This window comes from Pinus tabuliformis, chromosome 7 (genome assembly GCF_031772625.1).
Source record: "Pinus tabuliformis cultivar Carrire ecotype Pingquan chromosome 7, CPIR1, whole genome shotgun sequence".
Lineage (NCBI taxonomy): Eukaryota > Viridiplantae > Streptophyta > Pinopsida > Pinales > Pinaceae > Pinus > Pinus tabuliformis.
This window is the reverse complement of record NC_142293.1, coordinates 892249676-892393854: the sequence shown is the minus strand read 5'-3', so window position 1 is coordinate 892393854 and position 144179 is coordinate 892249676.

Genomic DNA, 144179 nt, shown 5'->3' with positions numbered 1-144179 from the left:
CGAGTTAGTTGGCTTTTTATCAAAATGATTCTTATTCATATCGGTTTCCCCCACGCCCTCATTAATTGGATCATGGCCTGCATTACATCTCCCACCTTCAGTATCTTGATCAATGGATCTGCCTCACACTTCTTTCACTCCGAAAGAGGGCTGCGACAGGGCTGTCCTCTTTCGCCTCTCCTCTTCCTATTGGTCATGGAAGCCCTAAGCCGGCTTATCATCTCAGCAAAAAGGGAAGGGACTATCAGAGGCCTCAAAATCACTGATGAATGCTACCTCACTCACCTACTGTTTGTAGATGATGTCCTAATCTTATTGGATGGCAGCATACAGGACACATCTACCTTCATTCGCATTCTAGGTCTCTTCTCGCATGCAACGGGTATGGAAGTAAATCGGTTGAAATCTACTATCACTCTGGTTGGTACTTCAGCAAACGAAAACCATATGGCAAGGCAGGCATTCCCATACACTCCTCAGCCATTGGACAGGGGGCTAAAATATCTTGGATATTGGTTAAAGCCGACATGCCAAAAGATCGCAGACTGGGTTTGGCTGGTAGCAAAAGTGGAAAAAAGACTATCCTGCTGGAGCCATAGATATCTATCCAGGACTGGGAGGTTAACCCTGATCAAATCAGTACTTGAAGCAACGCCGGTATTCTGGATGGCACTGGCCTAGATCCCTCGGAACATTCTGGCAAAACTACAGCAATTATGCAATAGATATTTATGGGCAGACAACCAAGACAAGCGTATCTTTGCCTGGATTGGCTGGAATAAGATAGCTTTACCAAAGAAATGGGGAGGCTGGGGGTTAAAGGAGCTCCCTATCTTTGCCAAAGCCCTGGCAGGAAAAATGGGCTGGGCTCTACTGACGACTTAAAGCTTATGGACTAGACTTACCTACCACAAATACATTTGGCCCCTTAGCATCATCGATTGGGTTAGACTCCCAGTATGGAACAAAATAGGCATATCATCTATCTGGAAGGCCCTATTACACTCTCTGCCACTAATCAGAGACTAATTGGTATGGCGTATCAAAGCCGGGAATAGAGCAAGGATTGGGCTCGATCCTTGGACCGGTAGTGGAGGGAGGCATATACTCCCTTGAGATCTGGTGGAATATCTCTCAGCACAAGATATCAAAGTAATCTCGCAGATCGCAGATCATGATCACTCTGATATATTCCACCAGGCATGGAAATCCGCGCACCAGCTAAACCTCCCTAGAAGATGGCACCCAGCTTGGAGAGAATACAGAGAGGCTCTGATTGAATCACATATTCGAATTATAGAGGGGCAGGACAAACTCGTATGGAACCTGGCTGAATGCGGTCTATACACCCCCAAGGCAGGCTACCTCCAGCTAATCTCTCATAAGAAGCCCGAAGTCCTAGCTAGCTGGTGGCAGAATATTTGGAAACATTCCGCATCACCTCGATCAAAGCTCTTCACCTGGTGTATCTTGCGAAATAAAATACCCACCGGAGAACAGCTCATGAAAAGGGCACAGTATGGTCCCACCTGGTGCGTTCTATGCAAAGAAGCCTCAGAGTCAACAGAACATATATTCCTGAGATGCCGTTCGACTCTGAACCTTTGGAAAAACATTAAGAATTTCACGAATTACTCTGGTGAATGGAATGGAACAGACCTCATTAACGCATGGACAGAATGGGATAAGAGAAATAAAGGTTCAAAGAATATCAATCTGCCCATAATCGTAAACTGGTCCATATGGAAATCTAGAAATCGGTTAATATTTGAGGACATGCCGATTCACTGGCCACTGATTGAGGCTGGTATCATCACTGCCTTGAGAGAGCTACCAGACCCGCCCCCTCCAAAATCTCGACATCCTACCCCTCCCCCTCACATCGATCAAGGCATACCTTGGGCCTACTTCGACGGAGCCGCAAACATGCAGAGCTGTGGGGGCGGCATCATTATCCATTTATCTGAGCATCATCTATACAAAATAAAGGTTGGTCTGGGTGTCAGAACCAACAACTTCGCAGAACTCATCACACTGCGCCACTTACTTCATTTTGCACTGAGTCACCACTGCACTAGTATCAACATTTTCGGGGATTCTCATATCATCATAAATTGGATCAATGGCACATCCACATGTCACATACACACACTCAGCATTATATTGAATGAAGTTCTCGAACTCAAATCAGCATTTAATAATATCACTATTTCACACATCTACAGGGAACATAACAAAGGCGCTGATAAATTATCCAAGGAGGCAGCGATGATGGACAAAGGCATCTGGGAGATCACCGAGATCCAAGACCAGCAGGAACAAAATTTTTACCACCGCCCTTACATAGACCCGGAATATCTAACCACGGGTCATCTAACAGTTTAAAGGAATGGGTACGTCCATGACAGCAGTATATATATTGACAATTTTTGTAAATTTTTGTTTTTATTTTCAGCTAGATAGATGCCGAAAAGGCACACTGTAAACAGCACTATACAGAATACCCTGCGTGGTAAATCTATACAACAACACAAACTGATAATATTTGAAAAAGATCAGATACAACAGAATGACTATGGCATATGCTTCAATGCATCTACATATGTAAATTTTCATATTAATGAAATTTACAGATTTTTCCAGTGGAAAAAAAAGTATTAATGAATTGTAATTATAAAATTAAATGACTTAATTACAAATTAATTATAAACAAAATTTAATTATTGTTTTTAATTAAAATAAATTAACAACTAATAAAAATAAAAATTATATTATATTAATATTATAATTATATTATATAAGAATTATAATTATAATTATAATAGATATATAATATTTTATAATATATTTATTACATTAATTAATTTACATATAAATCACCTCATTTATAAATCACTTTATAAAAGTCAACTCATATACATATGTATGAGAGTTAAATGCACGAGGGAGTTAGTGAGGTGGAGGGATAAGGTGGTAGAGATTAGGGTGATGTAACTGAGACACAGGGAGGACAGCGAAGGATTCATAAGGAGAATAAAAAATTTGAAATAAAACTTAAATAGTCAATCGTATAAACTTAAAATCAGAGTTCGGAGGTTTTTTAAATGTCGCAAGTTTTAAAATGAGCGTACAATAAAAATTGCCGATACGCCGAAATGAGTGCACAATATAAATTTGTCAATATGTGGATATGTCGATATCGAAATATCAAAGTTTTTAAATCAGGGTTTCAAAATCGAGGATTTTAAATCAGGGTTTCAAAATCGGAAGTTTTATTTCAGAAGGGAGGAGGTGTGGTGAAGTGGGCTCCACATGGAATTAAAAATTTTACAAAATGAGCTACAACCACTTTTCTATATTAAGATTTCAAGTTTGGTAATTTCTTTTAAAATTAGACACTGGAATAAGTTGTTGAGATCCCAAAAACGCATTAATTTAACTGTTCTACAATTTGGGTGGGTCATTTTGTAGCACTGTTAGTGAAAAATGAAGAAATTAGTAAAAAATTACTAGGGATTAATATTTACAATGAATTACTAAATTAATTACAAAAATTAAAATAATATACATTTTGTACAATTTTTAACGAGGTGGTAAAAATTATCGAACTTCGAATGAGCACCATTTGCAAACCATGTAACCAAATGAGACGAAACAAGTACCGATGGAAAGCTAGCGAAAAGTCGAACTCAATGAAGTGATCACAATAGAAATCTGAGGAAATTGAAAAGAATAGAAAAATTTGTAGGACACTTAACCAAAAGAAAATAATAAAAATGTGATTTAGCCAAAAATCAATGGAAAGGGTCCCCATTATTTGAAATAAATAAGTAAAAAATGGGGGGTGTTGAGTTTTCCCTACAACAATTGGCAACACACTGGGAAGAACCAGTTATCTCTAGTTAAAGATAATGAACTTTAATTTACCCAAAGGTTAAAAATAATGGATTCCATTAAATCATCAAACAATAAAACATTTGCATGGGCCTCACATAAATAGATTAAGCAACATGAGTTTGAAAAGATAAGCATTCAAAAGCAGACTTGAGTAAAAAACATGAATCCAAATTTGGGAAAAAAATTATTTTCATATTACCTTGTATGAGAAATAGAAGAAGGTACAGATAAAAGTTTTTTTGATAAAGCATATATCCATTGTTATAAATGGTCTCTGACATCGCGTCACTGCCAACAAGCTCTAACAGTACCTCGATGAAGTTGTCTTTTATGCCATACAAGCCTAGCGCCGCTGCTATCAAGCGTCCATAGCCCCAACGGGTTTACTTGTATTTCCCATGCTTCCTCTTTTGATCACCCTTTTGATAAGCGCATTTTTGAGCTTTTAGTTTATGATGTATCTAAGTAAAAAATGTGGGATGGTAGTAGAGACTTATGTTAATGGGTATAATACTTTCATAATGTTGACTACAAATTATTTCCCCGCAACTATCCATCAGAGGTTTTTATAAAGTGGAGGGGTGGGAGGGATTCATTAAGTTGAACTCAGATCAGTTCTTTCCTTGAAAAGATAAACCCTATCACTTAGAAAGGACGTGTGTTCCTCCATGAAAAATATTTAAAGAAAGAGGGCCTTATGGTTCCATAAAGATATACCTTTAATAATAAATGAAATTCACTTAAATAGATAGAGTAAAGATTTCCCATGTATGCCAACCATTGTTGAGTGAGAAAATGACCTTCCATATAATTCTTAGTGGAGTCATCAAAATCAAACCATAATCGAAAGCAAAAGGAAAATAACTCCAAATTGAAGTAGAAAAAGAAATCAACAAACTCTAAAAATGAAAAAATGACAAAAGTAAAAGCTAAAAAAGAAAAATCTCAAATTTAAAAGATAAACCCCAACAAGTCTGCTTACACAAATGTCTCAACAAAAGAAATAAAATAAGATAATCATGTGAACGTTTTATCTTTTGTTGGGAATCGAGTAAATTTTATCCTGCAGAGTTATACGTGATTAGGCTTCTGAAATTGAAGGGTGAATAGCAGTGATGAGAGAAAATAAGTCAATGAGAAGTCTCTGCCTGTTGAAAATTTTCTCGTTTCAAAGTAGTATCTGCATGAAAGCATCTTAACCATTTTCCGATAAAAGAAATGTTTAAGAAGCAGAGTAAAGGTTCAGAAACTCCCCAATTTAGTAATTTCAATGAGGATCATTATTACTTCTCCCAAAAAATTGAAAGCAAACCAAACAAAAGAGAATGAGCTCCAAATCTGAGTCATCATGGATGTAAAAAAGGATCATGAAGACCTACAAAACAGAGTTTTGTATCAGCAAAAACTAAAAACTAAATTAAAACATAAAGTAATGAAAATAAATGAAAGTGGGCATATGAATATTATCATTAGAGAATTTATTTTGATCTTACCTGAGAGATATCATCTTCTCCAATAAAAAAAAACTTCTTCTTTTAATTAGAATTGAAAGTATGAAGAAGTTACCCCTAATCGGGGTGTGAGATGGCAGACAGAGTCATTAAGGCTCTCATAATGAAAAGGACAACAAGTGATAGTGCCACCACCTCCCACACGCTTGAAGCGCAGGGCATGGTGGCTGTTGGTAGGCTTAAGGCAAGGAGGAGGAGGGAAGGTGGAAATTGCATGTGGTTAAGTTTACTGACCGCGGAGAGGGATAATAGTTTGGAGGGTGTAAGAACAGAGGTGACGATGATGAAATTGGAGCAATGACGTCAGGAAGGTAAGGAGATATGGTGTATCCAAACACGGATTATCAAGTATGTTCACTAGCTCTGCCTACAATCCATTATGCTTCCCTACATCTGGTTTGGTAACTGGGGCTTGCATGGGGGCATGGGGTTTGTGGGGGAGAGAAACTTGGGCAGTGGAATAGCCTAGAGGAGAAGGTCTACAGGAATAATACCAAGTCCATGGGGTCTGCATAGGTGTCTCTCTGGTTCGACATTCTGTTATCTCGCATGGGGATTATAGGGTTGGATCGGGAGGGAGTTTGCCCTAGCGAATTATATTTATTGTCCGCCTGGCAAACCCGGGGATCAAGGGTAGGGAAATGGCAATTGCCTTCGCGTTAAGACCACTTTGGTTCTTCAAAATGATTTGACGCTAAGCCCCTAAGGAGCGTTAGTCGGGGGGAGACTGTCGCAGGATGGGATCTTCTAAAATTGGGGAATTGGCATGCTTGGAACGTTGGCCAGGTCAGCTTCGAGAAGCTCCAGGGAAGGGGGGGTTAGCAAGCTATGGGAGGGGTGCCTCGTGGGGGTTGGGGTTTAGATGTTGGGTCTCTAGGAGGATCAGAGTCAAGCTAAGCGGAGGCTAAGCCAGGGAGAATAGAGGCAAAGGCAGTCAACGAGGGGCAAAGGAGATGAGGGGCATGGTTCCTGTAGGCTTGGCCTCTAGGCTACAAGCTTGGTAGGTGGCCATGCACCTCGCTTCCAAGACCACGATCATAATGTGCATAAGGCAGGGTTTATGCAGGGACATCTTGTGAGTCTTGGGTGGAGGTTATTTGTGCTCGGGGGTTATGCGCATAAATCATGGGTGGAGGATTTGTTGCATTGGTAAAACCTTGGGATGACGGTAATACAAAAATTAACATTTTGGAAATTATGGTTTCTTATTCCCGTAATAGGTTAGCTGATAGGTAACTTTCTTTGGTCGAGAAAAGCACAGAGGTTAGTCTCTAGACAACGTCTAAAGTTAGTGGGAAGGTACAGGGGTATTGAGGCAATGGGTTGAGCAGTGAATGCCAAGGGCCAAGGGAAGAGATCACGGGGGAGCGAGGCCGAGGTTGAGCCGAGCATTGCGGGAAAACGTCATGGCAGAAAGCCCGTGGCCAACTTGATCCAGGAAGCGACGGTTGCTTATGCGGATGGCACCAAAAGGGAAATCAAATGGCTCATAGCAAAATGGGAGGAAGATATAAATCACTAAGGGAGTGTGGAGGCAGTTGACACGAAGGATTGGAAGATCCTGACTCCGAAGCTAGGACACACCAAAGGCCTAGAGACGCAATGCAAACAATCCATATATCTGTATTGGCTCGTGAAATGCCTCCTGGGCAAGGCCATGGAACAAATCTAGACGATTGTTGTCCAAGACTTCCCAAATTACAAACATGACTTTCAAAAAATGCAATTTCAATTGCAGAAACAGGATGGCCACCTGGATCGTATAGAGAAACATTTTCCATGCATGTTCATGCCGACTGAGCTGCCAATCTCCAACGCGAAAGGTTTGACCCTGGCTACATCGACATCTACCGAGCAGGAGGAATAGAACGTTGACTCTTAGTCTTTTTTTATTAGTTTTCATGCAGATAACTTTTAATTTACAATTTGCAGTCATATATATATATATATATACAACTAGAATATGGTTGTGGACATGACAATCAAGTTTATATAGCTTGGATAGATAGACTAAGTATTTTTTGCTACTGGATGGCTTATAATGCAGTTAGGTGGTCAACAAACTTGGTTTCCCGATGGGCAAGTTGAGACCACCTAACCAGGATCTATATGTTTGTAACTTGCTTACTTATTTTATAATGAAAAAAAAGGATCTACCAAGCTTAACAAAAAAAAGTATGAAGAAGTTGATTTGACAGAAATATTATTGACCCAAAATCATCATTTATTAAATCTAAACTAAAGCGAGCAGTAAACTAGAAGAAAACAATGCTTCATGTTCAAGGAATCAGAAATAAACCAAATCCATTAGAAATGAAAATGAAGATATCTTTCTTTATAAATTGCAACGAGGATTGTTCTCATAATTTTACAAGTTCTATATCAACTCCAGGGTTTTCATAATTGTCCAGAATCAAGACCAAATCCAAAAATGTAATATATATGTGTAGATGGAGAGGTATTGAAATTGTGTATGCTAAATATAGAGTGATATATCAAAACTCAAATATAAGACAAATCGAAATGACTTAATCGTGTTCCATTACCTTTACTCGTTCCAAATTCTTTTTTATTGTTGCATTAGAATAGTGATTGCTCAAGAATGCCTTGAAAAGAAAATGAAGATGCCTATTAAAAGATGAAAAAATGTGAATCTAATAATGAGTCAAAGGCAAAAACGTAAGCGAACCATAGGTGATGAAGTTCTGATTAGCAAAACAGATTACCGAGAAGAGTAAAAGAGGTCCAAGTGCACATACTATGAAGAATGTATATCCCTAAAGTCACAAAGTCATCGTGATGAATAAATACTTGGATTTGATGAAATTATGATTGAAATACATCCAAGCTTTTGACCACCATGATAACATGAAAGTAGCATATATATACAAAGATAATCAAACAAGACTTCATGTGAACATAGTGAAAGATCAAAATGAATTAATGAGAGACTTACAAAGATTCTTTACCCGATATTATGAAGTTATGAGTTTCTGAGAGAATCAAAGTGAAAAGTAAGAGCTCAAGTTTTCCAAAAAAAATGAGAATAACTTCGATAAATAAAGACTTTTCTTCATAATATTTCTGACGGCATTTATTTTCGGAAGTTTAATTAAATTTCTCCTTCGATATAAGAAGTCCCGATATTTATAATATTAAAGGGAAGCAAGATCTTGGAATAAAAGTTTTTTGTAACTATCACAAATAAAACTTACGATAATGATCATGCCCGATAACGAATGCTTTTAAAATGTATAATGTGGGAACTTTGTCTTTCTAGTACATCAAACATTCATGTATCGAAGGTAAAAGTTTCATAAGGGTTTTTTTTTTTAAATAGTTGCGATGACTTTCATTCCGATAATGAGATAATTTGAAGTTTTGTAAAAAAATGATTATAAGAGCACTTATATTTACTTGAAAGATAAGCTTATAAAAAATAAGTTCGAGATTTAATAAATATGAGAATAAATTGGGTGTCAAGGATCTTGAAAGCAATTTGAAGCCAAAATAAACTTACAAAACTTTGAGACCACAAAATTCGAGTGAAGACAATGAAATAGGGGCCATTTCCTTTACTAAGTATAATGGACATGATAGTGAAGGAAAAATAAATGTGGATATCGAATAGGTAAATCTCAGAATTTGTTTTAAATGCTTTTGATATAATACAAACCCAAGAGTCTAATAAGACAACAAACCTGAAATTCTGAGGAAAGATCTCGGAAAAATGAAAAGTAAAGGATCGGGATTCCAAAATTCACCAATTTAGAGGCTCTGAGTCCCTTCGGAAGAAAGAAATATGATTAAAGGGAAAACAATTAGTGAGTGTGATGCAATGATTCATCTCATCTTGTCCATTGTAATATTTGGAATAGGCATAGATAAAATGATGGATAAGATCATTTGCTACAAGTGTTTTGTGTGAATTTTCCTCTATTTGTAGCAAATATGAGAAATAAAGAGTGTAAGCATTTCATTTCGACTACACCGATGAGAGGAAGAATATGATTTATGATTCATATTGCTAAATGTAACAAAAATGAATTCACGTGGATCTGCACGCACGAGTGTATCGGAAGAATAATATCTGTTAAATCCTATGGTTGTATCTTTGAAACATGTGATATTCGTACTTTCCGATGGGATTTTATTATGTAACGACTAAAAATATGAGCGAGAAGGGATATAGAAGGTCCTGTATCATAGATTTGATATCGGGGGTGTGAAAGAGTAACAGTTGATCGGAGGTCCCGATATGAAAGTTCCGATAAGGATAACGGGAAGTTTATCAGAGATCAGAGGATTGGGAATATCGGAGATCGATGATCGGGGTATCAGAGATGTATGGACATCGTAGTGTCAGTGAAGTCATCTATTAGAGGATGAGCGGGAAGGGATATCGGAGATTGGTGGATCGGGATATCAGAGATCGGCGATATAAGGATATCAGAAGATCGAAGATGTCATATATTGGATGATGGGTGTAAAGAGATATCGGAGGATCAGAGGATCGAGATATCAGAGTATTTTGATTGATTCTCATATGAAATGTTCTGATATTTGGGAGCTCTGATAATGCTACGTGGAAATTGTGTGGGGTTAGACCTTTTATTATTATATTCGTAAAGAAGTGCTTAGCTCAACTTTTCTTTTTAACAAAAATCCCCTTTAATAGTTATATTAATTATCAGAAATATTAGATCGGAGAATAATTTTATCGAAACTTTAGAATGAAGAGATTTACTATATGATAATGCTCCGATATGAATCTTCTCACACTGTATTAAAGACCTATCGGGGTTTTAATGACTAGAAGACAAATTAAAGAATCCTCAAATTCTGGCAAAACAAAAATTATTTCCCTGAACATGTTGCAGATTTAGAAATGGTAGGATGCTTTCTTATCTCAAGTCTCCAAAATAAATTCAATGAAGACTTGCAAAAGAAACAAAACATAAATAAGAATTAAACTATGAAAAAGAGAAAACTAACAATAGATGAAGATGAACTTGTAAAATGTATACCTAGAAGAATATTGACTGTAAATTTACCTCATGAATCTTCAAGTTCTCCTATGTATTTCTCAAAATTCGTATGTGTTCAACATCATCTACTTATTTAATCTAAAATTCTAAGTAATGAACTTTCATATTGCATCCACCTCAAATTTGCATCGGAGGATAAGAGTGGTGAATATGAGCCTTTTTAGAAATACTTCTGAATCATAAAATTTTCCAAGTTGTAGCAAATCTTTGGAATTTCTTCATATATGATCAATGTGATGAAGTTTTGAAAAAAGAAGACAATCAAGTTCTTTCACAAGTGTGTATTATCCGACTATATAAGAACTATAATATATTATAAGCCACTTTGCCAAAAAAGAAAGGGGATGCCAAGAAAAACTCAGATTCATTACTTGCTTATTTAAAAATCTGAAATAATGAAATGGATAAAAACAGAAAAGGAATCTAATCTAAATTAACATATTCCTATTGCTCACTAAATGGAAGAAAACATGACTAAGTATAGTCATACTTCCAATGTAACCATCTTCTCATTTATATTCATGTATGTATATACAGGTCATTTAACAAGAGTAAAACTAAGACTAAATTATATAATAATAAAAAATGGCCTACTATACACAATTAACAAATTAAGCAAAATAAATTTATTTATTAAATTCTTACCTTGAAATTCTTCCAACCAAATGTTTACAGGATCATTAAAAATAACATGAATTTTGGTGAATGGTCAGAAGAAGTACGAAGGAAGAGGAAACATAATGTCAAGCTTGAATGCTACATTTTTAACCATTGATGCCTGTTGAATACTAGCAAAGTCAGAAATATTTTTGAGCACTGGAACTTCCAGATATTTTTCAAATGGATCAATAAAGAATGGATGAATATTTAAAAGGTTTCTAGAAGTATTCCATTGCTGGTCAGAATGAAATGGTGTACTTTCAAGTGTTGTAATTTGTGATGAACTTATTTGAAAATCAAAAATAAATTGGTCAAGCATGAACACAAAGAATTTCAAAAGTAGTTGATGTCCTTCTTGAAACTCTAGAATTGATTCTCATATATTCTTATTAATGCACTTGAGGAGTATCTATAGTTTGAATGCTCAAAATACCAATACAATGTGCTCATAAATTCAAAAATGAGATTCAAAAGAAAAACAAATTAAAATTTAGGGAACTAAAAACAAAGAAAATTCAAGTTTAAAATAATGTTAAAAATAATGGTAAAACATAGTTGGGATTCATTTGCGAAGATTTCTTTCCCACAAGCATCAATAGAAATTATAAAATTAAACTCATTGTTTGTTTTCTTTGTGGGAATGTGAAGATTTCAATCTTATGATCGAAAAAGGGCATTTCATCATCGTGGGAATTAAAAATCAGAATAGTTACTTGAATACCAAAATTAATATGATGATTGAATGTTTGAAAATTATAATGGACCGGAATACAGTCTTGATTAAAATTCTCTTTATCTTCAAAAATAGATTCACCTAAGGAATCAAACAAAATCATTTCCAAAGAGAAAAGAGGTTGAGTGCTTTCATTTTCCAAGTCATCATCATAAGTAACTTCATAAGTGTTCTTTTCCTTTGAATTAAATAAATCAGAACCAGGCAAGTGATTGACTATCAAGTTAAGAGAATCTTCAGGTTTATTAATTAAATTACCGATTGAATTTTCTCTACCAATTTTTAATAATTCATTATTAATATCAGTTCCTCTGTTTAAAATTAAATTTGAATTTAAAGGGACTATTGATTGATCATGAATTGAATTAATATTGTTAAAAATATTGGGGTAGAGAGAAAAATAGGAAGTTGAAGATATATACCTGAAGGTTTCTCTATGCATGGATGATTTCTTATTTTCCAAAATAGATAATTCTTATTCTTCATGTATTTGATCAATTTTCAAATTGTTGCTGAGATGCTCCATCATTTGAAATCTATTATCAACAAATTGTGAATTAATTTCAGCAGTAGAGTGTGTGTTGTCGACATTCTCTGGCTGATTTAATTGTTTCTAATTTATGCTAATAGATTGTTCATTTCATTGCAATTATACTTTATCAACATTATGTAAATTTGGAGCATATCTGGCATTATCATTTGTAATTTCAATTTGTGAAGAATCGAAATTGTCATTTTGAGCAAGAGTATCACTATCAATGAAGAATATACTTTCTGGTTCATGATAGTTAACATAGGACAAAGACACTAAATATATGAACCATCTAATTAATTGGAATTGAAGAGGCAAATATTTGGATCGAAATTGTATTAAAATTAATTTAAATCTAACATAAAACATATCCAAAGTCTCACCTTCCATCCTACGCAATTCTTCTAACTGATCAAACACCTTTTCATAGTTATATTCCTTAAATGCGTGAAGGAAAATTTTTGAAAATTCTTCCCAAATACGTACAGAGACAACTGGAAGTGACAGGCATCGACCTTTGATTTTTCTTGTCAAAGTGAGAGTAAAGATCCTGCAAATAATATCTTCGTCAATATTGAAATTATTAAGATAAATTGAAAGAGATGATTAAAGCGGATGTCTTACTATTGTATTTTACCTGAGACAGGAGCTTCATTGCCTTTACTGGAATGGATTTTTGATGAGGTCCAATAAAGCAACTCCAAGGAAGTTTACATGGGGCTATAGTAATAAAATAAAATTTAAAAATTTTCAAAGAGAACAATTTACTATGGCCCTCCTTCTAGCACCAAAAATGTTGAAGGCTCGAAAATCTTTGCCTACAACATCATAAGGGAGACCACTCAGTCGGGAACTTAGAGCAACTCATTTTCTGTTGAAATGGTGGTTCTGATTGGTTAAACTAGGTCCAGTTACCTTCTCTCTATCTCCACTAGCTTAAAATATGACTTTCACCTACCAATAGAGAAGAGACATCAGATCAGCCCTCTTGCTGACTAGGCAAGAAAGTGATCCTTAAGCTGATTTAGGGCTTAGCCAAGCCACAATTAAATTTTGCCTATTTTATAAGAGGACTTTTAAGAATGTAGAATTAAATCTAAATGTGAATTAATCTTATAATGCAAGCTAAAAGGAAAAATATCCTAATCCTATCTCGATTTGGAAGATATAGATCTAACCCAGCCGAGAGAAAAGTATTTAAATGATTTGGGATTTAAATATGTCTGACATAAATTGAATATCAAGCTAGCGAAGTAGTTCAATTTATTGATATTATGAATACCAAAACACATTATCTTTAGAGATTTATTAACAAAAATATTTAATCGACATCATTTAGGAAGTAGTTCACAAAATGATGATGATTATTAAATCAATAACTTGAATGATTAAACAATAATATAAGGAAATAGTTCACAAAATATTATTATTTGTTAAATCAAAATTAAAAGACTAATTGCAGAGTAAATAGTTACTCAGAAATTGTAGTTCAACACATAAGAGCAGAGATAAATAACAAAATATTATTGAGGCAAATTACCCACATCGACAATAGCGCAAAAATATGAATAAAAATGACACATTTATGCTATTATAGAATGAAACCAGTATTAAAACAATAGTATTTTAAATACCAATTTATTGAAACCGTTTCTTTGGCTCTGATCTTCCACAATCATTTACAACGCTTGAACTCTATTGTTAAGACAAGAGCCGCAATAGTGCAAACTCTGCTCTACATACATAATTCAGAATGCAAAAGAAAAATCTCAAGAATCCCCAGATCTGAGATTGATCCTCTCTCTAGCTGCAGCCTGAAATCCCTATTAAAATAGTTCTTTAAGCATTACAAAATTGCAAAAGAGAGCAGTTATTTTCTCATTCTACAAACCACTATTTATAATTTACAAAATGAATTCAAAATAGGGGAGTTGGTAAAGAATAATTTTGCTTCAACAATTTTCATTGATCCAAATTCCTATTCTTCTATTGCTGGAGAAATCCCCATTGATTGAAATTTTCTTTTCCCCATCTTTTAAACTGTTTTCCTGTAAAAACCAATCAGAATTCAATTAAAATCAAAATACAAAATCTAGAATATAAAATATCTCCAATCAAAACTTAATTAATAAATAAATAAAATGAAATATGAGTTTTTCATTGATCCCTATAAGGATATAATTGATCAAGGAAAACATATATGAATGGATCTGCACTCACTAGAGGCTATGAGCAAATGAAAACGCAAAAAATTAAACTCAGAAAATTAATTTTGTTTAAAAAATCGGAGCTTTATCTTCTGTTTTACTTTAGACATATTAAATGATCAAATATGATTACTAAACCACTTCAGAAATATTCTCCATGATTTTATCTATCCAACTAGCCATTTTGGGCTTCATTTGGCCAAGTAAAACTCAGCGTATGAGCTTCCAAATTCAAGTCAAAACTGCCAAAATTCTAGAAAATTTGTTACATAAACCAAAAATAGGAATTTTTTAATTAAAATCTAATCCTAAATTACAATTACAATTATTCTTTAATTTGTATTAATATAATTGTAATTATAAACTCAAATTAATTAATTATAAACCAAATTTAATATATATATATATAATATTATATTATAAGTATAATAAATATATAATATTTTATAATATTAATATAATATATTTATTACATTAATTAATTTACATACAAATTAACTTACATATAAATCACCTTATAAAAGTCAACCCATATACGTATGTATGGGAATTAAATGGAGGTAACTTACATATAAATCACTTTATATATAAATCATCTTATAAAAGTCAACCCATATGTATGGGAGTTAAATGGAAGTTAAATGGAGGAAGGAGTTACTGAGGTGGAGTGGAGGATGAGGTGGAGAGATAAGGAGATAAAGGTGAGGGTATCGTGATGCAGGGAGGACGAAGTAGGAGTCATAAGGAGAATAAAAACATTGGAATAAAACTTAAAACTGAAATCAAGAGGTTTTTGAAATGTCGTAAGTTTTAAAATGAGAGCGCAATATAAAATGTAAGGAGAATAAAAATTTTGGAATAAAACTTATATAGTTAATCGTATAAACTTAAAATCGAAGTTCAGAGGTTTTTGAAATATCGCAAGTTATAAAATGAGAGCATAATATAAAATTGCCGATATCTCGATATTCTGATATCGGAATATCGGAGTTTTTAAAAATTGGAGATTTTAAATTGGGATTTCAAAATTGGAGATTTTAAATCGGGGTTTCAAAATCAGAGATTTTAAATCGGGGTTTCAAAATTCGAGCTTTTAAAATCGGAAGTTTTATTTTGGAAGGGAAGAGGTGTGGTGAAGTGGGGTCCACGTGGAATTAATTTTTTTACAAAATGAACTACAACCACTTTGTTATTTTAAGATTTTGTGTTTAATAATTTTTTTTAAATTAGAAACTGGAATAAATTACCGAGATCCCAAAAACGCATTAATTTAACTATTATACAATTTGGCTGGGTCATTTTGTAGGACTGTTAGTGAAAAATGAAGAAATTAGTAAAAATTTACTCGGGATTAATATTTACAATGAATTACTAAAGTAATTAGAAAAACTAAAATAATATACATTTTGTACAATTTTTAATCCATGTGGTAAAAATTATGGAACTTCGGATGAACACCATTTGCAAATCGTATAACCAAATGAGACGAAACAAGTACCGATGGAAAGCTAGTGAAAAGTAAAACTCACTGAAACGATCACAATAGAAATCCGACAAAATTGGAAAAATGGAAAAATTGTAGGTCACTTAACCAAAATAAAATAATAAAAAGGTGATTTAGCCAAAAATGAATGGAAAGGGTCCCCATTAGTTGAAATAAATAAGTAAAAAATGGGAGTTGTTGGGTTTTCCCTACAATAAGGCCCTAAATGAATAAGGGAGTAACTCATAAGTGATACAACCATAGTTTGATAAAATTTAATATTTCTACTGAAATAGTAGGAATGCTAACAGGTCATTAGGTACAAGCCCCGAGGAATTCGGCACAATAGTTAGACATGGAATCTAAGCTAAAGAAAGCCTACTCTTTATGGTGCAGCGTTACAAGACAAGTTTCTTGAAGTACTTTCCCAAAAATAGAAGCAATAACGTAAACAAATATGTGTGGGAGAAAATTGGTTCATACTATATATGATAAATATGAACTTTTCAGTAAAAAAAAAAATTGATAAAAGTTTCCAAAATACAAGTCCAGAGTTTTCCCATAGAGGGTATAAAGTTTAAACTTCTTAGTAAATTGATAGAAGTGCCCTTAAAAACAAAGTCATTTGCTTTGAATTTCTTACGGTGATCATTACAATACCCCTGGTCTCATCAGATCAGTGTAATTGCAAACAATCTAAAAAAGAGAAGGAACTTTGAAGGAATTTTCATTCACCGATATATGGAAAAGAACTGCACCAAATTTTCCTTGTTTTTTATATTTAAATTTTGTTTCCTATCCAAAATAAAAGGAAAATAATCCTGCAAATGGGGCATTGGTTCATAAATGAAATTGATGGGAGTATTAAGCCATCCATTAGGGTGATTCCATTCTTGTTGTTGTTTGCCTCACCATATGCTATGAGTTTCAAATAAGGATGAGGCCAATATGGCTTAACACTCCATCAATCTCACTAATAAACCAAAGCATTTCTCTTGTTTTTATGCTATGAATTTCAAAGAAGGATGACACCAGATGCAAGAAAAATTCTTTGGTTCATTGGTGAAGTTGATGGAGTGTTAAGTCATCCATTAGGCGATTTCATTCTCACTATTGTCTGCTTCATCCATATTGTATGAGTTACAAAAAAAGGATGAGGCCAAATGCAAGTCCCATGTGCTAATTGGAAAAAGAGACATGATTTAGACCTCACATCTAAGACAAATGATTGCTTACTCCATCTGCAAGGCATGAGCTTGAAAGGGATGAGGTCCTGTGCAAGTGCCATGCAATTTTGGTAGAATAGATATTCGTCAGACCTGGAACTGGCATGAGTTTCTAGGGGATGAGTTTGGGTGCAAGTGTAATGTCAATTTTGGTAGAAGAGATACTCCCATACCTTGTACATAAGCCATATGGTGGTTTACTCCAACCATGTGGCATCAATTTTAATGGGATGAGGTGGTGTATAAGTTCCAAGAAATTTTGGCAAAATGGATGGCCCTTAGACCTAGTACTATAATTAGTTTTGAAGGGATGACATCAAGTGCAAGCCTTTATAATGATTTTGACATGAATTTTAAAAAATGAGTCCAGACAAAGTAATGAAAAAAAATTGGCAAAATATCCAGCAATAAAAGAATCTCACATACAAGTAAAATAATTCATCTGACAAATATGAAAATGTAGAAGAAAAGAATGCCCAAATTTCACACAAACATTATAGACTCATTTGTATTATATACAAGAATACATATGTCCAAAACTTTGAAATTCAACACATGAAGGAGATGCCTATGCACAAAATCCTGCCAATATGCTATTCTTACAACCTAAAGACAGAACTTTGAAAAATTTGTTGCTTGATATGAAAATTGTGAAGAACCCATGTCTATTATAGGTTATAACATTTGCGCAATATCAACCAGAAATTGGAATCCAATTAGCATGAGCTTCACTACAAGTTTTTCTATTGGGGGGATATGGCCACTCTATCTTCAATACAGTTTATCGATTGACTAGCTATGCCCATTTTATTCCCATGGATATCACTATCAAAGCCTCAAATTTTACTTAGCTATTTATGCAACATTGCATTGCATGGGATTCCAAAGAACATCATTAATGACCAAGGCCCAAAGTTCATCAGCAACTATAGGAAGGAATTCTTTTAAATGGATGGCACCATCTTGATCTCAAGCATTAGTTGTGATCCTCAAACTGATGGACAAATGGAGATTGTTAATAAATTTCATGAAAAGTACTTAGATATTGTGCTATAGAATAACACCCTTCCTTGAAAAAATTAGTTGCTCTTGGAAAATAACTTATACAATATAGCATACACCCCATGCATTTGAATGTCAACATTTAAAGCATTTTATTGTTATGACCCTCCTTTGTTGATTGATTTGACCATTGAAAACACTTAAACATTGGTTGTCAGAAATTTTCTAATGGAAACCCACCAAATATTGAAGCAACAAAAGGATAATCTCAAACTAGCCCAAGGTGTGATGAAGTCCCAACTGGTCTAGCACCATAGTTAGTGGAAATTCAAAGCAGTCGATTGGGGTCTCTTGAGAGTCAACTTCATAATCAATTATCGAAGGCAAAGATGTGGCATAACTTGGGACTATATATCATGGACCTTACAAGGTTCTAAAAAGAGTAAGAAAGTTTGCATATACTCTTGAACTAACAGAAATATCATGAGTGCACAACAATTTTCATGTCTAGTACTTTAAGAAAGTTATAGGGAAATCATAGTGCCTCCTCTAGATGATTGCCAAGTTATTTTGATTTTAGAGTTTCTTTGGCAACTCTAGAGAAGAAGTTGAAGACTAAGGTACTACCAGAATACCTCATTCAATGGAAGATTTTACCATTAGAGGATGCTACATGGGTGGACCCTAAAACATAGCAACATTAAGCACTACTATTGTTATGGGGCAAATAAGTTTGAGAAGTTGCAACTGTTGTGATATCCAAACATAACCTGCTTCAATGTTCATTATTGGTATTTTGAAGTTTCTGTGGGTTATTATAACTTTTAATAGTCATTTATAATTTTTGTTAGTTACCAATTTTATGCCAAGATAAAATTTATTACGAGCAATTGTACTTTTCTATTAGTTAAACAAAGTTGTATGTCAAGCCTAGATATGACACACACAAAAGGCAGAGAAGCTAAGGTGGGAACATAAGCTTACAAATAGCTCTTACATCTTACACTTGGGATCAAAATTGAATTATAAAGATGATAGCACACACTCTTAAAACATAAATGTGAGCATCCATGAGGAGGCAAAGATACATGGCATAAAGCACTCAAGAGCTAGAAAAAACTCAAATTTTCCATTTGAAAAGGTTGATGTCAAAATATATGATAAAATTAGAGTTATTAATCATCACAACAAGTTCTTACACCTGATCAAACTACAGGGCACAAAATTCTTATCAACAGGAAGTATCTACCAGAAATAATAGTCAACAAAATGTGTTAATTTACAGTGCGATATTTGAAAACATGTAAAGAAGTATCCCATGATAAATACCTTATCTTTAGTAGAATAGATTTATTCCTTGAGGGTATTTTTAAGTTCAGTTGTCTTTTTCCTCTCTGCATCTTTCCGATTCAGATTAGAAATCCTAACTCGAGCTTCTGAAAGTGATTCTTTAAAGAGGGCTCTTCCAAGACCGTTAGTAAAGCATGTCATCCATATTGTATGAGTTACAAAAAAGGATGATGCCATATGCAAGTCCCACGTGTTAATTGGGAAAAAAGACATGGTTTAGACCTCACATCTAAGACAAAGGATTGTGTACTCCATCTGCAATACATGAGCTTGAAAGGGATGAGGTCTTGTGCAAGTGCCACGCATTTTTGGTAGAATAGATATTCCTCGGACTTGGAACTGGCATGAGTTTCTAGGGGATGAGTTTGGGTGCAAGTGCAGTGTCGATTTTGGTAGAAGGTATACTCCCAGACCTTGTACCTAAGCCATAGGATGGTTTACTCCAACCATGTGGCATCAATGTTAGTGAGATGAGGTGGTGTATAAGTTCCAAGCAATTTTCGTAAAATGGATGGCCCTTAAACCTAGCATTGGAATCAGTTTTGAAGGGATGCCATAAAGTGATAGCCTTGGGTTGATTTTGACATAAATTTTAAAGATATGAGGCTAGAAACAACAATGAAAAAAATTGGCAGAATATCCAGCAATAAAATAATCTCACATACAAGTAAAATAAGTCAACTGAAAAATATGCAAATGTAGAAGAAAAGAATGCCCATATTGCACACAAACATTATAGACTCATTTGTATTATATACAAGAATACATATGTTCAACACATGAACGAGATGCTTATGAACAAAATCCTGCCAATATGTTATTCTTACAGCCTAAAAATAGAACTTTGAAAAAATTGTTGCTTGATAAGCAAGTTGCGAAGAACCCATGCCTATTATAGGTTATAACATTTGCGCATTTCCAACTAGAAATTGGAATCCAATTAGCATGAGCTTCACTACAGGTTTTCCTGTTGGGGGGATAGGGCCACTCTATCTTCACTGTGGTTTATTGATTAGCTAGCTATGCCAATTTTATTCCCATGGATATCATTGTCAAAGCCTCAACTTTTACTTAGCTATTTATGCAACATTGCATTGCACATGATTCCAAAAAACATCATTAATGACCAAGGTCCAAAGTTCATAAGAAACTATATGAAGGAATTATTTTAAATGGATGGAACCATCTTGATCTCAATCACTATTTGTTACCCTCAAACTGATGGAAAAATGGAGATTGTTAATAAATGTCACGAAAAGTACTTAGAAATTGTGCTATAGAACAATACCCTTCCTTGAAAAAATTAGTTGCTCTTGGAAATTAATTTGTACTATATAGCATACACCCCATGCATTTGAATGTCAACATTTAAAGAATTTTATTATTATGACCCTACTTTGTTGATTGATTTGACCATTTTGAAACACTCAAACATTGGTTGTAAGATATTTTCTAATGGAAACCCAGCAAATATTGAAGCAACAAAAGGATAATCTCAAATTGGCCCAAGGTGGGATGAAGTCCCAACTGGTCCAACACCATAATTATTGGAAATTTGAAGGAACCGATTGGGGTCTCTTAAGACTCAAGTTCATAATCAATTATCAAAGGCAAAGAGGTGGGAAAACTTGGGACTAGATACCATGGACCTTACAAGGTTCTAATAAGAGTAAGAAAGTTTACATATACTCTTGAAATAATAGAAATATCGTGGGTGCACAACAATTTTCATGTCTAGTGCTTTAAGAAAGCGGTAGGGAAATCGTCTTGCCTCCTCTAGATGATTTCTAAGTTATTTTAATTCTAGAGTGAATTTGGAAACTCTAGAGAAGAAGTTGAAGACTAAGGTACTACCAGAATACCTCATTCAATGGAATATTTTACCATTAGAGGATGCTATATGGGTGGGACCTAAAACATAGCAATGTCAAGCACTACTATTGTTATGCGGAAAATAAGTTTGAGAAGTTGCAACTGCTGCGATATCCAAACATAACCTGCTTCGGTGTTCATTATTTGTATTTTGAAGTTTGTGTGGGTTATTATAATTTTTAATAGTCATTTATAATTTTCGTTAGTACCAATTTTATTCCAAGATAAAATTTATTATGACCAATTGTACTTTTCAAGCCTAGTTATGCCACACACAAAAGGCAGAGAAGCTAAGGTGGGAACATAAGCTTACAAAGAGCTCTTACATATTACAGTTGGGATCAAAATTGAATTGTAAAGATGATAGCACAAACTCTTAAAACATAAATGTGAGCATCCATGAGTAGGCAAATATACATGGCATAAAGCACTCAAGAGCTATAAAAACTCAAATTTTCTATTTGAAAAGGTTGATGTCAAAATCTATGATAAAATTAGAGCCATTAATTATCACAACACATTCTTACACCTAATCAAACTGCAAGACACAAAATTCTTATCAACGGGAAGTATCTACCAGAACTGATAGTCAACCAAATGTGTTAATTTACAGTGTGATATTTGAAAACATGTAAAGAAGTATCCCATGATAATGAACTTATCTTTAGTAGAATAGATTTATTCCTTAAGGCTATTTTTAATTTCAGTTGTCCTTTTCCTCTCTGCATCTTTTCGATTCAGATCAAAAAGCCTAACTCTAGCTTTTGAAAGTGATTCTTTAAAGAGGGCTCTTCTAGGACTGTCAGTAAAGCATGTCATCCATATTGTATGAGTTACAAAAAGGATGAGGCTAGATGCAAGTCCCACGTGCTAATTTCAAAAAGATACATGCTTTAGACCTCACATCAAAGACAAAGGATTGCTTACTCCATCTGCTTGAAAGGGATGAGGCCTTGTACAAGTGCCATGCATTTTTGGTAGAATAGATATTCCTTAGACCTGGAACTGGCATGCATTTATAGGGGATGAATTTGGGTGCAAGTGTAATGTCAATTTTGGTAGAAGAGATACTCCCAGATCTTGTACCTAAGCCAGAGAATGGTTTACTCCAACCATGTGGGATCAATTTTAATGGGGTGAGGTGGTATATAAGTTCCAAGAAATTTTGGAAAAATGGTTGACCCTTATACCTAGCATTGGAATTAGTTTTGAAGGGATGATGTCAACACTAGAATATCGTACACATTCTAGTACAATCCAGAAGACATTAAAAATGTCAAGCAGAATGCATAGGTGGACATTTTTCTAGCCAAATACATTATAAAGATTCAAAAAATCAAAGCTTCTCCTAAGGTCCAAAGTTTATAAAGGAAATCAATTAAGGTCGCACGTATATTTCTTCGATAAACGCATGTGTGTAACATATCATCAAAAAAGCTGCGCGATCGTAGAAAAGGTGACTCAGGAGTTCGGGACCACTCTATACACTTGGAGCTGATTTTTTGATACAAGGTCGACCTAATACAGTTGAATTTGAGTCACCTTGGAGAATTGTAGCCCTCAATGGAATCCTCTGGTCCTACTCATGTGTCTTTATCATACATGTACCAAGAGAGGGAAGAGGGATTCAAAAAACTCTATATAAACAAGCCATGGGAGAGCCAAAAGAAGAGACATTGTTATGTTGGCCAAATTGCTTGTAATAAAACCACCATTTCATTGTTGAACCAAGGAAGTGAAGAGCACTAGCATGTTGGCCAAATTGCTTCTAAGCAACCCAACATCTTAGTGAGTGAAGAGAAATCCACCCTTTGGAGAGTCTTCACACTTCTTTGAGAGAGAGGAGAAACTTGCAAAGAGATTGAGGAAAAGAAACATCCTTGCTGAGGATTTTTTAGCTCCCTAGCTCAAGGAATTCTCTTCAAGTGTTCTAGTATTTTGATTGTATTCAACCTCTACCACCAACAATCAATAAAGGGATATTTTTCCGTATTATTGATGTGTTTTTTTTCCATTTGAGCATTGTTATGTTCACGCACCTCTTTGTTTAAGTTTATGTTTTTGTATGCATTGTATCCATTATTTACAATGTTGTGTTTATTTAAGGTTGTCCACTGACAACACCAATTTTGACTGTGATCCTTTGCAGGTAAAAATCCACGCTTAAGGGGGTGTTTTTTGGTACACTTGTGCTCCAAAAACACTACAACATGAATGGCGACCACACTGATCTCTTTTCATTAATATAGGTATTGTTTGCAGGACCTCCTCTTTGCAAAAACATCCTTCAAGGCACTCCTCACCTCCTTGGAGTTTTTATAGTCCCCCTGTACTTGTTTTGAGCCTATGGAAGTGAAGAATTTTCATAATTTTCTCACCCACGTGTTTTCTTCTCTGACAGACACGAAGTGTGCTTCTATATCTTCGAAAACCGTGAAGCGCACGTCTGTTTCTACAGAACAAGCGTGACAAACATAAAAACATCAAAAAATCCTTGTATTTTTTAGTTTTCTCAGGTGATTGGCAGCCTCTAGTGAATTGCCTTCACCTCTGCATTCTTTTTTTGTTTTTTTGTTTTTTTTGTTCAGTACCCCTGGTTGCTTGAATGAACCCTAATTCATCGAGCAATTATATTTTTTATATTTTCTATTTTTTATTTTATTTGCAAACAAATACCCACATAGCTTAATTAGGGAGAAAATTAAGTGGCCATTATCCACATATGTTTCCAAACTATTTCACTTATTTTTTTGCAAATCATATTAGCTTAATTAGTAAAACAAGTAAGTGGCCATTATCCACGAATTTTATTACTAACCAAAGTAATTTTTTTGGGACTAGAAGCAAATGTTAGTAAAGAAAGTGAGTAATCCCTGCTTCCCTTTCGTCTCCTAGATGAACTTGGGGTTTCATATGAAAACCTTCTTGAAAATGTTTTAATCTCCATCTCCCTCATTAAACTCCACATAGTTTAATAGTAAAAAGTATGTGGCCCATAATCCACAAGCAATTTTCTTTTTCCATGCAAGGAACAACCAACACCTAGTGTAATTAAAAGGATATTGAAAAGGATCATCACATATCCAAATCTTATCACACTTGTATGTTCACTTGCATCACACACTAAGCCTCCATACACTTTGTACTCAAAGACCATCCATTTTTGGATCTTTTGTTACTTATTCTATTTTGGCTTACCAAGTCACCCCATAAGTGAAGTAAGCCTCTTTAGAAACAAATTAAGTTTCCCAACAAGGGCCATCAAAAAAATTATAGTTCAGGTTAGGACCATTGGGGTAGGCATCCCATAAGCTTCCATGGTCATGCTTCACCATTGATACATAGTTGTTGACTTTCTAGGGAGCTTGAAATTCTTTCAAAAATCCCACGAAAAATAAAACCTGAGCATGGCAGAGACCCAATTCACAGGGGGTTCGGCTTAGGCCCAGTGCGTATGGTACTCTTTGGGGATACTTGACCCATATAGTGCTCGGTACTGGTAACCGATTACCAAGAAGCTAAAGAATCGAATTCTCATGTGGGACAAAGGTACTTAGTGACCAAATCTAGGGAATCATTCCCTATAGGTGACGGTGCAGGTAGCACTGGACCCTCATTACCATAACCTTGGTTGATTCCTCGGTTGCTGGAAGGTGCGCCATTTCTTTCGGGACATTTCCCCAAGACCCATCAAAGGTTATCTCCGCAAGGCTTAGTTACTTTGAGAGTGGGTTCTATGCGATGCATCAGAACATTTAATCAACCAATTCCCTGAGTTACAAGCATTTAACTTATTGTATCCAATTCCTCACATCACCCAACCAACAAGATAAGATACAGGCATAAACTTGCCAAATTGCGCTAGCAAGCATCATGTGCGACACTCTCCCCATCTTTCTCGATTTCGTCCAATGTTAGGATTCATGCGGTGATTTATCGCAGAGAATTTAGATTTGCCCAGAGTAGAGACCCAACCATCAGGACATTCATCGGCCCCTAGGAATGAAGTATCAAGTTCCATTATGTGCATGTTCGAGGAAAAACGATTCCCAGCAGTAGGGCCTAACCCTTATTATATGAGCCCCCTTCAACACCACCAAAACAAACCAGATCTTCCATATGGTAACTAGGAATCAACACCTGGTACCATGAGACCAGTATGTGGAATATGTACCGCTGCTACTCATACCAATGAAGCCTACCCTATGTTACACACATTTCGGCAGCTTAGGATTCAACACCAGCATCCCATGGAAGAAGTTTCTCTTGCCCCCCGTACTCCAACGAGAGAGAAACATCTTCCTCTAGAAAGGTAGTAACCACCTATAACTGAGATTCTGCCACCACCCAATGCTGACGACACACAACATCATATACGATTTATTTCCTCGTTTGTAGGAACCATGATCCATGCAGTCTGCTCATCATTTTTTAGTGTCAAGACCACAAAGTCCACCCCAACGGTGGTACCAACTCCGACGATGCAAAACCATCCAATTTGCACCTTGTCAAACTCTCTAGGTTGTATAGCTTCAACCGATGAGTCATATTCGTGTGCATCTACTAGCACAACCAAGTCTACATCTCAAGACTCGGCCCAGTCCTAGTCAACCTTGGATAATATTTTCTACTCGGATGAAGATATACTCGAGGCCATGATGGAACCTGAGTGTCCTTGGGATGACATGCATCATCGTTTGTTTTTTTTACCCAAAGAAACATTTTTCCCTAGAGGCAATAAAACCCATGACATTTACACCATTGAAACAAAATACTTTCTCCCCCCAAGAAAAGTGGATTGGTTCAAAAACCACATCCCATCACCAATGCATTTGAGGAAGGGAACATGTCCAATATCTAACCCACCATAAAAGTGAATATTGCAAAATACCCTGGAAAAACAAAGGAAATATCCTTGGGGACAACATTCTCCCCCGAAGAAATAACTGCATACACATCCCTATTCCAAGAATATAGAGATATTTTTGTATGGGACTACTCATATATTCCAGGCCTTAGTACCACAATAATGGAACATCATATTGACACATGGTTAGACGCCCACCCTGTCCACCAAAAACAACGCCAATTGCATCATTCAAAGGCAACAACAATTAAGTAATAAATTGATAAGCTTCACAAAGCTGGATTTATCTACCCAACTGCTTACACATCTTGGGTTTCCAACCCTGTACCCATCATGAAAAATAGGGCACCATTCATGTTTGTACTAATTTAGGGACCTAAACAAGGCATGCCCTAAAGATAATTACCCAACATCATTCATCGATCAAGTAATCAGTGCTTGTCCCCATCAGGAGGCCTTATCATTTATGGATGGGTTTGAGGGGTACAACTAAATTCAGCTCCATCATACAGATCAGTAAAAAACAACATTCACTACCCCTTGGGGACATTCGCATACCAAGTCATGCCCTTTGGTCTTAAAAACATCGGTGCCACTTTCCAACAGGACATAAACTACATCTTCCACGATCTAACTCACCTCATTCTCGCATACCTGGATCATCTCATGGTACATTCCAAGAACTGCGCCAACCATTTAGAAGACCTCCACATGGTGCTCCAAAGATGTCACCAATATAACCTATGATTGAACCCTCTCAAATGTGTATTTTGCGTCAACGCTGGGAGACTTATAGGATTCAATGTTTCCCAACAATGGATCAGAGTAGACCTTCTAAAAGTCCAGGCCATCAAAGAGGTACCTCCGCCAAAAACATTAAAGCAGTTACAAAGCTCACAAGATAAAGCAAACTTCTTACGTTGTTTTGTACTAGATTACGCCATGTGCGTGCAAGGTTTCCTACGTCTCCTTCATCAAGACATCCCTTTCCATTGGGATGATCAAGCTCAAAAATCATTGGATGCCTTGAAATATACCTTATCACAAGCACCATTGATTAGCCCCCCTGACCACAACAAAGATTATACGCTATACTTATCAGCTTCAGAATGAGCCATAGCTAGGGTATTAGTCCAAGATGGAACAGACAACAAGGAGCACATAATTTATTACGTAAGCAAGATTCTATCTAGACCCGCATTAAATTATGGGCCTGAAGAAAAAAAACCCTAGCACTCGTACACGTTGTACAAAAACTTCAGCATTACATCATCCGTAGGACCACTATGGTGTTAGCAGCCATCAACCCCATACAATACCTTCTTACTCATCGCATGATGAACCACAAATATGCCCAATGGGTGGTGATTCTACAAGAATTTGACCTTCAACTTACCACCCCCAAGAGAAAAAAACACTCATATTAGCTGAATTCATCACATATCTCCCAACAGTTAATCAGGGATCTCCCGTTAATGATTCCCTTCCTAACGAACATCTATTTTTGGTGTGCAAAGATGACCCCTGGTATGGCGATATCCTTCTCTTTTTATGAACTCAAAAGTTCAGATCTCAGCTTACGCTTGTAGAAGATGCATACGCCAACAAGCCCCTCGTTACCTCCTATTAGGAGATGTCCTCTATCGACAAGGCATCGACACCATCCTACGTGGATGTCTCGATCACAAAAAAGTTGAGAAAACCTTAAATGACTGTCATAGTTGGGCATGCAGCGACCATCTATCTGGGATGGTCACTGCCCAAAAGATCCTCCACTCTAGTTATTTCTGGCCTACCCTCTTCCAAGATTGTATACAAGTAGTCAAAAGATGCGAGAGATTCCAAAAATACGCTCATAAGGCATGTGCGCCACCCGCCCCCTTACATCTAGTTATAGTGGCCTACCCATTTTGCAAATGAGGTATCGACTTTATGACTTGTAACACCCCATCGTCTAGAAACCACAAGTACATTGTAGTAGCCATAAGCTATTTTACCAAATGGGCAGAAGCAATGCCTACATATAATAACACTGCTAAGACCGCTTCACAGTTTTTGTTTAACCACATCATAACGCGGTTCAATGTTCTCAAAGATTTAGTTTCAGACCAAGGTAAACATTTCGAAAACGAAATCTTTCAAGAGCTATCCCAACTCCTTGGTTTCTCCCATGAGTTTTCATCTCCATACTACCCCCAATCCAACGGGAAAGTAGAAGTTGTTAACGAAGTCCTCAAAACCATGTTATAGCATATGGTAAACACTCACAAAAATAACTAGCATGACATGGTGTTCTCAACCCTATGGGCATACCGCACTGTCGTAAAAGCATGCACAAGATTCACACCCTTCCAACTTGTATATGGTATAGAATCCATACTTCCTATTGAGTGTGAAATACCCACGCTACACTCAGCCATCGATATTCTAGAAGAAACCAAACCACTAAAACAAATATTAGTCCAACTAGACCACGTCGACAAACAACGGCGAGAATCCCTTCAACACAACGAAGCCCACAAGAAAAGGGTCAAAGCCTCATTCGACCACAATATCACTCCTTGGGCATTCACTGAGGGAGAATTAGTCCTCTGCTACGATGTTGCCCAAGAAGCAATAGGCCCTAGAAAGTTTGAAACCCTTTGGAAGGGCCCATACATCATCAAAAATTTCCTCCACAAGGGAGCATAGATACTATCAGAGCCCGACGAAATTTTCCTTAAAAACCCTGTCAATGGTATCTACCTCAAAAACTTTCACCCATAAAATGTTAGAGTAAACATGTATGTACAATGACTTATTGTTTATGATGATCACCTCATCAAAGATGTATTCTTAAAATTTCTCTCTCATCTCATGTAAACAGATGGATCTTCCGCCAGCTTATCACCACGGGTTCGTTGACGACGCATCTCCATGGTCACAAAATATCGTTGCCGCAACATGGGCCACATACTCTCCTTACCAAGCACCTTGTCTCTTCAATGGGCTATGTATCAGGTCAGCCACCAACAATCAAGCAGAATATGATGCCATCATAGGCCTCCTGGTCGATTCCCACCACCTAGGTATCTGTCACCTGCATGTATTGCTTGATTCCCAGCTCGTAGTATCTCAATTAAATAGGACATTCCAAGTCCGCGATCCATACCTTTTTCACAAGTATCTGCATGCACAAAGGTTATCTAGACATTTTTATCAAATCACATTTACTCATATACCCAGAGATCAAAATCATATAGTAGATCGCATCGCTAATCAAATCCTAGACTGGCATGCATCACACATATACAACCATCAAGATATATAAGAGCATCAACACAAGATACATCTAGAAACACAAATGCATAATTACACCAAGAAGTATGGATGCACATATGACATCATGAGAGCCACTAGAAACTGCCTCGTATATACATCAAAAATATATATAGGTACAAAAATCATTGGCCCAAGACTAGGAAGGATAAGTCATCAAAAAATACAGGGGAGCATCCTCATAAATGGGTGCTTTCCATGGTGCATACATCATCTCAACCCAAAACAAAGGTACATAACTAGCCTCCCTAAGGCCCTGGTGGCGCCATCTATGCATCAGGAGCCAAGATGGGACCAGTTGTAGCTGACGCCATAGCAATACAGAAAAAAGTCATCTGATTCTCCCACTCTTGGGACATTGTTGTCTTAACCACAAGCTTTGGAAGGTGATCCCATCCATCAAGGGGCACACTTCCAATCAAGGTCTCCACTTGTCTCCATGAGTCATGGTACTACTGTAACTCCACCTCTGCAACATCTCGTCGTGCCTCAGCCTCCTCAGCTCATGCGACTAGTCTATCTGTAACCACAACCCCCTCTCTAGAGGGCCCACCAATCTCCAGATGACACCTCTGTCCCGGTCCTTCTTGAGGAGAAACTGGTGGCTTCGGTACCCAGGGTCTCTATGGAACAAGTGTGTCCCCCGCAACTCCCATGTGTCTCGGATCATGGCCAACCAAGAAGGCTAGTGGACGTCCTTGTGGCCCCACATCTGCAAGTAAACAAATCATAGTGTCAATATCATCGTAAATCATAAATACATGAAAAAACACATATGTATACAAATGCAGAATTAACAATCATATACCTGATCACCCCCAAGCAACACCTGGAGGGAGCCCCATCTTTGGATCTCCCCGGAAGTCAACCCCATGGTATGGGTAGTCCAATATCAACTGGGGGTTTGACTCGAACCAATGTTGTACCACGTCGATCCAATACTGACCCACCTCTCCTTCGCCCTCTTGAGGCATCGCCAGTCCCCAACGACACATGCGAGGCTCCCGAGGAGGCCCCGTCGGTACTGCAAGAACAGGGCAAAGCATAACCACCCTCTCATAGAGTATGTTGCAAATCACACTCCCATAACAAAAACTCTTCAATGAAAATCGTTGAACTTGGGTAAGCTGTGACATTATCCCCTGTCACACAAGTCAGGCCCAATAAAAATGCCCCCGCCTGAAGTCGCTGCAAAACTGACATATGCAACCCCGAGCACCGATTGGGGGATCCGACCCCACATGTCTAACAATCATATCTAACGCTACTCACTCGACTAGATCCTCCACTGCTGCGATCTTCACGCAGCCATCTGAGATAGAGTCTTGACCGCAGTGTTGCACATCCCAAAGCCTCATGCTAGCATCACCTCCTAGAAGGGGATAAGGAAGCACCTCCCCTCACGGCATCAAACCAGTAACAACATATATGTCAATCTCTGCTAGGATCGATAGGTTTGTATGATGGATAACCATCAGCTGGAGATCCGCATCCCAACAACTGACCAGATATAGCAAGAACCTGTCCTATGATGTCATCAATGGGATCTGAAGGAAATTCAATAACACCCACTGCACTAACTGCCGCCTCACACCAGCATCCTGCGTCACAAAATTCTGGAGAAGATTCTAGTCTTGCTCTCTCCATATAATCCTACCACCAAGGATGCCACAAGCAAAAAAGGAGAACCAATCAGGTCCTCAAAAAACTAGAATGGGGGCAAAAAACCCATTTTTCCCCCACTGTGCGCATGTTTCCTAAGTATGTGCATGATGCACGCGCCTGTTCTTCAGAACAACGCACACAATCTCTTTTGAAAGTTACAATGAACCCCCTACAAGGCTCGTCATGCAAACCCATAACTCAGATGCACACAATGCGCATCTGAGTTTTCTTTACATGTGGGGTCTTCATGCATAAATCTAGTTATGCACAAAGACAGTGTGGATCAACCAGAGTCGCTCACGCGATCCTCAAATTTAACCCTAAAAAACCATACGGGGGACCCCTATATGACCTACCTAATCTACCAAAAAGAAAATCACAAAGGTATCAGCTCAAGCTCCTACCTGTCTCTGACGACGCGAATATCGGGTACACAAGTTGACCGCAATGGCAAGAAACGCTCCAAGAAAGCTCTCTGACCTCCACAGCTCAACAATGAAAATGATTGATATTTGGGCCCCACAGCCCTATCTATCACCCTATTTTCCATCTCTGGGGGAACATTGCAGAAGCCTGGGATCTCCATTGACAAAACCGAAAGAGATGCGAGGATCAGTCCCACAACATCTTCATCATGGAACCCTCCGTTCCCATAAACACCAAAAGTCATTTTTTAAACCTACTGCACATGTCAGGTACTTCTCCAGCTCTCTAAGTCCATAAAATTCATTACATATATGTGTCTTGAATGATGCTTTCCCTTCGTATTTTGGTTGTATCTAGTGCAGGAATATCACACATGATTAGCTTCAACAAGCACCTTGACAAGCGAAAAAGAGCAGGTATCATTCTCCACTCAGCATGATAGGCTTCCCCCTAAAAATATTTGCATATCCTGACATCATTTCTCCAAAATGCGCCATAAGGTCCAACATCTTGACCATGTTTATCACCATCTCACACTTGTACATGATAAGAATTCACGTCGGTCAATAAAAAACCCCCCCCATGGCTCCCTTCATCATTGTTGATCCTTCTTCACACAAAGGAGCCATGACCACTCACTCTGGCCTAGTAACCATCTCATATACATATCTAAAATTTTAGCCTCACTATGATACATTCATTTACACATTCACCCCGTTCTCCCGGGCCCCCGCACAAATATTAAAGGATGCACCTCCACATCCTACATTCGGCCTATCGTTCATCTGCATCACATAGCCCATGTGTACCACCTCACCCACCCACCCGACATGGAGACCAACTAATGGGCCCCCCACCCTCAGTAGATACATTACACCTTCACATAGGTTACTGTCATCATGGGGCAATCGTCTCTGTGGTTGTACATCCAAACCAAACCCTATTATTTTGGCAAGTGTACAAAGATTTTTCAAAAAAAAACTACCATCCACATTTTATTTTTACAATGCATGGCCCTCACCCTCCTGCAAAATCTGATCACCTTTGGTCATATCTCATCAGCAAATCACCCCCATATTTCACGTCCATAAAAAATCACTTACACTCATCCTGGAAAAACCTGTTGACTCTAAGACCATCAGAAAGCATGTTTTGATCGCTACCATTTGCATATTGAGCTTTGACCTTAGAAGAGCTATCTGTGTCCTCCAATATTGATAGCCCTCCCTATCATGACTATCTGACCCAAGTTATTACAATCTGTTCATGTATATTTCCCGACTCACCACGTGGGGAGGATGACACCCATTTCTTGTCGAATTCAACAAATGTATTACAGGAAACAGGTAGTACCTTGGATGCTCCCTCCCTCAATAGGGATATCCTCGGGTGGCACATTCGGAACCATTATTCCCAGTGATGTCATCGGTTCCCTTGACATTCGACATCAACTCAAAACATTCATGTCAAGGTGGTGTCGTACTTAGTTACTATTGTAGCCCGTTCACATAGTCGAAGGCCCCTGCTTCACTAAGCACCTCATTCAGCAGTGCTTATATTATGAGGTTGGGGAGGTACCTACTGCCAAATATATGTGCATACCATAGCACCCATCAACAAAGCGCTTCACCAAGATATTCATAGGAAAAGAATATTTCGCCTATTTGACCAGAAAGAGCCCCTAAGGGCATCATCATTGTTCATCGTCAACTATCAGCAAGTCAACAACCAAAAAGTTGTTTGGACACAAATCAGTTGTTGTCCAATTGTAATTAGTTCTGATTAGCCATCATAACGAGCATGGGACATGCCAGCCTCGTATAAAACACACCATTATTGAAGTTTCTCCACCATAGCATGGGTATCATTCATACTCAGTCAAGGATTTTTCTCTACTCATCTCTGAAACAAGTTATCCTCTCTCTCAAAAAGATAATCAGACTCTCCAAATAAAATGAAAACATGACGTATTTCGGTGATATGTATGCTCCTAACCTCATACATTAGGGGGCAACTTTTAACATTGGAAAATCGTACACCTACTAGTACAATCCAGAAGACATTAAAAATGTCCAGAAGAATGCACAGTTGGACATGTTTCCAACCGAATACATTATAAAGATTCAAAAAATAAAAGGTTCTCCTAAGGTCCAAAGTTTATAAAGGAAATCAATTAAAGTCGCACGTATATTTCTTCGATAAACGCACGCGTGACATATCATTAAAAAAGTCGTGTGGTTGCAGAAACGATGACTTAGCAGTCTGGGAACACTCTACACACTTGGAGCCGATTTCTTGATAAGAGGTTGGCCTAGTACAACCGAATTCGAGATGCCTTAGAGAAGTGTAGCCCTCAATGGAATCTTCTTGTCTTACTCATGTGTCTTTATCATACATGTACCAAGAGAGGGAAGAGGGATTCAAAAAAATCTATATAAACTGGCCATGGGAGAGCCAAAAAAAGAGAGATTGTTATGCTGACCAAATTGCTTGTAAGCAAACCACCATTTCATTGTTGAACCAAGGAAGTGAAGAGCTAGCTTGTTGGACAAGTTGCTTCTAATAAACCAAATATCTTAGTGAGTGAATAGAAATCCACCCTTTGGAGAGTCTTCACACTTCTTTGAGAGAGAGGAGAAACTTGCAAAGAGATTGAGGAAAAGAAACATCCTTGCTGAGGATTTTTTAGCTCCCTAGCTCAAGGAATTCTCTTCAAGTGTTCTAGTATTCTGATTGTATTCAACCTCTACCACCAGCGATCAATAAAGGTAGATTGACCATATATTATTGATGTGTTCTCTCCATTTGAACATTGTTATGTTAATGCACCTCTTTGTTTAAGTTTATGTTTCTGTATGCATTGTATCGATTATTTACAATGTTGTGTTTATTTAAGTTTGTCCACTAACAACACCAAATTTGACTGTGATCCTTTGCAGGTAACAATCCACTACTAAGGGGGTGTTTTTTGGTACACTTGTGCTCCAAAAAAACTACAACATATGACATCAAGTGCAAGCCTTGGGTTGATTTTGACATGAATTTTAAAGAAATGAGGCCAAACACAACAATGAAAAAATTTGGAAGAATATCCAACAATAAAATAATCTCACATACAAGTAAAATAAGTCAACTGACAAATATGCAAATATAGAAGAAAAGAATGCCCAAATTGCACACAAACATTATAGACTCATTTGTATTATATACAAGAATACATATGTCCAAAACTTTGAAATTTAGCTCATGAAGGAGATGCATATGCACAAAATCCCACCAATATGCTATTCTTACATCCTAAAGATAGAACTTTGAAAAATTTGTTTCTTGATATAAAAGTTGTGAAGAACCCATGTCTATTATAGGTTATAACATTTGCGCATTTCCAACCAAAAATTGGAATCCAATTAGCATGAGCTTCACTACAGGTTTTCTTGTTGGGGGGACAAGACCATGTTGGGCCATGAATACGACCACTTTGTAACACTTATTTCATCCATTTTTACTCTTCTCTATTATATCATCTATTATAATTTATCATTTAAATCCATTTTATAAATGATTTATGCTCTCATGGATGAATATTATTTATTCTCCTTTATTTCTAATAAATTGATGATTATGCATGATTTTATCAATGATAGTTTTAATAAATCAGTTGTAACATTATTCACCATTTTTAGCCTCCAAGATAATTTCCAGATTGAAGATTTGATAATTAAAAGTGCCAACTCAGAAATTCGCTGGAATAAGAAGTGACAATTTTGCGGTTGAGATTCTGAGCAAATGGAACAGAATCTGGAAAATCCGGAACATGGGTTTTGTCCAGAACGGGCCCAATTAACTTTAGCAAAGAATAGTTTGCCCAAATTCGGCTTGTACTGGGAGAAACGCAGGGTTCTTTGAGCACGATTTTCTGAGATTTATTGTTGCGGCCGTCCTCCAAATCTTAGCTGCAAAGCCAAATTCGCCTTGTTCTTGTTGATCAATTGGTTAGAAGCAAACCAATTTTGTAATAGAGATCATGTTGTACTTATCTTTATTGTAACTACTCTCTGATCTCTCTTTATTTAAATCAGAACAGAGATCAGAGATGGGGAATTCGAATGATGGAAGAATGATAGAAAAATGATGAAGAATGATGGTGGATTATCCATGACAGGATAGGGATTGTTGCATGCTGTAATTCTCAAGCATTTTCTGTTGTAATGATTCCACAATTTGCTGATTAATACATGATTTGGGAGTTGTTGTCCATTCTGTTCATCTGAAGTAACCCAGCAGCATCCGCTGGCGACTAAGGGCCCAGCCTCTGGCGGAGTACGCTGTTGCCGCTACTGTATAGTATATTCTTTTGTTTTATGCGTGGTTTGCTTATCTTTATTGCTCGGTAATCTGATATGCTTTTCATGTGCTATTCCATGCTCTGCTACGATTAATTCATTAATGGTTCTTTCAGGAAATCCATGTAGTGACTCTGCATTGCATGATTGAATCTTTTCAGAGTTGATTGCATGTTATTAGTCTAAACCAGCTATTTCTGTTACAGAGCATTTGTACTGAATATTACTGTTATTGGATTCATTTGAAATCCTGATTATTGGAATCCGAAAAGTGATATTATTCTATTTGGAAACATAGTCGTATTCACCTTAATCGTCAGATTACCATATTAGCGTGTCGTGTGTATGTATGGTTGATTCTTGCTAATTCATCAGTGAGTGTTGTTCCATAAAGTACATTCCATCCAATTTGCCTTAAGAAAGAAGATTGCTATTTTATTGCAGAATGTGAGTTTGGTTCAATAGAGCAAGTTTAGTTCTGACTCGCGAGACTTAGTTTATTTGATTGCTGTTCCATTTACTGTTGTTCCATTTTAGACTTGCTGTTCCATTTCCTGTTTGCTGTTCCATTTTACTTTCTGCCGTTCCATTTACTTGCATTTGCTGCTTTGGTGTGAGAGAAGGTCTAAGGCTGTAGTGAGCCTCAGCAGTCGCTGCCTAGCTCCCAGACCTATGGTCCATGCTCTAATTTCCTTTCCATCAGTTTCTAGAGGGATGGGTTATCGCTTCCGCACCCTTGACTGATAAGCTGCCTTGTGTGATTTTATTCTTTTAGAGCAATTTAGTCATAGTTTAGCATCCGTTTACTCTTGTATTTTCTGAACGCTGTACTACTAAGCATTACTCTTGAGTAAATAGCCGCCTCAGACTGAGTACACTCTTGAAATAAAAAGTCGTCCCTGGGTTGATAATTAATGTGAAGGTAATTAGGAGTTCAAAAGACACCTTTTTATCGCTCCACATTTTGGCGCCGTTGCCGGGGAGAGTGTAGCCATTTCTAAAGAGTAGTGTGAATCTGATGAGTGCCTGTTAGGGAAGAGTTGGATCTTAAAAACGGAAGGTAAGAACCTGCGTACGGAGCATGTAAAAGCCCTGCTCCACTGTCCGCTTTCCTAACAGATTTGCTGTTGCTTTCTTGTATAGAAATAGATGTTTGAATTTTTGTGTGAATGACTAGGAAAAAAATAGAAATTTTGAAAAATAAATCACATAATTTCACTCAAGTGGTGATGTAAGCACCACCCATTTCACTAACTAATTGACAGGAACATTGGAAGGAGGAGCTTCGAAGGAACACATGAAGAACATCTTCTGTTATGGTAAGAAACTGCCCAACATTTTTTGAATTTCCTGCTCAACTAATTCCACACCTTCACCGCAATAAACCAGTACAACATGCTTACAGTGTTGAACTGCCAAATTTACCCACCCTTCCCACCCATTCTATCTCACATGCTCTATCAAAGAAAATTTACAATGAGATTCAGAATGTTTTAAATTCAAAAATTGTAGAAGCTATGGAAGAAAATGAGGTTTCTTGTAGGTTGCACCAACAAACCATTTTAAAAGCTCAAGAACTTCATGGTATGATGGGAAATCAAGAAAGTAACAGATATATTGAAGATTGGTTTCACTTCATCACGTGTTTGCATCATCACTCCATACTTCAAAAATTTTTGAAACCATCTTTTCAAGGGAAGTTGGCTTCTCATACCCTAATTTTTATCAACATGCATTTTTCGAATTTGGGTATGTGCATATATGAGGCCTTATTTCTAACATGGTTCCACTGGAAATACTCTTATACATAAACATATTCAATTCTCAAAGAAGAGTAGGATAGTGGAGAAAATAAAATAAATAAATAAATAAAACAAACACATTTTTTTATTTTTGTAAAACTAGTTGTTTCTTTTGTTGCAACACGCTATCGAAATCAACATCGGTGATAAATATTTCAATCTATTTGTGTATGTAGATGAATCATAATAGAAATAATAAGTTCTACAAACACTCATTTTCATTTTTATCGCCAATTTGAACAAATGCTTGAATATCATTTTTTTGGCTTGCGGGCTTGATGAACTTTCTGGAAAAACAGTTGGGACAGTCATGTTTTGAGGGACCAAAAGTGAATATTTTTAAAACATGTTTCTACCCTAGGTAGCCCTTGATGTCTACTTTCTAACCCAATTTGAACCACTCAATTTGGATTTGAAACGAAAAAGTTAGAAACAAAACATTGACAGGGTGTCTAGTGGGCAGCTCAGGAACAGAGTTGGGACAGTCAGTTTTCGGAGGCCTAAATGTTTGAATTTTTAAAACCTGTTTCTATGGTAGATTCCCCTATGAATCTAGTTTACAATGCAATTGGAATCACTCATTTTCGATATCGTATGGGGAAGTTATGATTAAAATACTGACTGTCTATCGTAAATCAGCACCCTTAAAACTATGTCTTTCCGGTTGTTCCTTACAGTAGTTGACCTATCAATTCTTCTTCTCTTCAAAACCTGTTTCTATTGGAAATAAATAAATGAATATAATTTCATTTCCAATTTGAATCATTTGAATCCAACACCAAACGAAAAAATTATGCTTGAAATATCAACTGTTGGTCTAAGCTGGGTAATCAAAAATGACTCTGTTATGCAGGTTGTTCTAACTAAAATTGACATATCATAGCATTGAATCTTTAAAACCTGTTTCTACTGGAGATAACCCTTTGAATTAGCTCTCATTTTGCTTTGGAATCACTCAATTTCGACGAAAAACAAAGAAGTTGTGATTAAAACACTGCAGGTTAGCATGATTGGCCACTGCTCTCCCGCAGGTGACAAATAAATTTTACTTTGTTATTTTCTCCATGGATTTGTTCTACAGAGTAACTACCTGTTAGTTTTTTTGCATAATTCTTGGATTAGGGGAGCCGTGCACCTCTCTTTCTCCATGATTTAATGTTTTATTGCAGGTAGACACTCGTTTTTTGCAGGTCCTGGGAGAAAAATAACGTCAATTTATGGACGAGTGATTTTTGAAACAAATTTTAATAAAACAAAGGAATTTCATCCAACTCATTACCCAACGGATTCATAATAGAAGAAATGAAGAATTGATTTCGATTTGAAAATTCATGTCATGTCTTTGCTGCCAAAAACATTTTTCAAATAAATCATTTTTTTGACATCACATCATAGCTGTTGTAACTTAATCTATTTATTTACATACTGGTTTTTTGTTGTTTCTTTTCTAATTTTTCTTATATTTTGTATTTCAGGTGTTGCTTCACTCAAAGTATAACTCATCCTCAGCATCAATGCCGTGAACATGTAATCTGTTTTTTTTGCATGTTTGCATTTTATGATTGTCCATTTTGTTGTTCTTTTTTTTTTCACGTTTTGTTGTTCCTTTTCGAAATGGAACAGCACTTCTGCACTTTCATGTTTTGCTATTCCTTTTTGAAATGGAACAGCACTTCTGCACTTTCACGTTTTGCTGTTCCTTTTCGAAATGGAACAACACTTCTGCACTTTCACGTTTTGCTGTTCCTTTTCGAAATGGAACAACACTTCTGCACTTTCACGTTTTGCTGTTCCTTTTCGAAATGGAACAACACTTCTGCACTTTCACGTTTTGCTGTTCCTTTTCGAAATGGAACAACACTTCTGCACTTTCACGTTTTGCTGTTCCTTTTCGAATGGAACAACACTTCTGCACTTTCACGTTTTGTTGTTCCTTTTCGAAATGGAACAGCACTTCTGCACTTTCACGTTTTGTTGTTCCTTTTCGAAATGGAACAGCACTTCTGCACTTTCACGTTTTGTTGTTCCTTTTCGAATGGAACAACACTTCTGCACTTTCACGTTTTGCTGTTCCTTTTCGAAATGGAACAACACTTCTGCACTTTCACGTTTTGCTGTTCCTTTTCGAATGGAACAACACTTCTGTACTTTCACGTTTTGCTATTCCTTTTCGAAAGGGACAACACTTCGACACTTTTCATTTTTGCTGTTCCTTTTCCAAAGGAATGACACTTTTCATTTTTGTTGTTCCTTTTTCAAAGGAACGACACTTGCGTTTTTGCTATTCCTTTTCTAAAGGAACGACACTTTTAGTTTTTGCTGTTCCTTTTTCCAAAGGAACGGCATTTGCATTTTCACACTTTTTTGTGTGTATTTTTGTTTTTTTTTTTGTGCATTTCCTTTGTTGTTCCCTACAAGGAACACCACTTTTTGAGTGTTTTTGCTGTTCATTCAAAAGAGACACTTTGGGAATATTTTTGAGAGCAACCATTTTCTTCCTCTTGTGAGATTATTCCTAATTCATCCCAACCACATTTTACTGATTCCCTTTTATGGCATGAAGTACACTATTTTTATGAGGACAAGAATTATGGATTCTTTTGAAGCGAGTTAATATCATTCACGTTATGATCTTTAACAGGACAACTCCTTGATGATAGATTTTTTTCAAAAGGGACACAATTATTTATATACTACTTTACTGCATTATTTTCTGTTGAACATGATATTGATTGATCATCTTAATACCATGCTGGTTCCATCATCCCTGGTTATAATCTTCTCTGTCTGTAATAAATGAGATTATGGGTATATTTTTTTTTTTTCTATTGACATCTTCAACTTCTTCTGCCATCCCTGCTCTTAAGGAATACTGAGCCTCCCTCTTTTTATCATAAAAATGTGTAATAATAACAAAATTTTCTTCGCAGATGGAGGATAGGAGGTCTCATTACGAGCCAGCCTACCATGTTCGTAAGGCTGTAACAAAGTGACATTCCCATTATGGCCACCACACCAGGGTTATGATCCATTGAATAGCCAAACTATCCATGGAACAGGAGGTCTCATCACGAGCCAGCCTGATCACTTTTGCTACATCCTAGTGATTGGCAGTGTGGTTATCTGGTTACCATGCCAGCACATTGATCTCTTCTGTAGAACAACACTGAAACTCTCTAGTTATAAATTGAGGATTCTGGCTCATATGGGTTAAAAAGCAACCCTGCCGAGGCTATGGACGCATGCTGACAGCAGCGGCTCTGCTTATGGTATTGAAGTTATATCTTATCGTCGATTATTATTATAATACCCTTTTCTTATTTTCTTTTTTTATCAGAGAAGTTATTCCCTTAATTTTTTCCCTGTTTTGAACCTTTATGCATGAGAAATTGTTTTTAGATCAATCGCATCATTTTCAGCTAAAATGCTGTCAGTCAAGCATCTTTTTGGCATATTGTTGTCCTTTTTCGTTTTGCATAAACTATCATCAATCCAAAGCGTCCTATCTCTCATTCATAACTATCTTTACACACTCTGCTCTCATTATAATCATAACTCTCGTTGTCCTATCATTGATATGTGTACTCTGCTTCATTTACTGATATATTGTTCATTCCTGTGCCTTGCCATCAACATAACCCCTCTCATACGCTTTATGGTCATGGACTTCATTTTCCAATTGGAAGGGGGGTAATGTATGCATTATGGGATTTCATGCGATATGATTACTGCACTCTGCCATAACTTGTTGATTTGACCAAATATTAATATTGCATGTATACAAAGTTTTTCTGATTGACATTTTTGCATGCATCTATTCAAAGCTAACACTATGGATTCAAGAACATTGTATGCAAAATAGTGCTTTGTTTACAGGAGAACAACAAGTATGGGCAAAATTCTATTCGTAGCATGACCACACTATTGCACTTAACAGAAGAGGCTCGCGAACGTGAACAATTCTTCAGACATGATGTGCTTACCTGGATTCCACCTTTTGCATCACTTTCCGCACCAACTCAGCTTCAACAACTGCCAATCCATATATGTCATTTCACATTTTTCTTTTTGGAGGTAAAACTCGATGTAAAATAGCATAATTTTCTGATTTATTACAAATTTAGGAGAATTTCATAAAAATCCATTTTGAGCATTATTTATCATCCTTCACTCCACATTTGTACCACTTCCCATTTTTCAGCGACATATCATCTTTCAGTTTGGGGGAGTGTTGCTTTCATTCATTTCTTTCTTATAACCACGTCATTCATATTCTTTATCATCCATTACTATTCTTATTCCTTCTCAACACATCCCTTCTTCCATGTTGTTTTACACCAAGCCTAGGATTCAACAGCTGGTAGCAACCACCTCTATTTGTTTTCTCGCATCGCATGAGGGCATGCTAATTTTTCAAAGAGGGGGAGGAATTGCTACACATGATGGATGTTTTCTATTTTCTTTCTCATTTAAGGCATACAATTTCAGTGTAGAAATTGATTTCCATAATATTTTTAAAACTATGAACTCAGTTCTTGTGATCTCTAGGAAACACAGACATACTATTAAAATACACATACCTAGATAATTTCAAGATAAATTGGTTCATAAAATTTCGGAAATCATGCACTCTCACCTACAACCATTTTGTTTATATCTCATGATCCGTGCATCAAAACGATCTGATTTTTGGATCATAAAGGCATTCATATATTATAAATTTACTTGTCAAATTTCAACAAAAGCTGGTTTGTAGTTTTTGAGAAAATGGTTAATGAAGTTTGCTGTTACTTATATCATATTTTGTTGCAACTTCATATATACATATAATTGAATGTCAATGTAAAAATTGTTATGCCTTCATCAAGATTACTAAAAGTGAATATTCATTAATTAAGGAAGAATTCATTTGTTCTATCCATTTCATGCGCTGAGATGAACATATTTTTTATCGCTTGGTTAACACATGGGTTTTTGTCTTTGGGTTGCATGAAGACATGCAATATATTCAGTTTTCGTTGCATGAGGACATGCAACATATTGAGTGTGGGGGTATGTTGGGCCATGAATACGACCACTTTGTAACACTTATTTCATCCATTTTTACTCTTCTCTATTATATCATCTATTATAATTTATCATTTAAATCCATTTTATAAATGATTTATGCTCTCATGGATGAATATTATTTATTCTCTTTTATTTCTAATAAATTGATGATTATGCATGATTTTATCAATGATAGTTTTAATAAATCAGTTGTAACATTATTCACCATTTTTAGCCTCCAAGATAATTTCCAGATTGAAGATTTGATAATTAAAAGTGCCAACTCAGAAATTCGCTGGAATAAGAAGTGACGGTTTTGCGGTTGAGATTCTGAGCAAATGGAGCAGAATCTGGAAAATCCGGAACATGGGTTTTGTCCAGAACGGGCCCAATTAACTTTATTAAAGAACGGTTTGCCCAAATTCGGCTTGTACTGGGAGAAACGCAGGGTTCTTTGAGCACGATTTTCTGAGATTTATTGTTGCGGCCGTCCTCCAAATCTTAGCTGCAAAGCCAAATTCGCCTTGTTCTTGTTGATCAATTGGTTAGAAGCAAACCAATTTTGTAATAGAGATCATGTTGTACTTATCTTTATTGTAACTGCTCTCTGATCTCTCTTTATTTAAATCAGAACAGAGATCAGAGATGGGGAATTCGAATGATGGAAGAATGATAGAAAAATGATGAAGAATGATGGTGGATTATCCATGATAGGATAGGGATTGTTGCATGCTGTAATTCTCAAGCATTTGCTGTTGTAATGATTCCACAATTTGCTGATTAATACATGATTTGGGAGTTGCTGTTCATTCTGTTCATCTGAAGTAACCCAGCAGCATCCGCTGGCGGCTAAGGGCCCAGCCTCTGGTGGAGTACGCTGTTGCCGCTACTGTATAGTATATTCTTTTGTTTTATGCGTGGTTTGCTTATCTTTATTGCTCAGTAATCTGATATGCTTTTCATGTGCTATTCCATGCTCTGTTACGATTAATTCATTAATGGTTCTTTCAGGAAATCCATGTAGTGACTCTGCATTGCATGATTGAATCTTTTCAGAGTTGATTGCATGTTATTAGTGTAAACCAGCTATTTCTGTTACTGGGCATTTGTACTGAATATTACTGTTATTGGATTCATTTGAAATCCTGATTATTAGAATCCGAAAAGTGATATTATTCTATTTGGAAACATAGTCGTATTCACCTTAATCGTCAGATTACCATATTAGCGTGTCGTGTGTATGTATGGTTGATTCTTGCTAATTCATCAGTGAGTGTTGTTCCATAAAGTACATTCCATCCAATTTGCCTTAAGAAAGAAGATTGCTATTTTGTTGCAGAATGTGAGTTTGGTTCAATAGAGCAAGTTTAGTTCTGACTCGCGAGACTTAGTTTATTTGATTGCTGTTCCATTTACTGTTGTTCCATTTTAGACTTGCTGTTCCATTTCCTGTTTGCTGTTCCATTTTACTTTCTGCCGTTCCATTTACTTGCATTTGCTGCTTTGGTGTGAGAGAAGGTCTAAGGCTGTAGTGAGCCTCAGCATTCGCTGCCTAGCTCCCAGACCTATGGTCCATGCTCTAATTTCCTTTCCATCAGTTTCTAGAGGGATGGGTTATCGCTTCCGCACCCTTGACTGATAAGCTGCCTTGTGTAATTTTATTCTTTTAGAGAAATTTAGTCATAGTTTAACATCCGTTTACTCTTGTATTTTCTGAACGCTGTACTACTAAGCATTACTCGAGTAAATAGCCGCCTCAGACTGAGTACACTCTTGAAATAAAAAGTCGTCCCTGGGTTGATAATTAATGTGAAGGTAATTAGGAGTTCAAAAGACACCTTTTTATCGCTCCACAGACCACTCTATCTTCACTGTGTTTTATCGATTGGCTAGCTATGCTCATCTTATTCCCATGGATACCACTGTCAAGGCCTCAAATTGTACTTAGCTATTTATGCAACAATGCAGTGCATGGGATTCCAAAGAACATCATTAATGACCAAGGCCCAAAGTTCATCGACAATTATATGAAGCGATTTTTTTAAATGGATGGCACCATCTTGATCCCAAGCACTAGTTTTCACCTTCAAACTGATGGACAAATGGAGATTGTTAATAAATGTCAAGAAAAGTACTTAGAAATTGTACTACAGAACAACACCCTTCCTTGAAAAAATTAGTTGCTCTTGGAAAATAATTTGTACAATATAGCATACACCCCATGCATTTGAATGTCAACATTTAAAGCATTTTGTTGTTATGATCCTCCTTTGTTTATTGATTTGACCATTGAAAAAACTTAAACATTGGTTGCCAAATATTTTCTAATGGAAACCCAGCAAATATTGAAGCAACAAAAGGATAATCTCAAACTGGCCCAAGGTGGGATGAAGTCCCAACTGGTCCAGGACCATAGTTAGTGGAAATTTGAAGCAGCCAATTGGGGTGTCTTGAGACTCAACTTCATAATCAATTATCGAAGGCAAAGATGTGGGAAAACTTGGGACTAGATATCATAGACCTTACAAGGTTCTAACAAGAGTAAGAAAGCTTGCATATACTCTTGAACTAACAGAAATATCGTGAGTGCACAACAATTTTCATGTCTAGTTCTTTAGAAAGCGGTAGGGAAATCATCTTGCCTCCTCTAGATGATTTCCAAGTCATTCTAATTCTAGAGTGCATTTGGAAACTCTAGAGAAGACGCTGAAGACTAAGGTACTACCATAATACCTCATTCAATGGAAGATTTTACCATTAGAGGATGCTACATGGGAGGACCCTAAAACATAGCAACGTCAAGCACTACTATTGTTATGGGGCAAATAAGTTTGAGAAGTTGCAACTGTTGTGCAAGGAAAATTTTAAGGATGGAAAGCTATCTTGAAGTTTAAAAACATTAGTGAATCTCACTAGTCCCTAATATGCAAACTAGAAAATGTTTATTGATATATTTGTAAAATTATTCAAATTTATAATGTTTTTATATATATTCTCTATATAATTTTGGTGATTTTTAAGGTAAAATAATTTTATATTATAAAATTTGGGCAAATCTTTTTTAAGAAAAAACATGGAAAATTAGCCCATCTACAAATATTAGCCCCTAAAATTATCCATGTTGTTGTGATATCCAAACATAACTTGCTTCAATGTTCATTATTGGTATTTTGAATTTTGTGTGGGTTATTATAATTTTTAATAGTCATTTATAATTTTCATTAGTTACTAATTTTGTGCCAAGATAAAATTTATTATAGCTAATTGTACTTTTCTATTAGTTAAACAAAGTTGTATTTCAAGTCTAGTTATGCCACATACAAAAGGCGGAGAAGCTAAGGTGGGAACATAAGCTTACAAAGAGCTCTTACATCTTATAGTTGGGATCAAAATTGAATTGTAAATATGATAGCACACACTCTTAAAACATAAATGTGAGCATCCATGAGGAGGCAAAGATACATGGCATAAAGTACTCAAGAGATAGAAAAACTCAAATTTTCCATTTGAAAAGGTTGATGTCAAAATCTATGATAAAATTAGAGCCATTAATCATCACAACACGTTCTTACACCTAATCAAACTACAAGGCACATAATTCTTATCAACAAGAAGTATCTACCAGAACTAATAGTCAACCAAATGTGTTAATTTACAGTGCGATATTTGAAAACAGGTAAAGAAGTATCCCATGATAATGACCTTACCTTTAGTAGAATAGATTTCATCCTTGAGTCTATCTTTAAGTTCAATTGTCATTTTCCTCTCTTCATCTTTCTAGTTCAGATCAGAAAGCCTAACTCCAGCTTCTGAAAGTGATTCTTTAAAGAGGGATCTTCCAGGACCATCGGTAATATCCATTACCTGCATTCAGAAACTCAAACTAATCAAGAGCTATTAAATGTTCAATACACATTTAAAACAACCATCATAGGGCTTGGATAAATAATGTCAGAACAATTGGCTAAGTTATATTCAAAGGGAAGAAACTAACCTAAAAACTGCATTGCCCAATAATCAACCTTGAGAGGAACTCTAAAAGTTATTTTTCCTCAACTTTTTTTCATTTATGGGCTTTGAATATTGAGTTACATTTTCAGGAGTAGTAGCATTATTCTCAAATCCATCACCACTTAAGTTGCCTTCTTTCTTTTCACTAGAGCTAGTTGGAATTGTGCATGATTCAGATGATGCATTTAACAAAGTTGAGGTTGAATTTTTAGTTGTTAAATTCTTCATTTGAACATCAATCCATTCTGAAATTTCTATTACAGCCTCAGCATGATCAAATGACACCACACCAATTTTGCTCAGGGAAAAGTGTAAGTTTGTCTTTATCGGTGCAGAGAGGTTTCGTGTTGCATACCTAAAAATATTTTATGAAGTATTAGTAATAATCTTGATTTGTGCCAAATGATTTCTTGATTTATTACATTGTACAAAAGAATAAGGCATGCTATGGAAAACATGAAAGAAAATGTCAGTTCTTTTGTAGAAACACAAGGATAATGTTAATGCATAAACTCTCCTTAACAAATCATTATATCAGGGATATTATCTTACTTTGTGTAGTTATCAATTAAGCTTGAAACATGGTAAGTTGCAATTTTACCAGAGGAAACCCTTGGTGGTAGTATATCTAAAGGATCATATTGAATTGAAACTTCAAAGTCCTTGCCATACTTTACAGACTTGAATGCCTAGCATTTTGAACTCTATCAGCATATCCATGTTAGCACTGAATCAATAAAAGGAATATCCAACACCAAAGCTAAACTTGAACTGGGTATTATACAATTCATTTTTCCATAAAACCACAGCTAAAACATGTTGGAAATAATATTGAGACGGGGGGGTGAATCAGTATTATCAACTCAATAACTTTTTCTTTTCAAAATCAGATTTATATACGCTACTTCAATGAAGGGAACTCGTGTGTGCACGCAACTGTTCTTAAGGAAACCAACGTATATCCAGTGAACTTGTGATTCAATTAATTAATCATATGTTGATCTTTAATCAGTGCATCAGTACTTAATTAACCATTTAAACAATAACCATGTGCAGTAATAACAGAATAAGCAATCACACATAAGCAACACACATGAATGCTAAGATTTAAGGTGGAAACCCAATGTGGGAGAAAAACCACATGCTACTGTTGTCTCTGACTTCTTTTAATATAAGAAAAACCTATTTACAATCTTGTAATAGCACAGACTCATACCAGTACGTAGGAACCCACCTATAGAAGGCTACAATCTTCTCTCATTCTACAGCTTCTACTGGAAGGGAGCTACAACCCCCTAGCTATTGTACTAGCCGATATGTTTACTAGTACGTAGGCGTCGACCTACAGAAGGCTCCAACATTCACTCGTTCTCCAGCTGCTACTGGAAGGGAGCTCCAACCCCTGAGCTCTTGTATTGGCCGATATTTTTACCAGTACATAGTCGTTGGCCTACAGAAGGCTACAACCTTCTCTCTTCTTCCAGGGACCACGTTTCATAAATTTTCAGACCGGATACTCTTGGTACATAACAACACGATATGAAGGCCACATTTCATAAATTTTCAGACCGGATACTCTTGGTACATAACAACACGATATGAAGGCCACGTTTCATCCAATTTTCATACTGAACCCATTAGCAACATTGAAGCTCAATATCAATCGCCGCTGCAATACAACCAATCACTGAAAACCCATCAACACTGAAGCAGATCACAATCAATCAATCTGAACAATTAGATCACTGTCACCAGAGCACATAGTAGAACCCAAAACTCTGTATCAACAACCAGAAACAATTACAACTTCAAACATCATATTTCATAATGTATACGCTACTTCGAAGTACCGAACCAATGTGTATACGCACCTTCACCAAGGCGAACCAATGTATATATCTGCAAATACTAACTTAAAAACTTCACAGATATTCCAGACTTCAGTCGTACCCAGATCATAACATTTACAGAATAAAACATGTGTTATCATTCAGATATAGCCCATCCATTATTAAATCATACAATGATAATTCATTTCAAGCCCTTTGATCTTCTCCTCCTTATATACTTAGATCCTTTGTCAATACCTCAAACAAAAACCATAGTTATGTTGTTGGTATTCTTTGATGATATCAAGATTCTTTTCCGCACTCATTACCATGGGTCAATACCATGGTAGGAACCCCTGGTATTCATTATCCTTGATTTTCCATCCCATACGCGCTTTTCTTTCTGTGAATGTGTGTGCATATGTATACGCTCATTTTGTTCTGTGAACCCACGTGTATATGCTACTTTGACAAGGTGAACCTGCATATACATCTTAAACTATTCTCTTTCTTCAATCTTTGGAGTCTGATCTGTAATCCTTTGTTGTTAACCTGTTGCACTGTGAACTATCATCATATATGTGAGTTGCCATCAAGGACAACAGTTGTATCATAATGCCAACAATCTCCCCCTTTGGACTTGATGGCAACCACAATACCAAAATACTCTACCCCTTTGACATCAAGGGAAAAGGGTGGACCAAGATATTCTCCCCAATAGGGATGCTCTGTACATGTTGAATTCTTTGATCATGCTCCCCTTGAGATTTTACCAAAATCTCTTATGGATGTGAAATGAAGTACATGACTCTATCAGTCAACTAAGTGAGTATAACCTTCCTATCACCAATGAATCATACATACATCAATCACCCAACCAAGTGGGGATATACCAAATGTTCATACATGAAAAAAATTGCAATTATTACATTATCCTTCCCATGCATAGTGGGTGTTGGCCCTCATTTTTGGTCCAGTTTTGCTTAAAAAAACATACTTCGTTTTTATGTTTTCCATCCATTTACCATCACATCCACCTGATTTTGATGTATTTTATGCATATTCAAGTATTTAAATTTAATTTTTCATTTTTTAGAAGTTCTTATGAAAATGGAATTTCAAGTGCAATTTTTGGACAGAATCAGGAATTCCCATAATAGCTATATGGATGTCATATTTGCAAGACACCTGGGCACGAGCTGGATACATTTATGGAAATCTTGGGAACTAGAACTGAACCAACTCCAATTGGTTCGGTCAAACCAATCTAAATCAGGCCCAGTCAAAGTTGGTCAAACAGGACTAGTCATTCAGAAAATCCCTAGGAAATAGGGCAATTTTATGATTTCATGGGATTTTCCATATTTTTAGTAATAAGTTGGATGAATTTGACTTGGATAGGTTGATATGGATAGATATAGTTGTTAGAGATACTTTAGATCAGTTTGTTTCATGATCTTCTATTTAAACCAAAACTTGGAAGGCTTATGCCATGTAGAAATTGTATAATTTTATGTTGAGGCATTTGAATATTTGAAGTTAATTCTAAGAACCTGTTCTACTTTCATTTTGTTGTTCAATGGTGTGGATGATTGGCTGAAGTTGAATTAGTTTATAAACTCTTCAATTGTGCAAAGCAAGGGTGGATGGCACCCACTCTAAGCAAAGTACACTTCATTGTTAAACTAGCTTTATTTTCATAAACTAGTTGCTTCAGATTTGTTTACTTGTTTTGCTTCAGATTTTCTTACTTGATTTGGTGTATGATGATTTATATTTGCTAATGAATCTTGGTTTATTTATCATCTTCATATGAAGGGACAATCCAGTGTTCAAGTTGAACCCTCCTTCTATTGGATTAATGAATAAAAACTAGAGTTCAACTTTCTTGTTTTCAAGTAGTTTTATGCAATTCTAGTTTTCTAACAATAGCATTGTGATGAAGAATATCAAGGATCTCCTAAGTTAGGAGCCTCTTTCATTATTTATTTGTGCATATTAAGATGTTTTCAATTAATGTTTTTTTATTTCTATTCATCAAGTAATATTGTAAAAGAGGGACACAAATGGATCTCCTAAGTTAGAAGCCACTTCATCTTACATATATTGCCTCAGTGAATTAGAAATTATCTAATTAGATTGATATTTATAAAATGTATTTCCTTAGTTCTTCATATTTTATCTTCTAATCTTGACTACATATGATATCCATACATTTTGGACATGCCTTTAGCCCAACTATGGGGTTACATCATAGGTCTTTACATGACCTTTACATCAAATGATATACATGACATTTATAACAAGGACTAACAATCTAAACAAGACCATGATAGTCATCAACAACTATCATACACCATATATGATCTGCACCATAATCATTTGTTATCAGCATCAAGATCAACAGCCTCTATATGTCCATCATCAAAAGAGTCATCTGAATCAAAACAACTATGTGGATCAAGCAATATAAGTATCATCATGTACCAATGTCTTCTAATATAATGCCAACAATGCATTATTAGAAGCATATGCTCCCCCTGAACCTGTGCCAATCGTTCACTCTCAGAACTGATCATTGCATTTGTTAGTAAGAATCATCAAGGCATCATCGTCAACCAGTTATTCATCATTATGAGGGCCAAAAACACTGCCACATATCATCAGCAGACTGTAATCATCATCAATCAGAACATAAAAGATAATTGATAATTGACTGAACCATATCATACCCCTTTTCCTGAGTCTGTCCCACTGCTTCTTCATCAAAACAACATATATGCGACTGTGTAGCTTCTAACTCGCGTATATACGTGACTTGTCTTCATAATAACTGCGTATGAGAATTGGAATACTGAAGTTTCAAACTTTCAACTCCCCTGGGTCTGTTATGTCTGTATACTGAGCTATGCCACATCTTTCTAACAGCGATTCCTTCTTCTTCAATACCTTGGATTGTGATGATGTTTGCTCCATTTGGTATGGTGGCCGAAATTTTCTCCTATATTCCTTTGCTATATGACCAAACTTGTTACAAGCATAGCATCTTATATGTTTCATATTCCTTCTATCGCAATCAATAGCTTTGTGACCAAACATATTGCAAGAAAAGCAATATCCCTTAAAGTACCTGGAAACTGATGATCTTTCTATGTGATGGTTACCAGCTTGAACCATTCTACTTCTGCATGTGGCTGCAACATGTCCAAAATTATGACATATAAAACATTCAACATTATTTATCAGAGGAAATAACCGATTATCACTTTCATAGTTAGGAGTAAATGTTTTTCTTTGAAGTCTTTCTTTCCTTGGTTGTTGATGGGGTTGACCTCTTATCTCCTTATTGAAAATTTCAGATTTTGCACTAGAGCTCCTTGCCTCATCTTGTGAGCTAGATTCACCTTCAATAGTTTCATGAAAACCAAGATTAGTCTTTATAAGAGGAGAACGTTGAACTTTGATGATTTCATCTAACGTTTCTGATCCTTTAGCAAATCTAAGATTCCGAGTTTTTGTCTTCTCAAGTTATTTTCTTAGACTTACTACTTCACACTCGAATATTTCATTGTGCTTGTCCTTTTCAGTGAGTTCATGTGTCATTGTGTCTATGAATGTATCCTTTTCAGCCAAACAAATTTTGAGTTGAGTAATTTCTTTAAGGAAATCTTCCTTTTCTAAGGTATCATTTTCATATGCCATGAGTAGTTTAATATCTTGATCATCTTCATCACTATTAAATAGGCCATCACTATCTTCATGAGTATAATAACTTCTTCTATTACCTTTTACATAAATCTTTCCTTTGTCATTAGGGCATTTAGCAGCGTAATGACCAACTCTTCCACAAGCAAAACATCTGAAGGGAAGCTTAACTCTGAATCTTCTAGAACCCCGCTGAAGTTTCTTCACAAAGATTACCTCCTCTTCTTCTTATATATATCCTGATTCTTTGAGATATCCCTTTTCTTTTCCTTTTGCAGAAGCTTTGAAAACAACTTCTCTGATTTCTGATGGACCTCCTTTCCTCATTTCAAAGGCATTTAAAATTCCATGAAGTTGGACAATAGTAACAGATTGTAGATATTGCTTTTCTTCAATGGCAGATACTTTTGACTCAAATATAGAAGATAGAGATCTCAATATTTTCTCAACTATAGTAGCCTCCTTTATTTCTTCACCCAAATTTATCATATGATTTACAATCCCATCTACTCGTAAGAAATAACTAGAAATACTTTCATCACTAGGTATCTTGAGAGTTTCATACTGGATTTTGAGAGTTTGGAGTTTAGCACGTTTTACCTGGGAGTCTCCTTCGTAGCTCTAAATGATTCTGTCCCATATTTCCTTGGCTGTGTTGAACTACATAACTTTGACGAATTCTAATTCTGATAGACTTCCAAATAAAGCATTGACAGCTTTGGCATTCATTTCATATGATTTCTCTTCTGCTGGATTCGTGAGGACTGTTGCTAGATATTGGTATCCTCTTTCCACAATTTCCCAAACATCAGCTCCAAGTGACTGAAGATAGGCTCTAGTTCTTGTCTTCCAATATACTAAGTTATCTTCATTGAAGATTGGTGGTCTGATAGATCCCATTCCTTCGTGAGTGCTCATCTTGAGAGATCTTCCTTCAAGCGATCAAGCTTCTTCTGAAGGACCTGCTCTGATACCAATTGTTGGAAATAATACTGAGAGGGGGGTGAATCAGTATTATCATCTCAATAAACTTTTCTTTCAATAATCAGATTTATATATGCTACTTCAATGGAGGGAACTCGCATGTGCACACAACTGTTCTTAAGGAAACCAGCGTATATCCAATGAACTTATGATTCAGTTAATTCATCATATGTTGATCTTTAATCAGTGCATCAATACTTAATTAACCATTTAAACAGTAACCATGTGCAGTAATAACAGAATAAGAAATCACACATAAGCAACAAACAAACACCAAGATTTAAGGTGGAAACCCAATGCTGGAGAGAAACCACCTGTTGTTGTCATCTATGTCTTCTTTTAATATAAGAAAAACCTATTTACAATCTTGTACTGGTGTAGACTCATAACAGTATGCAAGCGCCCACCTACAGAAGGATACAACCTTCTCTCGTTCTCTAGTTTCTACTGGAAGGGAGCTACAACCCCATAGCTCTTGTACTAGCTGATATGTTTACTAGTACATAAGCGTCAGCCTATAGAAGGCTCCAAAATTCACTCGTTCTCCAGCTGCTACTGGAAGGGAGCTCCAACCCCCTGGCTCTTGTACTGGCCAATATGTTTACCAATATGTAGGCGACGGCCTACAAAAGGCTATGACCTTCTTTCTTCTTCCAGGGACCACGTTTCATAAATTCTCAGACTGGATACTCCTAGTACACAACAACACGATATGAAGCCCACGTTTCATCCAATTTTCATACTGGACCCATAGCAACATCGAAGCTCAAAATCAATCACCACTGCAATACAACCAATCACTAAAAACCCATCAACATTGAAGCAAATCACAATCAATCAATCTGAACAACAGATCATTGTCACCAGAGCACAAAGTAGAACCTAAAACTCTACATCAACAACCAGAAACAACTGCAACTTCAAACATCATATTTCATAATGTAAACGCTACTTTGAAGTGCCGAACCAGCGTGTATACGCACCTTCATCGAGGCAAACTAGCGTATATATCTGCAAATACTAACTTAAAAACTTCACAGCTATTCCAGACTTCAGTCATACCCAGATCATAACATTTACAGAATAAAACATGCGTTATCATTCAAATCTAGCCCATCCATTATCATATCATACAATGATAATTCATTTAAGGTCTTATGAACCGGATCCATCATTAGATCCCATTCACCATCCACCACTTATGTGCATAATTAGTTCAGATCAAGCAAAGAACCAGAAACCCATAACATGCATATTTGCTTTTGATCTACCTCTTCATAAGATATTCATTACTTGCACACTTAGCCCTTTGATCTTCTCCTCCTTATATACTTATATCCTTTGTCAATATCTCGGACCAAAACCATAGTAATGTTGTTGGTATTCTTTGATGGTATCAAAATTCCTTGCCGCGCTCATTACCATGGGTCAAATACCATGGTAGGAACCCCTGGTATTCATTATCCTTGATTTTCCATCCTATAAGTGCTTTTCCTTCTGTGAAAGTGTGTGCATACGCTCCTTTTGTTCTGTGAACCCATGTGTATACGCTACTTTGACAAGGTGAACCTACGTATACATCATAAACTATTCTCTTTCTTCAATCTCTAGAGTCTAATATGTAATCCTTTTTTGTTAACCTGTTGCACTGTGAACTGTCATCATATATGTGAGTTTCCATCAAGGACAACACTTGTATCATAATTCCAACAAAACAAATAACATGCCTACCTTGCTCGGAAGCTTCTTCATCCGTGAGATAAGTACTGGTTGACTACTTGCCAAGATCGCCATTGGACTTCATCTTGGAGAAAGATGTCGCCATCGATGGTCATAGCGACACCGATAAGGCAAGGAAGTTCATAGAGAAAATTCAGTTGATACATCACACAATACAAGAACAACTTGAAAGAAGTCAGAGCAGCTACAAGGCAAGGCATGAAAAACACCATGTCGATCATAAATTTCAAGTTGGAGACGAATTTTGGTTATATATTAGCAAAGAGAGAGTTCAATGGGAAGGTATAAAGCTTAAGCCAATCCATTATGGTCCTTTTAAAATTCTAGAAAAGATTGGTAACAATGCATTTAAGCTAGATTTGCCTCCTTATATGCAAATATACTCTGTTGTTAATGTTGAGAATTTAAGATTGTTTGGGCCTCCTTTGATTGATGATCAAGGAGAGCATGTTCAGCTGCCATCAATAGATGCTTTCTCCCCAGAATATCTTGATGAGCTACAACAAGATCTCATACTTGACAGAAGAACCATAACTTCAAAGAGAGAGAATGTTGAATACCTTAGAGTGGGACTCAAGGGACAAAATCCTTCTAAAGCCAAATGGTTGCATATTGAGAAGGTGATGAAGTTGTACCCTCACCTGCTGAACAATTGATAGTATGTTTTGGGCTCCAAAAGGCTTCTAGTGGGGAGGAATGATCAGGTGCTCAGTATTTAACTCAAAAATCAAAGTTCTCATAATCACTTGAAAACTAAACAACCGTGTCCATCTTGGCGAAATGATCCCAACGCAACTCGTTTCACTGAAAACCGAGTCCGTATGAGGAAGATATCGCGTTATGTCTGCTTTGCCAAAGAATGGAATTTTGAAAAAAAAATGGACACTCACTGCACAATCAGCAGTTCATACTGCTGACGTGGCAGGTGACTGGGTAGAGTCAATGGTGTTAAACGGCCTATCAGAGTTCGACAAGTGGCATCCTGTGGTTGGTTTGCAGGTTGATGATTTGGAGCGTTTTTATTGGTTTAAGGTGGACCAATGAGGAGGGGACAAGTGGCAATCCCGGAGGCCACCATCTATCCCCCCCCAAAGGTTGGCTATCAGTGTGTAGTGTGGAAAAATAATGGGTAGGTTGGTGGGGTCGAACCCGCGACCTTGCCCCAACAAACTCCACGACATATCATTATACCACCACATTGGATCTTAACTGTTATGGTCACCGGTGTTATTTAAAGTTTAACGTGTTTGCAGTTGGGGGTTAGGAGGGAGCTAGCTCATAGGCCAGCCCCCTCCCATGTCAACACTCCATTTGATGGTAACAGCGAAAGTTAACAATTAACCATAAACTGCAACATAAAACCATAACCATGACATTCAATGCTGACATGTATCCGTTATTTCTTAACTGCCTAGTTAATAGTTTTGCAAAAAGTGCAGATTATGCGCTAATCCGAATTAACGATAATTAATATGTAGTTAACATTTAATTAAAACGGATTTTAGTTCGGCGGCATGTTTAGCGGTCCCTCCAAAATCGACGGTAACTCCAAAATTAGCAGGACTAACTAGAGTTCCTCCAATTTTAGAGGAGTTTTACTAAGAGAAACTGTTTTGACCATAACTTGGGCAAAATTCAACCAAATTGGGATCAAGAAAAGGTGTTCCTAGCTGATTTGGATGTTCTGAGCACATTGAATTAGGTTTCAAGAACATTAGAGAATTTTAAACAACACTTTTTCCATTATTGAGCTAATACAGAGGCCCAAGCCATGGAAGCTAGACCAAGGAGATGTAGCCCAGGAGGGGTGAACTCCTTCATCAAAATAATGTGTTAAGTGTTCATTTTGATGGTTTGTTGTACATTTGATTTCTATTGTTCAACACTTTACTTTTATGATATTTTTCTCATGAATTTCACATAAAACTTGATAAAATTTACCTGTTTAGATTCACAAACACCATAAGGAAACCTATGCACATGAAGCAATTGACAAGAATTTATTTATAAATCTGAAGTTGAAATTAGCACATCAAAACTAAAATTCAACAACAAATCAAGTTGGTATCAGAGCAAAAGGTTATTTGCTTGATTGCTTGAGTTTTGTGCAAGTAGGGTTTTAATGGTTGCACATTTGTGATGCTTACAAGGTTAAAGTAGCAGAGAGGAGAAGGGAAACTATTGGTTGCAACTCCTGAGGTAATTCCCAGAAGAAGGAGAGCCACAAGGCCATAATCTCCACCCAAAGTTCCAAACCCAGTAGCACTTGAAACACCTCAAGTTTTACCTTCAATTGAGATTGAGGAGGTACAAGTAGTATCAGAAGCTGAGCTTGAATCCAAAGTCATGATGTCTGGAGCAAGAGAGACTGGAGGTCTTTCAAAAGAGGAAGCATTCAAGAAATATTTCTATTACTTAACTGACATGGTTAGAGTCCTCTATGAAGAGAGGAATACTAGAATGGCTAGAGAGAGTTCTACGCCCCCACATGGAGAGGGAAGCTCAGGAGATAAAAAAATATGAAAAGAAGGATTCAAAGGGTAATGGAGGAAATCCTCCTCCATCACCACCATCTTAATCTTCCTCATCATCTTCATCATCCTAAACATCTCAAACATCATCATGTTCCACTTTCACCACAAAAACTATTCATACTCATTCAAAAACCCCAAAGGAAAAAACACCCTTACTCAAATTGGACATTAAGTTTGAACTTCCCATGTACAATGGTGAGGTGAATGCAGAAAAGTTAGACAATTGGAGGTCTATTGCAGAATTCGGAACCTTCAAGAAGATGACATAAAGATACAGTTGGCTTCATTGAGGCTAGAAGGAGCAACATTAGTTTGGTGGGAAGCAAAGACTCAAGAGGAAATGTGAATTCATGGTAAGATATCCATTTCTTGGGTTGAATTTTTTTTTTTTTTTTTTTCGCAATTAAAAGACAATTTTATCCTTTAGCCTATATGTAAAAAGCCATTATGAGTTGGAAAAATTTTAGGCAACTCAAGGGCTAAACAGTTCAATACTATACCCAAGATTTTAGAAAGGGGGCTTTGTTGTTAGGAGTAAACCTGAATTCCCAAGATACATTGTTGAAATATATTGGGGGTTTACATTCCTATTTAAAACATACTATCCTTATGTTCAACCCAAGAAATTTGGATGAGGTATGTGTGCAAGCCACGCACCTTGAAGCAAGAGGAAAGAACATTCAAGAAGAGGGTAGTAAGAAGAAGCCATTCAAGGGTAAGGAGAAAGAGAAGGGAGGAAAATGGAAGGGAAAGAAGAATGCAAGTGTGAAGAAAGAAGGGGAGAAAACTATATGCCAACATTGTTCCAAATATGGGCATGATGAAACCCATTGTTGGAAATCACATCCCGAACTAAGGCCTAAGAAACCAAACAATAAGGGAAACAAAAGATGACTGCTACCACACAACATGATCTTGGATCAGATTCTGGTGATGAGACCAAGATTTCAGCCATGGTCACAAAAGGAAAAGAAGCTATTGCAAGTACTAGTTCCTCACATAGTCACAACAACACTCCAAATGAAGAATCAAGAATAGAATTGTTCCATTTAAGGGTAATTTCAAATCATACAAAGTTTGATGCATTATTTAAAAGCGGGTCAAAATCGAACTTAATTTCATAAGACTTGGTCAAAAATCTTAACCTTGAGATTGTACCTCATCATAAGCCATACCCATTGGGTTGGATAGTCAATAATGCAAATTTACATGTTACAAGGAAATGCTTATTCAAGTTTGCCATTACTGAAAAGTTCATTGATGAAGTTGAGTTACATGTAGTTCCACTTGATATCTCAGGAATCATTTTGGGAAGTCCTTATTTGTAATGTGGGAAAGAAGTATTTTATCACCATGAGAAAAAACACCTATTGCTCAAGGATGGAGTGGAGTATATTGTGAGATCCCATTGCAAAAAGTTGAACATTTCTTTGGTTAATGCAGGGCAGATGAAGAGACTAGTAAATGCAAGTAAAAAATTTGTGCTTCTCATGATCAAGAAAAATAATGATATTGATTATGAATCTTTTGAAGGTTGTGATGACAAATTAAAATCTGATTTATTTGATGTGGTAAGAAAGCATGGCGAGATGTTTCACGAACCAAATGGGTTACCTCCCAAGAGGGGAATTCAACATGAGATACAGCTACAGCAGGATGTTCCACTTCCAAACATTGGCATGTATCACATGTTGATTATGGAGAGAATGGAAATCAAGAAGAAAATTCAAGAATTGCTGAAAAAATGTATCATACGCCCATCTACTTTGCCATGTGGTTCTCCCATTGTCTTGGTGCCAAAGGAGGACGGGACATGGCACATGTGTGTGGATTTCCGTGCACTGAACAAAATAATGATAAAGAAACATTATCCACTCCCAATAATTGATGATTTTATTGATCAGTTGAGGCATGCAAAGTATCTCACTAAGTTAGACTTACGAAGTGGTTATCATGAAGTTAGAATAACTGAAGAGGACATTTGGAAAACCGCATTTAAAACTAAACAAGGATTGTTTGAGTGGCTTGTTATGCCTTTCAATCTTACAAATGCTCCAACTACTTTCATGAGAGTTATTAATGATGTATTAAGACCATTTCTAGATGACTTTGTCATGTTTACTTAGATGATATTCTCATATTCAGCAAATCCAGAGATGAACTTGTCATGCATGTGAAAGGTACTTCATGTCTTGAGAAAAGAACAGTGGTTTTTAAAGATTTCGAAGTGTGAATTTGGCAAGACTTCTTTAGTGTATTTGGGACACATTGTTGGAGGAGGTGAGATGAAGATAGACCCCTCTAAGGTTGAGGTCATTCTGAATTGGCCCAAGCCTAATACAATTACAAAGGTAAGAAGTTTTCTTGGGGCAACACAATAATGGAGGAAATTTATTGCTAATATTTCGTCCATTGCAGCTCCATTACATGCATTGACTAGTGTCAAGAAAGTCTTCCATTAGGGAGATGTACAACAAAAATCATTTGATGCTTTAAAGCAAAAGATTAGTTCAACACTAGTATAGGCTCTTCTAGATCCTAGAAACCATTTGAGATTCAAATGGATGTTAGTGATTACGCCATGGGTGCAGTTCTTATGCAACATGGTAAGCCCATTTCATTTCATTCTGATCATTTTAATGGAGCCGTGACTAACTATCCCACTTATGACAAAGAACTTTACGCATTGGTACAAAGTGTCAAAAAATGGAAACACTACTTGATGGGGAAGGAGACCATTATCCATATCGACCATCAACCATTGTAGTACTTATAGTCACAGTCAAAGTTGCAGCAATCACGACACTTCAAATGGATGGGTTTTCTACAACAGTTTCATTTGGTTATCAAATACAAAAATGGAATCTATAATAAGGTAGTTGATATGCTTTCTAGGCCTATTGTAAATTCATCTATTATACTCAAGCATAATTATGTTTTGCATGAAAGTTACATTGAGCAATATGCATATGATAATGACTTTCAAGATGTGTATGCAAGCTTGAGGCAAGGAAACCAAATTGAAGAGTTAGATTACCATGTACATAACAGTTTGTTGTATCACTTGGGCAAGTTATGTATTCCACAGGGAGAAAGAAACAATATCATAAGGGAGGCGCACACTTCATTGATTGTTGGACACTTTGGTGTAGGCAAGACAGTAGCGAATCTCCAAAGGTATTGTTATTGGCCATGCATGTTTGATAATGTATCTCGTTTCATTATAGGATGTTCTTTGTGTGCAACAAGTAAGCCTAGCAATAGGAAACTAAGATTGTACACTCCACTTCCGGTACCTTCACATCCATGAGAGACTATCTCAATGGATTTTGTAGGAGGTCTTCTATTGTCAAGGAAAGGTCATGATTACTTGTATGTAGTTGTAGACAGGTTCAAAAAAATATTTATTCTAACACCATGTAAAAAGAAAATTACAACTGAACAACCATCTCATCTTATCTTTCAAAATATTTGGGTTCATTTTGGTCTTCGTACTTCCATCGTAAGTGATCGAGATTCTTGATTTGTTTGGAATTTTTTGTCAAATTTGTGGGAGATGATGGACACTAAGTTGAAGAAGAGTACAACCTTTCATCCGCAAATAGATGGACAAACTGAGGTGGTCAACAAGACAGTCATTCATCTTCTTAGAGGATATTGTAGCAAACATTCCAAGTTGTGGGATGAACAGTTGCATTACATACAACATGCATACAACAGGGCAAAGCATTATTCCACAAATACATCGCCATTTGAGGCATGTTTTGGGTACTTTCCAAGATCGCCATTGGACTTCATCTTTGAGAAATATGTCGCCATCGATGGTCATAGTGACATCGATAAGGCAAGGAAGTTCATAGACCAAATTCAGTTGATACATCACACAGCACAAGAACAACTTGAAAGAAGTCAGAGAAGCTACAAGGCAAGGCATGACAAACATCGTGTCAATCATAAATTTCAAGTTGGAGATGAATTTTGATTATATATTAGCAAAGAGAGAGTTCAATGGGAAGGTAAAAAGCTTAATCCAATCTGTTATGGTCCTTTTAAAATTCTGGAAAAGATTGGTAACAATGCGTTTAAGCTAGATTTGCCTCCTTATGTGCAAATATACTATGTTTTTAATGTTGAGAATTTGAGATTGTTTGAGCCTCCTTTGATTGGTGATCAAGGAGAGCATGTTCAGGTTCCATCAATCGATGATTTCTCGCCAGAATATCTTGATGAGCTATAGCAAGATCTCATACTTAACAGAAGAACCAGAACTTTGAAGAGAGGGAATGTTGAATACCTTAGAGTGCGACTCAAGGAATAAAAGCCTTCTAAAGCCAAACAGTTTCAGATTGAGAAGGTGAGGGAGTTGTACCCTCACGGGCTAAAAATTTGATAGTATCTTTTGGGCTCCAAAAGGCTTCTAGTGGGGAGGAATGATCAGGTGCTCAGTATTTAGTTCAAAAATGAAAGTTATTAGAATTGCTTGAAACCTGAATGACCGCATCCGTCTCGGCGAAATGATCTTAATGCAACTCGTTTCATTGAAAACCGAGTTCATATGAGGAAGATATGGGGTTATGTCCGCTTTGCCAAACAATGGAATTTTGAAAAAAAATGTACACTCATTGCATAGTCAGCAACCCGTACTGCTGATGTGGTAGGTGTCTAGACAGATTCAATGGTGCTAAACGACCTATCATAGTTTGACAAGTGGCATCCTTTGGTTGGTTTGCAGGTTGATGGTTTGGAGCATTTTTATTTGTTTATGGTGGACTAATGAGGAGAGGACAAGTGGCAAGCCTGGAGGCCACCACGTGTCACTCCCCAAAGGCTGGCTATCAGCACGCATTGTGGCAAAATAATTTGTAGGTCGGTAGGGTCGAACCCGCAGCCTCGCCCCAACAAACTCCACCACATACCGTTATACCACGGCATTGGATCTTAACTGTTATGGTCACCAGTGTTATTTAAAGTTTAACTTGTTTGCAGTTGGGGGTTAGGAAGGAGCTAGCCTGCAGGCCAACCCCCTCCCATGTGAACACTCCATCCAGTGGTAACGGCTAAAGTTAACGGTTAACCATAAACCGCAACATAAAACCATAACCATGACATTCAATGCCGACATGTGTCCAATATTTCTTAACCGCCAGGTTAACAGTTTTGCAAAATGCGTGGATTATGCGCTAATTCGGATTAATGATAATTAATCTACAGTTAACATTTAATTAAACTAGAGTTTAGTTTGGCAGCATGTTTAGCAGTCCCTCCAAAATCGACGATAACTCTAAAATTAGCGGGACTAACTGGAGTTCATCTAGTTTCAGAGGAGTTTTACTAGTAGAAACTATTTTGACCATAACTTGGGAAAAAATCAACCAAATTGGGATAAAAAAAAGGTGTTTCTAGCTGATTTAGAGGTTTTGAGCACATTGAAGTAGGTTTCAGGAGCAGTATAGCATTTTAAACAACACTTTTTCCATTATTGAGCTAATACAGAGGCCCAAGACATGGACGCTGGACCAAGGAGATGTAGCCCAGGAGGGGTGAACTCCTTCATAAAAACACTGCGTTAAGTGTTCATTTTGATGGTTTGTTGTACATTTGATTGCTATTGTTCAGCACTTTACTTTTATGCTATTTTTCTCCTGAATTTCACATAAAATTTGATAAAATTTACCTGTTTACATTCACAAACACCATAAGGAAACCTATGCACATGAAGCAATTGAAAATCATTTGTTTAGAAATCTGAAGTTGAAATTAGCACAACAAAGCTAACATTCAAAAACACATCATTATGGTACTCCTAAAATATATGGTTGCAATGGATGTTACAAACACACATAACAATTTCATTAGAAAACAAAGTAATTGTTCAAAGCAGAGATGTAAAATCAGAGGTATTTCTGTTACTATCTGCAGTTGACCTTCTTGAATTGCTAAATTAAATCATAAAGTCTTCATGGCATTACTAACACATAAACAAAGTAAACATATACATAAAATGAGTATACATCAATTAGACAAACTCATATGGAAAACTAGTTGGACTGTTGAATAATGTGATCAATAATACAACTTAAAATCATACATCCATCTTAACCCTTGATCTATCAAGCACTAATATGGATAAACAAAACAGGAGCAAACCTCTTGTTGCTTAAAAGATCCAGGGTTAAGATGGATATATGCTAGTTTTCATTTATTTAATTATTTTTATAAGTGATGGTATTTAATAAGAGAACAACTCTTTCCTTTTATTATTTTTTTGACAACAGACATCAGAGTTCAAATAAATTTCCATTTATTTTATTAGCATTGCACCAAATGTTCCATCATAAATAGTACGAGAGCCATGTTTCTCTTGGTGCAATTATATCTCTATATATTGAAAAGGAATTACAATCTTAACTACATATATAAGATTAAGTAAGCCACATGAGGGTGGTTTCAAAGAGCCAAGCAAAATATGCATTAATTTATGCCAAGTGGTAACATTAGTGATGAAGTTCAAAGAAAAAATATAGCTGCTATGTTCACAAACATGTTGCCATAAGAAATCCATCATGCATTCACTTCCATAGATTTAATAATAATCTATTGCACAGGGTTTGTCGAACTTCAACCTTGTGGTTCAAAATTTGACAAACCTAAAAAATTGTGAGGATGTTCAAACTTCATGGCCATTGACTAAGTCCACAATTCAATCTCATTTCCTCCTATCACAACTTAATCTCATAATTTATCCTTATAGATGTCATGTCCATTATAACATTTTTATGTTCATGGATGTCGACTTCTTACTATTTTATGTTACATCTCATTTTAAAGTTTGTATATATATATATATATATATATATATATGAGAGAGAGGGGGGATAAGATAGGACAAATTTATTAATGTCCAAAAAATGACCACAAAATTAGGTCAATGGCACTGAAGAAATGTACAATAAGTATGAATCCATTGTGGGAGTGAAACTAATAGAAAATGTGAAAATAACATAAAGAAAGAAAGAAAGAAATTGTAGTGTCGCCACAACATGCATATAAAAGACCATGGCATGATACAAAACAATCAATAGTATACTAAGAAAGAATGAGTGGGGTAGGTATATGTAACAATGGAGCTAAATATGTCAAGGGCTCTTGAGTTTGATGGTTGAAGGCAAGGGAGGTGAATTGGGCATTGACTCATTGTCGAAGCTTCCTTGTACCAATGGTGGTTACGACCGTATGATCCTGGGGGGATGTAGGAGAATCCTAGCCTCTGAGGTTGAAAGAAAGAAGTTATGAATACATCTATGGTCACTCCTATGCAACTAGGAGTTAATCGAATAGGTCAAAGGAACTCTAATCTAAAACTATCGAGAACTTGTCTCTTTGGTGCTTTAAGCGTTTGTGAATTGATATATGGTTTGAATTTTCAAATTGGTCTTGATGGTATCTGTCGATACCCCAAAGGGGGATGTTGAGAAGAGACATGAGATCTCACCCTTTTATTTTATAGTGCACCCTAAAATTCCACCTGTCACTTGTGGTTTTGATTTGATAGATACATATGAAAGTATGAATCGTCCTGGTCATCCTAAGGTGAGGCATGGTATGCAGGAACTAATATCTATGGTTTAAAATCTCCCTAATTAGGAGGGTTAAGCATCGTAGGTCCTAGTACATAAAAAAGGTAGAGAGAGAGAGACTCCCAAATCCCAATATAACAATAATAACGTCATATGATCTCATAGTATATGGTTCACCTAAAAATTAGGTGTTGTTGTCTTTGACTCCTATAGGTGGCACATTTCGCTATAGTGCCTTGGTATATGGTGTTCTGCCTCTATACAAAGCCTATGAGAACCAACTCAAAAATATCCCAATAAGATCCTGTTGATGCCCCGAAAATCGTTGTATCAACATTGGGGGATAACCACCCGGTCCGGACCTTAATACAGCTCCTTTTCCGTTTGGAATGGTGGCTCCGACTGGATATAATGGGACCAGTTTCCCAATAATGAATAAAAGGGGATGGATGACTGATTGATTTCTAATAAATGATAATGAATGGATGACTTAATCTATCAGCGAAAATATAAATGACTATTCTATCCCGGGAGGCTTCTATTTTTGAAGTGCAACGTTTGATGATCTCTGTTCATTGATAGGCATATAGATGACTCTAAGCAATAAACATAGACATTCCTTTACTTAATGATTACTTTGTTCAAATAGTTGAACAAAGTGATTAACACATTGTTACACCTATCCTTTTATGTTACCGATACATGTATGATTAAAAGGAAAGCATGTTGTAAACATCCAGTAGTGGAAAGTATAAAGAATGTTATTAAAACACATGCATATATCTGATAATAGCAATAGCGATCAAACAACAATTCACATAAAAGGAATGAACTCAGACATAGATAGTAGTACCATATGAGCTGCAAATCACTCCCAATATCAATTGCTATTTGGATTCCTTCTTCCGACGCAGAAACACTTTTAAACAAAGGCAGTAGTGCACATTCACATAAAAGCTTCGTTATCAAAATTGGAATAATTGGCCCAGTCTTTATAAAAGAATATGCCTGAAGTACAGTAGTGCAACTTCAGGTTTAAGTCATATACAAAAACTTACGACCCTTTCTAAATACATGAAAGGGTCTATAAATACTTGATTAAAACTAACTAACTATGAAATTAAAATCCTACTTAATTGGTACAACTTGATTTGTAATATCTTCCTCACGGCAATCTGGCAGTCGGCAGCATGATTCATCACTTAGGCTGTTTGCCTTTAGACCTGAGCTGGCATATTACAAGCATTGGTTCCACTTCTGGTGGTCGATTGAGATGAGAATTGAGTTGGGCAACATAGGTGGCATCTTGTATATCGGGAATGATACACCCGATTGCATCTGTGAGGCACTTGAGGGCGGCCCTCTGGCTGTAAGGTTTGACTAAGAACAACCAATAGGTGTCCCATGTCAAACTGTTAATCCCTGTGATTAATCTCCTATTTTTCTCCAGCTCTTGATAACATGACTGCTCCAATGTTTTTGCTGATAGTAATTTACCTGGGGTACATTGAGAGATCATGTTAGATAAGTAGAGAGTATCATTAATCAATTCAACCAAATTACTTGTGGTTAACTTGCATCTGGAAACTGCTCTCTCTGCTTTCATTAACTGGGACTGTCATTCCATAAATAATATCTCTTTATGTGATTCTAGGATTTTTGGCAAATTAGCTGCCTGTCCCTCATCAGTGTCTTGCCACTCAAGAAAATTAGTCAAGGTCTCATCGGCCTGCTCCAAGTCTATTCTAGCATCAGTCGATTTATCACTTATTGATGTTGTTGTGTCACATAGGGGTTCTGCTTGGGCGATTTGTTGACATAACAGCCTTATTTGTGTCACCAATGCCTTTTTTATCTGTAATGCCTCTGCTCTGAATTCAGCTGGCTGTGGAAGATTCTTGGTCTTCTCTATTTGGGCTGATAGTTGAGAAATTTGCTCATCTTTCGCCTTCACCATCTGTTCGTTCATTGCTTTTAGTTTTGCCAATGCTTCCGACAGCTCTTTCTGCTTTTGAACTGCACTCGAATCAATTCTCTGTTTCTCTTCCTGCAATTGTTTATTCAATTGATTATTTATTTGTTGTTGTGTAAACAATTGTCGTTCTGCTTATTCTGCCTTCTGTTGTGCCTTCGATAGTTGTGCTTGTAGCAAAGTGATTTCCTGGTCTTTTCCTTTTAATAGATTACTAAATTCTGATGCCTTGTCTATGGTGGCTGCCGAATAGGCTCCAGCATATTGGGACAGTTTTGTTAGGTCATCAGAAGGATCAAACTCCTCCTTCCAAACCACGTTGCCCGTCACTGTTTGTTCAGGGAATAGGGAAGGTTGATCAGTCCTTCTCCTTTTCCGCTGTTGTTTTACTACAGCCTTGTGCTTTGGGCTGTAAAAGACATCCAACGGAGGAATTTCTTCTACTTGCAAAACAATCTGATCGGAGGGATCCTTAGGAATTATCTCTATTCCTGTAGAACTGGGTAGGCTGCTGGTTCCACTTGGAACCTGTTTAGATATTGTCTCATGTGTGTCAGCCGCTTTTGATGTTTCGACTTCCTTCAAGCTTTCAAGATTGCTTATGATTGAGTCAAATTGCTGCCATTCCTGGAGCAATTTCGGGTCAATCTGGGCATCTACATTCACCTCTGTGCTGCTCTGTTCCTGCTCTTTTCCCTGGGTTTCCTCTTGCTCTTTTCTCTGCACTTCTTCTTGCTCTTTTGCATGCACTTCCTCCTACTCTTTTGATGTAGCAGGAGGTTCCTTAGTGAGTCGCTGCTCAGGTTTGCTTGATTCTGTCATTGGGGTCATTGCTAACAGATCTAGAGGCAGAGTTTGCAACCTCTGTTCTCTAAGTCTGTTAAATTCAACTAACCCGTCATCCTGATATTTCATTCTGGCCAGCGATTTAACTTGGAATATTGACTCGGCTGAGGAAAATAGGTCATCAAACATATCTTCTTTATGATCAAATTTGGTTAATTTTGCCTGTTCAAGTGCATTGTAGGCGACTTTGTTTGGATCAAATCGCCTATTAGGGAGAGTGGCTAGATTTAGTGCCTTAATCTTATCTGCTTTTTTCTCTGCATGTTTAAAGTCATGCAGAGGTAGACACCGCATATTAGAGGAAAAGCAGGCCAAACCTGCTTTTTTTTTTTCCTTAGAGTCTGTGTAACTCCTTCGGATGTAATCTGATAGGCTACCTCCCGGGCTAACAGTTTATCGGGTATGTACAAAGGGAGGACATGGGGGTTGGCTTGGCTGTCGAAAACTCTTACGTAGGTGAATTTTTCTTCTTCGAACCATCTTCCTACGGATGTAAAGTCAATCCCCTCTTGGTAGGAAATCTTAGGAGCAGGTTTATCAAAAATGGAATAGTGATTGGGTAACATAAAACCGTTGCAAATTTGATATAGATGGTGCTTATAGTGAGCTTTCCATAACTTCTGATGGTATATATGAATGGTCATGGGGTCTTGTGGAGTCCATCTCCATCCAAGCATAGGAAATTCAGAATTAAAACACAGGGTGTCCAAGATATAGGCACTATAGTAGAATGGGGGAATAAACCTTTCAGTAACGCGGGACTTGTTTCTGAAATCAAGAACTGCGGTTGCTAGCTTATCAGACAGTATAGTTCCCCAATCCATTATTTCACTATTACATGCTGCCTCCATCAAAGGAACCATTTCTATAGTGAAGTTTGTGGAATCATGCAACCCCCACAACCTACACATCATTACTCTGGCATAACAATAAGGGGAACACAAAGAATCGACAGAGTACTTACCCGAAGACTCGTGCTTGTGTTTCGTTGGGTTTTGCCTCCAATCCCTTATAGGTTCTGATTCAATGTCATTTTCATTTCTGAACTTCTCCAAAAATGCTTTGTTGTACTTCTTCTCCGGTGCAGGTAAATGATACATTTGCCTCAAATCATCAGGTTGAAACGAGCCGAAGACTCTCCCATCCATGGTGCTGAATGTTCTGTTGGTGATTGGGATTTCTTCAATTGCCCATCTCACCACATCTGTATATGGGAGAATTTGTTCTCGGGCTGCTATCCGATGAAGGTAAGAGTCAGCTAAATCCTTAAGGGTAGCATCAGACTTCCGGGTCGGGTCTGCTGTGGCTTGCACTGTTGTTACCTCAGGCTCCTCGGCCTCAATCAGATTGTAGATATTCAGCCAAGTAGTTTTACCGAGTCCTAAACATGTGGTGTCCGATATCAGTCCCTTTTTGCTTTGTCCAGGATCGACAATGTGTTGTCCTGTAACTGTTGAAGCGGAAGCTGTTCCAGTTTTCTTCGATTTCTTCCCCATTTGGCTTGAATTTGCTGCTTCGGAAGAGTTCTGCACAGAAGAGAAAATGAACGTAATGCGGAGAATTGGTGGCGCAAACCAAATATGAACGAGATATATTAATCAATGCATAATGGAGGATTAACTTAAGGTGGCTGCAGATACAATCTGTGAAGAGATTTTAGACTTACTGTCTCATTAAATGGTCGTTTAAACATGTCAATCCTTTAAATGTTCATCATATCGTTTATTGGCCGAGTGATCCATTTAAGCGTGTCTTTGATGTTTTGGCAATTGAGCGTAAGTGAATTGCTATCGGGAAGATAAGGCCTTTAATACTAATTAACCGTAATATCCTGGCTTTATCAATCCTTTTTTGAAATCCGCGCCTAGCTTTATCGCAATCGGCGATCGGGGGAATGCTTGAGTTGTTATATTGGTTCCTTTCGGAATCCCCGATTGCCGATAGCGATATCGCCAATTCGCATTGGGAGTTTTGAATGAGGGCTTTGAAATGCATGCATGGTACATCCCCGATCGCCGATAGCGATATCGCATCGCATCGGAGCGAAAAGGGACTTTTGTTATGACAGCTTGCCATTGCCGATATCCGATAGCCTTTTGTGCATTGTCGCGTCGGGGAAAATCAATGGGTCTTTTAAGTCATGCCTCCCTTGTCATTGTGATATGCGATCTTGCGATCGCTTTATCGCAATGATAAAAGATTACTCATTTTTATATTATAAGACCGATTAATTGGTTTATCAAAAAGGTTTTATAATGTTTTTATTTTGTTTCGGACCTTTTTGAATAATGATAAGTTGATACCAATTTAAATAAAAAGGGACCCATTTCATATTATAGTTTTGAGAATAAAATTTGTATGAAATGGGGGGTTGTTGTAGAGCACAACAGATCCTGAGTGAATTAATCCAATGTTTGCGTGTGTAAGGGGGGGAGACTATGATGCCATTCTACAACTCCAAAAATTTATCTAGGTAGGACATCTTCAAGTCCAAGTTCATCAAAGGTGAGGTCCAAGTGACTTGAATATACAATCTGTAAATATCCTCTCTGATGGTTTGATGTAATACCTGTCAAGTCGGCAAGACATGGATCGACACATAAGGGGAGGATCTGAATGGGGGAAGGTGTTCTAGAGAGACAATCAACTATAGAAGAAGTGGAGATGTCTCTGAGAACCAACCATGATGGGGGGGAAATCAGGGCAAGATCCTCTAAGGAGGAAAAAGAAAGATAGGGGTACCTATGTATCCCATAGACAGTGTCTAAAAGATCTAAATCTATGAAGGATAGAAACTAAACAAAAAATGACCTTGAGGAGAAATGAGTGGATTCCAAACTCTGACTAAATAAAGGGTTGTGGAATTGTTCGCTTACAGCAGATGATGCATCTGAGAAACATATTTTGTACTCTCTCAAAGATGTCCCAATATATATGCAACAAGATCAGCCCCCAAACTTCAAAACCATAAAGAAATGTGGGTCTAATAATCGCTTGCATGAGGTGAAATTTGGACAATATGTCTTGAAATTGACTTTGGAACATTGTCTATCAATGAGGGCCACGAAACATATCCTTTACTAAACTAAGGTTAGAGGGCCTATCACAAATCACAAATAAATTTAAAAAGGCCCCATGAACTATGCCCCTAGGTAGGTGTAAGTTGTGGTGATCTCAATCTCAACACCTCGATAATAGAAATGTAAGTCTATAAGAGATCTCTTCAATGCATTAAAGACCAAAACCTCAACCTTACCCGAGTTGACCATCAACTACAAAGGTCACAATGCTAGATAATGCATCATTCTATCTTTGCAATAACAAGGGGTGGAAGCCAACAAGATCAATTCATCGGTAAAAGGGAGAAACGAAATCAACACATGGTGTAGAAGACAACCATCCCCCTCCTAGGACCAAGATATCTTCATGTAGGAAAGACTCCAACACATCAATATAGATCTCGAAGAGGATCAACAAAAGAGGTCATCCTTATTTTACCCCAATCATCCTTTGAATGAAATTGGAGAAGTCATTTTCCATCCTAAGAAATCCCAAAACTAACTCATACAAACTCATAATGGCTGTCAAGAGCGTTTTGAATATGTCAATGTCACAAAGCCTTTGGAACAATGTCTCCCTCAAAATTGTGCCAAGTTTTTTCCAAAATTCTACAAAAAAAATGTAAAGCTTCAAAGAGTTAAAATGTGATCTATTCATCTAGTAGTTTGGGTAAAAAAATCGCTTGTTCTCGAGCTTTAAGAAGATGACTCTCCAATTCCTTAGAGAGTCCTTGGTGTAATACTATGGCATAAATCTTGCAAAATGATGACCCAACTTGATAATTCGATAGTTGTTTCGATCATAAACACTCCTAGTTTTTTGGATTGGATGAATAATGTGTCTCGTCCAATAGGGGGGAAATCCTGAACACACCACAAGGTTAAATAAATCTATGATATAGGACTCAAGAGACTAAATTCCATGTTTAAGGAATTTGGCTCGAATCCCTTCCTCATATGTCGCTCTATTGCTACTCATATCTCTGATTTCTCCCTTGATGTACCTCTCAGAGAAAAGGTGATATGAAGAGGGGGGATTGGGGGAGAGGCCATGGGAAGGGATGGGGATTATGTTGCAAGAAATGCTTGGCCTGAGCCAGTTTCTGGGAAGAAATGATACGGAAACGCGTTTGGTACGGCCTAGAAACATGTTTTCAGTCATATTACCACGTTTCACGTGGGGGAAACGTGACCCAGTATGACCTAAAACGTGTTTCCAGGTCGTACAACCACATTTCAGCGATAAAGTGACTTTTTCAGTTTTTTTGTTTTTTTTTTTTTTCTCCCTGTTAATTCAGGAGTGATATAGGGAGCTATTGAAGATTGGAAACACTTTTTTTTTAGTAGGGAAGCCTAATGTTCAAGCCTATGGACCTAGTGTTGATATGCAATTCATGGTAATGTTAAATTCTTGAAGTAAAAGTGACATTCTCCTTTATCTTTCATTTTCATCCTTTTACTTAAATTTTTAACATTACCATCAAATGAATCAAGATGTTTGAGAGTGGTTTCACCCTCATTGTATTTCATATGGATAAAGCAGAATTTTAGATCTCACTCAAAATCCAGCAGACTTATTGTTTTTTCAAGATTTTAAGATTGGAGGGATTGCAATGTTTCCATTGGATTTTGTCATGTACTAGGGTATGGAAGTTGTATTTAACCAAGAGAACCAAGCCCTTTATGCAGGGGAGCCTCCAAATAATCAAGAGCACCTAGGGTACTAGGGTATGGAACTTGTATTTAATCAAGAGCACTAAGTTCGTTCGACTATGCAGGAGGAGACTCCCAATCAAGCACGAGACAAGAAATTATAAATTTCTTGTGGCTGATTTTGGATATTGCTATTTTCATTATGTGATCATTCATGAGTAAATGTGATGTATATTTAGAGACTTATAGTTTATGCATTGACATTAGACAATTTAATCATAATGTAATAAATTATAATGTATCATGTATGCTTTATGATTGCACATATTTCTTAAATGTCCTATATATATATATATATATATATATATATATATATATATATATATATATATATATATATATTGTGTTTCCCCGTTTCCAAAATTTGGGGGGCAGACGTTTCATACCCGTACCCATTTCCCCGTATCGTGCAACTTAGGATGTGGATAATAGGTTATCCAAATATGTCGTAAAGGAAGGTTGTGTAGGATAATAGGGACTAGTGATCAAGGTCAAGAGGGATGGTATGGTTCCTAGGAAGAAGAGTACACATGAAGCCTTTTAGGGAGTGACAATGGGCCTCAAAAAGTTCTTATCTCCTTTAGGAGAGAGGTTCATTTGTTTTATAGCGAAGGAGTTGACAATAGGATTTGTAGAGGGGAAGGGAGGAAAATGGATCATGCATGAAGGTGAGGCAAAGTTTCTTGTGAAGGCATTTACATTCATTGTCGAACTAGTGGTTAATGGGATAGGATCCAAATGGGAGGTTTATGGTTGTGTTGAAGAGTGGAGTGGGGGTAGGAATCAATGGTTTCATTCATGAGGGTTACAAGAAAGCATCTCATATTCGATTGCAGTTGTACTCAATGACTTGAAGTGGAAATTGTGGGGGAGTAGCTTCATGAGGCAAGTGTTGTAGGAGGCAGTGTGGTCTCTATAAGAAAGGAAGGTAGTACAGGGAATGTTGTTGGGGTGGAAGAGGGTGTAGGAAGAGAGAGACTAAGAATTTTTGCATAAGTGGGAGAAGATCTTGGTTGGCTAAGACATAGTTAACAACGTTTCCTCCCCACCCCCTCCCCACTATGGGGGTAACAAGTAAATTACTCAGAACTCGAGAAGCCAGGAAGCCCATTCAATATCATTAAGCCCTATGATTCACCTAGCTATAAGATATGTCTCCCATAACTTGTGACGGGATCACCATTGTCTTGTGAACTCTTATGCAAGCCCACAAATTCTAGTTCCAACTCTTCAAGACAAACTGTGCCTTTTTCTTTGTCATGTAGGCCAACCTGTAGGTTTATGGAATGAGAAATGAAGTCACCTAGGAGAATAACATCACCAAGAGTGTAGTGGAATATATATTTATAAATTTCAAGGAAAGGGTCACCCTTGGATTCCAGGTGAAATGTAAATTGTGATAAGGTTAGGGGAAATTAGCTAACTGGAATGTAGTTTTCACGTAGAAGGGAGTTGTGTCAATGAAACCAGACCCACTAAAATATGTCATACTAATCCACTGAAAAAAAGAGACCCTTTTCCAAATAGAATCCCATATAAAACAAGAAACACCCCTAGATCCTCTGATGTTATCAAATCTTGTCTCATGTTGACAAGACCACACTTAATGATACACATGGATATTGGGTGGTGTGCACATGGGAATCGCATATGTTTCTGTGAGGAAAAGGAGGTCACGAGACCCGATCACATTATAAGGCATACCCGGTGAAGGCCAAAATGCATCATTACAATTCCATCAACCAATTGATATGGTGGTCCAATTCCCAATAACCTTTCCCCTAACTAAAAGATACCCTCATTTGGTCCAAGGGAGAGAGTATCCTGGAGGATCTTGTCTCTTGTTGACAAGACCACACCAAATGATACCCATGGATCCTGGGTGGTGTCAACACGAGGCTCGCATGTATCTCTGTGAACAAAAGGAGGTCACCAGACTCGATTTCATCATAAAGTGTACCCAGTGAAGTCCAAAATGCACCATTACAATTTCAACATTCACTAGATATGGTGGGCCAACTCCCCCTAAAATGTCCCCTAGCTAAAAGAGACAATCATTTGGTCCAAGGGAGATAATACTAGAGGAGATTAATCGCAAATGATGGCTTTGAGATATCATATTACTGCCCACTCCCCTTCCTTCCATGCAACTATGACATGGTTTGTAGATAGATTGAGTTCCACCTTTTGATATTTGGTGAGGCCCGCATTGAGGAAGATCTTTTGTGAGGATGGGAGTGAGGTTGGCCTTCTCTTGGCTCAGAGAGCTCTAAATTGATCCTCCAATGACCAAAAATAGAGCAACAAAGTGGAATCAAGGCCCATCCATGCCCAATCAAGAGTGATGTCCTTCAAATATAGAATGTCATGAAGGAAAGAGGAGCCTATCTATATGGGGTCAAAGGGAGCTACTAGAAGGGGGATCCCATGTACTCTAAGGTTAATCTCTCGAACTCCATGAAGACATTCCTCATTTAATTTTTTTTGTATCATGCCTTAAACTATGGAAAGTGGGGGGAGGAGAGGGGAGCTACACACTTTTGCGGACCACTTCAACTCAAGAATTATGTTTTTGTTATTGGATTTATGTCTCCTATTTAAGGAGGGCCTATTATGACCTCATCCTGCAATTTTTTGATGTCTGAGATCTTTATTTGGAATGTGGAGAAGTAAATAATTAGTTGTTTCAAGTTTTGCATAACGGGTTATCTCATGTGGTTTAGTGTTGTGAATTATAAGTAGTAGGTCATATGGTCAAATCCCCAAGTTATATTCCTCTATGAATATTATCAGGCGTCACTCGATGTCCCCGTTCCACTACCAAAAACTACAACTATTCGATTTACCCCAGTGCCATCCTCAAAATAAGAGGAAATGCTCATACGGTTTCCTTAGAATGTGGATACACACACACACAATGTATATATACAAACCTAATCATGACCCTCATCTCAACCTCATCCAAAAATTATAATTTATGTTTAACCTAATTGTAGCAAAACCTAAACATGAACCCAAACCATGTGACTAAGGATTTAATTGTACCAAATATTAGTTGTAAGTCAAAATGGCACCAAATATGAATTGTAAGTCATATCAAACTCTGTATCTGTTGATTCCAAGGTTTTCTTGGTCATGGTAATATAATAAGGATGTTTTAGAAAATAATATGGGTTGTGCTATCCATGAGAGATATAATAATCCTACATGTAGAAGTAGTGGCTACAAGCCTATAAGTATGAGAAGTAAAAGAAAATATAAAAACAAAAAGAATATAATCTTCAATATGTTAGACGAAATGAGTTGAAACAATATGCTAACTTCATTAAGAGTTTGAATGCATTTGCAACATGGATGTTGGAATGCACTCTTGCAAGATTTGCACTAGTTATTAAATATATACCTCACAAGTTATTCTAAAACCTAGATGTTGTTTCCACCAATCACAGTTTTTGATAAATGCATAAACATGGAAAGATATGAATGCTAGACTCAAGAGATATGATCCCTCTCGGAGTTTGGAAGATCCATAGTTAATATGGATCTGGGTTCGTTAAATTTCCCCCTTTAAATATGTTATATTCCACATGAATACCATGGATGAAAACCATGAAGTTATTTTTTATTTTAATGTTATTTTTTTGTTATTTTTATTTTATTTTGACCGAGTAAAAATGTTTTTATGTTATTAATTTTTTGTTTTTTGTTTTTTATGTAATTTGACCCAGTAAAAATGTTTACAAGGTAGAACAGGACATTACAAGATCTCTTATATATTGGGTTGGAGAGTGCCTCTTGATGCAACCACCGCTATAGGGAAAGAATTTTTAATGAATATGGTAGACAATCATACCAAGAATCCCTTGCATATGGACATTCCAACAACTAAAAAAAATCCAAATATTTAACCTTTTGTAGATGAATTTTTTTGCACTTGAACATTGCCACACCTTACACAAAGCAACATACTAAAGACCCCCCAAAAGCCTCCAACCTAAGAAAACATTTACAATGTTACAAATGTTGTTTTAGAAAAATAGCAGAAGGTTTGGAAAGAAACTTCTTAGAAACATTCAAACACCAGGGATAATATTGGAAAATATTTGCAAGCATAAACTTCGACCTGAAAATTTTCTGGAAAATTGAACCAAGATATAAAATCTACGGACAGCAGTGTTATCTGTAATGATCTTCTCAGGACAGCCAAATCTGGACAGAATGTTGGTTTCAAGGAATTGGATAATGGTGGAGTCATTGGTTTGCCTACATGGGATGGCTTCAATCCACTTGGTAAAGTAATCTGTGGCTGTTAGAATCCACTTATGCTGGCCAGAAGAGGATGGATGGATTTCTCCAATGAAGTCAAGACCCCATTGTTGAAAAGGCTTCTTGGTTGAAATAGGCTTAAGGGGCAAGGGGAGAAGCTTTCTTCTGCCTTCAAAGATTTGGCATTTGTGGCATGAAACTGTTGGCATTATGAGACAAGTATTGTCCTTGATGGCAAATCACACTGATAACAAATCATAGTGCAGAAGGATAGCAGCAAGGAATTGATGATCAGTCTACAAGTATGAAGAAAAATATATACACGCTAGTTCACTATATACCAAGTCGCGTATACAAGCAAGTTCACTATATACCAAGTCGCGTATACAAGCAGGTTCACTATATACCAAGTCGCGTATACGCAGGATCGCTATATACCAAGTGACGTGTACACGCTGGTTGGCTTCAGTAAAAGCGCGTGTATGTGGAAAACTTATCTTTGGTCCACGACGGTTATTCCTTGGAAGTTGTGCTTATGGTTTTGGACCTTGGTGTCTCGACGGACGTGTTGATCCCTAGTTTTGAAGTTGATGGTATTGGATTTCTATGGTTTTGGCCCTTGGTATTGAACAAGGCCTAAGGCTATATAAGGAGAAGGAAATCATTAGGCAAGTGTATCTGAAAAGTCTTGAATATCTGATGAAGTATTAGATCCAGTATGGAGGTTATTGGTTGATGATGTATTGCTTGATCTGAGCTAAGGAGAGATCTCATCGGTTGATGGAGAACAAGATCTAAGGAGAGATCGGGATCAAATGGTTTGAAATGAACTATCTTTATATGGTTGATTATGCGTATTTCTAGATCTGCATACTGACGCAATGTTATGTTCTGGGTATAACTGATGTCTAGTGCAACTGCAAGTTATGAAAAATTATTTTTAGATCTGTACGCAGGTTGTCTTCGGTAAAACCACGTGTATACGCAGGTTGCCTTCATTGAAGTAGCGTATATCTTTTGGAGCTTGATTTTTGGGTTGCAGCTGGGTCTGACTGTTATTGCAGAGTTCTGTAGTCCGCTCTGTGTTCTGGTGACTGGGTTTGACAGGGTTTCAGTGGTTCAGTGATTGTTGGTTGTTTTGTAATCTGCTATGAAAGTTGAATGAATTGTGGTCTTCAGATTGTAATGTTGTGCTTCAGGAATATCCAGTCTGAAAATGCATGAAAGGTGGTACCTGAAGGAAAGAAGATTGTAGGCAAGCACCTACGTACTAGTATCTTAGCTAGTACAAGAGCAAAGGGGGTTGGAGCTCCCTTCCAAGAAAGTTTGGAGAACGAGAGAAGGTTGAAGCCTTCAGCAGGTTGTAGCCTGCGTACTGGTATAAGGCTGCACCAGTACAAAAGATTGTAAACTGAAGTTTCATATTAAAGAAAGATAGAGATGACTTGCAGCAGGTGGTTTTCACCCACATTGGGTTTCCACCTTATATCATGGTGTTCATGTGTGTGTTTTCTGTGTGATGATCTGTTCTGTTATACTGCACCTATTTTACTATCATGGTTAATAATGTCCTGATGCATTTACTGAAGATAAGCTATTGAATCATAAGTTTTATTGTTATACGTTGGTTGCTTTAGACAAAGTTGCGTGTACACGCTGTTTCACTTAACTGAAGTAGCGTATATGTTTCTGAGCATAAAATGAAAAAGTTTTTTCTGATAATACTGATTCACCCCCCCTCTCAGTATTATTTCCAACAATCGGTATCAGAGCAGGTCCTTCATAGAAGATTGATCACTTGAAGGTAGATCGGTCATCATGAGCAACTATGAGAGAGAGGCATCAATCAGGCCACCGGTTTTTGATGGGACAAACTTCAATTATTGGAAAGTAAGAGTTACTGCCTATCTTCAATCTCTTGGTACAGAAGTTTGGGACATCGTAGATACAGGCTACACTTTTCCTTCAGCTACTCCTACAGATGCAGACGAGAAAAAGAAATATGAAACAAATGCGAAAGCAGTCAATACTCTATTGGGATGTATATCTCAATCGGAATTCATGAAGGTAATGCACTATAAATCTGCAAAAGAAATATGGGACAAAATTGTCACGAGCTATGAAGGAGACGAACAGGTAAAGCGTGCTAAACTTCAAACTCTCAGGATTAAGTATGAGACTCTCAGAATGTATAATGATGAAAGTGTGGCTAACTATTTCCTTAGGGTAGATGAGATTGTTAATTGCATGAAAAACTTGGGTGAAGAAATAAAAGAGGCTATTGTGGTTGAAAAGGTTCTAAGATCTTTGTCCCCCAAATTTGAATCTAAAGTGTCTGCCATAGAAGAAAAGGAAAATTTGCAAATTCTTACTATGTCTCAGCTTCACGGAATTCTAACCGCTTATGAAATGAGAAAGGGAGGTCCATCAGACAGAAGAGAAGCTGCCTTCAAAGCTTCAGGCAAAGAAGTTTATTATGAAGCAAGTCACGTGCCAGAAGATGAAGAAGAAGAATCAAATTTTGTCAGAAATCTTCAAAAGGGTTCTGGAAGGTTCAGAGGTAAGTTACCTTTTAAATGTTTTGCTTGTGGAAGAGTAGGTCATTATGCTGCCAAATGTCCTCACAAAGATAAGAATGACAAGGGAAAGGAACCTGTTAAATGGAACAAGAAACAGAATGAAAAGAAGAAAAGCTATTACACTCATGAGGATAGTGATGGTCTTTCAAATAGTGACGAAGATGAACAAGGTAATAGATATAAACTTTTAATGGCTTTTGAAGATGAAGACTACATGGATGCTATAGATGTAGATGGCTTTTATGAAGAAATGAATAATCTCAAAGTTTGCTTAGAAGAGAAAAGTGCTATTATTGATTCTCTACAATGTCAACTGACTGAAAAGGAAAAACATCTTGAAAAATTGGAATGTGAGATTGTTTGTCTTAGAAAGGAGATTGAGAAAACAAAAGCGATTAATCTCAAATTTGTCAAAGGATCTGAAACCTTGGATGAGATTATCAATGTGCAGCGATCTCCTCTGATCAAGACAGGTCTGGGATATAATGGAGAAACATCTCAAGCCTCTACCTCTAAAAGTTATCTTGATGCAGCAAGGAGAAGCGAGCAAAGGCCAAATAAAATTCATCAGGTGAATCAGGGACAGTTTACCTCAAGAACAAATAAAGACCATCAAGAAATTCGGGGACAAACTGCCTTAAGAACAAATAGAAGCTACAATCAGCCACAGGTAAAATCTTCCCAACTTGCTCCAAGAATGAATGTGAATAGAAGCTACAATCGGTTGGATGATAGATCTGATTATCGCAGAAGTTTCTTTAATGGCCAATGCTTTTCTTGCCATAACTTCGGTCACAAAGCAGCTCAATGTGTTGCCTACAAGACAATCATGACTAGAGAAGCTCAAAAGCAAGGGAGAATGACTGGAACCATGAAAAGGACTTATAACAACTTTTCGGTTCTTGAAAATGAAGTTGAATGCTCTATTTGTAATAACTTTGGTCATGAAGATTCTGAATGCAGGAGTAGGTTTTGGAAGACAACTCAGAAGGAACAAACCTTAAATGTCAGAACATGGAGAATAAAGGAACCGCAACCAGAAAGATGTGGGATAGCCTTTTATGCAGAAGGTCAAGAAAGTCTATGGTACATTGACAGTGGATGTTCGAAGCATATGACAGGGGACAAAGAAAAGCTTGAGTCATATACCGCATTAGAAAAGGGGAAGAAAGTTTCTTTTGGAAACGATATCTCTGCAGCCATAAAAGGAAAAGGTGTTGCTCCGTTGAAAGAGAAGGTCAAAGCAGGAAATGTTTTATATGTTGATGGATTGAAGCATAATCTTCTGAGTGTCAGTCAGATGTGCGATCAAGGAACAGAGGTAATATTTAGATCAAATGGATGTTGTGTTCGCGATCTTGATACAGGTAAAACAGTGCTCAAAGGAAGAAGGACTCCAAATAATCTATATATCTTTGAGGAAAGACAACAATGCTACTTGAGCAAGGATGATGAAAATTGGCTATGGCATCGGAGGTTGGGGCATCTAAGCTTTTCACAAATAAGGAAAGCATGCAAATATCAGGCAGTTCGTGGTCTTCTAGATATCAAAATTCCAGACAACACCATATGCAAATCTTGTCAGTTTGGAAAGCAAACCAGAACTAACTTTCCAGAGAAGGAAGGATCAGCTAGCATGCCTCTTGAGCTAGTCCATACAGATGTATGTGGTCCATTTAGGAAAAGGACACCTCGAGGAGAAGAATATTTGATATTATTCATTGACGATTTTTCAAGGTTTGTCTGGTTAGGGCTTATGAAGCACAAAGATGAAGCATTTGAGAAATTCAAATCCTTCAAAGCCTTGGTTGAAAATGAATCAGGACACAAAATTAAGTGCCTCAGATCTGACAGAGGTGGGGAGTTTACCTCAAACGAATTTTTCGATTTCTGTGAAGAACATGGGATAAGAAGAGAATTCTCTACAGCTAGAACTCCTCAGCAAAATGGGGTTGTGGAAAGAATGAACAGAACAATCCAACAAATGGCTCGTGCTATGCTTGATGAATCAGGTACTCCCGCAACTTTCTGGGGTGAAGCTGCACATGCTGCGGTTATTATTCTTAACAAAACAAATGTCCGAGTAAACAGCACTCAAACACCTCATGAGCTCTGGAGTGGTGAGACTCCTTCGGTGAAGCACTTCAAAATCTTTGGGAGCAAATGTTATATTAAGAATACTGATGAGCAACTTGGAAAACTTGAACCAAGAGCAGATGAAGGTATTCTTCTTGGTTATTCTCCACATAGCAAAGCATACAAATGCTACAATAAAAGACTTGGCAGAATTGTTGACAGCATTGATGTAGTGGTTGATGAGAAGGGATACATTCCTAGGCAAGTTCATCATGAAGACATTGAAGAAGATGAAGGCTACCCTCAAAGACAGAATGATGAAGAAGAAGAACCTCAAGAAGAACCAGAGGAGCAGACAAGAATAGAAGAGAAGACTCCATCCAGATATGTTCAAAAGAATCATCCATAATCTCAAATTGTGGGGCAGAAAGAAGCAGGAGTACAAACAAGAAGAATAATTGCAGAAGCTTCAAGCTATTTGGCATTACTCTCTTCCACTGAACCACAAAATGTGAAAGAGGCATGCAAAGATGAATGTTGGGTCAAAGCAATGGATGAAGAACTTGAGCAGATCGAAAAGAACAACACTTGGGAACTGGTTCCTAGACCAAAAGATAAGAATGTCATAGGGACAAAATGGGTCTTCAAGAATAAATTGAATGAAAATGGAGAAGTAATTAGAAACAAGGCCAGAATTGTTTGTAAAGGGTATGCGCAGCAAGAAGGGATAGATTTTGAAGAGACCTTTGCTCCTGTAGCAAGACTTGAGGCCATCCGAATGTTCCTTGCTCTCTCAAGCTTTCAAAACTTCAAGGTATTTCAAATGGACGTGAAATCAGCCTTTCTGAATGGAGACTTAGAAGAAGAAGTATATATTGAACAGCCAGATGGTTTCATTCTTGGGAATGATCCAAACCTTGTATGCAGATTGAAAAAGGCTCTCTATGGTCTCAAACAAGCTCCAAGGGCTTGGTACTATCGGTTGGACAAATATCTTCACCAACAAGGCTTTTCAAAAGGATCAGCAGATAGCAATCTCTATATAAAAGTTGAAAATAACAAATTGCTAATACTTGTTGTTTATGTAGATGATATTATCTTTGGCAGCAATGAAGAGACTATGAGTCAAAACTTTGCCTTGGTTATGCAGAAAGAATTCGAAATGTCACTACTTGGAGAATTGACATACTTCCTTGGATTGAAAATCCAACAAAATGAAGGAGGCATCTTCTTGTCTCAAACCAAGTACCTCAAGCAGATCTTGAAGAAGTATGGCATGGAAGAGTCAAAGCCAGTATGTACACCCATGGTTACAGGATGCAGCCTCAGTGCAAATGATGAATCAGCAGCAGTTCATCAACCAACTTATAGATCCATGATTGGGAGTTTGCTTTATTTGACAGGTACCCGACCAGACATCATGCATGCAGTCGAAATAGTTGGAAGATTTCAAGCAAATCCAAAGGAGACTCATCTTCAGGCAGTGAAGAGAATTTTCAAGTATCTTCAAGGGACACAAAATTATGGCTTATGGTATCCTAGAGATACAGATCTCACACTTCATGCTTATACAGATGCAGATTGGGCCGGAAGCATGGATGACAGGAAGAGCACAAGTGGTGGTGCATTCTTTATGGGCTCCAGATTAGTATCTTGGTTCAGCAAGAAACAGAGCTCGATTGCCCTATCTACAGCTGAAGCAGAATATGTGGCTGTGGCATCTTGTTGAACACAACTTCTTTGGATGATGCAGACCTTGCAGGATTTTCAAATCACCTGCACTTCACCAGTCTCTATCTTATGTGATAATACAAGTGCAATCAGCATTTCAAAGAATCCAGTCATGCACTCAAAGACCAAGCACATACCAATCAAGTACCATTTTCTTCGGGAACAAGTGCTTGAGCAGAAGGTCAAGTTGGAGTATGTTCCTTCTAAGGAACAAGTTGCTGACATTCTCACAAAACCACTGCCCAGGGAAACTTTTGAATATCTCAGACAAAAGCTGGGAGTAGTTGATGCTTCATCCTGCTGTTGAAGCTTGTCTGTTCTACAGAAAAGTTGGTATACACAAGTTACGTAAGGGATATCCGCGTATACACGCCGATCTATGCTGGGAAAGTCGCGTGTATGGTGTACGCGTGTTGCAGAAAGCATATCCGCGTGCATACGCTGTTTTATGCAGGAGAAGTCGCGTATATGGAGTTCTGAACAGCAACGGTAGACTCTGGTTGGAGAAGGTCTGAGATGGGTATGCCAGAATGCAGCAGGCACAGGTTCAGGGGGAGCAGCTTAAAGTCTCATAAAGCATTGTTGGCATTTAGATGCTTTTGGTTCTAGTACACAACTGTTGTTGGTTTCAGGAGAAGGAGCTCAGAAGGAAATCTTGGTTGCTGATCTAAAAAGATGTTTATCAGATGCTGCTTGTGACCTTCATAAGTCTTGGTCTAGATCTGTTGTCTCTATGTCATGTATTTTTTTGTGATATCTCTTTTATGGTGTCAAGGTCATGTAACGGCCTATGTTGGTTTCCCCACTATGCCTGGGATGAATGATGTAATATAATTGGTTGTTTCTGATGTATACCCTCTTGGTTGGGAGTATGGATTGAGTCTTTTGGTGATAAGGTCCCTTATGGTGTATAAGTCTTGGTTCTTTTGAAGAACATCTTTTGCAGATCTTGCCTACAGTCAGGGGGAACATGTTTCAGCACAGCCAAGCAAAGATATCAGCATGTACTCAGGGGGAGCACAGCCCTTTGCCCTTGATGACAAAGGGGGAGAGTGATTTGATTTGGTGTTGTTGCCATCAAGTCCAAAGGGGGAGATTGTTGGCATTATGAGACAAGTATTGTCCTTGATGGCAAATCACACTGATAACAAATCATAGTGCAGAAGGATAGCAGCAAGGAATTGATGATCAGCCTACAAGTATGAAGAAAAATATATACACGTTGGTTCACTATATACCAAGTCGCGTATACAAGCAGGTTCACTATATACCAAGTCGCGTATACGCAGGATCGCTATATACCAAGTCGCGTGTACACGCTGGTTGGCTTCAGTAAAAGCACGTGTATGTGGAAAACTTATCTTTGGTCCATGGCGGTTATTCCTTGGAAGTTGTGCCTATGGTTTTGGACCTTGGTGTCTCGACGGACGTGTTGATCCCTAGTTTTGAAGTTGATGGTATTGGATTTCTATGGTTTTGGCCCTTGGTATTGAACAAGGCCTAAGGCTATATAAGGAGAAGGAAATCATTAGGCAAGTGTATCTGAAAAGTCTTGAATATCTGATGAAGTATTAGATCCAGTATGGAGGTTATTGGTTGATGATGTATTGCTTGATCTAAGCTAAGGAGAGATCTCATCCGTTGATGGAGAACAAGATCTAAGGAGAGATCGGGATCAAATGGTTTGAAATGAACTATCTTTATATGGTTGATTATGCGTATTTCTAGATCTGCATACTAACGCAATGTTATGTTCTGGGTATAACTGATGTCTAGTACAGCTGCAAGTTATGAAAAATTATTTTTAGATCTGTACGCAGGTTGTCTTCGGTAAAACCGCGTGTATACGCGGGTTGCCTTCATTGAAGTAGCGTATATCTTTTGGAGCTTGATTTTTGGGTTGCAGCTGGGTCTGACTGTTATTGCAGAGTTCTGTAGTCTGCTCTGTGTTTTGGTGACTGGGTTTGACAGGGTTTCAGTGGTTCAGTGATTGTTGGTTGTTTTGTAATCTGCTATGAAAGTTGAATGAATTGTGGTCTTCAGATTGTAATGTTGTGCTTCAGGAATATCCAGTCTGAAAATGCATGAAAGGTGGTACCTGAAGGAAAGAAGATTGTAGGCCAGCACCTACGTACTAGTATCTTAGCTAGTACAAGAGCAAAGGGGGTTGGAGCTCCCTTCCAAGAAAGTTTGGAGAACGAGAGAAGGTTGAAGCCTTCAGCAGGTTGTAGCCTGCGTACTGGTATAAGGCTGCACCAGTACAAAAGATTGTAAACTGAAGTTTCATATTAAAGAAAGATAGAGACGACTTGCAGCAGGTGGTTTTCACCCACATTGGGTTTCCACCTTATATCATGGTGTTCATGTGTGTGTTTTCTGTGTGATGATCTGTTCTGTTATACTGCACCTATTTTACTATCATGGTTAATAATGTCCTGATGCATTTACTGAAGATAAGCTACTGAATCATAAGTTTTATTGTTATACGTTGGTTGCTTTAGACAAAGTTGCGTGTACACGCTGTTTCACTTAACTGAAGTAGCGTATATGTTTCTGAGCATAAAATGAAAAAGTTTTTTCTGATAATACTGATTCACCCCCCCTCTCAGTATTATTTCCAACAGAAACAACAAACTTTCTTACATCAGCAAACAAAGAGGGCCAATAGAAACCAGCCCTTAGTATTTTATCAGCAGTGGACTTCCAATATAAGTGCCCTCCACAGTCCCCTGCATGGAATTCTTTCATGACACTGTCAGTTTCATTCATAGTTAGACAATTCAGCAATATTCCTTCATGATTTTTCCAAAATGGGGCACTATCTAAGACACAAAACTTTGATGCTTTCATCTTTAAAAATCTCTTTTTGGTTCTGGACAACCCTGGAGGAGCACACAGGTTTAACAATATAAAACATATATCAGCATACCATGGGGATTGCAAAAAAGCTTGACTAATCTGTGGAGTCGCCAGCTCCTGTTCATTGTCTAGTTGATTAATGTCCAAGGCTTGAAAATTGGTTTCAGACATTAGTTTGGCTAAACCTTGTCCCTTTATCAGCTTGGTGGGTTTTATCTCAATGTCATACTCAAGGATATTGGCAATCCATTTGCCTCTTTTGCCTTTTATGCCCTCTTGAGTTAATATGTCTTTTACAACAACATTTGGTACATAAGCAATCACATGTGAATATAAAATGTAAATTCTGAAATCTTTGATTGCTTTTACAAGGGCATATGCTTGCTTCTCCATGATTTGGTACTTCAAGGGTGCATCTCTAAGGGCTCGGCTAAAAAATGCAATTGGCTTTTCATTTCCCTGATCATCTTTATGCAAAAGGACAACAGCAATAGTGTGTTCAGATGCAAATGAAAAAATGATGAAATCTTTATTAAATTGAGGACTTGTGGGGACTGGGGCTTGGGTTAAGGCAGATTCTATGCCCTCAAAGGCTTGCTTGGCCTCTAAAGTCCATTTTACCTTGGAATCCTTCCTTAACATTTTATTTAGCATTCGTATCAGCTTGGCCAAGTTTGGGATAAATCTCCTTAGGAAATTGATCTTTCTTAGGAATGCTTGCAATTCTTTGATGTTTCTCAGATAAGGGATTTGCAAGATGGCTTGAATTCTTTCAGGGTCAATTCTAATCCCATCTTTTGAAATGATATGGCCTAGCAATTTGCCTTCTTCTAGGCCGAAGAGAGATTTCTTGGGGTTCAAGGAAATGTCATATTTCCTACAGGTTAGGAACACTTGTCTCAAATGTTTTAGGTGCTCTTGATCAGATTTTGAGAAAGGAGTAAGGTCATCAAGGTAAACCACTAGGAAATCATGGATTTCTTTGGCAAATGCAATTTCCATGGCCCTTTGAAAGGTAGCGCCTACATTCTTTAGTCCGAAAGGCATCTTCACATACTTAAATGTTCCCCACGGTGTTGTAAAGGCTGTCTTGTCTTGGTCATCCGGGTGAACAAGTATTTGATTAAAACTTGAAAAGTCGTCTAGCAAAGAAATTCTTGAGGACCCCACTACTCTTTGTAGAATGTGGTCCATTTTTGGCAGAGGGTAGTGATCTTTAAGGGAGACTTGGTTCAGATTTCTTAAGTCCACACATAGTCTAATCTCCCATGTTTTCTTCCTTGTGGGAACAAGATTGGATACCCATTCTGAAAATCTAATGGGTGCTATGATACCAGCCTCAAACATTCTTTTCACTTCTTTCTCAATCAAAGGGAGGAGCACAGGATTGATTCTCCTTAGTTTCTGTTTGAAGGGCTTTTGATTTGGCTTTAAGGGAATGGTATGTTGAATAACAGAGGTGTCATAGGACTTAAGGTCCTCATAACTCCAGGAAAATACATCTTGAAACTCTTTAAATAAATCAACATATTTTGGTTTTTGATCGGGAGGCAAAGACTTGGATATTTTAATCATTTTGGGCTTCTCTGCTGTCCCAATATTACAATCTTCCACAGCAGCGCTTAAGGGCTGCATCTTTGGCTTTTTGGGGACATCGTTTGAATCAAATATGTCTTCTAATGGAGTGAAGCCAGCAGATAGAAAATTGTCTTTTAAATCAATCACTTCGGCCTCTGATTCAGCTATTTCTTCTGAATGCATTTGCTTTAGCTCTTGCATGTTTTTCTCCCAAAAATGGTTGGGTGCAGCATTTGATTTGCTGCTTCAGCTGTTGTAGTTTGCTCATTTTGGCTCATTTGCTGTTGTGGGTTATTGATGGCATCTTCATCAATGTTTAAGCTTGAGAATTCTTGCTGTAAGGTAAGAAAATTGTTGATTTGAGCATCATCCTCAAACACTTGCCAATCTTTGATATTGTTAGGGACAGCAGGCATGTGCTTTATCTCAGCAGTAAAGTGGTAATTGGGCTCAAAGGGCAGCCTGCAAGTGCTAGCAAAAGTAGCTAGACTATGAACATGCATGTTATGGTTTCTAGAAATTTTAGCAAGCTTGGATTCGCTGAAGGAATTGAGTATTTCTGTGGCAGCAGACCTATAAGATCTTAGCCTATTATCATTAGTAACAAAGTTACCTTTCATCTGTTGAATGATCAAATTGGAGTCACCTAGAATGGACACTTTTGCAGCTCCTAGAGCTTTGAGCATTTTAAGGCCTAAAAAGAGAGCTTCATACTCTGCCATGTTGTTGGTGCATTTGAAGTTTAGTCTGTAAGCATGACCCTGTGCATGGCTATTATGTGTATTGTGAATCCATATTCCTGCCCCTGCTCCTAGCTTATTAACAGAACCATCAAACTCTAAATACCATGTGATTTCTTGCTTGTGGTTAGTATTAAGAGTTTCAGTCATTTTAGGATTGGGTGGACCCTGGTTTTGTGCTTCATGTGGTTCTTCTTGTATGCTAGTTGAACTAATTGTTTTAACAGTTTCATGGGTATGGGCAACCGATTCTTGATTGATGCATGTTTCTTGTTCTAAAGGCAAAGGCTTCTCCTCAGTGGGAGGGCAGCTATCGTCATTGAACAATATAAAGGAATCCATATCAGAATGGATTGATTAAATGGGAAAGTTTTGGGGTTTTTCCTCACTACTTACCACATACTTCATCAGTGTTTCTCTATACAGTCTCTTTGGTTGCCCAAAGACTAAAATAGTGGCATAGGAGAGGTCTAGTTGGAGAGATCCTTGGAGTTTTGCTCCCCAAGGTCTTGATAAGAGCATGCCATACTTTGGTGGAATGTTAGCAACCACCACGTCCATTAGGATCGTTTTATTGGGAAATTGGACTAAAGACACACAAAGGTCTTTCATTAAGCCTAAACACTCGACCTGACTAGAATCGAATGAGAATAAGTCTTTGTAGGGTCTAGTGACATCAAGATTTAGCTTCTCCATTACAGCTTTGGGCATTAAATTGTGTGAAGCACCTGAATCAAACATAGCATTATGTAACACTTTATCATGAATGTGCAAACTGACATAAAAGGGTGGAACAGCTCCATGTCCTAATTTACCATTGACCTCAAGACCAAAAAGTAATTCAGGTTGATTATCTAAGACATTAACATCATCCCTGTTCTTTGGTATTTGTAGTGATCTTTTGATTTGTTGTCTGTACACATCATGTTTGGCAAGCTCAGAGAGAGGAATAGATATCTTTAGTTTACCAGTTTCTGCTTCTAAATCAAAAGGTTTTTCTGACTGTGTTTTAGTATTTTGACTGGCAGATTTTCCCTTTTCCATTGTATCTTCAGTGATCTTCTCTTGGTTATCAGTGATTTCTTGAGATTGTTCTGTTTTGGGAAGGCTTTGAGGGGTGCTATTTACATTGTCTTTTGAGGGAAAGGAGACAAAAGGCTGGTTATTAGAGGACTGCATGTCAGATACATCCTCTATGGTCACTTCTTTTAATTTTGGGTCTATTTTGTCAGCAGGTTCTGTGATAGCAGTCTTGTCCTTTGCTTTCTTAGCTAGCTTGGCATCCTTTGGCTTGATGGGATCAGACACATCAATGGTTCTTGTTCTCAATTTGTATTGTTTATGGACTTCGTAGACAGCCGAATCATAGCCTTGTTTGAAGTCAAATGACTCTCCAGACTTGGTCTGAAATTGATTTATATCATGGTTATCTTGGTCTTCTTGGGTTAGAAATACTTGTTGTTCACTTTTTAAACCCATCAAGTTTATGTGAGTGTCCTCTATCTGCTCATTAGATGTAGATGCTTCAGCATAGTTTTCATGAAAAGGAGGTCTTATATCATGGTCAGGACTTGCCCTTCCAACGTTTGGGTTCTGATTTTTTTTAAAGTTTGGATTTCTGATAAGATTGTTTTGTTGTCCTTCCCATGTGGTTTTTCTTTCCATAGTTCCCATTATGTTTTCAAAGGTGTCCATAACTTTGATGATTGTGTCCAATTTTTGCTCCAAGGCTGAAGGTTCATCTTTGAAAGTGGTTCTTCTCTCAGCTCTTGCTCTATTTCGCTTGGCAATCAGATTTGCCTCCACACTAACAGCTACATTCTGCATGTCTGCTAAGATTTGAGGGGCTCTTTCTCTTAACTGATAAGCCATGTCTGAATCAAATCCATCAGGGAATTTGTATAAAGCAAGATCAGGTGGAGGTCTAAGGTTTTGTGGAATAGTGTTATAAACATTGTTAAATCTGGCACAATAGTCTAAGACGGCTTCTTGAGGGCCTCTTTTGATAGTGTCATACTCAGATAATATGTGCAGAGGATCCTTCTTCTTTTCCCATCTGTTAAGAAATGCTTGGTAAAGGGCCTCTGGGTCAGCTATGGAATTTGCAATAAGTGCTCTAAACCAAGGCCTTACATCTCTTGTTAAACTTTGGACAAAAATCTTCATTCTTACACTATCATCATCTATTTCATAACTCTCAAAAAAGTCCTGCATTTTCTTGGTATGCTGCAGGGCTGTGCCAGAACCAGTAGCATCAAAGTATGTGATTTTAGTTTGATAGTCCTGAGGCATAGCCCCTGGATTTGCAGGTAACTGTAAAGGTGCATATCTATTAGCCATATTTACAGGTATAAGTGGAACGACTGGAACAGCTGGAAGAGCTGTAATAACAGTGGTGGTAGTGGTAGTATGCGCAGTGAATGGAGGTGTGGAAAAGGTGCTTGGAAAGGAGGATGATGAACATGGGGAAGTAGGGTTTGAACGAAACAAAACTTTAACAGGGGTTGGAAAATAGCTTGGCTGAACTGTTTCAGGACTAGAATCAGCTACCTCTTCCTGTTTTTGTTTGCTAAGGTTTCTAGAGATTAAATTGGGATTTTCAAAAACAACTGGTGGATTTGGGTCAGGATTTGTCCTAGTATGTGTTTTCTTCTTGGGAGCCAGCTTCTAACTTTTTTTTTGGAATTTTCTGAATAAGTTCTCCAGTGGAGTCGCCAATGATGTTATCACTCAGGTTGTCCCTTGGCTCCTTAAGGGATACGGCCGAGGTAACCACAAACCAATCTTTGGGCTACAGGTCCTAGCCTACCTGCAGTCAGAGAGGGCTCTCTCTTTATGATTTAACTTTGTTTTGGGTTGATTTTAGGCGAGTTATGGTGTACAAGGGTTTTGTTCTGATTTTGGTGGAAAGGAGATGTTTTCAAGCAGAGTTGGGATGCATAGTGTGAGAAGTTCAAACCATTGGGCATGGAGTCATGGATTAAGGCTTGCGGTTGCGTTTTGTTGGTCACAAGAGGAATATAGAGCAGGATAGCTACACATAGAACAATATCAGGCTGGAATAAAGATGGAATGAAAGTCAGAAATGAAAGGCGACTAAGAATCTTTCATTAGCTAACATAGAGGGAAGGTGGATGAAAGTTTGTCTAGGAGAAGTAAAGAATTCCTAAAAAACAATCATATATGAAAGAAACAGGGTAAACATGATCATTTAAGTATGCATATTCATAACCATTTCTGAGGAAAACATATAGAAATAACAAGAACTGAGCATAAGGTGCAGTCAAGCAAAACTTTAAGCTATTCTTTTTTCTTGCTATTTAGATGGTAACACAATTGTGCATAAACATAATAAAACTGTAAACAGAGGTAGAAAAACTTATTGAGCCATGTAGTAGCACAGGAATTCCACAGCCACTCTGTAACCATTAATAACACAACAGTCAGTTCTTCATCCAAAACATTCCAGCAGTCTTTGATTACAAAGCTTCTCAAAAATACAGCGCAAGTCCAGCATGAGGAATATCAATCAACCAACCCTTTAAACAATGAATTAGGGTGGTTTATATAGGGAAAATACCTAAAAATATCTATTACAGCAGACCTAAAATAGGTCTGAGGGAAATGATTTCTTTTAACCTAATTTTGTTCTGAATTTAATGCAGGAAAATATCTTTGAGCTGCGCTAGAGGCAGCGGTATCAAAATGAGTTAATATGGTGTCCTTTTGGCTCTGTGCTGTTCATTTAGCCATAACTGTGCATTGGGCTTTGATCCCCTGCTCTCGAGTGGTTTTGATGTGCATTAACTGTGATCTGAGAGCCTTAGATGGCTTCACCGTTTTCTTTGACTTTGCTTTGGGGGCCTTTAATGTTCACCTGCTTTGGTATTACCGATCTGATACTCTTTGCCGCTTCACTGATACTCTTTTAATTTAATCTGGGCTTCGTCTTTCCTCTGATACTCTTGAAATTGTCAAATCGCCCCTTTCTGAACCTTCATGAAGAAATCCTGTCAAATTGTGAATTTTCGGGCCTGCTGGTAGCCGAGCAATAGGCAGCCTTCCATTTTGACCATTTTTTCTTAGCGATGCGTGATTAGCGCTAATCGTGCATCAAAAACTGCCTCAGTTTTTCATTCTAGGCATCCTTCGCTGCGATTTCGCCCTTCGCGCCTTTTTCGGTGATGACGTCAGCATGACGTCAGTAGTGGGTCCCGGTACGGCGGTGACGTGGCAGGGTGACGTCAGCAAGGTGACGTGGCAGTACAGCAGGGTGACGATGTGGCACAGGACGCAATGGCGGGTTGATGCGGGGGTGACGTAGTGTTGTCGTGGCGATGACGTCAGGGGCGGAGAGACAGAAGGTGGTTTGTGGTTTCATCGGACCGCCTTCTGTACGAGAGCGGTAATTGTCAGAGGGGCTCCGACGCAATAAAAGGCGGACACCTGTCTTCTGTACGACGGCAAAACCGCCAGGCTATCGGAGGATAATCGTCGATCATCAGGGCAGATCCGAAATCGCCAAGAGCCGTTGGATCTGGGTGGGTGGATCGGAGGGCTGACGGAGTGCGGAGCTGGCGGCAGGTTTATATGCAGGGGCCCGCCCGAATATTAAATTAATATTTATGTGCGGGGGGTCAAAACTTTGGGAAATACGGGTTTTTGAGGCCTCGGAAGGGGTTCGATAACCTAAAAAGGAATTGCACGCTTCGAAGGAGCTCAAAGGCACTTGAGAAGGGTTTATGGCCAAAAAAAGGGGTTTATGCCTTGGGAAAGGTAAAACACGGCCAAAGATGGATTTTATACTTTTGGAGGGGAATTTTGTGCATAGGAATGAGTCCTAATGCTTTTTTAGAAGATGGTTTGAGAGGCAGGCTGAGGGTTCTGGCTAAGTTTCAGGCAAACTTAGCGATTCCCAAGCATAGTCAAGGTTATCTTTCAACCAGAGGAAGGGGATATGTACATAAGGGAGCTATTTAGTGCTTTTTAGTAAGGATAAGGGAAAATAGATAGGGATCTACATAATAATGTTTAGAAGTTAATATGAATTTGTGAGGTGAAGTGTAGGGGAGAGGCTAAGTTTGTGAACTGAAATTTTAAATAATAGGAAGTGAATGGACTGTGGAGAAATGATTTTTACACAAGAAATGTGGCTTTTTTTCATTGAAGAAAGTCAAATCTTGACTTAGTATTTTACAAAAAATGAAGTGGTAACAGGACTGGTTGGGCAGATCCCCAGGTCCTCAAGGGGATGTTAGTGAGTGATTTGGGGAATAAGAAGAAGGGGGAGTTAGACATGCCTCGCTTGAGTTGCTTCAAGGGAAAATTGCCTTGCACTTGTGATCTGAAGTAAAATAACACTTTGAAATACAAAATTGATCACACTTATTCATTCTGCAACCTCAAAAAACTACTTACCCAGCCTACTTACCTAACATTTTTTCTTCTTTTTGGTTTGGGTGCATTTAGACTTGCAGACCCTGATTATCTTCTTTTCTTTTGACTGCCCTCCTATCTAAATGTACCCTTATATCTTCCAAGGGCCCAAATTAAGCAGTTGGGCTCCTTCATTTCTCTACCTAGCTACTGATCTGCCAAGTTTAAGCTGTTTGGACAGATATTCATTCTCTATTTTCTAAAACAAGTAATTTAAACCTAGGGAAGCCAAGATTAATTTGTTTGGCTTTCCCTTATCTATAATACTCTTCAAAAATGGTATGATTCTTCAAAATGGAACTTCTTGGAAATATGGAATCTTGCAGCATGAAAAGATGACATATTTGGCATGTAAAACAATCAATCATGAAATATGAAACCTATTGCAATAGGAGGCTAATAGTGGCTCCACTTGGGGATGGTTTTTCAGGATGAAAAGCCAAGAAAAGCATGTCAGAATGCCTTGATCTTCACTTGTTGCTGTGAACTGAAGATTTCCTTCTTGTCAATGCCTTTGACTGAATCCTCATAAGCTGATATGCAGTATTCTTTTGAGCTGAATTGGAGAAAAATTCCAGCTCCGCTTCTTGCCCTGTGGGTGCTTGTAATCATATTGAAATCCGCTTGAGAACTTCTTTGTAATTATTTCAAAAACTGAGATCTGAAATAGAACTTTCTTTGATCTTTCCTTCAAAATTTGCTGCATTGTTCCCTCTTTTTGGCCTGTTAAAAGAAAAAGTGCTGAAAATACTAATATTAATGTACAGATAGTATACAGAACTGTGCTGCCTTCACCAAATGGGATCATGATAGTGCTTTAGCATTCGGCCATTGACAGGGCCTTCTTCAGCTGCGATGCTATCCAAATTCTTCAGAAAATATGTGTTTTTACCTTGAACAACAGAAATAATAAAGGGGGCTTTCCACAGGAAATCAAACTTGCCATGCTTTCCTTTGTCCTCTCTTCTTGAATCCCATCTTAAGAATTTGTTGCCTATGTAGAAGTCTTCGGCCTTGGTTCTTTTGTCAAACATTTTCTTGAGCTTCTCTTGTAAAATCTGAGCTCTGTCGTACACTTGCTCTCTTGTTTTCTGCAAATAGATGGTTTGGTTTATTCTTCTTTGGATATCATTTGGCTCTGCCTGCATTTCTTGCAGCAATTTGATAACAGGGATTCCCAAAGAAGAGGGGAACTTGGCCTCCATGCCATAGACTAACTCATATGGGCTCATCCCTATGGACCTCTTGGTTGACAATCTGTCTGCCCATAGGGCATTTACAAGCTTTTTGTGCCAGTTCTTCTTGTTCTCCTCCAAGACTTTCTTAATGATGTTAATCAGACTTTTGTTGGATGATTCGGCCAAGCCATTCCCTTGAGGGTAATAGGTTGTGGAGTGGCCTAAGGTAATGTGGAATTTGTGGCAAAAACTGATCATTTTCTTGGATTTGAAGGCAACAGCGTTATCTGTAATGATCTTCTCAGGACAGCCAAATCTGGACAAAATGTTGGTTTCAAGGAATTGGATAATGGTGGAGTCATTGATTTGCCTACATGGGATGGCTTCAATCCACTTGGTAAAGTAATCTGTGGCTGTTAGAATCCACTTATGTTGGCCAGAAGAGGATGGATGGATTTCTCCAATGAAGTCAAGACCCCATTGTTGAAAAGGCTTCTCAGTTGAAATAGGCTTAAGGGGCAAGGGGAGAAGCTTTCTTCTGCCTTCAAAGATTTGGCATTTGTGGCATGAAACAGCAAACTTTATTACATCAGCAAACAAAGAGGGTCAATATAAACCAGCCCTTAGTATTTTATCAGCAGTGGACTTCCAATATAAGTGCCCTCCACAGTCCCCTGCATGGAATTCTTTCATGACACTGTCAGTTTCATTCATAGTTAGACAATTCAGCAATATTCCTTCATGATTTTTCCAAAACAAGGCACTATCACAGTAGGAGTGACCACAGCAGGGATGACCACAGCAGGAGTGATCACAATATGAGTGATCAAAATCTATTTTTACACTGGCTGTCAAAAATAGAAAAGTCAAATATTATTGTCTCATAATAATATTTGGACTATAAACTTGATCTTATTCTCTTGGAGCACTTCAGGATGAGCTACGGATGTGGTACATGCAGATCCCAGAAGGAAATACGTGGTTACCTATGGGATGACTAATATTTGCATGCAGGACTTCAGTTAGAACTCAAGTTAGTTGAGTTTAGTGGACTGGAGGTGCAGTTGATGGAGTTGTGTTCAGTTTAACTTTGTTAAACTAGTTGTATTTAGTCTAACTGATCAATAGACTAGAGATGAGTTGGGTGAATTAGTTATTAATTAATTCAAAAGTTATTAACTCATAATGAAACTATAGAATACATCAGTTAACTTAGTTGCATGTCAATGCATGTTCAGTTCAGCAGGGACAGGTGTTAGAGGATCATATTGCTATCAGTTGTGACTATAGCTGTGCATGATGATTTTCACAATCAGAGGGATTGAGTATGCCAATGAATTGGCCAATACGAAGAATTGTAGCCTGTGCTTACGTCCAACACAGTGTGAGTGATTCTTTGCAGGTGAAATACGAGTTTGGTAAACCATTCTCATCAGTTCTTGAGCAAGTATTGAGCTGGAGAGGCAGGCAAGCAGTGGAATAGATTTGGAGATCAGATCTGAGTTGTATTGTGTGTAACAGGTGGAGTTGGTACTGGATTGCTTGTGATAAGCATTGTATTTTGTAATGTTACATGATTCAATCAATATAATATACAGATAGTTGGGGTTTTTAGCGAGATGCTTTCCCCGAGATACATACTGTGTTAATGAGTTTGATTGATGCTTCTATGTGCGCCTGTGAATGTTTCTGCTTCTGTAAATTGATGATCAACATAGAGGAGGTTATGTATTATGCATGTTCCACTTATAAGTGTATAATCAGGATAATCTCTGTGAATATGTGTCATATTATTCAAAATTTCTACATGGTATCAGAGTGAGCTGATTTGTAGAAGAAGTTCTACATGATATCAGTGCTGTATTGATCATCAGATCTATTATTCAAGAAGTGTTTACATTTTATTTCTTCAAACAGAGTCTGTAATCGGGCCAGGTAGCCTCTGGATTCATCCTTCTTTTGGAAGGTGAGATATCCGGTGAATGCCCATACAGTCGATCTCTGTACAAGAAATAATTTGTTCTCACGAATTCTAGATCGGAAGCAGTTGAGTTTTGTGCTGGTGGAATTCAAATTTAATTCCAAAACAAGAGATAAAATTCAGAAACATTAAGTGTGAGAATGGAGACAGTATGCCCCAATATCTCATGAAGTTCACCCAATGCCAGGATGAGCTGGGAAGTGTGGGGGTGACTGTCGGATGAGGATGGTGAGTCTAGGACTCCTTGACCTTCCTAAGAGTTGGCATAGCTACCAGGACTCGGTGAATGGAAGCGAGAAACTGCCAGGATGGGAGAGACTTTGGTCGGATCTTGTGCAGGAGGAGATTAGACGGAGCACCAGAGACGGTTCTTCATCTATGCATGATGAGGAGAACTGTTATAGACATTTTTGGGCACTACAACCCCAAGCATGAAATGTCCATAAACCAAGGGCTCCTAAGTCCCTAAAAGTGTTGTTCTAACCCCTAAAGGAACAAGGTCAACTGATTACAGCTTCTCCCAGAAGTTCTCCATGAAAAACTGCTCAGAACTGGTCAAAATAGGATCATTTCAGCTGCTCCATAGGCAAAGTGCGTTGCATCTCACCTAAATACACTGTGTAGGTGTGTTGCATTTCAAAAAGCCCTTATATGGGGTGCGATGGGCGAGAAGTGACAAATGGCAGTGTCATTCCGCGAGGTGGAGAGGCATGGAAACTTCCAGAAATTTCTCCTATGACACTTGCCTCTCTGAATTCGACCAAGGATGAGTAAGAGACCATCAATCTCCAAGTGGAAGCAAGAACTATCAGAGGGAAGACACTAATCAAATCACAAGCTGACTCATCTCCCTTACAGATATCTATATATGGATCCCTCATCCCAGAGATCCAGAGGCTGGAATTTTGCATATTGTAAGGAATTGTTGTTGGTTTCTTGAGACAACATCAGATTGTTGGGTGATCTAAGCTTTGTATGAGGTGAAGAGGGGATTCCTTGCTGAGAGGATGATGCTGGGTCAAAACAACTGGTTGTAACTCCCTTGGCTCTTTCTTGTTTATCAATAAAAGCTATTCAAGTTTTCCTCCATACTCTTGTGTCATTTATGTTTTATGCATTTGTATGGTCAATTTACATCTGATCCTAGATTGTTTATGATTATAGATCCATGTTCTTGTATAGTGCTATGCTATTTTGATCTTACATGTACTCTATGAAGCTGGGCGTACAAGGGAGCAAGTAGCGAAAGACTATCAAGAGAGAGAGGAATCGCACTAGGAGATTAGCGCAAGACAGAGGTTGGTCTTCTTTGTTCTTCTCTCATCTATATTTCATAAAGGAAAAACGAAAGTAGCTTTACCTTGTTTGTTTCTAAGGTAGCTACCACACCTTAGTGGGATAAGCAATTCTGTGTAGACACTTTTCCCTGTAACAAAATGGCGACTCCACTGGGGACGAATTAGTTTGTTTGTTTATCTTCCTTGTTGTCTATTTTATAAACTTACAGACGGAGCCTAAAGTCGAGCCAGGTAGATTTCGAACTGCATTTGCTATGCAAATGCAAAGTAGATAAATGTCGCTTCAGTCAATCTCCGGGATTTGTTTATAACTTAAACAACTGATTCACAAACTCTCTGATTGCCCCTTGTGGTAGCTCTCAGAACCTCCTTAGATCTACCCCTGATTGTTGCATTACTGATTACCATTTGCTCGGCCAAAACCCATGAACTGAACTGAAAACTGTGACCCGGAACCCAAGCAAAGTCTCGTCTCTGGTCCAGCGCAGGTACTGTTCTGTGAATCTGAAACTCAGCGCACTTCCCGAGTGTAGTAGGTGTGCTGCATTTCAAATTCCCTGTGTTACAGGTGCACTGATCAGACTAGGCATTGTTCAGTTTTGGTTTCTGTGATTCATTCTTTCCAGTTCTATTCATGAATTTTGCTGCCTGTAATCAGTATATCTCTGTTTGAAACCCCTTTTCCTTGCTGTTATTCCGCCTCTATTGTACAAAAGAACTGTAAATGTTTTTGTGTATTTGTTGAGTCATTTTCAGTTCTCCTTTGCAAAAAGTAACGTAATCGTACTGTCGTCCTTTGATTTGAAAGTGTCGCAAGTGTCGTTTTCAGTCATAGCAAAGAGTTTGGTTGCTGAAGATAGTCGATTATCCTGTTACTATTGTATTTGGTCTGAATTTGTAATTTTTCTAGTGTCGAAAGCAAGTATTCATTTCCAAATCGTAAAGTGTTGTGATTGTCTCCATTTCTGATTTCGAAAAGAAACTTGTTAGTAATTGTCGCTTGAAAAGTAATTCAGATTTGTGCATTAGCTTTCTTTTTACCATTCACATACTAAGAAAGCCGAAAACAAATACATGCATGTGCATTTTCATTTAGACTGTTTGATTGGTTTGATTTAGGACTGTGCATTTAGTGTGTGCTCTTTGCTCTTTGTGAAAGAATACTATCTCTCTTTGCTTAGTAGCTAGGATTTTCATTGCACAAAGAAGATAAAAGACTGTTTATCATCTTAGATTGCATTTTAGGAATTATACATCTACAACTTGTGGTGAACCTGAAAGGCAAATTTCTTAAACAAGATCAACTATAAAACAAATTTAATGAATCTAACAACGCTTTGGAACCTAACGCACAACATTTAGAAGTCTAGGCTAGAGACGTATTCCGGCGTCGTAAAACCTGGTAACTGTTGTTCTCCCTGATGGTTGGGTGATTCCTCCACTTTGAGACGATAAGTGCCAGTACGGACTTGTGCTCCCACGTACCGTCGAGTATATTTTTGGAGACCACAATAGGCTTAATCCTTTATCCATAGGAAGCCGTGTCTGCCGCCCTATCGATCGCAATGCACTGAACACAGCATTCGGGAAGATTGACTGTCGTACCGTAAAAATTATTCTGCAGTTTTGCGATTGGTTTGGTAATCCCTCTACCTAGATTTCCAGAGCAGCCCCTTTCGTTCCTTTTCAGACTCCTTAACGGAAAAGGTCCATCTGAGCACTTGTCACTTCAGGCTCATTAAAAATCGAAGGCGACTAGAGTCATCTTTTGTTTTTTCTCGACTCTTAAAAATTGAAAAAACAAGTTGTGTCAAAGCGTCTAAAATTCATCTGATTCGGGAACATACTTCCCCTTGATTTTTAGTTGATCGAGTAATCCGCAATCGTGGAAGAAAGTCAATTGAAACCCCGTCGTTCGCAGAGGCTTACGAGTCAACCGTCTTTGTCTCCGAATCGAAACAAGTACGGACAAAACGAACTCGTTTAACCGGTTCCAAATCTCCTGGTAAAGTTAGAACAAGTGTTCCAACAACATCAGAGACTCCGGTTACTCCAAACATTTCTGGTATCCCTGCCTTTACAGAAGAAGTTCAGCAGCCACAGAAGGATGGTAGTACTGATCCTAGTCTGAGGGTGAACACTTGTATCACTGAACCAGTTTCATCTACAACCGGTTCGGAGAGTGTTGCTCCCCAAACATCTGTCGCTGCAGATTCCATACCTTCTTCGGCACTAGAAATATTCTACGGACCTGACGGTCTACCCCTTCCACCCGGTCTGATTGATATAGAAGAGATTGTGGAAGATCCTCCATCTAGTACTCCATCGCATTTTGGAGTCGGGATCACTCTGTATCCTTCTTCATCAGAAATTAGTCTACCACCAGCGGAAGCTCCTGTAGAATCGCTAGGTAATCTTTTGGATAGACTAGAAATGTCTGAACAACCGTCAACATCTAGGACTGTGTCGTCTGACACAGCAACAGCAGAACTTCCTGCTATCACTCCAACAATGTTCGCCGATATACCATCTGTCCCAACTAGCTCTCAATCGCTAGAAGGAGCCCACTCAGGGGCCATTTCGACGGTATGGTCTATTCCAGTTTGTTCATCCGGAATAATATCCGGAAACTCTTATGTTGAGTCTCAACAAATTGATCCATTTGGAGGTCAATTTGGGCAGTCCGGCCCTCAAGGGCAAACCATTCCCTTAAGTACCGGTTTACCACCGTATGGGGGGAAGTATACCCTTTCATTATCCCCTCCAGGAGGACAGCCATACGGGAGCTCACAACAAAATTCAGGTTATGCTGGAATTACGTCAAGTGGTTGGGTACCGATACTACCTCAACAACCAAGAGTTGTATATTCGATGCAACAATGCTTACCTATGTCAAGTATACCAACTACGCCAGCTATTGTGATGGTGTCGCAAGTTCAAGCGCTGCCTGTTGTATGCCAACCTCAGGTTTCTCAGGTTGTAATGCAACAACCCCTTGACCCTGCAACTCAACCACAATCGCCGATTGGTGGAATGACACAGGTTCAAACGGGTACAATTACCCCTCATCTTGGTCAAACAGTTAGTATTGGGCAACAGCACATGGCTTCACAACCATGGCTTGTGCAATACCAACAACCGCAGTTCCAACAAGTATACCAAGGTTCTGAGAAACAAATCTTTGCGAATAGTGGGCAACCGTATATTCAAAACGGTCAAAATCAACCATTTTACAATGGTCATGCCCACCAACCTTACCAAAGTTACCAGCATCAAATGCATTATGTTGGTATGCAAAGACCAACTGCTCAGGCAATCCCATCTTATCTCGGGTATGCTTCACCTAACCTGAATCAATAGTTACCCTTCGTGGCGACTTTAGAGTTACCTGATTTAAATCGGTTAACAAACGATCCAATCGCTTACGCCCCTTGGTGGCCAGCGATTCCGCATAAACTTCCATAAGATATTCCTAAATTTAATGGAAATCCGGGTGAAGATTCGTCGAATCATGTGATCACCTTTCATCTGTGGTGTTCATCAAACACCCGAAACGATGATTCGATTAGGCTTCGCCTTTTTCAGAGGACATTAACTGGTCCGGCAGCAAAATGGTATATCGAATTACCTAGAGCTTCATTTGACAACTTCAGTACCCTAGCCACAACCTTTTTAACCCATTTTCAGTTACCAATAAGGTACGAAACTGGAACGGAACTTCTTACCAACTTCAAACAAACGACGGCCACTAACATATTTGATCATATACATGAGTGGCGACGTCGTCGTAGAATGGTGAAAACGTATGTTCCCGATCATCTTTTAGCTTAATGGTTTATTAAGTCATTACTGCCTTCCATCACGGAAGATGTGGCAAAAGGGGGGGTCGTCACCGAAGAGCAGGTTATCGCTCGTGTGCAATATTTGGACTTGATTTACACTCAGTCCGGCACGCTCTACGATAAAATACCTGATGCTCCTAGACCGGAATTCTCAGTTCCTCCTCCTCCTAAATCAAACAATGACTCTCATGCCAGCGATGGCGTGATTGGCGCAACAGACACAAAATCGACAAAGGCTACATCTAAAAAGGCCCGTAAGATTTCTAGTCAAAATGCAAAAGAGGAACTTCTTGCCTCGGAAGTAAATGTCGTATCGACAGATAAGGGCAAAGAAACCAAGCAACCAGGGGGCAAGAAGAAAGGCAAAGGGAAGAAGAAGAAACAGGAAGAATCATCACCTGAAAAATCTTCTGCAAACCCTCCTGGAAATAGGAAACCAAAAAATCCATGCTTTATATGCGATGAGGATCATTGGACCGCAGATTTTCCTCACAGAGCTGAGCTTTAAAAATTCTTCAAGAATTCAAAAACCTCGGCAGTATTGACTAATCCGTTTCCAAATCCAGGGACAAATCTAGTTGACAGTGGAAATGCTTCCCCGTCTCAAGTGCTAATGTTGTCGGTTTCCAAATAGCAAAATGATGCTTTGATATCGACAAGAAACAAAGATTATGGGAATCCACAGCTGTCGGACAACAAGGATAAATATCAACCTAGTAGTTCGACAACAACTTCGACAGAAGTTGCGCCACCCATCATTCCTGAGTTGACAATAAAACCGCCAAAGGGAGTAGTACACAAGTCGACGTTTAATCCCCACGCTAGAGCGGCACAACATTATAATATAGTGGAAGATTTGGCCCAATCGCCATCCGCTATGTCAACTCTTGAGGTACTACAAAATTGCCCATCCCAAAAGCAAGCTTTATTATCAGCCATTGGTGGGATAGACCCAAAGGATTCCAATCTTGTATCCTTCGATCATAAAGGATGCGATCCTCAATTACCAGCTCAACTAGCTTTCCTCGTTCAAGTGAAAGCCCTCAACAAAACTGTTCATCGAACAATTATTGATGAGGGGGCATCTACATGTATTATGTCGATGAGTTGCTGGAAAACTTTAGGATCTCCAACCTTGTCGCGATCTTCGACGACATTAAAAGCATTTGACGGACAAACATATACCCCATATGGTATTCTAAGTAACTTGAAGGTTGAACTAGGAGGGAAAACAGTAGAAATAGGTGTTGAAGTAATCGACGGAAATCTCAATTACAACATCCTACTGGGAAGACCACGGATATATGCTATGGCTACTATTATGTCGACCTAGTTTAGGAAGATTGCATTTCCCTTTCAAGGAGGGATTACAATCGTCGATCAACAAAACTTCCTCCCCAATGGTTCTCAAGTTACGGGAAGCATTCCAATGATCCATGGAAGCCCCCATTCGCTTCAAAATATTGGAGTAGGCCTACTAAAAGATCCTATATTAATGGGAACTTTTGCCCTTCCACCTCCAGTCAATTTGGCAGAAGTAGCATCGGTAGGAACCTGCAATATGATATCTTCTAAAAAGATCTCAGAAAATGATATCGACATGGATCATGCGCAGGTTTTGCCTCCAAGCCCAACAGAAATATTGTAGCAATCAATGTTCCTAGCATGGGAGGCAAACCCAAATCAACGCTCATCAAGCGTTTGGATAGATAGGTCTAAGGAATATGGTACCCCTTCAGATCCTTGGTCGCGAGTGCATGTCACCGACGAAGGAATTGTTCAATCAATGGTAATTGAAGGGGCACCATGGGATGATTACCACCATCGTTCCCTTCTTGCGGATTGTGAAGAAAATACTCCTGATGACCTTTATCATCCTTCAGTTTTTGTTTTCCTATCAAATATTGTAAACACGGTGGATTCCGAGCGAAACTTGTCCAACATTGAAGAGACTATCGCCATAAATATCTCGACCAAAACAGATGTTGTAGAGAATATTTATGTTGGAAAATGTTGTTCTCCTTCAGAACTGGAAATATATAACGCTCTTTTTCGCGAATTCAGAGATGTCTTTGCTTGGTCATATAGTGAAATGCCAGGCATTGACTCAAGTATCGTTGAACACGAAATCAAGATGTATCCAGATGTCAAACCAGTACGACAACAGCTACGACAGGTGCACCCCAAGAAAGCCGCTGCCATTAAGGCAGAAGTTGAAAAACTTCTCCATGCTGGTTTCATTTACCCGGTTCCTCTAACCGATTGGGTATCGAATATTGTCCCTGTTATGAAAAAACAAGGAACAACTAGAGTGTGCGTCGATTATAGGGATGTAAATCAAGCTTGTCCAAAAGACAACTACCCTACACCCTTCATCGACCAGATAATTGATGAATGCACTGGATGCGAAGTCTTTTCATTCATGGATGGATTCTCTGGGTATAATCAAATAAATATCCGCCCACAGGACCAGTCAAAGACTGCATTTATTTGTTCGTGGGGCACATTCGCATATCGAAAATTACCCTTTGGTTTAAAGAACGCAGGGGCAACTTTTCAGAGGGCAATGAATTATGCCTTCCATGACATCAAAAACATCGTTCAACCATACCTCGATGACCTGCCGGCTCATTCGCGAAAGCGGACTGATCATACGCAGCATTTAAGAGCAATATTTCTACGTTGCCAACACTACAAGATACGACTCAATCCACACAAATGTGTATTTTGTGTCAGTTCTGGTTGTTTACTTGGCTTTGTAGTCTCGAAAGACGGGATTCGTCTCGACCCATGTAAGGTTCAGGCAATCATAAATTTGCCTCCACCTTCAAATTTGCTTCAGATTCAAAAACTCCAAGGGAAAGCAAATTTTCTGAGGAGGTTCATTCCAAATTATGCCGAACTTGCCAAAGGTTATATGCGTCTTTTGAAAAAGGAAGTACCCTTTGTCTGGGATCAGGTTGCACAAGCTTCCTTTGATGCTTTAAAAAAATCCCTAATGAAAGCATCATTAATGTACGCTCCTGATTATCAAAAAGACTTTAACCTGTATCTGGCTGCAGCGGATACAACCATTGCAATGGTTTTAGTTCAAGAAGACAACGGAATTGAACATCCTATATATTATTTGAGTAAGAACTTAAATGATACAGAAAGCAAATATTCTTATGTTGAAAAGCTAGCGCTCGCAGCTGTTCAAGTGATACAGAGATTTCGACACTATGTCCTCTTTCGAAAAACTACCATTCTGTCAGATTGCAACCCCATGACTTATATATTGTCGCGACAGTTGCTCGGGGGAAAATATTCAAAATGGATAGCAATTCTACAAGAGTTTGATCTGGAATTTCTAAAATCCAAGTCAAAGAAAGCTCTGGTTTTCGCAGAATTATTATGCGATCTCCCATCATCGTCCAACGATGAAACATACCAAGAAACGATCATGGACGAAAATTTGTTTCTGATATCTTCAAGCAATCTGTGGTATGGGGATATAATCATTTATCTCCAAACCCAAAAATATAGGCCAAATACCTCTCACTCCGAACAAAAACGTATTCGATACCAAGCAAAAGACTACATGATCGTCGGTGATACACTTTACCGTCGTGGTATCGATACGGTTCTGAGAAGGTGCCTCACCCATGAGGAGGCCGAAAAAGTCCTGAATGATTGCCATTCGGGCACGTGTGGGGGGCATCAATCCGGTTATGCTACAGCGCAAAAAATTTTACGAGCAGGATACTTATGGCCAACAATGTTCAAAGATTGCATAACCGCAGTCAGAAGTTGCCATGCTTGTCAAATTTTCGATAGCAAAACCAGAAGACCACCCGCACCTCTGCAGCCAATAGTTGTTGTCGAGCCATTCGCCAAATGGGGCATCGATTTCATGACATGTAACCCCACCTCGACCGGGGGCATGGGTATATCATAGTCGCAGTTGACTATTTTACCAAATGGGCCGAGGCGATGCCTACATTAGATAATACTGGTGAAACAGCTGCCCTCTTCTTTTTCAATCATGTAGTCGCCAGATTCGGCGTCCCACAAGCTATAGTCACAGATCATGGATCACATTTTCGCAATCACATGATGGTCGAATTAGCTGCCAAACTAGGGTTGTCTCACGACAGCTCTACTCCATATTACCCGCAAGCCAATGGACAAGTTGAAGCAATCAACAAGGTCCTGAAGCGCATGCTGCAAAGGATGATTGGAGTTCACAAAAGAAGTTGGCACCTAATCCTGTACTCAGCCTTGTGGGCTTACCGAACATCGGTAAGGAATGCAACCGGGTTTACACCTTTCCAACTGGTATATGGCCTGGAAGCAGTCTTACCAATCCAGTGTGAAATCTCGTCCCTCAAACTCGCAATTGACCTTCTCCCCGGAACTTCAGAAGAGGAGGCTCGTTTCTTGGAACTAATCCAATTGGATGAAACCTGTCGTGATGCCGCTTTGGCTAACGAAGCCCATAAGAAACGAGTCAAAGCGCAGTTCGACAAGAATGTCAAACCCCGTGTCTTCTCAGAAGGTGACTTGGTCTTGCTTTATGACCAAGAATCCGATAAATTGGGGGCAGGTAAATTCAAGTCTTTATGGATGGGCCCCTATATTGTTAAGTGAGTTTTAGCAAAAGGAGCCTACGAGTTAATGGATTATGACGGGATTACAGTGGCACAACCTCGTAACGGGTTGTACCTCAAGCGTTATTATGCGTGATTCAGTATAGTAACTTGTATGCTTTTGTTATGTTTTTGTTTTCGCTAAAGTGTCTGTTTTGGTCAAGTAATCCACTTTTTACATTTATCGCAGATGTCAAACCTATTGGAGTCATGTGTTGGATATGCCGACGGAGCGAGTCGTAGTTCACGAAACCTATCTTCCGCGGCTTGGGCCATTTTTTATCCAAGCGGCGAGTTAGTAAGTTTCAGAGGGGTATGTATTGGTCGATCAACGAATAACATCGTTGAATATAGCGTGTTGATAGAACTTCTCTATGATTCCATCACACATGGTATACGCCAACTGATTGTCAGGCTAGACTCACAACTTGTCATACTACAACTCACTGGTATCTACTCTGTCCGAAATCTAGCTATTTATCGCATGTTCCTAAGGGTTAAGATTTTGGAAAGACAATTTGATTTTATTCAATATCAGCATATTTCCAGAACCTTAAACACATTAACTGACTCATTGGCAAATTATGTGTTAGATAGACATTTTCAACATTTATAAAAAGAAGCATACCATCAATATTTGCATTTGGATCATGTAACTTAACCAAAATAAAGCTTCGAAAATCAAAAATATATATATAACTGTTTATGGTTTACACATAATATTCTGTAACCAATACAAAATTGGTCAAATGACCAAAAACTCAAAACGCTAGGGGGCACCCTAGTCTAATGATGCTCGTGATAGCAAGTCACAGCCTGTGCGATCATGCGTAAGAGCCGAGTCCATCGTCTTGGCACACCAGTAGTATGCCGCTGCAACCTCAAGGGCAGCTCGTCAATCCTCACATCTGGAATACCAAGAGTGAGGCCCTCAACCTGTTCCTGTAATGCTGTGAGAGTCTCGGCCACATCGAGGTCGCGAAGGATAGCCCTTCCAACAGCCTCTCCTGCTGGGGCGGCAGCTGGCACTCTCAGGCATACTACTGGCCGAACGGGACCAACATCTGCATGAACACATGAGTTTGATTAAGTCTTGACAGAATAAAGCACAAGGACATTATAAAAGAAAAATGATAAACAGGGATATGGTCAAAGAATTTACCAATGGCGCCCCACTGTTCGCCAGCCGGCAGTACTAAATCTGGATCACCCCGGAAGTCCATACCAGCATATGGATACTCGGAATAAACCATCTCCTGACGATCAAACCACCCGAAGAAGGTATCAGAAAAGGAAATCTGAGACTGACCAGCATGCCTAGACATATGGTCGACCCATCTCTGCATACGTGGTTCAGTCGGTGAAGGTAAATCGAGTGCAATATACTGTGGCTGCATCAGTGGTATCTTTTCCAAGGCAAAGGCGGTCAAGATAGAACCATAACCAAAGTTCTTCAACCTCCCACTCTTCACCTTGGTCAACTGTTCTTTCATCACAAGAAGTACTGCGTCGCACCAGTTGAACACCTTCGGTTGGAGACATTCCAAGGCATACTGCATATAAGATCGGTTGGCTACATGAAGAGTCGCACCACCAGCCATCCTACCAAAAGTGAACAGAATAGTCCTAAGGGACCTATCAGTGAAATCACGGATGATGATCTTGCCGTCCTTACTCGGCTGAGATCCCTCTCTGCAATACCGGCGAACATAATCTCTCACAGATTCACCTCCTCAGGCCGAACCTGATAAAGAGATGGGGGCACCCCGTCTCGACAAGCCAGTCAAGAAATAGATGTCCACTACAGTCAAGGGGATGGATTTGCCCCTAATCTGGAACACCTGGTTGGTAGGATCCCAAGCATCGAGCAAATACTGCAGCAAGTTGATTTGTTGTCTCATGCTAGAAATGCGGAAAAACTTCAGCAAGCCACAGTTCCGCAGTGCGTTTACTGTAACCGGATCATGTAAAGCAAGCATTTCCTCTTCTTCATGCTCACGTTCTCACCATGTAATAGTCATCTTGCTCCAAAAATCTCTGAAAACAAACAAGATAAGAGTTAGATCCTGATTTTGGTAAGAAACAGGCAAAATTTCCATCAAAAACTATGCATAAAATTCCTTCCTTGCACCCATCGCACCTACAGTAGTGCTCTGGGTGCGTTGCATGTCAGATGGCCAGTAGACAGGCCAACATCCAACGCACCTTTCGATACACAAAGGGTGCGCTGAAGCCAGGGCGAGTTTTTCAAACCCCAGAGGCTCAGAAAAACCAGGAATCAAGCTCAGAATGCAAAATGGAAAGCATGAAATGAAAGAGCTCAAGTTTAGCTCCTACCTGGTCCAGACGGCGCCGAGAATCGTCCACAGAATCTCCCAAAATCAGCTGATGAAAATCAAGGGGGGAAAGCACCTCCAAAGCTCCAACAAACCAAAGTTCAAATGAAATGGTAAAATGAGAGGTAAAAGCACTTTTACATTACTTTTTATGTAACTCGAGTAAAATATTAGTGTTCTAACTCATTTTTCAAACATGTATTATTCATTTCTAACTAGTTTGATGAAGCAATTGAAAATGCAGTACAATCTTTGAAAGAACAAAGCTATTTATGGTAAAGTCAAGAAATGACCGTTGCATCAAGCAGTTTTAGCGCATAGTTCAAGCTCGTTAAAAAATAAACATAAGCCATGAGCAAATGTTTCCCCCCGCGTTTAAGCTCATTAAAAATTGAACTATTTCCTGGTAAATAACCATCGTGAATGTAGTACTTCAGCCTTTAAAAGCCTTGGTCGTGTTCTCATCATCACCTCCACTCTGTATTGGCTAATCATTCACCTCCATTTGATTGTTTACCCCTTTTGAGGAACAGCTACAAAGAGTGATCTCACTAGCCCTCCTTGTAACACTGTCGTGATTGGAAAATTCCAAACCTTACCTGGAATCAGCTGCTACCCAATTTTATCACTTGTTCCTCAAAAGACGAGTCTCCTTTAAGCTCTTTTCAACTAACTCGTAAAATATGAAAAGATTGCCGAGCCATTGGCCTCTCCAGCTCGTTAAAGGGACCGGAAGTGATATCCCTCCTTTAGATTTTAATCTTTTTGGACCTGAGGGATTATTACACAAAAAGATCGAGCGCTTGTTTTGTTCGGCTCGTTAAAAGAATCAAAAATTCATCCCTTCTGTATTGTTTTATACTTTTTCGGACTTAAGGGATTAGATGACGAAAAAGGAATTTTGGAGTTTCCTTTACGTTCCTTTTCAGACTCTCTAAAATTGAAAAGGACCGAGTTATCTTTGTCGTTAAACTCGTTAAAACTTAATAGCGACAAACTTGTCCATAGCAGACAAGAACGAGTTTCACTATCGCTAGGCTCGTTAAAACATAGCGATGGGTTTGCCCGAAGGGCAAATTATAGAACAAGCATATGTTATCCTCCTCAAGCTTGACAAAAATAAAGAGGTACTGGTCAGCAATGACTGGGGAAAATTTGGGAAGAAAACTTGAAGAAACTTTGTTGGTAGCAAGTCGCTCTTGAACATGACACTTTCACTTCGCATCCAAGTCGGGTTGGGTTGTTTCATTCACCAGTCACATCGCCATGGTCCCATCACACCGTCCACATTTGGGGTTAATGCTACCAGTCCATCACGTTAGTGTCGCCGATATGTTCAAGAGAATTCACCTGTGTCTCACCCGCTGCAATACATTTACACTCCATTCTTTCATGACCGCCACCCTGAACCTTATGTCATCAGATTGTTTTCACCTCCATTAAAATAATTTGCTCTGTTCCGTGTCATTGATGTGGGATTCATTAAGGCCCTCCTGTGACAGATCGCTTCTTTTCGACATCAGCTCATTCTCCAAGAAGTCGATCTAGGAACACCCCATTCAGTACTTTGAAGCTTGCATGCCTCAATGGCAAGTTTCTCACTTCCGGCGACAGGTTTACATCAATGACCTTCGACCGAAAGATTTTGCGTGGTGTTCGATGCCAATTCCTTTATTCACACCACGTGAATTGTACTGCAGTACCTTGAGGGTCATTATCATTATCGGTGATTCCTCTCATGCCTGTTAACAGCTTACATCATTGGCTGGTAATCAGGCGATGTCTTTCCATGTTCGACTCTAGAACATCTCTCACATGGATAGACTTGTACTTCGAGTGAAGATCGAACGAGATTGAAGACCCCGGATCTAGTTTCATCCATCCGGGCTGCGATATATATTCAGGGAAATAAAGACATCAAATGTACATCATTGCTGCACAGATAATCATCCAATCAAAGGGATGATGACTACCAGAATCATCAGTCTACACTCAGACGATTGTCTGTCCTATGTACATGAAAAGGAATTTATAAAGCTGAGCATGGGAATGCCTGCCTCAGCTAGATCATGAAAATATTATGAAGATAATGTATTGTATTGTATCTTATTACAGGTCTCCTCCCAGCTTGAAAGAACTTCGGATCCTCATAATAAAGAATTTCACCCGACATCAAAAGATTAACGACCTCATGCTTTAGGGGGCAATTGTTATATAAATTTTTGGGCACTACAACCCCAAGCATGAAATGTCCATAAACCAAGGGCTCCTAAGTCCCTAAAAGTGTTGTTCTAACCCCTAAAGGAACAAGGTCAACTGATTACAGCTTCTCCCAGAAGTTCTCCATGAAAAACTGCTCAGAACTGGTCAAAACAGGATCATTTCAGCTGCTCCATAGGCAAAGTGCGTTGCATCTCACCTAAATACACTGTGTGGGTGTGTTGCATTTCAAAAATCCCTTCTATGGGTGCGATGGGCGAGAAGTGACAAATGGCAGTGTTATTCCGCGAGGTGGAGAGGCATGGAAACTTCCAAAAACTTCTCCTGTGACACTTGCCTCTCTGAATTCGACCAAGGATGAGTAAGAGACCATCAATCTCCAAGTGGAAGCAAGAACTATCAAAGGGAAGACACTAATCAAATCACAAGCTGACTCATCTCCCTTACAGATATCTATATATGGATCCCTCATCCCAGAGATCCAGAGGCTGGAATTTTGCATATTGTAAGGAATTGTTGTTGGTTTCTTGAGACAACATCAGATTGTTGGGTGATCTAAGCTTTGTATGAGGTGAAGAGGGGCTTCCTTGCTGAGAGGATGATGCTAGGTCAGAACAACTGGTTGTAACTCCCTTGGCTCTTTCTTGTTTATCAATAAAAGCTATTCAAGTTTTCCTCCATACTCTTGTGTCATTTATGTTTTATGCATTTGTATGGTCAATTTACATCTGATCCTAGATTGTTTATGATTATAGATCCATGTTCTTGTATAGTGCTATGCTATTGTGATCTTATAGGTACTCTGTGAAGTTGGGCGTACAAGGGAGCAAGTAGCGAAAGACTACCAAGAGAGAGAGGAATCGCACTAGGAGATTAGTGCAAGACAGAGGTTGGTCTTCTTTGTTCTTCTCTCATCTATATTTCATAAAGGAAAAACGAAAGTAGCTTTACTTTGTTTGTTTCTAAGGTAGCTGCCACACCTTAGTGGGATAAGTAGTTCTGTGTAGACACTTTTCCCTGTAACAAGAATTGTGCCTTTAGCGAGTAAGGTGAAGAAGGGGAAGGAGAAGGTTTCTCTTTTTGAATCTTGTTCTTCCAATGATGGGAAGAAGGTTGACAAGTCGAAGGCGAGATGGTTTCGTTGTCATGATGGAGACATGGTGGTTGAGAGGGAGCATACATTACCTCTCAACATGCAGAGCCAAAAGAAGTCTCAAACGATTGTGGAGGAGCCATGATTGGTGTAGCAGCTTCAGGAGGTTGTGGAGGAGCCACAACAGGGGAAGCTGAGAAGAGATCAACTAGAGACATCTACTCATCCAGAGACCTCCAGTAGGGGGGAACTTCGAGCCAGGTGGGCTGAGGGATCGCATGCAGCCATACCTCTAGGTAGGAGGTGGGGTGATTTGGATTGATCATCCCAAGGAGGAGGGGCAGGATCCTTGAGGTACCCAATCTCTTGGATGAGACCTTGCTACAGGAGCCCCGATGTGTAGTAGCAGGAACTGACTGATTGGGTAGAGACAGATGCGGATGGAGCGGCAGAGAGAGCGACAGTGCAGGGAATCCCAAGACAGCGCATAGCTAGCAGGTTGCAGCAATGCGAGAGGCACAAGTGTTTTGCACAGTGCTAGGTGGCACAGAGAGGTGTGCAATGGTGCGAGATGCATGGAGATGTTGCAGTAGCGCAGATGTTAGAGAGGGAGCACTTGTCAGCAGCAGGTAGAGCTTCAGCATCAGAGGGTGTTTCTAGCCCAACAGGGAGGTCAGTTGGGAGGTGCAGTGCGGATGCAATGCTAGGAGATAGAACCAGCAGCAACACAGATGCAGTCAGAGATCAAAGTGACAGAGGCTAGAGCAGTCAGATACTGAAGAGCACAGAGATGCAGAGTTTTTCAGTCGACAGAGGCAATAGCAGTCAGAGACTTTGATGACAGAGCAAGTGGACCGGCCAGATGTGCTGCATGGAGAACATTCCAGAGTTACAGGATCGGGTTTGAGAGGAAGCCTTTCTTGTTTAGAGGGAGTGTTGAAAAGTGTGCAATAAGAAATGCTTGTTGAGAATGCAACAAGATGATGGAGCTTAGTGGAAAGGAGTCGCCTTCACTAAGTGGGCCCGCAGGCAAATTATGGCGCAAGTTCTATTTTTGGATCCCGGTAGGGATGATCACAGCAGGAGTGACCACAGCAGGGATGATCACAGCAGGAGTGATCACAGTATGAGTGATCAAAGTCTATTTTTAGACTGGCTGTCAAAAATAGAAAAGTCAAATATTATTGTCTCATAATAATATTTGGACTATAAACTTGATCTTATTCTCTTGGAGCACTTCAGGATGAGCTACGGATGTGGTACATGCAGATCCCAGAAGGAAATACATGGTTACCTATGGGATGACTAATATTTGCATGCAGGACTTCAGTTAGAACTCAAGTGAGTTGAGTTTAGTGGACTGGAGGTGCAGTTGATGGAGTTGTGTTCAGCTTAACTTTGTTAGTCTAACTGATCAATAGACTAGAGATGAGTTGGGTGAATAGGTTATTAATTAATTCACAAGTTATTAACTCATAATGCAACTATAGAATACATCAGTTAACTTAGTTGCATGTCAGTGCATGTTCAGTTCAGCAGGGACAGGTGTTAGAGGATCAGATTGCTATCAGTTGTGACTATAGTTGTGCATGATGATTTTCACAATTAGAGGGATTGAGTATGCCAATGAATTGGCCAATACCAAGAATTGTAGCATGTTCTCACGTCCAACACAGTGTGAGTGATTCTTTGCAGGTGAAATACGAGTTTGGTAAACCATTCTCATCAGTTCTTGAGCAGGTATTGAGCTGGAGAGGCAGGCAAGCAGTGGAATAGATTTGGAGATCAGATCTGAGTTGTATTGTGTGTAATAGGTGGAGCTGGTAATGGATTGCTTGTGATAAGCATTGTACTTTGTAATGTTACATGATTCAATCAATATAATATACAGATAGTTGGGGTTTTTAGCGAGATGCTTTCCCCGGGATACATACTGTGTTAATGAGTTTGATTGATGCTTCTATGTGCACCTGTGAATGTTTCTGCTTCTGTAAATTGATGATCAACGTAGAGGAGGTTATGTATTATGCATGTTCTGCTTATAAGTGTATAATCAAGATAATCTCTGTGAATATGTGTCATATTACTCAAAATTTCTACATCACCGATGTCATAGAGGTCACCCTCTATCAATGTAATGGGCTCGATGTCCAATTTGGAAGCTTTGGTCTTCTTTTGCGGAGCAGACCACTCCGTGACGTGCGGTCATTTTAGTTGAGTAGACGTTGTGCTCAGGTCCACGCCTTCTGTTGTATCTGGTCCCTGTCCTGTAGACACATCCTGGCCTCCTTCCTCTTGTGTCATGGTGGCCCTTGTTGCTTATGCTGTTGTTGCTTGTTCGGCGACCTTTGCTTGTTCTGCGGCTGCCTTTTCTGCTTCGCGGGAGGCCCTTACCTCCATGGCCACTTGTTCATTGCACCTCTGCTGGGCCAACTTTGTGACATGCAACTTGGTTGCAGCGTTCTGCTTTTGTGCTACTGTTTTATCCTTTTCTGCCAAATCCGAGGCGTGCCACTTAGGAGGCCATGAGTCGAGCATGGAGAAGATGGCATCGTCAATTGTGATGAAAGGAAGCTTGGTCCAGTTCTACACCGGATCCTTACACGCCTTGATATACACATTATGCATATCCACCTTGAAGTCTGCAAAGCTTCACAGACCGTTGTACACTGTGGGGGATAGGCGCGGCCTTTTGTTAATCCACATTTGGATGCTCGCCTCCATGAGCACCCAAAATATCTTAGTCTCGTGGATCCACATGGCGTCCTTCATATCCCAAAGCAACGGATATTTTGCGGCCTCTAGCAAGTCCTATTCAAGAGGAGGGAACTGACTGTCCTCAGCCAGTTCCCTTGTCACCAGTAAGATAGACAAGAGCAACCACGAGTAGTGGAAGGTCTTGCCTTGCTCCTGAACTTCCTTTTAGTTGGTGAGCAATTCTTCACAGAGGAAGGCGGCCTAGTTGAATTGGACCCCCTCCGTGCATTCTTCTGCTAGCGCAACTACCTGTGCGAGTACCTCGTCTCCGCGGCATTTTCTCATCACCTTTCCAGCTAGAATTTGGGTGGTTGCGTGCACCCCTTTATCTTAAATGCTACTGACTACGTAGCCTCTCTTCTTATTTTCCAATTTATACTTCTTCTTCATGGCTTCTGCAAGCGCCAAATCTCCGCTTTTGCCAGCTATCTTCACGGGGTCCCTTCCCTTACATGGAAGCCCGGAAATCCTGTGAATAAGCTCCGTCGTGATGGGAATAGGATCCTCCAGCCATAAGTACCCATCGTGCACCAGGCAAAGCAGTTGTCTGATGATGAAAATCGTGATCGGTGCGTGGTGAAAATGCGGAATCCATAGGAGGTGGAGTAGCCCAGCCTTCTCCACACCGCGCAGCCATTTTTGCAGCTCTAGCACTGTAACTGACCCCTCCTTGCTCTTTTTCATGAGGTTCTCCATCTGTAAATGGGGGAACTTTTTGCTGTCTGCGAGGTCCCAGTCTTCAAATTTCATTGTGGGCACGCGGCCCAGAACCGAACCCTCAAACAGAATTCCATCTGGGAGGAGCGGGGTTTGAAGCATGCTTTTAGCGGCATCCAAATCCTTGGGTACTTTAGCTTTCCCTTTCCACAGAGGAACTTACTCGGGCAGTTTCACTGCAGCACGCACCGGCTAGATGTCTTCTTCCATTTCTTCATCCGCCTCTATCTCCTCTACGAAATCCTAAAGGTCCTCCTCCTCATCATCTGTCTCCAGGTTGATAGCCTTGCCCTTTTCTTCCATGGAACGTTTACCAAACTGCGGATTTCGCGGGGACATGCAGACAGGTCCCACTGCTTATGTATCCTTCTTGGGCCTCGGCATCCAGGGTGATTTCGGAATTTTCAGCGCATCCCCCACCTGCACTATAGGGCTCTGCGCAGCTTCCTCGGTGGTACTCTTTACAAAACCCACACCTCTCTTGGTAGTTGTCATCTTGTCTAAACTGTCTGTGGTTGCTCGCGAACTTGGGGGCTTAAATACCGCTTGGCACTCAACACTCTCTGCTCTTCGTAATAGCTCAAATCTCAAACGAACAAGTGTTGTCTCGTGGCTAGCCTTGGGACTTTTATAGCATCTTTTGAATTTGAATTTGACCGCTCCCCCCATTTCTAAGTCATTAATGCATCCTTAGCGTAGATTGTCCCAAATCTAGCTCTTAATTCGTGTCTTAATTGCCCGCCACCTGCTCCCTTTTGCCTTAAATTGGACATCTCATCATGAACAGAGTCGTCAACGGTTACTTCCCAGCCTACCTGCATGGCAGCGTAGCCCCCCATGCGCGGCGCAAACCTTGTACCATGCTGGTTCTACGCGCACCTCCTTCACCACGCAGTTCCCAAACAGACTCATTTAGAGTCTCGTGTTCTCTTTCAATTGTCTAGAGCGTTGAGACTGTACTTCCTATAGCTAGTCAGGTGGTCACACCACTTGTGCGAGCCTTCAATTCGCCTTCTAATATAGTCTGTGGACCTTCCTCAATTGCCCTCGCGACACCTGGCTCCGCGTGCTTTATCTTATATGGTGCGCTTCCCTTGTTACTGCGTTTGGTAAGGTTCGGTCTCAGCCATGGTAACAGAATCATAAATTATCGAGGACACTCTTCTAATGCAGTGGTATGACCATCCAGATCTTGCCTTGTCATTCTTGGTCTATCAACAAGACATGCTTGCGTGACCCTATTTTCCAGTCTTTTGATCTCAGCGTCCATCAACATTCTTTTCTTCCTTAACCGTACCCGATCTTCTTCGAGTTTGTGAAGTCTAAGGTTCCCTCATTGAATGGCTTTCCGAATCCTTATATGGTCATCCTCATGTAGCTGTGTGATTCCTTCATCCTGGTCTTCACGTGCTGTCATAATCGCGGGAGCTATTACGTGAGGATTCATTTTGGTATTCCCTTCAGAAATTTTGGGTTCCACTCTGCTTTGCACCAATCATTTCTGCGCTCAGGTTTTTGCACATGGTCCTATAGGCCCATCGAACCGTTGGCTCGCGCAGGTCCCAATCAGTTCGCTTCATCTGGTAAACCTTGTTCACTACTCCACGCATCCTATCGAATGCCTCATCGTGGAGAATTGGTAACGCGCAACACCCTTCTTGCTATTGTGGTTTGTTCCAATTCTCCAGGTTGTGCGCTTGTGCAGACTGTACAGCATATGCCTATACCCATCGGGAAAGGTGGGTGGGCAAGTTGTTCCGCCCTAGCTGATTGGATTTCGTTCAAAGTTGGGTTTTTCCAAAACGTAGGTGCATCACCCTTCTACATCCGTGCTAGTCTTCAAAAGTTCCTTGATGCGTACCCCACCATCGTGCAGGTGTTGCGCGCAATGCCCACTTCAGTGCATCGAACCACTGCTGCTCTGGTACTGCACTTTCAAATTTTCTCATAAATTCATCCATCGTTGACAATCCATCATATGTCAGCAGCTCCCTTGCCTCTGTTTTCATGCAACGCAATGATCTGATCATCATGTTGCAGTTCAGCGTTGTTACTTTTTGCACTCGATTCTTCCATCATTCTATCTCTTCGTCTGAATCCGAAGTGCAGGAGCTTTCGCGCTCCCACGAAATCCTCCCATCCACAATCGGATTCACCCAATCCTCTCCTTGAGCAGTGATCTTATAGATACAGTCAAGATCATCATCACTATCGTCGTCGCGCACTGGTTCAGTGTATCGCATTCCTTCGGCTGGGTCTAGTGGTACTACTACACGTAGTGACTTTTTCTCAAAGGTCATTTTGCACTTCTTTAGATTTATGACTCCGTTCATATTGGTAGCCCGGTCTATTCCTAGTAGTGCGGGATAGGGATTGTTGTCATAGACAATCTCTATCACTTCAAAATCCGCCTGTTAGCGCTTGGAATTCACCTAGGCTGAGATAGACAAACTCTCAAGGCTACATCAAACCATTTCACCTCGTAGCTAGCCCTACGAGGTATGAGAAGGCTCTCTCGGGTCAGATTTGATAGATCTTTCAATATGATTAGGCTGACCAATTATGAATAAAGATTTTAGGCTAGTAAATTGATAGGGGGGTTGATTTAATGATTTTTGGGGTTTTTGGTGGCAATTGGTGGAAGTGCATTTCAGGGTGCGGGAAATGAGCACAGTTTTTGCAGGGGGATCTTAGGGGCAAGTTAGGAGTGAGTGTTGATGCCTTAATCTGAGGTGGATGATCAGGAATGATAGAGGAGGAGCTAAAGAGGGCAAACAACCAATTTGAATCCTCTCTAGACAGTAGAAAACATAAATATTGAACAAACTAAAAAGCTGAGCATGTCAAAGCATGAATTCAAACTTTATCACTTCATCTGTCCAATTAGAAGCAAAAGAGAGATGTGGAATACATAAACAAACTTACAAGAACATGTAGAGAACACACCATCAACACAACAATCCACAAGAATCCACAATGATGTCTGCAAAACCCTGGCCTTCCTTTTCCTTAAATTGCAGAGATAGATGTACAATATACAATGAAAGCTTTCTTCCACAAGAGTCCAACCATGAAAATGAGAAGGAGAGAGCATAATATAGACCATCTAGACCATCTAACTCCTTTCCCCACCTCTAGAGGTCGAGCTCAGCTTCCTAGGGGCAGTTTGAACTAATTCTAAATTAAGCACTAGATAATAGGCAGTCCAACAACTTGCCTCTATTACTTAGCTAACTCATCCATGCATTAATTATTCACTTTTTACATCAAGGAAGCTTCTAGAAGGGTAAAGAGAGATAAAATCTATCAAAGTGCCATGAAAATATTACATTTATCCATCATCTACAAGTAAAAATGGTCAACCATAGTCAAAACAGTGTTTTTTGACAAAAAAGGTCAATTCTGGTAAAGCTGGCTCGAATGGTCGCGCCCCCTGTTCAAATGGTCGCGCCCCTTTGCAGCTACTTTTGAGTGGGTTTCACTGATCCAAATCAGGTGCAAGATGGCTCATTGGAAAGCTTGGTCTGTCTGCTTTCCATCCCAAGTGGAATTTCTGAATTTGGAGTTGTTTTGCCCCCTCAAAAACTATTTCTCCCAAGGTCACTTTCTGCAACTCAAAAAGTGGGCAGAAAGTCATTTTTTTTTATGTATTTTGAGCTTTTGGAGGCTCAAATCTCAAAATCAGGCTTCTCCCAAGTATTGGTAATTTTTGTCTTTGCATGCCCTTTCCAAAAATGCCAAGTTTTCAAAATTCTGAGCAGTCCTCCAAAATGGTCTCACCCGGGGTGAGACCATTCCAATGGCCAAAACCTGTAAATTGCACAAAAAATTCACAAATGACAAAATTTTCTCCAAATTTCTTGAAATTTGGGCTGGGAGTCCCCAATCAAGTACCATGCTCATTCAAAGAGGCTTTGGCCAAAGTTTGGAGTGGATCGGGCGTTTTCCTTCGTTTTTGTGCTTTGGCCAACCGTCCTTGGAGCACCTTCGTTCTCGCCGGTATTTTTGACATTTCTCTCAAACCATGACACCTGTGTAAAAAGTGAAAGAGGTTTTTCTTCTTTGGCATTTTATGGACAAAAACCTCTCTCAGTTTTCCAAAATTCATCTTTCATTTCTCTGAAACATCATTTGAGTGCGACTTGTCCCGATGTGTGAAACAAGGGATTTTGTCGAAATGGAGCGAAATGAAGGGGATAGAGGGCTTCTAAATTCTTGGGCAAATTTTTGGGAGTGGGGAGGGATGTTAGGAAGCAGGGGAAAGTGGAATCTCAGAGATTGAGTGAGGGGAAGGGGTCGAAAAGGGCAAAACACAGGTCAAACCTAGAAAATTGCCAGGTTGTAGCTAGAAACTAGGGTTTGTGCAAAAATGAGGAATTTGGCGGATCTAAGGGATGGGAAGTGTTTGATAAGGTACTTTAAGGATAGGGGAAGGTGTATGAACATCAGGAAACAAGTTTTGCCGGTGATTTGACCATCCAAGAGAAATTGCCTTCAAAACCCTAGGAGAGGGGAATGAGCTTGCCAAGGCACAACTGAAGCATGAACAAGATGTAAAATGACTCATTAGACACTGACATGATAATGACAACCCTCTGAATGATGATAGGCTCAGCTGAATGATGACATGGACTGACATTTGGGCAAACCCTAGACCTAATGCCTAGTGACCAAATTTTGGCTTGAAGACTCACTGAAATGACAAAATTTGACCTTGACACTTCAAAATCACTTTGTAAGAGCACATTTGATCACTGGAGGAAGGCTGGAAAGACTGACACTAACACCGCCTGTGTGCTCGCGCCCTCAATATCTATTGTTACCCCTTGCAATCTACCCATGGGCAAAATCTTCTGTTGGTTTGTCATTCGTAACTGAATAGGGGACCATTGTAACGTGGGTCTACCCATGCGTTCCCACGTTTGCTTTGGTAGTACATTCACGTCCGAGCCCAGATCTAGGATTACCTAATCCATTTTGTATTCGCCTATTTGCGCAGTCAACCTCATCTCCCTTCCTGTGTTCAATGCATGCTTTCCCAGTTTCTGGATCATGCGCAAGTCTCCTGACCCCGCGCACCTAGTGATCAGTTCCTATAGCCCCTTGACTGCCTTGCTGTCACACAACAGTTTCATGCATGTCTCCAAAAAGGTAGTGAGCATGGAAGGATCCATCTGTGGTTCTAGTTGACCCTTGCTATCTGAAGTGGAGGCCTTCATGAAGCTCTTCTGAGCTTCCATGAATGTCTCCTTCACGCATTCTAAATCAAACTCGGGTTCCTTTGTAGGAGCCTTGCGAACCCACGCGCTTTCTTCTGGCTGCTTCCCCTTATCATCTCTCGTTGTCACACCGCTCCTGAGCATCATATTTATATTTGGTTCTTCTTCGCACGGTTCGGACCTCATCATTTGTAAATTCAGGGTCGGAGGGGGCTGGAGTACCCCCTTTTCACACATCTTTGCTATTAGCAAAGGGAAATCTTCTGCCTCATGATAAAACTGACTACAGTACCAACATGATATCCTAGTCGGGTTCGTACAATCGTGGGCATAATGCCCTGGCCCTCCGCAATTGTAGCAAATTATCTGACCGCGACCCCTTCCTGGTCCCATTCCACCTCGACCCCGACCGCACCCCTGAAACCCAGCACGCGCCATCCCTGCATTTGGGTTGAGGGCTCACATTTCAACCTACACCCTGTAGGCAGGAGTCCGATCCATCATTAGTTCATAGCTTCGGCAGGTGCATTCGTCATGGCCTACCGACCTGCAGAAATTACAAAACAACTATTGGGACGTCTGCGTATACTTCTGCAACAGGTGACAATTATTTGTGGTATGTTTTCCTCCTATCTGGAAGATCACGCACCATAATGTAGACACCACGCTCGGCCCCGCCTGTGCCTTTGGTCTTAATGGCATTGGCCCTCCTCCTGCCAAGTAGTTCGCGAATACCGGACAATGATCTTTGTCGTGGCCCTGGCCTTTGCATTTTATGCACCATACTTCCTCGTGCGCCTATAGCCAAGGTGCCCTATCCTGTTTCAAACTTTGCATTTCCAGACACAGATTATGTAGTTGCACATGGATCTGTTGGACTCCCAATCCAGGGTCTTATATAGGGGTCTCATGCAACCTCATTTCCATCTCCAACACTTCAGCCTAGGTAGAAAGTTTTTGCTGTGACAATGCCATCCTTAAGTGTGGCGTAAGCGAGGCCACAAACCATGTGCAATGCTGCACATCCATTAACGTCATATTGGCTTCGCGGATCGTACTCTTCAGCCTTTGGTCCAGATCCCAGGAGGTCTCGCCCGGGAGCATCGCGATCTCTTTAAACCCGATGATTGACTGCGTCTCTAATTTTGGCCTGCTAAATTCCCTGTTGAACGCATTCTGGATCTCTGTAATTCCTGCGTTTGGGTGGTCATTAGAATGCTTGATATACCACATTAATGTGTGATCCTACAGCGCGCTTACCAGCATAGCCTTTTTTATATTATCATCCACGACGCCCTGTGCTTCCCATACTGCTCTTACTACGAACTAGAATTGGTACGATCTTCATTCCCTACTCCTCTGAATACTTGTAGTTTGATCGTGCTTGCCATACTAAACTGTGGAGGTGGCGGGGGTGGAGTGGGTGGAGATGGAGGTGAGGGGGGTGAAGCCGGTGGTGGTGTGGATGGAGGTGGTAAACGCGGAATTCGTTGTCTTATCAAACTAACCGCACTTCTCGGAGAAACCTTCGCGAGTTCGTCCTCGCTCTCCCACGAGGGTGAAATTAAGGGACTATTTTCTAACTCTTCACTACTTCCGCTTCTGTAGATTCGTCTGCTCCGCGTAGTCCCAAACATGAATTTATTCACATAACCCGCTTTTCACACAATAGCATCTTAATCCAAGTGTTCAAAGATTTAACATACTTACCTCACGGTCCCTAAAGAAAACATCGCTCTGCCCCGCTGTAGCTGACGATCGTGTCTACCGCGAACTCAGTGATAAATCCTCCTATTATTCGGTTGAGCCAGTGGTCCGTAGCTCGCGCTATCTTCTCTTCCGAGGCTTCTAGTCTGTGCACTAGTTCCGGAGTCCACACTATTGGTTTATCGAGCCTACACCTTCCCTGGATGTCTACTAGCTTTGTGATCCACTCATATAGTTCAGAGGGAAAAGATGCAAAGAAAAATTCGTGGATTTTAGTGTACAAGTAGCGATCCAACCACTGCTCCTTAGATACTCACGGATTTCTATTTTCTTGCGCCGCGAACTCGTGAATCTTCTTATCCAACCACTCTTCAATTTCTTTCTTTATAGGGTTCCAGTGGCACGACATTAGACATCCTTTATGCAGATCCCGTTCCTGGCAACAAAACCATTTGTTGTCTTAGTGGGGCATCACCCAGGTTCGGAGATGATTTCGCTAAGAAAATCCCGGTACTACTGGCCCTTTCGACAATAGTTTGGGGAGTGCGAACTGAGGTCTCACCTGATGTAGTATGGGAGGGTGCTAGAACCAGGTTTCCGCACCCTTTTGATGTCTGATGGGCTTCTGGAGGTCCACGGTCTGACCTATCGTTGTGCGCACTTGCGATCCCTTCGCGACCTGTGGTGCGGCTTCCGCACAGCCCTGCTCGGGGTGCGACCCATATAATACCCAATTTCCTTGCTTATTAACTGATTACTTAGCTTATGTGTGTAAGATTTATGGTTATTACAGCATATTCAACATTTATATCAATGCACGCGATACATAAATGAACATAAACATAAAGAAGATAAGCACAACAATTGCACAGAATTAGGAATCAACTTCTCTTTATTAGCTTTATGTCCCGATTACAGACTCGACTTTTCCCTGCGCACTCAGTTGCAGGGGTTCACACACTCAGCTGTGGACTTTACACTAATTTACAATATAAAGCTTAGGGCGGACAACCCTATGACTCAATTGTACACTTCGCACTCTGCGCCCGCAATTCGCAGAGTTCTACACCATCTTTGACCAAAACTTGGGCTTTGAGCCCAAAAACCTACTGTGGGGGGGATTCCATGCCCAACAAAGTTTATTCTTTATTATTTAATACTAATTATACATTTTTTCTCCCTAAATTATATCAACTATACATTTTCTCCCTAAATTTCTAAATATTTTTGTTTACATTTCTGAATTTGTTTGTGCATTAGTGTGCTTTGGTTGGTAGGTAGTTATGTAAATCTACCATAGCTATCACTTTGAAAGTTTTGTTTCCATTATCCCAGATGAACAAGCAAATTGAAAGCAAAATGAGGCAGTGGTGGTTCCTGTCGGGGTCTGATATCCTTAAAATCGGTCTGAAGAGATTGCCCACTTAATAAGAGACGTAATTAGTGTGGATTTCCCACTGAATGAAAAGGAATAGGGTGTTAACAACATCCGGAATGAAGATCTTGCAGAAGTAGGAGAGATGCACATCGTACTGGCCTAAAGCTTAGAAAAGGAGATATATATCCAATTTTGTTTTAAATTTCTTTCAAATGTTCAGGAAAACACATTTCCGCTATAAACGAGAGCATCCAAATTTAATCTTATTAAATATTATATAACATAAACAAGAATGTGAGCTTTAATGCTATTGTAAATATTTTAACGTCATCTATGATCGTGGGCAATGTCCAAGCTATCCATTATTTTACCCAAACCGTTTCAATTTCATTCATATAATCATGTCTTTTTCTTCAATTTCATACCTCAAGTTATCATACCCAGGTCTTGCAGATGAAAATCGATTTCCAGAACCCAAATTATGTGAGCAACAGAAAGAATAAATCTCATCTGGAGTTTTATTTGCACAACTATGTTCTACAGCAGAGGCTGAGTCTCCAACATCTACGTTCTACAACAGAGCCCAAGTCTCCAACAGCTGAGAGAATTTATGTCTTTGCTGCAAAACAGCAGAGGCCGAGTCTCTAACAGTCGAGAGCATTTATGTCTTGGTTGCAGAACGAGGAGAAGAGGCTTTTTTTTGGTACTATTTTTCCATGAGAAGATGGAAGGGAGAATAGACTAGCTTTCGTCGACCCCATGAACTCTGAGGATTGATTCATGAGGATATCAATATCTAATCCTCAATCTACCATTACATCCAAGACAGAGAGCCCATGACAAAGGTGGCTCCATTGAAATAAAGGCATCCTTTTTGTTGTTTGTACATGAACATTTGGAATTACTTGGAGCCTTTCATGACAGCCACAACCACGTGGAGTGCAAAGTAATTCAGAATTAACGGTTGAATATTAATATTATTCAGGCAGAAGGAAAATATCATTGATCAATCTCGGGTGCATCAGGTGGGGGCTCCAGCTCTCTTACTTGTTCGTGGGGTCCTCTTCCCTCTCTTTCTTGGTGGCGTGGTTGGTTATCTGACTTGTGTGTTCTGTTTTTGTGGGGTGGTTGGTATAGTGCCTAGCTGGGTTCGGTGCCTGCTCGTGCTTGTGTGGGGGGTCTGGTTCTAAGGTGATGTGTTGTGAGAGGTGAGATGAGAGGGTGAATATGGTGACAAGTTCAGGTCTCCATCTCTTGGTACTGTGCATCCCATGTGCGTCCACCTACCTGTCGGGTGGCATTACTCCCTTCGGTCGAGCCGGGAACGGATTCATCCTGCATGCCAAAAAAAGTAATAAGATTACTTACGAAAATCCCACCCAATCCAATCAAGAAGGTAGGCAAGGATGGATGGTAGTTTGGAGGTTGATATCTGGCATTGATTTCACCATTCAGGGCCCCTCCAGCATGCACTATATTAATAATTGTATGAATCAAGTCATCTATTTTATACCAAATACAATAGGTATATCTCATATCAAATTCCATGATTCTCCTATCAAACCGACAGGGACTCCGACTGCCAGCAATTCTTGTTTTATTGATATTTAGTTTCATCTCTAGTGAACGAATTTTCTTAGACAAAACTTAAGGTTTAAACCATCTTGAATTGACTTGATGTCTATTATTAACTTATAAAATATTAACTTGTTATTTTTTAATAACCTTCTAGGTGTCATCACTTTGTAGATTCACTTTGTAATATTCCATCAGTGTAACTAATTCACTGTCATACCAACCTTTATGTGTCAATGCATCTTCAATAAATTCTCACAAGCTTTCCAACTTTTAGATCATTATCCTATTTTTATATTATGTTCGTAAATATCGAACATACCTTTCTCTATTTTCCAAATAGCTAATCATTTGATACTTCCACTTATGATGGAGGACCTTTCTCCTCTATTCGATATTTTGAATGTAAAGTTGTAAAACTATATTAATCATTGAATATTCTGCAATTTACATCATTCATTTGCATCATTTGACCATGTTGGTTCCTATCGTTATCGATTGAGCACATTTATTCATATCTCTATAGTGCATATAATAACATCGACAGTGAACCTACTCATAGAAAATGTGGTAGTGTAACCCTTTATATTCCCATTATGATGATCATGTTATTGGGTATGTGAATAGCTCGTTGTTGGACAACTGCTTACACCATGTCTAATGACACCAAATATGCACAACTCATGAGAAGCACATCAATATTCCTTTTAGTTCCAATAATGTCATTTGAGGAGCTACAATCTCAAGTTAAATCACATGGAAACATATTAACCTGCTAGGTTAAGTGAGCAAATCCCAACCAGGAAAATGAGGTTCTCTCCAAGTGATCACAGCGATCTAGACAATCCTTTTGTAGCCTTGGACTTGCTAGTTAAAGGTTAGTCACTCCATGACAAGAAGACAGGGAGATAATGTGCAATGATATGCTATTTAAGTTCACATTTGAGAGGCTCTCACAACTATCAAGAATAATGGTATTGGTATTGAGCAGCAGACAACCACCACCCACACTAAAAACCTCATAAATTTATTTAGTTAATGACTCACACTATGTTGAAAAATCAACTTTAGAAAAACTAAGGCATTGTAATGTTATAGTTGTCAAACTCTGTTACTTGTGCAAGGCCAATTTCTGAAGTGTAGTTGATGTAATGTCAACTCTATTAGGATTTAGAACATTAGGAAATAAATAAATATAATAATCAAGCACATAGCAACAAGAAATTCAAACCATGTACACCATGATTTACCCTTGGAAAATCCCAACTAGGGAAAAAACATCCAACAATAGATCTATTATAATTTATTATCCTTGGCTAAAACACAACCAAGTTGGCCAACTTCACTGCTAAAATCTGGCTCAATACAATGGAAAATACCAAAGCCTTTTAACGGCTTCAACTACATGTAATACCATGAGTCACCAATACTAGGTTCCCAAAACAACAAACTATTGACACTATCTCTCAACTCCACCAACGGGTCAAATTTATCTAACAAACCCCCATTTAAACTTGACTTTGGGTTTTCCTTGACCAAATCTAGCCAAACTGGCCCAACATTGCTCACATCCAGGCCCTACCCCCGTCAACGTTAGGGTATTTGAGAATCTCACATGTTGTCCTAGCTCAACATGCTTCCTCATATTACCACTCACTCCCATATATCACCTAGGTCTACATCAAGACTTTACCAGTGATTTACTCGGGTAGCATGCCTTATCAGGTCTTATAGTAGTATGCCCATTTACATACAAAAATTTCAAACTCCATATTTTTGTTTCTTTTTATTTTATTTTTATTGTTTCTATCATGACGCTTATGCCATCTATTCTCATGCTTTCCTCATGCTTTGCTATCATGTAACTTATGCCACCTATCTTCATGCTTTGGCACACCACTCTCTGCATATTGCAACTTCCTACACACTCTTCCTCTGGAAAACTCTATGATTGAATTCTTCCTATTGGAACCTTTTATAACCACCACCCCCCCCCCCCCCCCCCCCACAACACACACACACACACACACATATATGAAATGAGACTTCTCCACTTTTCGTACAAAATCCACACAACCATTAAAATCACAACCCAGTCACTTCCAAAACAACACTATGGTAAATGATAAAAAATGTCAAATTAATATGCAAACCATATACTTGCAATCCTCATGGTTACCAGTGAATTCACATCCATTTTATGACAATATAAATGCATCCCTTCACACTACCACTACCATTTTCCCTAGTCGCATTGATGCTAAGCACACGATTATGACCTTTCAGTTCACACCATCTTGTACTACAAAATGCTGAAAAATGCAACAAGAAATTCTCAATTTGATTTTGCCTTGATTAAATTGAGAAAATTCGAAATTCCACATCAACAGAAAACTTGGAGGAGTTAAATGAGGTGGCATGGCTCTTCTCACTCAGTTAGCTTAGTTAATTCGAGTTAGAGGCATGAAGTTCTATTGTATGTAGTGATTCCTAAATTTTAGGAGCCTAGGTTGAGTTGATTTCAGTTGTAATCAGTTAAACTAGTTCTAACTGTAAATAGAACGAGTTGGTGGTCAGTTAAGTAGTGGGAGATCAGTCTAACTCAGATATCATCTAGTTAATTGATCAACTCTGAGGAATTGCGCAAGCATTTTGGAGGAAATTCCTAATTAATAGGGGCCTATTTCTTTAAGAATTGCGTAAGAAAATAGGGGCTCAAGTAGAGGCAGAAATTGACTAAGTTTGGGTCAAAGCTTCTCAATGAGTAGAGAGATAGGTTATGCACTTGCAGGTTGAGCTTAGTTGAGCAAAGAAATTGTAATAAATCTATATTTATCAAATTAATGCAACTAGGCATTGGGGTTTTTAGTAGTTTTCTTTCCGAAGGAAAAATATTATTTGCATGTGTGTGATTTCTTATTGCATGTGTGAGATTTTTATTCTAAATTATGAATTAAGGTCTGCAGAGCAGTAGAGTAGGTTTGTGTCTTGTGATTTAGATTAAAAATTTATCAGTAGTTACAAATCTACACATAATTTTTGCATGGTATCAGAGCAAGATTCACAATAGAGCAGAAATTTCGAAGTTATTTCTCAGGAGGTTCAAATTTGGAGTTCAATGCAGCAAGATCTCTTGAGAGCTGAGATGATGGCCTTCAATGGACTAAGGCTTGAGTATTCCTTGGAAGGCACCTCTAATTTTTTTGCATGGAAGGATCGCATGGAAGCAGTATTGGATGACAATGGATTACTAGAATACATCAAGACAGATGTTGCAAAATCATAAGCATTTGATGCCCAAAACCATGCTCAATGGAAGAAATATGTAGCCAAGGCAAGAAGAATGATCTTGGAAGGGAGTACAGGATCACATTGTCTCAACCCTCCAAGGAAAAGAAACTACATTCACAATGTGGAAAGTACTGACAAAATTGTTCGAGAATTGTAGTGACCACAGGAAGCTGGAACTCAAGGATAAACTTCAAAATATCAAGGTGCAAAAGATTGACACTATTCCACAGTATGTGAGTGACTTCACACAATGTCGTGATGAACTTGGTGGAGTTGGTGTTACTATTGCAGAAGATGACTTGGTAAGCCTAGCCCTTCTAAGCCTTCCCAAGGGCTAGCATAACTTCCAAGATTCGGTGAACGGTAGGGAGAAACTACCAAATTGGGAATGCTTATGGTTTGATTTGGTATAGGAGAAAATAAGGTGGAATACCAGAGATGGAAACTCATCCAAAGAAGAGGAAGAGGACTTTTCTCTTGTCAGCAAAGGAATGAAGGCCAAGGGAAAGAAGTCCCAAGGTGAGGTTGAATCCAGCTAAGAGGGTGAGAAGAAAGACTTGTCCAAAATTAAATGCTTCAATTATCATGAATTCAAGCACTATGCTACAGTGTCCACACAAAATGTATAGCAAGAAGGAGTCTGTAGTAGCAGTAGCAAGTGACGCTTTGGCTTCATAGTTTGAGCTAGATTTCACCCTTATCGCATGCATGGCGAACATCGTTATGGAGATCGTGTGGTACTTGGACTCTGGTGCCTCATTCCACATGACTGGGTGTAGAGAGTTTTTCAACGATCTAGAGGAGAAATATCTCTAGATGCATACTAAGTTTGGGGATGATAGAAGGTACAACGCAACTAGGATTGGTACAATCACCTTTCAGAGGGAGTCAGGATCCCCTCTTCGACTCAAGAATGTCATGTTCATTCCAGGCCTAATGAAAAATATCATCTCAGTAGCAGTTTTGGAAGACCACGGTTATAATGTGATCTTCAACAAAGGGAAAGCACTCTTGATATGCATAGCCACGGGATAGGTGAAGCAAATCGGGGTTCGATTTAAGAACATGTATGCACTTGAGGTAGAAGATGCATGCACAACCTTGAGGAGCAAGGCAAAGACTAGATATATGGTGGTCGAGAGGGAGCATTATGACCTCTCAACATGCATCCTCAGAAGGGGCCTCAAGGATTTGTGGAGTAGTTACAAATGGATAGGAAAAAGGAAGTGTGGACATCTCCACTAAAGTAGATACCTCCAATAGGGGGATAATTTGAGCCAAGTGGGCAGGGTTCATTGAGGCATTCTCCTCATGGACCATTACCTTGCTACGAGGGCCCACAATATTCAGTAGCAGGAGGATCAGTGTTAGTCAGATACTGAGGAGTGCAGAGGAGTGTTGACAACAGAACAAGATCAGTAGCAGAGATAGCAGCAACACAATTTTCCTAGTAGATAGTTGTAGACACAGTTGATTCAGTTTTTTTTTTATGCTTCTCAATTGCAGATTTCGCAGTTGCAGAAACAACAGTGAGAGGTGTTGCATGCAGTAAATTCCACAGGTGCAGGACAAGGGTGGTTTATAATCCCTTTCTTCTGAGAGGGAGTGTTGAAAAATGCAGCAAGAAATTCTCAATTTGATTTTGCCTTGATTAAATTGAGAAAATTTGAAATTCCACATCAGCAGACAACTTGGAGGAGTTTATTGAGGTGACATGGATCTTGTCATTCAGTTAATTCGAGTTAAGGGCATGATGTTCAATTGTATATAGTGATTACTAAATTTTAGGATCCTAGGTTGAGTTAATTTCGGTTGTAATCAATTAAACTAGTTCTAACTATTAATAGAACTAGTTAGAACTAAGTCTGGGGCTCAAGCAGACGCAGAAATTGACTAAGTCTGGGTCAGAGCTTCCCAGTGAGAAGAGAGATAGGTTATGCACTTACAGGTTGATTTTAGTTGAGCAAATAAATTGTAATACATATCTATTCATCAAATTAATGCAAGCAGGCATTAGGATTTTTAGTAGTTTGCTTTCCCCGGGAAAAATATTATTTGCATGTGTGTGATTTCTTATCGCATGTATGATATTTTTCTTTTAAATTGTGAATTAATATCCGCAAAGCAGTAGAGTAGGTTTTTGTCTTGTGATTTAGATTAAAAATTCATGAGCAGTTTCAAATCTACACATAATTTTTACATAGAACACTGTAAACAAAACATTTAACCATAGATTTTGATGCAATGGGCCAAACATTGTGGCATAGAATTTCAATGGCAATATTTATGCCTCAATACAACTATGCTACTTCAAACTGCACACATCTCTTATCTCCTTCAGTACGAGTTGATCATTTTATGGAAAGGTAGAGAGGAGGAAACACAAATTAAACACATGAAACAAACTTTTATTCATTAAACTTCTCACATACACATTCACTGAGATGTAGCTCTAGGCTCTTCTAGCCTCATACATCTCAAACACAATAACAATGACCCAACCAGGGGTTTATAAAGCCCAAACTGACTAAATATGGAATCATAATATTTCTAACTTGACTTGACTCAAATTGGGCTAACTTGTTCATGAAAACTCACACTAAATTTGAATTTTCCAAATATAGGCTAAAATCGAACTAACTCACACTCTTAATAGATACTGCACTACATGCGGGATTAATTACTATTTCCAACACTCCCCCTTAATTATGACCATATGACTCAACATAACTCAACTATGCCTACTAGGTTTACAATACAATTTGACCCAATCATCACTTAAACATGCATGTTGGTATAAGTCTCAGCTAGGCTTACAATCAATCAAAAGATTTATTTTATTTTATTTTATTTTCCAAATCCTATACTCTTAAAACTGCTTCATTGTTTGTTGCACTTTATTGTTGTAAGCTCCATATTTCTTCACTTGCTACTACTTCAATTTTTCTTTGACTTCTCTTGTATTTTTTTTTAATAACAATCGAGTATGTCTTCTACAACTTCCTCTTCAAAGATTCTTTCACTCATGGACTGCTACCATTTATGCACACTATCATCAAGCTTATAACCAAAATTCAATTTATCATTATCATACACTTGATCACTCGACTATTGCCATAACATTAGCTCATAGTAAAATTTAATTTCTTCAAAACTCCAAAATTGAAATATTTCTTCAACATTTTCTTCTTCTTCTCCACAAATTTCCATGTCTTTCTCTTCACTTTCATCATCAGGTACTGCTACTTTTTTCCTGTAATCTGCACACTCAAGATCATCATTAGATTTACATGTAAAATCATAATCACTCTCCTTTTTCTCATTCACCATTCCATTTAATTATTTTATTTCAGTTGTTGCTTTAAGACTATCATCAATTTGTTCAATTGGCTTCTCAATCCATTCTTCAATGAGCTTCAAATCTACATCAAACTTATTAATAACTTTGTTTTCAACTTCAACTCCCATGTTATTTTGAACACCTGCATATTCAAAAACAATGTTAAAAACATCTTCATTATGCTCTGCATTGAGAGCTTACTTCTCTTCCTCTTCCTTCTCTGCCTCTTCAATTGTATTGTTACTATCTTCCACTATTATGCAGTTAGTGGATATTCTCATAAAAAAAACCCTTGAAACACTTTATCCTCTTCTTGATCATCAGTTGTTGGTAGATTATGCACTGCTTCATGAGAAGTTCTAACTTGTGCTTCATAACTTGCTGCTACAATGGCAACTTTAACCTTCAATTCTTCATCAAACATGGCACTTATCATATTGCCACGATCAATCCTTGTTTCAAAAAAGAAACCACACATATCATGAACATAATGTTCATCCACCCTATGTTCGGATATTCGAGCATGCAAGTTCTCATTAACAATTTCAACTTCACCAAATTCATAGTTGTGGCTGGATTCACCAATTCACATCTCACTTTGTAGTCATCATCCATATGTCTCATCACAGCGGGATTCACCGTCATCTTCACCATCCATGTTACAGTGGAGTCCTTGAGCAATTATATGCTCTTGCTCTGCTTCATACATAGAGGCTTCAACTTCTCTCTCTACAACCTTTGTTGTGTCTTCTTCATGACCATCATCCACTTTTGAGTAGGATTCTCCAAGATTTTTTTTCCTTCCAGAGTCTTGCTCATCTACTCTCAGTTCTGCTGATGACTTCTCTATTGATTCTTCAACTGTGATACAACTTGCCACTGCATGTCAATTTCCTTTGTACCAAATTCTACTTCCAGGATCTTCCATGCTTCCTAGGAAGATGTAGATTTTTCTACCTTGCACAAAAACATCTCATCCAATGCATGTTTTATAAAATCCAATACTAAAGCATCACATACTTCATCATATAGGTTATTAGACCAGTACTCAATTAACTATTTACCTTGAAGAAAAGTTTGCATTTTGACAACCCAAAAATCAAAACTTTTACCAGTAAACATAAGAGGTGGTAGCACATCCACACTACACCAATCAACCTGAATTTCTCTTCCGTCTTCTACTAGACTTCTTGGTTCCTCGGTTGTGGCCTCAACCTTTCTAAACATGGCAATGATCTCTGCCTCTTCTTTTCGATTTCTTCTTTTGATCTGTTTTAGTCTCGCTTTGCAACCCATGACTGTTGTCTGTCTTCTGTCTTATGGCTTCTTTCCTTATTACATAAAGCTTCTCTCCATATCGCCCCATAAAACATAATCTTCACTTGATTCATGTACATAAAAAGATTTTTGCGGACCCAAAACATTATCATGCTTAACAAAACACACAAAAAAATTGTAGACGAACAAAACTTTTAAATACCCTTAACTAAATTTCCAATAAAACCCCCTTTTTTAATTCTCATTTAATAATAATAATAATAATACAACACTTTAAAAATCTCCCACAAATATATTTCAAAAGCACTTTCTTTTTCTTTTTTTAATACTACCATAAATAAATCTTTAAAAACTTATGTCACATCTTTAAAAACTTATGTCACCCAATGAATATATATGGGGAAAACAAAATCTTTCCACCTCACAAATATATACTTTGAATTTTAACGAACAACGATATGATAAATATGCATTTATGAAAATTTAACCTTGGCGTTAAATCCTTCTCCAAAACTAAATTGTTTCCCTTTTGAGTATATTTGTTTCAAACCTTTAAACTTGTGCGCGTATATATTTTTGGTTTCTTTGATGACACGAAATGGCAAACGCTGTGGTTAGCGTTAGCTGCAGCTACGCTTATTTTTTGCGTTTTTTTGTTTCAAAACAGACTCCCTTAACAGAATCAGCCACAAGCTTCCACTTGATGGAAACCAATTGATTGAATTGGAGGTGATGGCTTACGGCTTCTCACAATAGTGACGGTTGCTGTTCTTTCGCACAACAGATATGGTGGCTCTGAAGGGCAGTGGCCAGCTACGGCTCCTTCAACCGAAAATTAACAAAGTGTGAATATTTTCCTCGACGTGGCTCTACAGACTGCGGTTGCAGAGTCCTGAATATTATGGTTTTTCCTTGGCTCTGATATCAAATTTGATGGAAAGGCAGAGAGGATGAAACACAAATTAAACACACAAAACAAATGTGTATTCATTAAATGTCTCCCATACGCATTCACCGATTTGCAGTACTAGACTTACACATTTCAAACGCAATAACAATGACCCAATCAGGAGTATATAAAGCTCAATCGGGAGTACATATGGAATCATGTTATTTCTAACTTGACTTGACTCAATTACGACTAACTTGTTCATGCAAACTCATACTATATATGAAAAATACTCAAGTCTTTTAACAACTTCAACTATATGTAAATTTTGACACAACTCCATCACCGAATCAAATTTATATAACAAACTCTATTTATAATTGAAAAAACTTTTGACATTTACAAATACCAATGCTGGACTAAACAAGTTTAATTCTATAATCCTCCATTGATTGACTAAACTTATGTCATGAATCTTTGTAAGATCAGTGTGACAGATTTAACAACCAACATAAATCAAGTTGAAGTGCCACAAGGAAAAAAAAGATTGGGATAAAGTAGCCATTAACGTAGCATTGATTCCCTCACAATTATGGAGCCGCAGATCAACAATCCTTGGTATTCTCACAGCCTGGAGTGAAATGTTTGGTTAGCAGGATGGATAAAGAAAAGGGAGATCTATATAAGCAATTGCAATTTCTTTGAGTGTGTCGTCACTAACATAAGAACAATTGGAAATAACCCAGGATTGTAATGATGGACGTGATATAGCTGCACCATGAACTCCTAGATATAAAATCTTATGGAATGAAGATGCATCAAGCTCTCGAAGAAGAAGGTATGATGATATGGAAAATGAAATGCCTGAGCACTTAAGCCACAAGGTTTCAGTGGAGCACTTCATGTTATTCATAATATTTTTTTCCATTATTTTTTTCTTATGCCTTTCGTGTTATCCTTATAAGTCGAGGAATTATAAGTTTTTACTTGTGGAAGAGTAAAACTAATCAAATTTATGGTTCATACAACCAAAAATAATAGCTTTAATAAAGCTCGGTTGGGAGTTGGTTGAGACCATATAATTATAGTTTTATAAAAAACTAGATTGAGTTTAGGGGTCCAGTTCCAATATTAGGTGGAAGAATGATTTTTTCACTAGTAAGATGGTGCCATTTCATTAATAATGCAGTTAGGACTATGTTATAGCATTGGGGAAATTCAACTGGTGATAGCCATGAAAATGAAGTGTTATATGCGAGGAGGTTCAAGGTTCAAATCCCCATATTCACATGTGCATGTGGAAAGAGCATACATAGGCATGAGAGAAACTAAAACTATATTATAACTTATTTCTAAATAATCCACTCTGACAATTTATAACCTAGAATTTTAAATCTACACCACCTTTGAAATAATCATAGTTTAATTTACATAAGTGCACCCAATGCATGATAGAGTTAATAAAACAAGGGGAATAGTTGCAATGCAACATAGTTCTTGCCTCTACTGCTAATTATCGGGGTCCGCATTTCACCTGTATTTCCGTCTCTGCACGTGATTTCTCCGTACAGCTTCCTTTGCAGACCATCCAGCTCTGCAAACGCTTCTTGACACATTTCCTCCGCAAAGCTTCCTTCATGAACGCTTCAACATTGACATCTCTCCAAATAAGCATTTGTTAATAACAAATACAAGTGTACCATCATGTTTTTCACTTCCGTATAATAATTGATATGTTTATGTTCTAAATACTATTATCTCTACCTCTAGTTAATTGATTTTTTCCATCTCTATAGTGAAGGCTTTTCGCACAAAGCTCTTTAAGGAATGAAAGCTCTCTTTAGAAGCTTTTATTAATAACAAAAAACAAGTGTTCCATGATGTTCCACACTTCAGTATGCATTGTATCTCCCCACAATTCTTCTGCATGTTTGCTATTATATATTATTGGTAATATTTTCCCAATACTTTGGTTAAAATTCCAAAAACATAACAAAATAATGCAAAGACAATGCACTTTGACTGCAAGGTAGATACTAATTGATTAAAGGTTGTGCAGAGTGCGGATAAAACTCTCAGCACAAATGTCAACGAAGCCTCTTGGAGCCAAAGCATAGAAGTGCAGACAATAGTGATTTTCATTGTAGGTTTTTTCTCGGAACATGTCCACGAGTACAAATTTTTGTTTGAGTGCTGAGAGTGAGTGCGGAAAAGATCAAAGCTAACACCCAATACCGCACAATCAACTTCTGCACTTCAAAGCCAACATACAATACAAAATCTACAAAGCTCTTTGCACAAGCATTTGTTAATAACAAATACAAGTGTGTCGCGATGTTCTGCACTTGCGTATAATAATCGATATCTCTACCGCTTGTTAATTGATTATTTTTATCCCTACAATGAAGGATTTTCACACAAAGCTTTTTTCATAATGAAAGCTCTGGGCAGAAGCATTTGTTAATAACAAAACCAAGTGTTCTATGATGTTTTTCACTTCCATATGCATTGTATCTTCGCACAGTTCATCCACAAACTTGCTATTATATATTATTGGTAATATTTTAATACTAAATAATTCATATCTTCGTATTTTGGATATCTCTAATTAATTGATTAAAGGTTGTGTGGGGTGCAGATAAAACTCTCGACATAGATCTCAGCAAAGCCCCCTTGGAGATTGAACGCGGAAGTGCAAAGAGTAGTGATTTTGGTGCACTTATGTATGACCAATTTCTTTGGCAGAAAAGACTTTGCACTGTAGGTTTTTTTTATCGAAACATGTGTAGGAATGCAGAGCTTTGTTTGAGTGCCAAGAGTGAGTGTGGAAAAGCTCAAATCCAACACACAAATCTTCAAATCCAGCATACAATACCAAATCTCATTTATCAAATTTAATGTTGCATATTGTACTTATGTTTAGTGCAGTTTAGCATCAGTGTTTATGACATATTCTATTATGTAATCATTTTGATGATAATAGGTAATGTACGAACTGTTGGAAGCATTTATTACTAGAGCATGTGATAAAGGACAAATGTGTTATATGCAAAAATTGTGTTGAGATGCCAATGTTTATGAAGATGCAAAAACTTGGAATTTGTTGCTAGCATTAAAGTATTAATTAATGCTAACCAGTGCTATTAATTTATATTCAACAATTCGATATGCAATCATGTTATCGCTCAAATGATAAACGACATTTACTCTTATGCATTGTGTAATTATTTTTTATTACAAACATATCAATAAAATTGTATCTATCGATATTATAAACTACTCTTTTCGATATTTATAAGCATACACAATGCTTTTAAAAGAGCAAAGCTTAGCAATGGATAGAGTCCTCCTGGATTGGAGAAGAAAGGATGAGTTCCAACTGGAGATGTTGTTGGTGCTAGTGTTGGTGTTGGTGTTGTTTCTACTCGTGTTCATGATGGGTAATTTGTATGTACATATGTTTAGTAAGATAGATTAGTCATAGACAAAGGATTTGTGGAGGAACTACAATTTAGTCCCTACCTCCATCTCTTTCATGGAAAATTGAATCTATTGCTGAGGCTATTTCTGGATTAAACAGTTTGAGACCGATTTCTATTATGTTGTGTCTATATGAAGGTGCAATTCAGATTATGAGGGTTACTATTTAGTGTTAGTTTTCTAATGTTGTTTCGAGATTAATGGTACATTTTTGTTAAGTTGTTATCAATACTGTAATCCTTTCTTTTTTTCGTTAGTCATAAACTAATACTTCGTTTGGGTTGGAAATTCTTCCAACATTGTCGATGGTTTGAGATTTTGCTTTTCCATCTTATTTGATTTTTTTCGTTGATTGAAAGCAATGTTGAAATGCATGAACGGAAGGAGAAACATAAACAGTGCCAAATATGCCACCTTTTTACACTTCAATAAACACATGTCGGTTCCAATGTTAATTATAGATGCAATGTTCAATTTCACAATGGCTAATGTCTAATGTATATAGAATATTAAACTTTCACGAAGCTTAGTTGTGCAAATATTTCATTGTGCAGACCTTACAATGGAAGATTTCATTTCACGAAAGAAGCTTATAATAGTTTTAGAATAATAATTTTTAGCTCAAAGTAAAACAATAGAAACCATACCAAGTCATATATTGTTACTTAATTGACTTAATTCAGTGAATAGAGTTCATTTAATATTTGGATAATACAAGTTCAAGGGACAAATGTGAAATCACTAACGCTGAAAAGACTTATAAATGTCGTGAATACGCATTGGTTGACTCAATAAATGTCGAAAATACTTGTATTTATTGGCAAAAGAGATTTAGTTAATAAAAATAGAATGTGATTAAGCATATTAATAAAATAGTATCTCGAAATCAATTTCTAAAGTGTTCGAAACAAATCAATCATGAAATGTTAATAGTATGAATTGGACTATTTCGAGTTGGAACGTAAGTAAAACAATTACAATTTAAAGTAATGGATTTGACAACAGTATTTTCTTATTAAAGATCATGCAAATGATTAGTAGCAAAATTGATGACGATCATTGATTAATGGTACCATTAAAATTGATAGTAGTTAAATGTCATTTCAGAACTTAGATGTCAATTCATGATTTAGATTACTTATCGCCTTTAATGCATTATATGTACACTCATTGATTGTGAAAACAAATTTTCTAAGTTCATATTGTTCTAGACCCGTTAGTACTGATGAGCCCTAGTATTGCAACAAGAATGTTGCAACTCCTAAGGCTATCGACTTAAATTATCAACCCGGGGTTCGTACAAACTTAAGAGGGGTCGACACTGTATGTGCAACAGGCACCTTCCTCTTCCTAGTATGACTCCCTTTGATGCAAGTGAAATAAGGCAATGAAACAAATTCAAATGAGAAAATATCTAGGTAAGCTGCCAATCCTAAATTGCAAAAGGTAAATAATAATGAGCAAATCTATTATACTTTTGTTGGAAAGTAAATCTAGACTTATTGCAGAAATCAACATTCAAGAAGCAAGCAATGTAAGACCTAAATGGAAACCTAACCAAGCCTCAGCTCAACCAAAGTGGTCTCAGAGCATTCCTAGTCTATAAATCTACATCTACCATGAATTTGGAGCAGATCTAGGCAAGGAAGATCTCGAAAACGAACTGCTACAAGATTGCCACAAGATTTTTGTCTCTCAAGTTAACTTTCAAAATTCCCAAGCAAATCAAATGCAAATTAGATGGGGTAAATTTTTTTATTAAGTAACATGTCCTAGGACTCCAATCCAAGTGGAATCACTCAAAAATATCTTTGTTATGCTCTAAAAAAAGCAGAAAATTACTACTATAAAAACTAGAATTCCATAATCGATGAGCTAGTTAACCTATCAAATGCTTAACCGGATCAAGTGAAACTCATTTAGGGTAAAAATTTATATTAAGTGGAATGTTATTAGGACTAAATCCAAGTGGAATCACTCAAAAATATCCTTGTTAACATGAGCTAAAAATAGCAGAAAATTGTTATTGTTTCGCTACAGGGTTGTTGGGAATGATTGTCTATCTACTTTATTAACCAAAGAAAGTTTCTACCAAGTTTATGAATCCATTTTATTCATTTTCATGGTCTTATCATTGTTATGGAGTTCCTAGGGGTAGTCAGGATTGTTGTGGGGAAAATCAAAATGCATTTGGAGGCTTCTTTCATAGTGCTACATGATTGGGACAAAGTGCTACAAGATTGTCTTGTTTTGCTACAGGATCATATCATAGAGAAATTTGTGGTATTAAATTGTGTACTGAAGGAAACAAATAGTGGGATAAGGTAGGGGAAGGGTGTATGAAGCCCTTTCCAATCCTAGTTCTCCTCAAGAGCCCATCTTGCACATGGAAATATGCACACAGTGGCCTTCAACAAATCTAGAAAGTGATCTCTATAAATAGTTTGCTAGAAGAGGTAGTTGGGGAAGGAAGGAAAGCATTGGTGATAGAATGAAAAGTATAAATAACTATGCTCAACCTTGCAAACCCATGCCCTGACCTATACATAAGATAGATTATTCTTTTGATGTTTGAAAAGACTGCCAAACAAATGAATTAATTGCGGAAAACAGAGATGAAAAAGGAAACTAATTCAAGATCTAACTATTACAACATAAATTTAACTATATTTTTGGGTTTCCAACACAATATATACAACCACACTTCCCAAAAGAGAGATGATTAACAGACTTGCACAAAAAACTTTCTCATAAACAAATTATGCTAGAAAGGAAAGGAAATACTGCTAGCTAGATATAAGAAAGAATATGCATGAATAAAATACACAAAGGAGAGAGACTAGATAATATGGGTTGGGCCCTAACCCAAGAGGAATCAACCCTCTAAATATGGATCAGACTGAAAATAAGATGGCTTTCATTCACTGTCAAAATAGTACATAACAAAATACTAGGCAAAGAAGCCTGCTACTCCTCAAAATCTATTCTCCACTAATTCGAACTCCTTCATTGGGATATAAGGCCCCTTTATCTATACAAAAAAACTTGAGAGGCATCCTCCTTGAAGAGGTGGATTGTTTCCCTCCAATTCCCTAAAAATATGGATCTCATTCCATGATTGATTTCGAACACCAAGGAGGATAGATCCTTTGTAAGCTAGCCAAGCACAAGATCCTCTTTTGGTCAGGAAAGCATCCCTACATTTTCTCAACCAATGGAGCTCCAAAATTTGCTTAATAACTTCATAATATTCCATTCATTTATTGGTCGGGAACAATTCCCTAGATTCTATCATTCTGCATATGTTTTAGAGTTCACTCAATATTCCCTCAATTTTTTGCAAAAATTAATAATATTAGGCACATAATAAGCAAGGGGAAATCGAATTCCTAGGGACCCATTAATATTATGAATTAACTTTATAATGTGAAAGTAAAAGGGTTAAAGAAATGTTTTAGGTGTCTAGGAAAGACCAAATGGGCCTTATAAAATATCCAATGCTAGGGCCCATCATCTCCCCCAACTAAAATTGTTGCTCACCCTTGAGCAACTCAATCCTTCTACTTGTCCTCCATATGCCTCTATTTTTTTGGTGTCATTGGTTTTCTCATTTCTTGCTATGTATACTGGTCTACTCCCTATTCTTCTTACTTCTCCACTATATGCACGTCCATTTCTTTCTGCTCACCACAACATCACCTCTATTCTAATTATTTCCTCTGTTCTTTGAAGTTTTGGGTAGATTCAACCTCCTACAACACTTTGTATTCTTCCTATATCACCCTATATAGAATCCTATAGCATATTGTACAAAATCAGGGAGCACAATATTTGACTAAAAAATAAGGCTTTCTTGGCACTCATTGCCAATTTCTTGATATTTTGTCTTAATGCACTTTTGTGGGTAAGGTAGTGATCTTGCTTATGTCATTTTCATTGAAATGGATCTCCAATTCTCTTATTGTTTTCACAAACTCTTCATCAACTTTTCAAAAAGTCTCATCTAGTAGTAAATTTTGGAAATGGTGAGCACCTCAGGGTGTTGATGGATCCATGAGGGATCTGTAGGTTCCCTTCGGTTAAAACCCCTTCCCATGGTATAGGCTTGACACTTCCTTAACTCAGAAACTTTTCTCCTTCCTGTAGCATTTCGGTCACTCATGTAGCACATTGATTCTCCTCCTTGATTCTAGGTGGCCAATAATTTGGTGTTTCTTAGCTGCCTATAGTGACTCCCAATACTTCGACACACACAAGAGCAATTACATAATACTTCATTGAATACAAAGGGTTTTATTTGCATAAATTTCTTACCTATGGAGCTACTTGGTGGTACTTTGGAGCTGAAGAATGTTTGTAGGTGTTATTGGAGGTCTGCTTCTTTCATTTATGACTACATGATCTGCTTCTCTTATGACTAGATGGAGATATGCTTCTTCATTTTTGGGTTCTGCTTATGGTCAAGATAATGATGCCAAGGCCATTTTTTTATGCAGCTGCTCTTTGGATCAGATGTTGTTTCTTGTTGGGTGATCAAGAATCATGTAGTAGCTGATAGAGGGTCTTGTAGCTACTCCAGACCAAAGTAGTGACCCTCCAATACCTTCATGTTGGTTTCCCTTACTGTGATTTTGTAGGGTTTGTGTAGGATGCTATAGGATTGGATTATTTCCTGTAGCAGTCACAGAGACCCATCCAAGATCACAAAGATCTTAATGAAATATAAAGCTCTGATAATTCATGGTGAGCTCATGGATAGGGACTAGAAACTCTGGTGGTGGTGAAAATTGTGGAAGAAGGGGTGAAAATGGGTTCTTTTCATGGACAATGAAATTTTTTTAGATCGAGAAGTGACTAAATGGTGTGGAGAATGGATGATGGAGGTGTGGTATACTTATATTTTCATTCCCCCAAGGAAAACATAATATCTAACCCCTCTCTCTATTCTAATCACAATCTTATAACAAATCCAAATCAATCTTGTAATAGTTATGGGACAATCTTGTAGCAGACTTGCTTAACCCATATCTCTCAAAAGATAGATTGGATTCACCTGAAATATTTTGAGCATGTTGCCATCATCCTTATGCAAATCCCCTTAAAAAAATCTTGGCCAATGGATGCAAGAATCTTGAGAAAAATGGTAATTGGTTGTAGGTGATGACAACCAATATCTCAAAAAGTATGAACTGGAATCACCTGAATTGTTTTGAGCATGTTTCCATCATCCTTATGCATCTCCCCATAAAACATCCCCATCTATGGATGCATGATTTTTGAGATATGGTAAAAATATATTTTTCCCTGTGTTTTTTCAATCCTCTAGCAACACAAAACTTTCTTGTAGCACTTCAAGATAACAAGGAAAATGAATGGAAAAGGCTTGGGAATGATGGAAATGGATGAGCATTATGGATTGACATGGCCTTGGTCCTGTTAGCTCTGCTATAAGACGAAGTTTTTCTAAAGAGTAGAACAGGTTTGGTCGTGTGTTATGCTTGGAAAGGAGCCCGCAGCATTCCGTCTCCTCCACCTCCTTCATTTTTCCTACACTCTTATAACTCCTGCTACCCCTGTTTTCCTCTGTTTTGCCTCCAAAACCCTGTGTAAGCCCCTATTCCGTATATCCCCTCAGCGCTAAAGTCTAAACCCATACGACTATATTCACTTGACCGCACACCATAACTCGCCATTTCCTTGTCACATCAGTCATAAATGTGTGCATTTAGTCTGCGTCGTCCAATCG